The sequence below is a fragment of the Oncorhynchus clarkii genome, chromosome 4, assembly GCF_045791955.1.
Source record: "Oncorhynchus clarkii lewisi isolate Uvic-CL-2024 chromosome 4, UVic_Ocla_1.0, whole genome shotgun sequence".
In the NCBI taxonomy this organism is placed as follows: Eukaryota; Metazoa; Chordata; class Actinopteri; order Salmoniformes; family Salmonidae; genus Oncorhynchus; species Oncorhynchus clarkii.
In genome coordinates, this window is record NC_092150.1 from 10,310,675 (window position 1) to 10,454,853 (window position 144,179).

General features: G+C 42.6%; 2 protein-coding genes across 2 annotated transcripts; both read left to right on the plus strand.

Moving 5' to 3' along the window:
* The first annotated feature begins 9,635 nt into the window (after positions 1-9,635).
* On the plus strand, positions 9,636-13,184 carry LOC139407561 (calcitonin-1-like). The gene is made up of 4 exons (XM_071151386.1): positions 9,636-9,713; positions 10,662-10,753; positions 11,668-11,802; positions 12,603-13,184. Exons 2-4 carry the CDS (start codon positions 10,668-10,670, stop codon positions 12,790-12,792), a joined length of 411 nt encoding a protein of 136 aa, XP_071007487.1. The 5' UTR covers positions 9,636-9,713; positions 10,662-10,667; the 3' UTR covers positions 12,793-13,184.
* An 11,127-nt stretch (positions 13,185-24,311) lies between these two features.
* LOC139406428 (protein inscuteable homolog) lies at positions 24,312-105,792 on the plus strand. The gene is made up of 13 exons (XM_071148987.1): positions 24,312-24,398; positions 63,032-63,408; positions 77,685-78,033; positions 83,102-83,154; positions 83,276-83,399; positions 87,056-87,169; positions 94,787-94,912; positions 100,241-100,412; positions 100,635-100,813; positions 102,639-102,705; positions 103,791-103,946; positions 104,272-104,348; positions 105,316-105,792. Exons 2-13 carry the CDS (start codon positions 63,050-63,052, stop codon positions 105,442-105,444), a joined length of 1,905 nt encoding a protein of 634 aa, XP_071005088.1. The 5' UTR covers positions 24,312-24,398; positions 63,032-63,049; the 3' UTR covers positions 105,445-105,792.
* The last annotated feature ends 38,387 nt before the right edge of the window (positions 105,793-144,179 follow it).

A 144,179-nucleotide genomic window follows, 5' to 3' on the forward strand; every position in this document is an offset into this window, starting at 1 on the left:
AGAAAGAATGAGAGCAGTGAGCTGAGCAGCCCGCAACAGCGGATCGTGTGGAGGATGGGGGGTAGTAGGTTGGGGGGGGGGGGGGGGTCGAGTGGAGAAATATATACAGTGCCTTGCGAAAGTATTCGGCCCCCTTGAACTTTGCGACCTTTTGCCACATTTCAGGCTTCAAACATAAAGATATAAAACTGTATTTTTTTGTGAAGAATCAACAACAAGTGGGACACAATCATGAAGTGGAACGACATTTATTGGATATTTCAAACTTTTTTAACAAATCAAAAACTGAAAAATTGGGCGTGCAAAATTATTCATCCCCCTTAAGTTAATACTTTGTAGCGCCACCTTTTGCTGCGATTACAGCTGTAAGTCGCTTGGGGTATGTCTCTATCAGTTTTGCACATCGAGAGACTGACATTTTTTCCCATTCCTCCTTGCAAAACAGCTCGAGCTCAGTCAGGTTGGATGGAGAGCATTTGTGAACAGCAGTTTTCAGTTCTTTCCACAGATTCTCGATTGGATTCAGGTCTGGACATTCTAACACCTGGATATGTTTATTTTTTAACCATTCCATTGTAGATTTTGCTTTATGTTTTGGATCATTGTCTTGTTGGATGACAAATCTCCGTCCCAGTCTCAGGTCTTTTGCAGACTCCATCAGGTTTTCTTCCAGAATGGTCCTGTATTTGGCTCCATCCATCTTCCCATCAATTTTAACCATCTTCCCTGTCCCTGCTGAAGAAAAGCAGGCCCAAACCATGATGCTGCCACCACCATGTTTGACAGTGGGGATGGTGTGTTCAGCTGTGTTGCTTTTACGCCAAACATAACGTTTTGCATTGTTGCCAAAAAGTTCAATTTTGGTTTCATCTGACCAGAGCACCTTCTTCCACATGTTTGGTGTGTCTCCCAGGTGGCTTGTGGCAAACTTTAAACGACACTTTTTATGGATATCTTTAAGAAATGGCTTTCTTCTTGCCACTCTTCCATAAAGGCCAGATTTGTGCAATACATGACTGATTGTTGTCCTATGGACAGAGTCTCCCACCTCAGCTGTAGATCTCTGCAGTTCATCCAGAGTGATCATGGGCCTCTTGGCTGCATCTCTGATCAGTCTTCTCCTTGTATGAGCTGAAAGTTTAGAGGGACGGCCAGGTCTTGGTAGATTTGCAGTGGTCTGATACTCCTTCCATTTCAATATTGTCGCTTGCACAGTGCTCCTTGGGATGTTTAAAGCTTGGGAAAACTTTTTGTATCCAAATCCGGCTTTAAACTTCTTCACAACAGTATCTCGGACTTGCCTGGTGTGTTCCTTGTTCTTTATAATGCTCTCTGCGCTTTTAACGGACCTCTGAGACTATCACAGTGCAGGTGCATTTATACGGAGACTTGATTACACACAGGTGGATTGTATTTATCATCATTAGTCATTTAGGTCAACATTGGATCATTCAGAGATCCTTACTGAACTTCTGGAGAGAGTTTGCGGCACTGAAAGTAAAGGGGCTGAATAATTTTGCACGCCCAATTTTTCAGTTTTTGATTTGTTAAAAAAGTTAGAAATATCCAATAAATGTCCTTCCACTTCATGATTGTGTCCCACTTGTTGTTGATTCTTCACAAAAAAAATACAGTTTTATATCTTTATGTTTGAAGCCTGAAATGTGGCAAAAGGTCGCAAAGTTCAAGGGGGCCGAATACTTTCGCAAGGCACTGTATATTTGAATTACTATTTTTTTTAAATTTTTATAATGCCCAGTTCACGGGGCATCTGATGATGTGAGGCCTGAGGCAATTTTCTCTTCTGCCTAATGATAAGTCCGCCACTGCCTCCCACGCACTATATGGCATGACCAACTAATTGATGCCCCAACGTTTCAACGATTAAATGTAATTTCTCTAATGCTCCCAGGATGAATAACAGCAAATCCAGCAAGTGCTCGGCTGCTCTTACAAGTCAAGTGGCACTTCCCATGGGCCTTTAAGTAATGACCTGTCCCCAAATCTGAATGTGGCATTTGTTTGCGCCCCCATCCCGCTCGCATAATGAATTAATTAATGTATGTTGGGTGTGTGTTTGTGTGTGTGGGTGTGCGTGTGTGTGCCTGCCTGCACTCTTAGGGCCTTGTGGGTAATCCCAGTCTGATGGAAGTCGGCAGGTGTTCAAACGTTCCCATAACGCCCCAGTGGGAGAGCCCCCGAAGACAAGAGCTTGGTCACACACTTGAACTTGAATTTAATCAAGGGAGAGCATCCTTTGTGGTGATGGTGTGCAGCACTGATTAGATTTGGAGATTGAGAGCCATTACAGAAGGTTGGAGTCTGCTAATGACTTAAGTGCTGTTGCTTTTTCCTTGAGGAAGTGATTTATATGGACAGGGTACTTCCCCTGAACCTTGGAGCACCCAGCAGTGAATGGAGACACTGATAGATCCATAGATCAACGATTCACTGATAGATCCATAGATCAACGATTCATATCACTCCACTTTGGCCCCATCACAATGTAGATCTCTGATATAATGATTTACAGTCTCTGTACGTTGGGGTGCTTTGTAATGTTCAAAGGTGTCTATATCCTCATCAATCTTTGTCCGTGATTAAAAGGTTAAATGTTTTGGTGGCGACATTGTTATTAGTGCATGTTGCATGTTAGGTTACTGGATGATGACATTGTTATTAGTGCATGTTGCATGTTAGGTTACTGGATGATGTAATACTTACTTCTCTTAATCCCATGGCATAGAAAGACAATACAAAGTTTGAAGTAAATAACTAGAAAATGTCAATTTCCTGAGGAAAATATGTGTGCTTGCTTCAGCAGTCTAAAAGAATGGCCGTGTCCAGATACCTGTATTTGCATCTTATATAGTAGGCAGTTTGGTTATGTGAAAATATGTTTTATATTGATATTTGTTGCTTCCTGCATACATTTTTTATTAACATTATGTTCTAAAAAAGTATGTAGTACGATTAGTACACAGTAATACTGTAATTTTAAAAAAACTTAAATATCCAAGTTGTCTGGACTTCAAATTGGGAAATTGTTGAGCTGACATGAATTATTATTCCCCTAACTCAATGATTTTTACTCAATGTGAGTTGAAACAGAATGAACTGAAATATTGTCATTTGCAACACAAATTGCTGATTTGATCACATGAGAGTAATGTTTGCTGACACTTACAACATAAAATACTGTTTTGGCTTAAACACGTGTTTAATTAACATATTACCCAGTATACCTTTCTGCAAGTTGTATTATACTTATTATTTATTTAACCTTTATTTAACTAGGCAAGCCAGTTAAGAACAAATTATTATTTACAATGATGACCTATCCTGTACAAAGCTGGGCCAATTGTGCGCCGCCCTATGGGACTCCCAATCACGGCCGGATGTGATGCAGGCTGGATTCAAACCAGGGACTGCAGCGATGCAGTGCCTTAGACCGCTGCGCCACTCTGTCGGGGATCAGTTACAACTGATCCATGTATTGCAGAGGCTGATGCATTTAACCAGATATAGTAAATTGATTTGTTCTAACCCTTAATGAGATTTTTGTTGTACCTGTTTATGTGGTCTGTGGTTACTCAGATTTGATAGACCTACCTGTTTGGTCCATTATATGGATCATGACTGAAACTAGTTAGGAGTCAAAGGAGACACTAGTCTGTCATAAACATACTTGGCTCAATCAAAATAAAAATCAAATCAAAGTTTGTGTAAACCTTACAGTGAAATGCTTACTTACAGGCTCTAACCAATGGTGCCAAAAAAGGTATGTGTGTGTGTGTGTGTGTGTGTGTGTGTGTGTGTGTGTGTGTGTGTGTGTGTGTGTGTGTGTGTGTGTGTGTGTGTGTGTGTGTGTGTGTGTGTGTGTGTGTGTGTGTGTGTGTGTGTGTGTGTGTGTGTGTGTAGGTAAGTAAAGAAATAAAACAACAGTAGAAAGACGTTTGAAAAAAGAGTAGCAAGGCTATATACAGACACCGGTTAGTCAGGCTTATTGAGGTAGTATGTACATGTAGGTATCGTTAAAGTAACTGTGCATATATGATGAACAGAGAGTAGCAGAAGCATAAAAAGAGGGGTTGCTGGGTGGTGGGACACAATGCAGATAGCCCGGTTAGCCAATGTGCAGGAGCACTGGTTGGTCGGGCCAATTGAGGTAGTATGTACATGAATGTATAGTTAAAGTGACTATGCATATAAGATAGACAGAGAGTAGCAGCAGCGTAAAAGAGGGGTTGGGGGGGCACACAATGCAAATAGTCCGGGTAACCATAGGTTACCTGTTCAGGATTCTTATGGCTTGGGGGTAAAAACTGTTGAGACGCCTTTTTGTCCTAGACTTGGCACTCCGGTACCGCTTGCCATGCGGAGGTAGAGAGAACAGTCTATGACTGGGATGGCTGGGGTCTTTGACAATTTTCAGGGCCTTCCTCTGACACCGCCTGGTGTAGAGGTCCTGGATGGCAGGCAGCTTTGCCCAAGTGATGTACTGGGCCGTACGCACTACCCTCTGAAGTGCCTTGCGGTTGGAGGCCGAGCAATTGCCGTACCAGGCAGTGATGCAACCAATGCTCTCGATGTTGCAGCTGGAAAACCTTTTGAGGATCTCAGGACCCATGCCAAATCTTTTTAGTTTCCTGAGGGGGAATAGGCTTTGTCATGCCCTCTTCACGACTGTCTTGGTGTGTTTGAACCAATCTAGTTTGTTGTTGATGTGGACACCAAAGAATTTGAAGCTCTCGACCTGCTCCACTACAGCCCCGTCAATGAGAATGGGGACATGCTCGGTGCTCCTTTTCCTGTAGTCCACAGTCATCTCCTTAGTCTTGGTTACATTGGGAGATAGGTTGTTATTCTGACACCACCCGGCCAGGTCTCTGACCTCCTCCCTATAGGTTGTCTCGTCGTTGTCGGTGATCAGGCCTGACAGGGCGACCTGTCAGGAAGTCCATGATCCAGTTGCAGAGGGAAGTGTTTAGTCTCAGGATCCTTAGCTTAGTGATGAGCTTTGAGGGCACTATGGTGTTGAACGCTGAGCTGTAGTCAATGAACAGCATTCTCACATAGGTGTTCCTTTTGTCCAGGTGGGAAAGGGCAGTGTGGAGTGCAATAGAGATTTCTTCATCTGTGGATCTGTTTGGGCGGTATGCAAATTGGAGCGGGTCTAGGGTTTCTGGGATAATGGTGTTGATGTGAACCCTTACCAGCCTTTCAAAGCACTTCATGGCTACGGACGTGAGTGCTACGGGTCAGTAGTCATTTAGGCAGGTTGCCTTTGTGTTCTTGGGCACAGGGACTATGGTGGTCTGCTTGAAGCATGTTGGTATTACAGACTCAATCAGGGACATGTTGAAAATGTCAGTGAAGACACCTGCCAGTTGGTCAGCACATGCCCGGAGCACTCGTCCTGGTAATCCGTCTGGCCCCGCAGCCTTGTGTATGTTGACCTGTTTAAAGGTCTTACTCACGTCGGCTACGGAGAGCGTGATCACACAGTCGTCCGGAACAGCTGATGCTCTCATGTCTGCCTCAGTGTTGCTTGCCTCGACGTGAGCATAGAAGTGATTTAGCTCGTCTGGTAGGCTCGTGTTACTGGGCAGCTCGCGGCTGTGCTTCCCTTTGTAGTCTGTAGTAGTTTGCAAGCCCTGCCACATCCGACGAGCGTCTGAGCCGGTGTAGTATGATTCAATCTTAGCCCTGTATTGAAGCTTTGCCTGTTTGATCGTTCGTCGCAGGGCATAGCGGGATTTCTTGTAAGCTTCCAGGTTAGAGTCCCGCACCTTGAAAGCGGCAGCTCTACCCTTTAGCTCAGTGCGAATGTTGCCTGTAATCCATGGCTTCTGGTTGGGGTATGTATGTACAGTCACTGTCGGGACGACGTCCTCAATGCACTTATTGATAAAGCCAGTGACTGATGTGGTGTATTCCTCAATGTCATCGGAAGAATCCCGGGAACATGTTCCAGTCTGTGATAGCAAAGCAGTCCTGCAGTTTAGCATCTGCTTCATCTGACCATTCTTTTATAGACCGAGTTACTGGTGCTTCCTGCTTTCATTTTTGCTTGTCAGCAGGAATCAGGAGGATAGAGTTGTGGTCGGATTTACCAAATGGAGGGCGAGGGAGAGCTTTGTATGCGTCTCTGTGTGTGGAGTACAGGTGATGTTGAATTGTTTTCCCTCTGGTTGCACATTTAACATGTTGATAGAGATTTGGTAGAACTGATTTAAGTTTCCCTGCATTAAAGTATCCGGCCACTAGGAGCACCGCCTCTGGGTGAGTGGTTTCCTGTTTGCTTATTTCCTTATACAGCTGACTGAGTGCGGTCTTAGTGCCAGCATCTTTCTGTGGTGGTAAATAAACAGCCATGAAAAGTATAGCTGAGAAGTTTCTAGGCAAGTACTGTGGCCTGCAGTTTATCACAATATACTCAACTTCAGGCGAGCAAAATCTAGAGACTTCCTTAGATTTCATGCACCAGCTGATGTTTACAAATATGTACAGACCCCCCCCCCCCCCCCTCCCCCTCGTCTTACCGGAGTGTGCTGTTCTATCCTGCCGGTGCAGAGTGTATTCTTCTAGCTGAATAGCCATGTCGTCATTCAGCCAAATATAACAGCCATCCGTCAATAATACAATCATTTCCATAGTTGAGCAGAAATCTACAGTATAGATTCAGCTACAGCTCATCCAACTTCAGCTCGCTTGGCGTCATGGACCAACGTATAAGGTGTTGGGTTGACACTTGACAGCCAGTGAACCCAGGTTTGAGTCCCTGCCTGGGGCTACCCCTCCAAATTCGCTACGTTGGTCCATGAAGCTTAAATAGTTCAGCTGATGATATCCTTACATCGTTAAGTTGAAAGGACTTGAAATCGAAAGTTAAGTCAATTTAAAAAAATCAAAGCAACCAGATTTCTAGTTAACTCAACTTTGATAAATGTGATGAGATAACTCAGGAATGTATGCTAACAGAACTTTTCCGTCGCAAAATGTAAAAAAAAGTAAAGCAATAAGTCTGATTACTTCATTTGGATGGATGTATGACGAGGTTCATCAAAATGAAACAGAATACTGAAACTGAAAAACAGAAGAAAAATAAATATGAAACTGAAGAAAGAAATTATGAAAACAAATGAATTACACATTTGTACCTTTGCTGCTATAACAGCCTCCACTCTTCTGTGAAGACTTTCCACTAGATGTTGAAACATTGCTGCTGGCAGTTTCTTCCAATCATCCACAAGAGCATTTGTGAGGTAGGGCACTGATGTCGGTCGATTTGGCCTGGCTCACACTCTGAGTTTTCAATTCATCGCAAAAGTTGTTTGATGGGGTTGAGGTCAGGGCTTTGTGCAGGCCAGTCAAGTTCTCCCACACTGATCTCAACAAATCATTTCTGTATTGACCTCACTTTGTGCATGGAGTCATTGTCATGCTGAAACAGGAAAGGACCTTCCCCAAATTATTGCCACAAAGTTGGAAGCACAGAATTGTCTAGAATGTCATTGTATGCTGTAGTGTTAATATTTCCCTTCACTGGTTGTAGCCCGAACCATGAAAAACAGCCCCAGACCATTATTCCTCCTCCACCAAACTTTAAAGTTGGCACTATGCATTTGGGCAGGTGGCGTTCTCCTGGCATCCCTCAAACATAGATTAGTCTGCCGTACTGCAAGATGGTGAAGCGGGATTCATCACTCCAGAGAATGCGTTTCCACTTCTCCAGAGTCCAGTGGTGGCGAGCTTTACACCACTCCAGTCGATGCTTGGCATTGCGCATGGTGATCTTGCGGCTGCTCGGCCATGGAAACCCATTTCATGAAGCTCCCGATGAACAGTTCTTGTGCTGACGTTGCTTCCGGAGGCAGTTTGGAACTCTGTAGTGAGTGTTGAGACCGAGGACGGTTGATTGTTACACGCTACGTGCTTCAGCACTCGGCGGTCCTGTTCCAAGAGCTTGTGTGGACTACCACTTCGCGGCTGAGCCATTGTTTCTCCTAAACGTTTCCACGTCACAATGACAGCACCTACAGTTGTCCGGGGCAGCTCTAGCAGGGCAGACACTTTACAAACTGACTTGTTGGAAAGGTGGCATCCTTTGACAGTGCCACGTTGAAAGTCACTGAGCTCTTCAGTATGGGCCATTCTACTGCCAATGTTTGTCTATGGAGATTGCATGGCGGTGTGCTCGACTTTATACACCTGTCAGCAACGGGTGTGGCTGAAATAGACAAATCACTAATTTGAAGGGGTGTCCACATACTTCTGGCTATGTAGTGTGGGGCTGGGACCTCTGCGCAGTCCATTTGACTGTGATTTAGCACCTGGGACTTCGGCGCCGCTCACTGTTCAATAACACTAAAAGGCTCATCCTGTCTAATGGGGTACCTCTGTGACGCATGCAGGGAAAGGCCCCCCACTCTCCTTCTCTTACACACACACACACACACACACACACACACACACACACACACACACACACACACACACACACACACACACACACACACACACACACACACACACACACACACACTTTCACACACTTTGCCCGCTAATGAAAAGGAAGGGAAATTAGATGATGTCACCTGACAAACAGTTCTGTAATTGCTTTTGAAAAACAACTGTCTTTGTCATCAGGGATTCTGCAATGATTCCCTGTTGAAGTCCACTTCATTTATCCATTGAAGAAGGACATGGACTGGGGCAGGGATAATCATTATAACGCATTAGCCATGTTATCATAATTCATACCAATGTTGTCTTTTGGTATGTGGACTAGGTAACTTGTAGATGAATAACGTAATGATGAACCCTTTATAGAAACCTGTGTTATATGCGATCACCCTGTGATCATTGAGACACAGTCATACTCATTAACTCAGATTACATTAGAGGAGTTCAAAACCATGATCAAATTCCACATTTTTTAAAATCTTAATTGTATAAAATAAGGACATGAAAAAATCATATTCTTACGAGTTGAAGTTGTTGCAGTGATTGTATTCATGATGGTAATACATGCTCTTTTATTTAACTGCTCAGATAATTGTAAACCTTTTTGAGTAGAACAATCGGCCGCATTGAGTTTCAGCATGACAGCGGAATTGACTGGGGTACTTGATCCCTATGTCTCTTGGTTGAGTAGCACCAACCTAGGAGTGGATGGGACCGCAGTATACCTTCATTCCCAGCAGATGGCCCTGCCTACTAGTACTTTGCTGTGGCTTATCAATTTGGCATTTGAAAAATAGCATGCGTGTAACATTTTTGGAAGCCTTTAATATATTTATTACGAGGGATGGTTGCTGTGGCCATTCATTAGATTTGCTCCTGGTTAATTAATGACCTCAATGGAAATTTGGATATCAAATTGTCCAAATGACTGGTGGATTTTGTGAATGGAGCACTTAGTGACTAAAGAATGACGTCATTGCAAAGCCATATCCCTTATTAGTGTGCCAAAAGTAAAGGGTGTCATCCGATTGGCTCGCAGGAGCATCTTAGTGACGGGATTGGCCGACGGGAGATAATTAAACACCTACACAGTCAATGCACAAATGCAAGCAGTGGATATATAGGCTTGTGCATTGGTACTGCGTGCTACAGATCCAAGAGTTGGTCTTCAAAGTGAGAGAAGTCAACTTAGGCGTTTCCTACAAAGCTATATATTTTTGGGGGCCCGGTTATTAACACAAAAGGTAAGTGGAGAACTTGAACCAGATCCACATGGTGGAGACTGTGTATTTGGATGGTAGGTTGACTTAATGGGTCGTGTCTGAGGACTCTGTAACTCGGTTGGATATGGAGAGTGTGGACCTGCATTTTGGCGCAGTGTGATGTGATTGTGACGGTAATGGGATTGGGATTGAAGTGTGGCCGTAGGGGTCACAACTCTCCTTCAGCTCTGTGGTGGAGGCAGAACAGAAAAGATGGAAAGAAAGGAGAGAGAGAGAGAGAGAGAGAGAGAGAGAAAAAAAGTGAGCATGGGTGAGTGAGAGACCAAAGAGTAAGAGATGGAGATAAAGAAACAGTGAGTAGAATGGAGAGAGAGAGAGAGATGGAGTGCTTGTGTGTGAGAAAGTGGTGGCAGCTCATTACACTAATGTACTGGTCCTACCCTGGGAGTTGGCACGCTGGCTGGAACCACTATCCCCTCCTCGCAGCGGCTAGCTAACGCTACATCCCCTCAGTTAGCACCAACCGATAGACTTGGACCCCCGTCATTCCTGGACACGCCAAGGGCTCCTACTCAGAGAACTACCTCTCCTGTCCTGTGCTGTACCCAATATTGTGAGACTGGAGGAAGAGTTTGCTCCATGGAGAAGAGTAGAAGCTGTTTGGATGGAAGGTGTCATGGGGAGACAGAAGGATGGATGGATATGCAGCTTGAGAGATCAGTGCTACTGAACTGAGCTAGTGCGGTAAAGCTGAGTCTGCTGTCAATACATCTTCTAGCAGCTCATTTCAAACTTAACGAAGGAATCCTTTAACCAACAGTTTTATTGTGTTACATTAGTCGTACAACCCTTAATCTCATTCTGGTAAAGGTATGCTGAATGTTTTTGTGTTAGCGACCTGCTTCTCTCATTGTCACATGTAAATGTTAATGCAATTGCGTCACTGATGGGACTGTCTCTTTGCTGTAGGGGACCATGGTTATGTTGAAGATCTCTGCTTTCCTTGTTGCCTATGCCTTGGTCATTTGCCAGATGTACAGCTCACAAGCAGCCCCCACCAGGTGAGCCCGACGGACATACAGAAATGTAAAAAATGACACTCATACATGACACGAGCACACACACACTTGTGTAATCTGACATGAAAAGATGGATAGGACGTGCTGCCATATATAACTGTATTATTTAAGAATGAAAATTATGAGTTACATTTTTTTGGGGAAATACTTTTTCTGTGATAAAAGTTACATAGTACACATGTTTTGGTCTGTAAATTGTTGATTTTGAAACTGTAAGAAACACATCAAAGTGAATATGTTCCTTATCCAATATCCCAGAAGTGCACTCCAGTTAAAGGGATAGAAATCCATGCTTAGGTTACGTTTCCCTGGCACTGTTTCCACATGCTAACATTGTTGAGCTTCACAATCAATTTGAAATACTTTTGGATGATCTGATCATGATACACGAAAAATGCTAATATTGGTACCATGACTTGAGTGGGATTTGTGCCACAAATGCTAAAATGTTAGCAATGTGGAAACCGTGCCAGGGAAACTAAACGAAAGCATGGATTGCTGTCATACCTGCTTAAAGGGTAAGGAAACAAATGTGTAATTTTTTAATTTGGCTGAACTATCCCTAAAAGTGTAAAGGGGACTGTAATTACGTTTGCAGAAAGAAAAAAACACCACACAACAAGAGTAATTTAATTTAGGAGAGATGAATGAGGCCTGTAAAAACATCCAAGCCACTCCCCGTTATAAATCTGAACTAGGTCCCACGTCAGCCCTTTTACATGGACTACTCTTAGCAGATGACTATTTTCCATGTTGGCTGGGGTCCATTCCAGTCCCACATCATATCTTTAGACTCAGTGATGCTCTGAGGATCTTTTTCTCCCCCAGGTGAAAACTCCAGTTGAGTTTTTACACTGATCCCTGTGCATCACCCATCCCCTTTCTTCCTCCTCTAGAACGGGCATAGAGTCCATGACAGACCAAGTCACGCTCACGGACTACGAGGCACGGAGGTTACTCAACGCCATAGTCAAGGAGTTTGTGCAGATGACAACTGAAGAGCTGGATCAGCAAGTGACTGAAGGCAATAGGTACAGACAACTGCTTTTTCTTCCTGCATTTCTAACAGCCTGAGTTTGCCTCTTATTGGACTGATGATGAATTAAACGTGATGCTCAGAATTGATGGTCAGAGCTACTTTTATATTACCTGTGTGGAGAGACGTCTTCTAGCCACCTGCCGTTTGATTTAATCCATTTGGAGGTATGTGCTCAGAGGAATGGTTACTAACTCCATCTCAAGGACAGAGGTCCAGATCCTAATCCCTCCCAGCTGATTCTCTGTCGTAACCCTCCCACATGGATAAGTTTGACAGTCAGTTATTTGAATGGATGAATGTTAACAGTGTGTTTGCCTGCTGCAGATATTATATTATGCCCAACTGGATGGATAAGTGCATGGTCTCAATTAGTGGAGATGGAAAGAGTTGCATGACAACAGGAAGCTACCCGTTCTGTTCTGTTTGGGGTGATATGAGGGTGGGTGTGAAGATACAATGAAGTTGGAGCATGGGGGTTGAAGCATGATATTTTGGAAATGTTAATTTATTGCCTATGACAGCACGTCTGACAATGCATTGTGTATGAGACATGCATGAATTAAAGGGGGATGACACAGTACTAACATGAAAGAGAGAAAGTGTGTGTGTGTGTCTGTGTGTGTGTGTGTGTGTGGTGTGTGTGGTGTGTGTGGTGTGTGTGGTGTGTGTGGTGTGTGTGGTGTGTGTGGTGTGTGTGGTGTGGTGTGTGGTGTGTGTGTTGGAGCGAGAAACCTGCATGGGTCCCGCTACTATGAGCCTGTTTTCTGCATGTTTGTCTCTCCCCTCTGACAGCATTGAAAGACCCCTAACCAAGCGCTGCTCCAACCTCAGCACCTGCATGCTGGGCAAACTGTCCCAGGACCTGCACAAATTACAAACGTTCCCCCGCACAGACGTGGGCGCGGGCACGCCTGGCAAGAAACGCAGCGCGCCCGAGAGCGAACGTTATGCAAGCTACGGGGAGACACTTGACAGCATCTAACCCTTCCTCCTGTTCCCACTCTTTTTCACTTTTAATTTGAATGTCCTCCTGGTTTTAAGTCTCCGTGCATGTGGATTTTGCCTGCTTGACATTAGAACGGATTTCCCATCGCAACGCCCCCGTGATTTTTTCCCTTCTTCTTTTGATAATTCCTTCCCCCTTTCGGCAGAGAATGACGTTTAGACAATCGAAATGAGAACTTATCTAAAAATGACAATTATTCAAAAGAATGACTCAATGTATAGATGTTTTTTTTATGAGTGTATATTCATATAATTTGATTGCGTTACAAATTCCTCAAATCTCCAAATTCATGAGAGATAACGTACGTAATATTCAACCATAATAAATGGTTTCTTTATGCGGTAACATGTTTCTTCTTCAATAAACCTATTTTTATATCAGGAAGACTTTTACCTTTTATTCTTAAGAAATGTAATGTTAGTACTTGTTTATTTTATGGAACTTTGACTCTTCCAACAACTGCATTCAATATTTTTTGAATTGCAGTATAGAATAAATCCTAGTTATAATAGCAGTTCCAATATCCTTGAACTGTCTCTAAAACCCTCACCAAGACTCAAGGTAAGAATTATGACCAACTGAACCATTCTAATGATCAAACATTTCCAGAGACTATATTAATCCTCTGTCTACATTTATTTGTGTAATAGTGCACTTGTGTAGGCCATCTGTGTGTGCTTGAATATGTATATGTTTGTGAGTGTCTGTCATGAGTGTGAGCACGTGTATTGTATGTGTACGAGGTGCGGAGCAGGGCCCACCATTAACCCTGTCTCCATTTCTGAAGCAGCATTACAACACAGAAGCGAGCCTGTAACACAGCCACCTGCGTGACTCACCGCCTAGCAGATTTTCTGAGCCGGTCGGGGGGCATGGGCAACAGTAACTTTGTCCCCACTAACGTAGGCTCTAAGGCTTTTGGCCGACGGAGGAGAAACACACAGATGTGAACATTACAACAACCTTCAGGGTGAATATTCCTCCTCCTCGCTGTCCTTTCCGTCTATGTTCTTTTGGCTTTATTTCTATTCTCTAGCTTTTAGTGAAATGCCTGACATGACCAATGACTGTATATCTGAATGAACAAAACCATCAATCACGTGTGAAGACTCAATAGACATTTGAAGACAAGAAAGCCAGTTAGGATGGTGTCTCGTGTGGTTGATTTATGTAGAGATAACATGCGCAGTTTGAGCTACTCCAGGAAGTGATGTTGCAGGCTAGTTCAGTGTTTCCCCCTCTCATTGAGTATCTCAAGTTCAAGGCCGACCGGGTACTGCAGGCTGCCATTAGCTACTATAGAACATTATCCTTATAGATTCTACTGTATGTCCAAGGACATACATCTGGTGTAATAGAAGCAATTATTAGTTCCATGATTGTCTACAAAATGTGTATTTATTTACACAACGATTGACTACAAAGATTGCCATTTTCCCCTTCACTAGAATGGGGGACCCTGTTTTCTGCAAACAATGCCTGCAATACCGTGGTCGGCCTTGAACTTTGTAGCTTCAATGAGAGGGAGCATTAGAAATTATATATATATTTTTTAAATTAAGATTTTACATATAGATGATTGATTTCCTGTGTTGATGAAAAATAATTGCTTGGTCCTCTTGTTTGCTCAGAGGACTTAAGTTTTGTGACTGACAGAAGGTGCTGGGCACTAAAGTTGTTGACTTGTCTGTTCTTTCCCTGTTCTTCTCTCTTCCCTTTCAGATGTTGACCCTCCTTAACGCGATGACATCAGAACATATCTGGGAGAAAACAACAAAACAAACAGAAAAAAAACACTGGCTTTTATTATCCACTCTCCCACAGTCTACACAAAGAAACCCCTTCAGATTGTAGGACTCCTCTCATTCCCATAATGTTATGAACCTTTCATTTTGCTTTTTGCAAATGACAGCAACCTACGTTATGTACATTGACAGCTGAATCCGATTCCTTTTTTTTATACATTAAATGAATTTGAAATGAATGGAGAAAGCATCAGTGCTTATTTATTATTTATTATCTATTGTCTTAGAGCACATTTGTACCATGTGACCCATTTGCCCTGTCACTCATATACCCCCTGTCCCCATGGCAACTGTGACCCGCAGGGATAGACATTAAAGATCAGCTTTCCCTTGGCTCCCTCACAACTGCTGTCTTGTGCCTTGATGTAAAACACTTTACATGACATGATTGTCCAGTATGTTTCAAGATTATAAGAAGATTACGAAGAAGAGAATGAAGATGAAAAATATTCAAGAGATTAATATTGTAACAATTGTGAATTTCAGCAAGATTAAAATGTATTTTAGATACATTTGGGTTTGGGGTACTTGTGTTGTTCTTCAAAAGTTTCATGAAATGTTTAGGTGAAGAGAGAACCGTTGTGTTGATATTATCTTACCTTTACATGGGATGAGTGGCTTCAGTTCCAGACCATGCAGATTTCTCTGTAACTCTGTAACCCTTTGGTCTAACACTGAAACATGTTGGGAATTCTGCAGCAAAGAAATCTGTTCTAACTTCACTGTAAACCCCAATGTGCTGTCATTACTCAAAACTTTTGAAGACATCCAGGTACTGTTACTAAAAGTGATTTTGTAGTCAATACTCAAACCAGTGGAGTCACTGTGACCCTGTCGGGGGCCAGATTTGAATTGCATGAGCTTGACTTTTTTAAATAATGCCCTCACTAAGCCACGCGTCCAATATAATTTCCCAGTGTACCTTGCTTGCCTTTGAGTGAATTGTAGAGTTACCATCCATGACTGTATTTGTTAGTGACTGAGACATGGTTGACATTTGTCTTGTGGCCTAATTATAGTCTTTATGACAATGCCTGTCTCATAAGGCCTTATTTACCAATATAAAGCAACCTGAAACACATGGTTTGCAGACCACATCAGGCCTGCAAGTAGGGTCACAAAATTCCCAGATTTCTTAACATTCCTGGTTGGAGGAATTCCTGGAACCTTCCATCCAGGCTATCTGGAAAACCAACCAGAATTTTGCGACCCTACTTGCAAGTCACATTATGCTGACTTGTGAAGTGCTGTGCAATTCCAAATTGAAATCCAACCAATGTTAAGCTATCCAATGGCTGGAATTTTTTATTTACCATCAACCTGCATAGATAATGAGTATCAGGCTTAGGAACAGTGTGAGGAGACTACTTAAACCATTTCAGTAATGGGTGCAAAATAATTGAACTAAATGATTGGATTAGTTTGAAAAATGTATGTTATTCATATTTTTGTAGCATAAGATTAATCAGACACTTAATATACATGCAAAAACACAGATATTAAAAGCAATCCTCAAAAAAAATCAACCTGCAGTAGAGCATGCTCGGTAAAAAGTTAATTTGTTATTATGACTTAAAAAAATTGAGTTGATGTGACTTCATGTTTAGTTTTGAGTCAGTACCACATACATATTTGAAGTAATATTGACTTTTCATTGACTTTGAGTTGAACTTACTAGAAGCATTTGAGTAAAAAATGCCTTGTAGTTTAGTGCACTCCACACCTTTCACACTGTTCTAAACACACACAACTTATTCATCTGGTTCGGTGACACAAAAAGGTCAGATTTTGACATCGATTTCCATACAAAAGACAAACCTTTCATAGTAAATCACAAAAATGGAAACAAATATTGTCCTATTGTCCCCAAACTAGCCTATTCCAGCTCAACGTGAATTCTCTTAGAAGGAGAGAATTCAGGCATACTTTGTCCCAGTCACTGGCCTACCAAAATAAAGGAAACACCAACATAAAGTGTCGTAATAGGATGTTGGGCCACTATGAGCCAGAACAGCTTCAATGCACCTTGGCATAGATTATACAAGTGTCAGGAACTCTAATGGAGGAATGAAATGTCATTCTTCCATGAGACAATATATCATTTGGTGTTTTGTTGATGGCACTGCTCCGGAATCTCCCATAAGTGTTTAATCGAGGTGAACTCTGTTGACTACCACAGCGTATAGTTTTCAAGCTCATAAAACCATTTAGTGACCACACTTGCCTTGTGGATGGGGGAATTTACATCATATGGGGGGGGGGGCATAGCCATGGTAGCCAAAATAATGGCCTGCCCAGGATTTTTGTACATGACAAAGTATATTGAACGTTAATTGCTTAATTAACTCAGTAACCACACTTGTGTGAAAGCACCTACTTTCAATATACTTTGTATCCCTCATTTACTCAAGTGGTTCCATTATTTTGGCCAGTTACCTGCATGTTAATAACTATGTTGAAGAAAACAAACACATGAATATGAGTTTGAACAGGGCCTCCCGGGTGGCGCATTGGTCTAAGGCATTGCATCGCAGTGCTAGCTGTGCCACCAGAGATTCTGGGTTTGAGCCCAGGCTCTGTCGCAGCCGACCGCAACCGGGAGGCCCATGGGGCGGCGCACAATTGGCCCAGCGTTGTTATGGAGGGTTTGACCTGCAGGGATATCCTTGTCTCATCGTGCATTAGCAACTCCTGTGGCGGGCTGTGCGCAAGAAACACTGACCAGGTCGCCAGGTGTATGGTGTTTCCTCTGACACATTGGTGTGGCTGGCTTCCGGGTTGGATGTGCATTGTGTCAAGAAGCAGTGTGGCTTGGTTGGGTTGTGTTTTGGAGGATGCATGGCTCTCGACCTTCGCCTCTCCTGAGTCCGTACGGGAGTTGCAGCGATGAGACAAGACTGAAACTACTAACAATTGGGGAGAAAAAAGGGGTAATAATTTAAATAAAATGAGTTTGAATAACGTTAAACAATGAAATAGAAATAGAAAATATGAATGAATTTCTAAATATAAAAGCAAAACCTAGCAAGTGTTCACTTGTTCTTGCTCAGGCTTTGAAAGCTTTGTCATTCATCATCTCAATCAGATAATTCAAGTGTAAATATTATGATAAGATTGTTTTAGCTTGAGAGGCACAAGCCTTCTCCAACCAACAAATGTGTGACCAGTTGTTTCTCCAAGTCAATGAAGGCTTGTTGGGATTATATTTTATTTCCATTTTATGATATCTATTGTTGCATACACCCACCTCAATATTGTGGAAAACTCAATTATTATTTTCATATAAAAAATATAATTACGACAGTCGTGATGGAAACAGGTAGTTTTAATACAATTTTATAAATGCTGACAGATCATTTGACATGGTAGGGTCCTTTTGTGTCGCTAAACTTAATCATGCGAGAAATGGTGGTGGAAATGCCTTTGTGTGAAAATATTGTGAGAATAAGCATCATATCTATGTAAAATTGGATTCACTCGATTATATGGTGTGAGGTCCTCCCACTACGACTCGGGAAACCATGCAGTTTATTTGGCTACAGATGAAATACGTTATGATGAACTTCACAGGCTGGGGAAAGTGCACAGTGATCTTGATGCTCCTTTTCAATGAATATTGAGGGTATTATTCGGAAAGTATTTCCGACTTTTTCCACATTTTGTTACGTTACATCATTATTCTAAAATTGATTCAATTGTTTTTTTCCCCTTAATCAATCTACACACGATATCCCATAATGACAAAGCAAAAACAGATTTTTAGACAGTTTTGCTAATTTATTACAAAAAAAAAACTGGAATATCACATTTACTTAAGTATTCAGACCCTTTACTCAGAACTTTGTTGAAGCACCTTTGGCAGCGATTACAGCCTCGAGTCTTCTTGGGTATGACGCTACAATCTTAGCACACCTGTATTTGTGGATTTTCTCCCATTCTTCTCCACAGATCATCTCAAGCTTTGTCGGGTTGGATGGGGAGGATCATTGCAGAGCTATCTAACATCTCCAGAGATGTTAGATTGGGTTCAAGTCCGGGCTCTAGCTGGGCCACTCAAGGACATTCAGAGACTTATCCCGAAGCCACTCCTGCGTTGTCTTGGCTGTGTGCTTAGGGTAGTTGTCCTGTTACAAGGTGAACCTTTGCCACCGTCTGAGGTCCTTATCGCTCTGGAGCAGGTTTTCATCAAGGATCACTCTGTACTGTGCTCCGTTCATCTTTCCCTCAATTCTGACTAGTCTCCCAGGCCCTGAAAAACATCCCCACTGCATGATACTGCCACCACCATGCTTTGCCATATGGATGGATCCAGGCTTCCTCCAGACGTGATGCTTGGCATTCAGGTCAAAGAGTTCAATCTTGGTTTTATCAGACCAGAGAATCTTGTTTCTCATGGTCTGAGAGTCCTTTAGGTGCTTTTTTGGCAAACTCTAAGCGGGCTGTCATGTGTATTTTACTGAAGAGTGGCTTCTGTATGGCCACTCTACCATAAAGGCCTGATTGGTGGAGTGCTGCAGAGATGGTTGTCCTTCTGGAAGGTTCTCCCATCTCCACAGAGGAACTCTGCAGCTTTGCCAGAGTGACCATCAGGTTCTTGGTCACCTCCCTGACCAAGTCCCTTCTACCACAATTGCTGAGTTTGACCATGCGTCCAGCTCTAGGAAGAGTCTTGGTGGTTCCAAACATCTTCCATTAAAAACTGACCTTCAATGCTGCAGAAATTGGTTGGTACCCTTCACCAGATCTGGCCTTGACACAATCCTGTCTCGGAGCACTACGGACAATTCCTTCAACCTCATTGCCTGTTTTTTTCTCTCTCAGACATGCACTGTCATTTGTGGGACCTTATATAGACAGGTGTATGCCTTTTCAAATCATGTCCAATCAATTGGATTTACCATAAGTGGACTCCAATCAAGTTGTAGAAACAACAAAAAAATTATCAATGGAAACAGGATGAACCTGAGCTCAATTGACTCTCATAGCAAAGGGTCTGAGCACTTATGTAAATAAGGTATTTCAGTTTTTTATTTTATTTTTTATAAATAAGCAACATTTTCTAAATACCTGTTTCCACTTCGTCCTTATGGGGTATTGTGTGTAGATTGATTAAATTGCTTTTTCCCCTAATCAATTTTAGAATAAGACACGAACGTAACAAAATGTGGAAAAAGGAAAGGGGTCTAAGTACTTTCCAAATGTACTGTAGATGGGAGAGTTTGAGGGGAGCTGAAGGGTGGGACTAAAAAAACTAAACAAAAACAAGATAACTCATGTAAAATATACTGTGTCCGTAAAATGTATATAGTATGTATGTTGTTGTCCATTAGTTTACTCCAATTAGGAGAGGGGTGGTAGGGTTAAGGGTGGTGGGGTTAGGGGTGGTAGGGTTAGGGGTGGTAGGGCTAGGGGTGGTAGGGTTAAGGGTGGTAGGGTTAGGGGTGGTAGGGTTAGGGGTGGTAGGGTTAGGGGTGGTAGGGTTAGGGGTGGTAGGGTTAAGGGTGGTAGGGTTAGGGGTGGTAGGGGTTAGGGGTGGTAGGGTTAGGGTGGTAGGGTTAAGGGTGGTAGGGTTAGGGGTGGTAGGGTTAGGGGTGGTAGGGTTAAGGGTGGTAGGGTTAGGGGTGGTAGGGTTAGGGGTGGTAGGGTTAGGGTGGTAGGGTTAAGGGGAAATAATGAAGGAAAATATATTTAAAAAAAAAAGAAGTATATATACACTACCGTTCAAAAGTTTGGAATCACTGAAAAATGTCCTTGTTTTTGAAAAAGCATATTTTTGGTCCATTAAAATAACATAAAATTTATCAGAAATACAGTGTAGGCATTGTTAATGTTGTAACTATTGTAGCTGGAAACGGCAGATGTTTTATGGAATATCTACATAGACGTACAGAGAGGCCCATTATCAGCAAACGTCACTCCTGTGATCCAATGGCACGTTGTGTTAGCTAATCCAAGTTAATAATTTGAAAAGGCTAATTGATCATTAGAAAACCCTTTTAGCACAGCTGAAAACTGTTGTCCTGATTAAAGAAGCAACAAAACTGGCCTTCTTCAGACTAGTTGAGTATCTGGAGTATCAGCATTTGTGGGTTTGATTACTGGCTCAAAATGGCCAGAAACAAAGAGCTTTCTACTGAAACTCATTAGTCTGTTCTTGTTCTGAGAAATGAAGGCTATTCCATGCGAGAAACTGAAGATCCCGTACAACGATGTGTACTACTCCCTTCACAAAACAGCGCAAACTGACTTTAAACCGAATAGAAAGAGGAGTAGGAGGTCCCGGTGCACAATTGAGCAAGAGGACAAGTACATTAGAGTGTCTAGTTTGAGAAACAGACGCCTCACAAGTTCTAAACTGGCAGCTTCATTAAATAGTAACCGCGAAACACCAGTCTCAATGTCAACAGTGAAGAGGTGACTCCGGGATGCTGGCCTTCTAGGCAGAGTTGCAAAGAAAAAGCCACATCTCAGTCCATTGTCTGTGTTCTTTTGCCCATTTTGCCCATTTATTTTTATTGGCCATTGGTCTTAGATTTCCCTTTTTCTTTGTAACTCTAATTCCCCAAGTCCAGATATCCAAAGCTGATACAGACATACCCAAGACCACTCAAAGTTGTAATTGATGCCAAAGGTGTTTCTACAAATCAAATCAAATCAAATGTTATTGGTCACATACACATATTTAGCAGATATTATTGCGGGTGTAGGGAAATCAAATCAAATTTGATTGGTCACATACACATGGTTAGCATATGTTATTGGGAGTGTAGCGAACTGCTTGTGCTTCTAGTTCCGACAGTGCAGCAATATCTAACATGTAATCTAACAATTCCACAACTACCTAATACACACACATCTAAGTAAAGGAATGGAATAAGAATATATACATATAAATATATGGATGAGCAATGACAGCAATGATAGGCTAGATGCAATAGATGGTATAAAATGCCGTATATACATGAGGTGAGTAATGCAAGATATGTAAACATTATTAAAGTGGCATTATTAAAGTGACTAGTGATCCATTTATTAAAGTGGCCAATGATTTAAAGTCTGTAGGAAACAGCCTCTCTGTGTTAGTGATGGCTGTTTAACAGTCTGATAGCCTTGAGATAGAAGCTGTTTTTCAGTCTAGCTTTGATACAACTGTACAACTGTACTGAACAGGCAGTGGCTCGGGTGGTTGTTGTCCTTAATCATCTTTTTGGCCTTTCTGTGGCATCGGGTGCTGTAGGTGTCCTGGAGGGCAGGTAGTTTGCCCCCGGTGATGCATTGTGCAGACCGCACTTCCCTCTGGAGAGCCTTGCGGTTGTGGGCGGAGCAATTGCCATACCAGCTGGTGATACAGCCCCGACAGGATGCTCTCAATTGGGCATTTGTAAAGGTTTGTGAGGGTTTTAGGTGCCAAGCCAAATTTCTTCACCCTCCTGAGGTTGAACAGACTCTGTTGCACCTTCTTCACCACACTGTCTGTGTGGTTGGATAATTTCAGATCGCTGGTGATATGTATGCTAAGGAATTTGAAGCTTTTCACCTTCTCCACTGCGGTCCCATCAATGTAGATAGAGGCGTGCTCTCTCTGCTGTTTCCTGAAGTCCACGATCACCTCCTTCATTCAAAAGTATTGACTCAGGGGTGTGAATACTTATGTAAATGAGATATTTCTGTATTTCATTTTCAATTAATTTGCTAACATTTCTAAACACCTTCTAAACACTTTTCCCTTTGTCATTGTGGGGTATTGTATGTAGATGGGTGAGAATGGTTTTCAATTTAATCCATTTTGAATTCAGGCTGTAATAACAAAATGTGGAATAAGTCAACGGGTATGAATACTTTCTGAATGCACTTAGGTTCCAGGCAAAGGTGCTTTGGCAGTGAAGACTACATATGTTTTAGAAGTCTAATGTCACTGATTGTGTGCGATCGATGCACAAACAATATGTGCCCTTGGGCCCGTATTCATAACGCATCTACAGAGTAGGAGTGCTGATCTAGGATCAGGTCCACCCCCAGTCTATTCATTATAATCTAAAAGGCTAAACTGATCCTAGATCAGAACTCCAACTCTGAGAGGCTTTATTATCAATATGTGCCTTTGTGTTTTTAAGTTCCTCTATGCTTTTTATCAGCACAGAGACTAGACAGAACTGTGGATCTGTACTCCATTCCCTTCCGGCAGTATAGAGGCCTCATCTGTCTTTTTATTTTTTACAGCCTTTCCGCTGTCCTCGTGCTTTCTCAGTCTCTCTGTCTGGGCTGGAAGCAGCTCCGGGGTCGTCGGGACGTGCTGGAATCAGCATGGAAATGACACAAATATTCCATATTTTGATAACTGAAGTTGAGGGCTGGATTGGGGGAGAGTTGTGCATCTTTCTCGGTAATCGATCCTCTTCGCCAATGAGAAAAAACAGACCTAATAGTAAACATCTGCATTTCATTGGGTCATTTCAGTTGGAAATTAGATGGTTCGTAAGATCTAGCAGTAAACTCCAATTTCCAGATAGAAGGATTTACCCTCGCTCCAGTTCCCAGAAACACCACCACGACCCAACTCTTGTTTAAAAAACGATGACATCAGTCAGTTAAACAGCCAGTATAAGTGAGGATTATCTTCACACCTTGCAATGTGACTCTCTCTGCCACATATAGCGACTACAAACACTTTCCTGTTGGTTATGTCAGGAAATAAGGTCAAATTTAAGAGGAAATTAGCATGTTTGCTGTCAGATTATCTGAAAATCAATACTTATTAATCCTACTCTCATGCATGCCATAAAATAGATACCTTGTGTTTGTGTATGTGTGTTTGTATGCATGTTTGTATGCGTGCGCTCGTGCATACCTTCCAAATATAAAAGACCAATCATTCACTCAAACATATAATAACCATGGCTAGAAGTTCTTTCTGGACCTTGTGACCAGAGCGGGAAAAACACTGTTCCTTGCATTAACATTAGAGGCAATGCTGACTGACCAAAGCCTCCATCTGTTCCCTCGTAACACGAACAACCAGAACTCCCGTTTATATTTTGATTCCCCCCCTTCTTTTTTAAAGCTCCCAATTTTTCTAGCAGGTAGTCATTTCCAAGCTGACATGCAACCAGACACACTGAAAGGCTCATGTAAAAGTCCAGAAACAACACACTCACAGCCGACCTCCTCTTACCTTCCCAAAACCCCTTTTTCTCCTGTGACTTCTCAGAGGAAGGTAAACACCATTTTGCCGTGGCAGAAATGTGATTTCATTCTGCTGCGATGGCAAGTTCTGCCGTCTAGCTCTTTTCTTCTCCCCCTCCTTCTTTTCCCACATCTGGATCCTAGTTCCTCATTTATTTATGTAGTATGCCTTTTTCTGTGGGACTTTAAGTCCTTTACCTTTTTCCCTTGGCAGTATCTCCACCAATTTGACAATTAGATTTTCACCATAACTGTTGAACTCGGCAATTACATGCTCGACCACAGAGTCTCTCCAAAATAGAGCGTTGCGGCTCATATGGCACACCGAAATAAAATAGTTTTCATGTCTGTTTGGATGGCCGCCCAGCTAAAACTATGCTCAGCCGCTTGACTGACAGAGGGATGTGGGCTTTTTTCTCACCAAGAAAAATCTTAGGGTCACGAATCCTGACCAAAGACTGAGGCAGTTGAGCTCCCAGTTCCTCTGCGGGCTGCGAGGAGAGAGGAGGTTGCAGGGCAGGGACAGAGGCTTGTGCCTCGACAATGAAAACTCCAGGGGACACTTAACATTTAAGATGCTGACCTGAGGCTGGGGTAAGTCTGGCAAACACTCCCTCCTATTTGCTGACTGGGAGATCACATAAGATGGAATGGGGGTCTTGTGAGGTTGTCTGTAGTTCTTTAAGAGACTAACTTCAATGTAACTTAATGATGGGATAAAATTGAGAGTTGTCTATTACTGCCTGGCATCTGACTAAGTCTTAGAATCATTCACCTCATACACACACCACTAAGCTCATCAGTAGAAAGTGGAGCTCATGGCATCTTTGAGACTGTTTCTCACTGTTACTGCTGTTACTGTGTCGGTTGATACAGAACCTCTGCACTCTAAAAAATGGTGGATTAAAAACAACCCAGTGTTGGGTAAATAGTGGACAGAACACATGTTGAGTTATTTTGACCCAACCAGTTGCGTCACTTAGTTGGGTTGTTTTTGGGGTGTGGCTTATAGTGGAGGTGTGGCTTTCAGGTAGTTATTTTTTGGCCACGTGTAAATTGCATTCCTGTTCATCATGTTAAGTTCGTACACTGCATATTTCACTTTCCTTAAATATTTTTGCACAATACATGACCTAACACCAAATTAATTAAACATCATAACAAAGTAGTAACTTTCCCAACATTGGGACATGCATAGGTACTTGATGAACTCATACTCTTGGGTACACCTCACAAATGTTTCAGTGCTCAACTTAAAGATAACAATACAACAAAACATATGAACCGGAATGACATTAATTGCTCCCACAGTTGATATTAAATGGATGTACTACTTTTTTTTTAATGTAGATGTTCCAAAGGTGCGTATCAGTGGCTTGTAAGCACCTTGTAAGCTTGGAGGCCTGGAGATGCTAGACATGTTTATGTTAATTGACGGTCAATTACTGTGAGACCGGGCCGGATTAATTAAAGTGCTTAATTTTAAAGAAGTTATTTGGCCACAAAACATGTAGGCATATGGGCTAGGGATCAAAAGGTGTGCTACTATGATTAAAAATAAATTTTTAAAAAGGCATGCTCTGTTTCTTACCTTACTGCACACAAGCTTGGCATCATTCACAAGTGACAATATATAATTCACAAGTGATAGGCTAATGTTGTCACTCATCAGACTATTCTTGATTTAATCTGGTCTTTACATATAGTATACTAAATAATAATTGTGTGAAATTTGTTTTGATTTAGAATAGACCATTATCATGCACCTGTCTTGAAATAGGGGCAGGGAAAAAAAATACATGTCATCTAGGCACATAGATAACGAATGGATGACGGTTTTCCAGTGGCTAATTTTCATGCCAGCCAGGTAGTCTATACTCCTGTTGTAAAGCGAAGCAATGTGCTTAATATTAGGAAAGCTAAGAAATAAATATAGTAGGCCTAGCCTATTGAAAGCTGATGGAATCCTCCTCTTTTTAATAGAGGCCATAAGAACTCTGTTTTTTCACACAATTGCATAGCCTATAGAAATGTTGAGCAACATGAGATCATGGAATCTCAATAAGTGTTTGATTAGATTTTTCGATTACATTTGCATTGTTGTCAGAGTGATTAGAGGCACAGTAGAGTGCTGAGTACCAGGCAGTGAGCGAGTTTGGTAGGCTACTAATAACCATCAGCAGCATCCGAGCTTGGAGAAGCCTAGTTACCATGACTAAACAGTCACATGGAATTTGACTGCGGTCATGACTGCCAGTGTGGCGGTAAAACAGTCACCGAAACAGCCCTAAGACCGGCAGTCGTTTTCATGACAATAACCGTCTGACAAAATTGCATGACTGCCACAGCCCTAGTGACACCGCTCATAACAGAGAAACTAACAGAGGAACTGCTAACTCATTGCCCCCCACATCACCCATCTTGCCAATTGCTGCCCTCAAGGCTTCATCACGGCCTACCATGTCTCTCATAGACCAATATGTGCCAGACCAAACCACTCAGTGGATCATAGACCAATATGTGCTAGGCCAAACCACTCAGTGGATCATAGACCAATATGTGCCAGGCCAAACCACTCAGTGGATCATAGACCAATATGTGCCAGGCCAAACCACTCAGTGGATCATAGACCAATATGTGCCAGACCAAACCACTCAGTGGATCATAGACCAATATGTGCCAGGCCAAACCACTCAGTGGATCATAGACCAATATGTGCCAGGCCAAACCACTCAGTGGATCATAGACCAATATGTGCCAGGCCAAACCACTCAGTGGATCATAGACCAATATGTGCCAGACCGGACCACTCAGTGGATCTGATTTCCTCTTTGTGTCCCACTGAAAATATGCATTGTGTGGGGTTTTATTCAGAGTTATGCATGGGCTGCAAACCACTAAGGCCACGGCTCGTTGGAGTCTGTAAATCTGAGTGTTGGGTGTGGGTGGGTGCTGTGTAAGATGACAATGATTATAGTTGATTATTGGCCCGGGGTAGGCCGTCATAGTAAATAAGAATTTGTTCTTAATTAACTGACTTGCCTAGTTAAATAAAGGTTAAATCTTTTTTTTTAAAGTAGGCAACAATGATTGATTGGTCTCTGTGTGTGTCTGTGTGTGTGTCTCTGTGTCTGTGTGTGTGCGTGCGCTTGTGCATGCACATGTTCATGGTCGTATGTTATGTGTATATGACTGGCTACTTGCCTGAGGCCACATTAGCAGAGCTCCTCACTCTCATTCTTCTCTGGCCTGTTGAACAGCTGGGAGGGGAGTGGCCTGCCTGACTAACTAACATGAAACACACATGTAGGTGTGGCCCCTAGCTCTGGCCCAGTGGCGGCTGCTGAGGGGAGGACAGCTCATAATAATGGCTGGAACAGAGCGAATGGAATGGCTCAAACACATGGAAACCACATGTTTGATGTTGTTGATACTTTTCCACATATTCCGCTCCAGCCATTACCATGTGCCCCTCCTCCCCAATTAAGGTGTCACCAACCTCCTGTGCTCTGGCCCCTGACTGTACTCCCATACTGTTTCATTAGCTTCTCTCTACAAGCATGGTAATTGGTGGATTCCACTTTAAAAACCTCCTCTCTCCTTCACAACCCTCCACCCATAGTCACCACCCATCATCATAAGAGGGCCATGATGGGGTAATGTGTTGTCGTGACCACTGTCTGATCATGGGTATAGATGGTGGGTGTGGCTCGGTCCATTGACCACTGCTATACCGTGCAGTTGAAAAGTATTCAGACTCCTTGACTTTTTCCATGTTATGTTACAGCCTTATTCTAAAATGTATTAAATACATTTTCCTCTCATCAATCTACACACAATACCCCATAATGACAAAGCAATTCGATTTTGATTTTTTGTGTGCAAATTAAATTAAAAAAACTGAAATATCACATTTACATAAGTATAAATGTGGGACCTTATATATATAAACGATTTAATAAATTTTTGAATAAAGCTGTAACATAACAAAATGTGTAAAAAGTCTAGGGGTCTGACAAGGGCTCTGAATGCCCTGTAGTTGGAACCCGTTATGCTTCAGCTGATGCATACAGTATATGTGTTTGATTGTAATGTCTAGCTTGGCTGGAAGCACTGTGCTTGATGTAGCTAAGCGAGCAGAGGTTCCTCCAGGAAATACATGGAGAATGGACCTGCACAGAGACATAACATATAAAAAATATCCTTGTAGAATATAACTAAATATACTGAACCATTTAAGGCTGGCTTCCCAAGACACATATTCTCCATTAAAATTGTTTTTTTGGTCCAACACTAGGCTTAGAGTTAACCTGTTATGATTAACTACTGTTGTTTTCTTAACCCATCACCATGAGTTTGAATGATAACATATTGGCCTACAGTTAGCATTTTGCCATGTGTTGTTCCACCAGTGGCTTACTCCATTGTTATTGTCTGTTTATCCTCTTCTGTCTGCATCTGTGTGGCCAAAGCGTGTGTCAAGGCGAGGTCAGTTGGTGTTTCGTTCCCTACCCTCTGGAGTCCCTTGGTTTAATCCATCGCTCACACGATGTCGGCCTGCTCTCCTCCTCACATTTCCAAACCAAGGGTATACTGTGTTTTTCTCAATGGAAGTCCACGGCCTGCATTCACAAAGTGTCTGAGTAACAGTGCTGGATGTAGTATCAGTTTTGCCTTTTAGATCATAATAAACAAGATTACATGGGCAGGAAGGGACCTGATCCTAGATCAGCACTCCTACTTTGAGATGCTTTGTGAATACGTTGTCTGCTTGATGAAGCTAGCACCCCTATGGCTTTTATAGACTATAAATGAGGTCTCACAGATTTCTCCCTCAACCCAAGCCCAAAGGCAGAATACACTATGAAACTTCAAGGCAAGTCCTCTTTTATTTTCTCGAGTTGTTTTTATGGAAATGTCCACTGCCAAAAAGTAAATTCGTGCAATCCCTGATGAATTACAAATGCTTCAGAAGTCAGCTAAAACTGAAGTGGTTGGCACAGTCATGCTTTCTTTAGTAACTTTAGTCATGACAATACTTTGCCAGTTTAGCAGGTCGCCCCTACGTGAAACTCCAGGCACAAAAATAAAACATTGTTTTCTCTGTGGGGCAATTGAAAGCAGAGATGATGGCCAGGCCCATTCCATGACAATATTAGAAATATTCCAGGCATTTCTAAAATTAGCTTGACACCAAACACCATCAGTAGCTGATGCCGGGCCGACCCCCAGAGAGGACGTTTTTTTTATGGAGGTCAACGAGAGAGCTTTGAAATTGGTTAACAAAAAATGTAATGGCTTATTTGATCGAATATAAGTTTTGTAATGCTTAGTCTGTTATAACTGTAGTGATATAAATAGGACACGTGGAATCCCAGCAATTTTGACAAAAAAAACTTTATATGGGAGTTGTGCCTGTTGTTCACACATTCATCTGCCCTCTCATTGCCTAGAATGGTCACACCTGATCTTACCTCCTCCCACTTTCTTCCATTTTTTAAGACATTTATTTTGAATTGTTACAGCAGTCACTTGATCAATCAGTAGTATCTGATCAATATAATGGATAATCTGTGCCGACTTCCAGCTGTTGACCTTTTAACCTGGTGAGTTTAATGTACTGCCCTCAATAATGTCTGTCTCTGTCACTAATAATAAACAAGTGGGTTAGCATGACATGAGATGAGCCTTAACCTTCTGTCTCTACCTCATCTGCTTCCCTCTTTCACGGTTTACCTCCACTGCCTCTCTCTATACTCCCTTCTCTCTCCCTAAGTTCTAATTGGAAAGCTGGAAGAGGTGTACGGGCTGGCAGGTCTTTAGTGTTAAACTACTGGGAGATTGAGTAAGGGAGTTGTGTTAGGGGGTGAACATAGAAATCCACTGTGTGTGCAGTACAAACGAGGGTAATATCTATCTCCTCCTCCTTACAGTCAGTGTTGATGCAGTGGTTGGGTTCCTCAGGGAACCGTGTGAGGGAACTCTTAACTGCATCACAAATTGCACCCTATATCAGGGATCATCAACTAGATTCATCCGCGGGGACCATTTTTTCATGAGTAGTTGGTCAGGGGCCCAGAACATAAAACCTTTCAAGCATACATTTGTATATGATCACATATACAGGTAATTGCCAAAATAATGGAACCACTTGTGTAAATGAGGGATACAAAGTATATTGAAAGCAGGTGCTTCCACACAGGTGTGGTTCCTGAGTTAATTAAGCAATTAACGTCCCATCATGCTTAGGGTCATGTATAAAAATGCTATGCAGGCCATTATTTTGGCTACAATGGCTATGCACCCATAGGATGACAGGGCATGAGTGGTCACTGAATGGTTTGATGAGCATGAAAATAATGTAAACCATATGCCATGGCTTCTCAATGACCAGAGCTCAACCCAATTGAACACTTATGGGAGATTCTGGAACGGCACCTGAGACAATGTTTTCCACCATCAACAAAACACAAAATGATGTTAAATCTCTCCGATACAGTTCTAGACACTTGTAGAATCTATGCCAAGGTGCATTGAAGCTGTTCTGGCTCGTGGTGACCCGACGTCTTATTACGAACCTATTTTCGTGTTTCTTTTATTATGGCACTTACCTGTCTCTCTATCTATGCGTGGTAATACTTTGGAACAGACTTCCAAAAATAAAATCACTTGGAGCTGATATGCTGGTGTTTATACAGTCTTTTATGTCTCCTCGCACACAGCGTACTTCTTTAGACCAGGCTCCTGCCCCCATATACAGTGTGACAAAAAAAGTATTTAGTCAGCCACCAATTGTGCAAGTTCTCCCACTTAAAAAGATGAGAAAGGCCTGTAATTTTCATCATAGGTACACTTCAACTATGACAGACAAAATGAGAAATCAAATCCAGAAAATCACATTGTAGGATTTTAAATTAATTTATTTGCAAATTATGGTGGAAAATAAGTATTTGGTCAATAACAAAAGTTTATCTCAATACTTTGTTATATACCCTTTGTTGGCAATGACAGAGGTCAAACGCTTTCTGTAAGTCTTCACAAGGTTTTCACACACTGTTGCAAGTATGTTGGCCCATTCCTCCAAGCAGATCTCCTCTAGAGCAGTGATGTTTTGGGGCTGTTGCTGGGCAACACAGACTTTCAACTCCCTCCAAGATTTTCTATGGGGTTGAGATCTGGAGACTGGCTAGGCCACTCCAGGACCATGAAATGCTTCTTACGAAACCACTCCTTCGTTGCCCGGGCGGTGTGTTTGGGATAATTGTCATGCTGAAAGACCCAGCCACGTTTCATCTTCAATGCCCTTGCTGATGGAAGGAGGTTTTCACTCAAAATCTCACAATTCATGCCCCCATTCATTCTTTCCTTTACACGGATCAGTCGTCCTGGTCCCTTTGCAGAAAAACAGCCCCAAAGCATGATGTTTCCACCCACATGCTTCACAGTAGGTATGGTGTTCTTTGGATCCAACTCAGCATTCTTTGTCCTCCAAACACGACGAGTTGAGTTCTTACCAAAAAGTTATATTTTGATTTCATCTGACCATATGACATTCTCCCAATCTTCTTCTGGATCATCCAAATGCTCTCTAGCAAACTTCAGACGGGCCTGGACATGTACTGGCTTAAGCAGGGGGACACGTCTGGCACTGCAGGATTTGAGTCCCTGGCGGCATAGTGTGTTACTGATGGTAGGCTTTGTTACTTTGGTCCCAGCTCTTTGCAGGTCATTCAATAGGTCCCCCCGTGTGGTTCTGGGATTTTTGCTCACCGTTCTTGTGATCATTTTGACCCCACGGGGTGAGATCTTGCGTGGAGCCCCAGATCGAGGGAGATTATCAGTGGTCTTGTATGTCTTCCATTTCCTAATAATTGCTCCCACAGTTGATTTATTCAAACCTACCTGCTTACCTATTGCAGATTCAGTCTTCCCAGCCTGGTGCAGGTCTACAATTTTGTTTCTGGTGTCCTTTGACAGCTCTTTGGTCTTGGCCATAGTGGAGTTTGGAGTGTGGCAGTTTGAGGTTGTGGACAGGTGTCTTTTATACTGATAACAAGTTCAAACAGGTGCCATTAATACAGGTAACGAGTGGAGGACAGAGGAGCCTCTTAAAGAGGAAGTTACAGGTCTGTGAGAGCCAGAAATCTTGCTTGTTTCTAGGTGACCAAATACTTATTTTCCACCATAATTTGCAAATAAATTCATTAAAAATCCTACAATGTGATTTTCTGGATTTTTTTTCTCATTATGTCTGTCATAGTTGAAGTGTACCTATGATGAAAATTACAGGCCTCTCTCATCTTTTTAAGTGGGATAACTTGCACAATTGGTGGCTGACTAAATACTTTTGTGCCCCACTGTAGTGTACTACTTTAGACGAGGCTCCTGCCCCCATATAGTGTACTACTTTAGACCAGGCTCCTGCCCCCATATAGTGTACTACTTTAGGCGAGGCTCCTGCCCCCATATAGTATACTACTTTAGACCACGGTCCCCATATAGAGTACTACTTTAGACCAGCCCCCCCATATAGTGTACTACTTTAGACCCCCCTCCCATATAGTATACTACTTTAGACCAGCCCCCCCATATAGTGTACTACTTTAGACCCCCTCCCATATAGTATACTACTTTAGACCAGCACCCCCCATATAATGTACTACTTTAGACCAGCACCCCCCATATAATGCACTATTTTAGACCAGGCTCCTGCTCCCATATAGTGTACTACTTTAGACCAAGCTCCTGCCCCACATATATACTTTAGTCCAGGCCCACCCCCCATATAGTGTACTACTTTAGTCCCCCCCATATAGGGTACTACTTTAGTCCAGGCTCACCCCCCATATAGTGTACTACTTTAGTCCCCCCCATATAGCATACTACTTTAGTCCAGGCCCACCCCCCATATAGGAACTACTTTAGTCCAGCCCCCCCCCCCCCCCCCCATGTAGTCTACTACTTTAGACCAGGCCCACATATAGTGTACTACTTTAGACCCCCCTCCCATATAGTGTACTACTTTAGACCAGCCCCCCCATATAATGTACTACTTTAGACCAGCCCCCCATAGAGCGTACTACTTTAGACCAGCCCCCCCCCCCCCCATATAGCGTACTACCTTAGACCAGCCCCCCCCATATAGCGTACTACCTTAGACCAGCCCCCCCCTTCCATATGGTGTACTACTTTAGACCAGCCCACCAATATAGTGTACTACTTCATATGGGGGACTCTGGTTTAAAGTAGTACCCTATATGGGGGGCTCTGGTCTAGTGAACTACTTTAGACTCCCCCCCCATATACAGTATTTTACTACTTTAGACCAGCCCCCCCCCATATAGCATACTACTTTAGACCAGCCCCCCCCCCCATATAGCGTACTACTTTAGACCACCCCCCCCATATAATGTACTACTTTAGACCAGCCCCCCCCATATAGCGTACTACTTTAGACCAGCCCCCCCCCCCCCCATATAGCGTACTACTTTAGACCATCCCCCCATATAATGTACTACTTTAGACCAGCCCCCCCCATATAGCGTACTACTTTAGACCAGCCCCCCCATATAGCGTACTACTTTAGACCAGCCCCCCCATATAGCGTACTACTTTAGACCAGCCCCCCCCCATATAGCGTACTACTTTAGACCAGCCCCCCCATATAGCGTACTACTTTAGACCAGCCCCCCATATAGCGTACTACTTTAGACCAGCCCCCCCCATATAGCGTACTACCTTAGACCAGCCCCCCCCTTCCATATAGTGTACTACTTTAGACCAGCCCACCAATATAGTGTACTACTTCATATGGGGGACTCTGGTTTAAAGTAGTACCCTATATGGGGGGCTCTGGTCTAGTGAACTACTTTAGACTCCCCCCCCATATACAGTATTTTACTACTTTAGACCAGGGCCCATGGGGCTTTATTCAAAAGTAGTGAACTATAAAATGGAATAGGGTACAGCCCTCCGTACTCTCTCTGGTTTTTGTGGCCTCTCACCACTTCCTTAACAAGCTGGTCTATCCTTTAGTGATGGTAGCCTAACCTCCTGAGAATGTGTCTGTTTTACCATAGGCTTTTGACTGTGTGGTGGAACAACACTAACAAAAACACATCCAGAATACTATTTGGGCTCTGAAGTGATGCTTTTTTTTTTTGAGGCTGTGCGTAGTGACCCAGGTCTGGGCATGGCCCCCCTCTCCACCTGCACACACACACACACACACACACACACACAACCCACCCATTCTTATAATGTCAACCAGCTGTAGATTTCAGTTGCAAAGGATCCCCCGCCCTCTCCTCCTTTCACTTTCAGGCCCTCACTTTCTGTGTGGCCCTTTCATGTAGGATTAGTTCCACACCCACTGAGGAACACAGGGCAGTATCCGCTCAGGGCATATTAATGGGATATGAAGGCCATTATTATTTTTTCATGGTAGGAGTCAGTGGAGGGAGAAGGCTAGACAGCAGGTTGTAAATTACATTTGCATTTGCCTCATGTGTTTTTGAGGTCTGTCATTCTCAGATGAAAGCAAAGAAGAGAGGCAGCAAACAGGGGCAAAGCCATTGCTAAGGCATTCCATCTAACTGGGGAGCCTGTGTCACGGAAACTCCAGTAACGTCATTGGGAAGAGATTGACGGTAGAAGATTAAACCAAAACACAGATTATCCTTTATTTTGATCAGATACTCAAGTGGCCGCTCTAAAAATTAAAATAAATGTCTTCAAAAATGGAAGGCAGAAAGAAGGAGGCAAGGTCAGGTGGGACCATTCTAGCCACGGTTTCCACTAGTTACCACAGCCACAAAGCTGTTTTGTAAGATTTCATGAAAACAAAAATTGTTTTTTGATTTTAATTTAAAGTTAGGTTTAGGCATGAAATATGTTGGATTCGTAACTTTGTGGCTGTGGTAACTACTGACGAACTGAAAGAACTCAGATATAAAGTGTTTCTTCTCGAAGTTGCCAGGATGTTACGTGTCCTAATTATATCAGTACACTCCTAACAACCTAATGATTACAAAACTTCCATTCTATCAACTAAATTCGACACTCTCATTGACCTCCATACCAACACTTGCTTGGTTAGCGAAAAATAAGAAAAAAAACACCACCTGCTGGACAAGACAGATTTTGGGCCCAGTTACCCCTCTTGCTTTGCCTGTTCTTCTCTGACCAAAATTATGTTGTCGGCGATGGCTGAGAATTTACTTCAAAGGACCTTTTGGTCTGATAGCTGTTTCTTGCCAAAGGAGCGGAACACATCAATCTCATAAAACCTTTCCAGCAATAGTAAGCTGTGGTGTATTATTAGTGCCAGATGTTTTTAAGGTCAACTGCCCCTTAGAAATCAATGTCTCTGGTTTAAACAGCCTACGTGGGTTAGAAACATTAATTCTAGTCTCAAAAGTGACTTAAAAAATAGGATAATTTTGGTCATAAAGTCTGTCTCGTCCAAAACCGAGTTTTGTAAGTGAGTTCGTCATAATTTACTGGAGGGTTGGGTATGGATTACAACCATGCACACTTGTCCACTAACATGAGAGAAGCAGCTGTACGGATTGCGCTCTATCCAATCATACAGCAGCCAGAACCTCCAGACAGTGAGACAGACCTGCCTGTTGCACACAAAAAAATGCTGGGTAAATAGTAGACAGAACACAGGTTGGGTTATTTTTTACCCAGATAGTTGGGTCAATTAGTTGGGTTATTGAGTTATTATCCACCGGATCAGAAGACTGGAGGCGTGGCTTAGTAGGGCCGTTGCTTTCAGCTGATTATTTTTAGCCACCCATTTAGAGTATATGTAATTCTGGTTGATCTGTTCTATTGTATTGTCAGCACCAACTAGGGTTGAGCACTGGTCATTTTGTATTGAAACGTGGCTTAGAAAAGTAAAACACATAATGTGGCATAACATTAAAGGAACATTGTAATTTTTAATGTAGAAACATTGCATGATTAACCGGAATGACATTTACTCACAGGTGGCCAAAAATACTTATCTGAAAGCGAAACTCCCAATAGCTCACGTCAGCCTGAAATAACCTATGGATTACATTAAAAAAGGCCCACAAGTTAACCCAGCACGAAGGGAAATAAAAACAACAACTGATGGTTAACTTAATATATCACTAGCCACTTTAAACAATGCTACCTTATATAATGTTACTTACCCTACATTATTCATCTCATATGCATACGTATATACTGTACTCTATATCATCGACTGTCTCCTTATGTAATACATGTATCACTAGCCACTTTAAACTATGCCACTTTGTTTACATACTCATCTCATTTGTACATACTGTACTCGATACCATCTACTGTATCTTGCCTATGCTGCTCTGTACCATCACTCATTCATATATCCTTATGTACATATTCTTTATCCCCTTACACTGTGTACAAGACAGTAGTTTTGGAATTGTTAGTTAGATTACTTGTTATTACTGCATTGTCGGAACTAGAAGCACAAGCATTTCGCTACACTCGCATTAACCTGTTGCGACGACCAAACCCGGATCCGGGATTCTATTTATAGACCTAAGCTCATTACCATAACGCAACGTTAACTATTCATGAAAATCGCAAATGAAATGAAATAAATATGCTAGCTCTCAAGCTTAGCCTTTTGTTAACAACACTGTCATCTCAGATTTTCAAAATATGCTTTTCAACCATAGGAAAACAATCATTTGTGTAACAGTAGCTAGCTAGCGTAGCATTTAGCGTTAGCATTAGCGTTAGCATTTAGCAGGCAACTATCACAAAAACAAGTAAAGCCTTCAAATAAAATAACTTACCTTTGAAGAACTTCTGATGTTTTCAATGAGGAGACTCTCAGTTAGATAGCAGATGCTCCGTTTTTCCAAAAAGATTCTTTGTGTATTAGAAATAGCTCCGTTTTGTACATCACATTTGGCTACCAAAAAAAAAAAAAAAAAAAAAAAAAAAAACGAAAATTCAGCCCTCAAAACGCGAACTTTTTTCCAAATTAACTCCATAATATCGACTGAAACATGGCAAACGTGGTTTAGAATCAATCCTCAAGGTGTTTTTCCACATATCTCTTCAATGATATATCCTTCGTGGAAGCCTGGTTTCTCCTTGCTCTCAAATGGAAAAATAATTGCACCTGGCTTTACGCTCCAATTTCGAAGCAGGGACACCAGGCGGACACTTGGAAAATGTAGTCTCTTATGGTCAATCTTCCAATGATATGCCTACAAATACGTCACAATGCTGCTAACACTTTGGGGGAACGAGAGAAAGTGTAGGCTCATTCCTTGCGCAATCACAGCCATATAAGGAGACAATGGAAAACAGAGCTTCAGAAATTCTGATCATTTCCTGGTTGATGCATCATCTTGGTTTCGCCTGTAGAATGAGTTCTGGGGCACTTACAGACAATATCTTTGCAGATTCTGAAACTTCAGAGTGTTTTCTTTCAAAAACTGTCAAGAATATGCATAGTCGAGCATCTTTTCGTGACAAAATATCGCGCTTAAAACGGGAACGTTTTTTATCCAAAAATGAAATAGCGCCCCTAGAGATCAAAGAGGTTAACATCTGCTAACCATGTGTATGTGACAAATACAATTTGATTTGATTTGATTTTAACCCATGATTGGGTAATCCAAAGGTGTGGCCTATTGGGGGCATGGCTTTCAGATACTCATTTTTGGCCACTCACGAGAGTAAATATAATTTATATTCATTTGCACACTGCAAATTTCAATTTTCTTTCAATATTGTTGCACATTACGTATTTTAATATAAAATGTAAAACATTATTAATTAAATATTATAACAAAGTGGTAATTATATATGTGGCTCCCTTCAGTAACCACGAGCACAACCGTTCCTTGATTTTAACTGGCGGCTTTATTCTGTAGTTTTAGTCAGAATTATCACCTTCCGTGAGAACTATAAAGTAAATGAAAAATACAGTTAAGCACACTCTTACAACCTTATCTTACGAGTGACTTATTAGCTTGGTATAACTCTGAAGTGCTTACATACATAACAGTTTAACCGGCGTTATAACGGGTTCAGATTAAACACATGAATAAGGAAAAAATACCTCATTGGCTGCTTATTACAGAAGGGAGGAAATCAAACTTCACACTTATTATTCCTGGCGTGACTAAAATACACTCTTCAACCATTATGAACTACACCCGATGACATGAAAACTTAGCTAACGCAGCGCAGGATTGCCTTCCCTCCAAAAGTGTGTTGCTACAATAAGGATCCCCGTTACAACAGTATTAGCTACGTAGTTCCGCTTGTATTATCATTTCCCCCGCACAGCGGACACGTAAACAATTCAAACAAAAGACAACGACATAACCTGTAAGTCTACAGTAACTGTCAGTTACAATATATACAGTTGAATTTGGAAGTTTACATACACATTAGCAAAATACACTTCAACTCAGTTTTCACAATTTCTGACATTTAATCCTAGTAAAAAGTCCCTGTCTTAGGTCAGTTAGGATCACCACTTTATTTTAAGAATGTGAAATGTCAGAATAATAGTAGAGAGAATGATTTGTTTCAGCTTTTATTTGTTTCATCACATTCCCAGTGGGTCAGAAGTTTACATCCGTTAAATTAGTATTTGGTAGCATTGACTTTAATTTGTTTAACTTGGGTTAAACATTTTGGGTAGCCTTCCACAAGCTTCCCACAATAAGTTTGGTGAAGTTTGGCCCATTCCTCCTGACAGAGCTGGTGTTTGCAGGCCTCCTTGCTCGCACATGCTTTTTCAGTCCTGCCCACAAATTTTCTATAGGATTGAGGTCATGGCTTTGTGATGGCCACTCCAATACCTTAACTTTGTTGTCCTTAAGCCATTTTGCCACAACTTTGTGAGTATGCTTGGGGTCATTGTCCACTTGGAAGACTCATTTGCGACCAAGCTTTAACTTCCTGACTGATGTCTTGAGATGTTGCCTCAATATATCCACATAATTTTCCATCCTCATGGTGCCATCTATTTTGTGAAGTGAACCAGTCCCTCCTGCAGCAAAGCACCCCTATAACATGATGCTGCCACCCCGTGCTTCACAGTTGGGATGGTGTTCTTCTGCTTGCAAGCATCCCCCTTTTTCCTCCAAACATAACAATGGTCATTATGGCCAAACAGTTCTATTTTTGTTTCATCAGACCAGAGGAAATATCTCCAAAAAGTACAATCTTTGTCCCCATGTGCAGTTGCAAACCGTAGTCAGGCTTTTTTTATGGAGGTTTTGGAGCAGTGGCTTCTTCCATGCTGAGAGGCCATTCATGTTATGTCGATACAGGACTCGTTTTACTGTGGCTATAAAATCCTTTGTACCTGTTTCCTCCATTATCTTCACAAGGTCCTTTCTGTTGTTCTGAGATTGACTTGCACTTTTCGCACCAAAGTACATTCATCTCTAGGAGACAGAACGCGTCTCCTTCCTGAGCGGTATGACGGCTGCATGGTCCCATGGTGTTTATACTTGCGTACATTTGTTTGTACAGATGAATGTGGTACCTTCAGGTGTTTGGAAATTGCAACCAAGGATGAACCAGACTTGTGGAGGTCTACCATTTTTTTTCTGAGGTCTTGGCTGATTTATTTAGATTTTCCCATGATGTCAAGCAAAGAGGCACTGAGTTTGAAGGTAGGCCTTGAAATGAATCCACAGGTGCACCTCCAAATCAGAAGCTTCTAAAGCCATGACATAATTTTCTGGAATTTTCCAAGCTGTTTAAAGGCAGAGTCAACTTAGTGTATGTAAACTTCTGACCCACTGGAATTGTGATACAGTGAATTATAAGTGAAATAATCTGTCTGTAAACAATTGTTGGAAAAATTACTGAAAAAATCTCTGAAGCTGGAGACTCTTACCTCCCTCACTAGCTTTAAGCACCAGCAGTCAGAGCAGCTCACAGATCACCTGTGATCTGCTCCTTTGCACCCCGGTATCACAACCTGCACATTCATCTTCTGCACATCCTACCATTCCAGTGTTTAATTGCTATATTGTAATTACTTTGCCACCATGGCCTATTTATTGTATACATCTCTTATCCTACCTCATTTGCACATGCTGTATATAGATTTTCCTACTGTATTATTGATTTTATGTTTCTTTATTCCATGTGTAACTCTTTGTTGTTGTATGCGTCCTACTGCTTTGCTTTATCTTGGCCAGGTCGCAGTTGCAAATGAGAACATGTTCTCAACTAGCCTACCTGGTTAAATAAAGGTGAAGTAAAAAAAAAACATTTAAAAACTTGTGTCATGCACAAAGTAGACTTGCTATAGTTTGTTAACAAGACATTTGTGGAGTGGTTGAAAAACAAGTTTTAATGACTCCATCCTAAGTGTATGTAAACTTCCGACTTCAACTGTACATAGGCACTAAAGTAACTCACACTTTTGCCTTTTTAAAGCTACAAAAGTGTCATATTAACATGTGTTGACAATATAACTGGAGAAATTAAGATGAATGACATTTACTCTCACAAGTGGCCAAAAATAAGTATCTGAAAGCCATGCCCATACTTAGCCAAACCTCCAGTCTTCTGATCTGACCCGGTGGATCATAGGTCAACTTAAAGAAAACAATGGTTTGTTTGTGATCCAAATGGCTGGGTTAAATAACCCAACATGTTCAGTCCAATATTTACACAAATTTGGTTGTTTTTAACCCAGCATACCTGACAGTCAATCTCTTTTGTGTTCACACAGCAAAGACCTTGAAGTCGTCAGCCACTCAGCCTTGTTCAAATACTCCTAACCAGAAGGTTGCAGTACCGTTGTTTGGCAATATATGTCTATCTGTGTTCCTTAGTTTATGGTCTAGATTCCAATGTCAGTGAACTAGCTAGCTGCGCTAATATTGCAATTTTGTAGAAAGCCCGTGTTGATACGAGCAGGGATGGCCACAGCTAGATAACTACAGTGGGGCAAAAACATATTTAGTCAGCCACCAATTCTGCAAGTTCTCCCACTTAAAAAGATGAGAGAGGCCTGTAATTTTCATCATAGGTACACTTCAAGGATGGCAGACAAAATGAGAAAAAAAAATCCAGAAAATCACATTGTAGGATTTTGAATGAATTTATTTGCAAATTATGGTGGAAAATAAGTATTTGGTCACCTAGAAACAAGCAAGATTTCGGTCTGATGCCATTAAAAGGTCATTTACCACCTTCACAAGTGCAGTCTCAGTGTTTTGATGGGGTCTAAAACCAGACTGAAGCATTTTGTATACATTGTTTGTCTTCAGGAAGGCAGTGAGTTGCTGCGCAATAGCTTTTTCTAAAATTTTTGAGAGGAATGGAAGATTCGATATAGGCCGATAGTTTTTTATATTTTCTGGGTCAAGGTTTGGCTTTTTCAAGAGAGGCTTTATTACTGCCACTTTTAGTGAGTTTGGTGCACATCCGGTGGATAGAGAGCCGTTTATTATGTTCAACATAGGAGGGCCAAGCACAGGAAGCAGCTCTTTCAGTAGTTTAGTTGGAATAGGGTCCAGTATGCAGCTTGAACGTTTAGAGGCCATGATTATTTTCATCATTGTGTCAAGAGATATAGTACTAAAACACTTGAGTGTCTCTCCTGATCCTAGGTCCTGGCAGAGTTGTGCAGACTCAGGACAACTAAGCTTTGAAGGAATACGCAGATTTAAAGAGGAGTCCGTAATTTGCTTTCTAATAATCATGATCTTTTCCTCAGAGAAGTTCATGAATATATTACTGCTGAAGTGAAAGCCATCCTCACTTGGGGAATGCTGCTTTTTAGTTAGCTTGCGACAGTATCAAAAATAAATGTCAGATTGTTCTTATTTCCCTCAATTAAGTTGAAAAAACAGGATGATCGAGCAGCAGTAAGAGCTCTTCGATACTGCACGGTACTGTCTTTCCAAGCTAGTCGGAAGACTTCCAATTTGGTGTGGTGCCATTTCCGTTACAATTTTCTGGAAGCTTGCTTCAGAGCTCGGGTTAGGCCTATGGTCATGAAGACATCACCTGACGAATGGGGAGATAAGATGAAATGTGGCCAGGTAACAATACCTTTTGTACTGAAAATACCTGGCCAAATCTAACTGCACATACTCTGCTGCCATCTTGTGGACACCATCGGAATTAACACCAGAGTGATGGCTAGATTTGGGGCCTTTCTGTTGCATTTCAAAGATGATGGTAGAAAAAAAAACAGTTGTTTTTTTCTTTGTATTTTCTTCTACCAGATCTATTGTGTTATATTCTCCTACATTCAATTCACATTTCCACAAACTTCAAAGTGTTTCCTTTCAAATGGTACCAAGAATCTGCATATCCTTGCTTCAGGGCCTGAGCTACAGGCAGTTAGATTTGGCCATGTATTTTCAGGTCAAAAGGTATTGTTACCTGGCCACATTTCATCTTATCTCCCCATTCGTCAGGTGATGTCTTCATGAACATAGGCCTTAATACCAGATTGTTCCAAGTTGACAATAGTGACCCACTCACTACCTGACCATGTGTTAACTTGCCTCCAGTAAGGACAGTATGACAATAAGGGCTATAGCCATGTGTTGTGTGGTCTCTGCCCCTTTCATTATTAATAAGAAGCTCTTGCTAAGCCTCTGTTGTTTGGGTGTCGGGTATAGCAGCAATCTCCATTTGTTGAAAGAGACTCAGGATCCAGTTGCAGCCTAAGAGTGTGTCCAAAATGCCACTATTGCTAAGATAGTGCACTTTTTTTTATACCAGAACTCTATGGGCCCTGGTCAAAAGTAGTGCACTATATGCGGAACAGGGTGCCATTTGGGAGGCAGACAGACTTTCTTAGTGTCCCTGCGACTGGCGCTTAGAACCATCCGGGGCCTCTTTTAGCTGTGTGTCTCAACCGAGGCTTCTCTCACTCGTCATGTTTATGTATTTAGCCCACGATTGTTGATGGACGAGGATCTTAGAATGCATTTGGATATTTCTCTTGGCTTGCCGGACATCTTTCGGGAGGTATGGCAATTCTGTCATCCACTATTTATAAAGTCAAGGGAAAAAAGTTATTGCTATTTTTTATTACAGACAGTAAAGCATTAACATGACAGTGTGTTCGTTTTAGCAGGCTTGTGGTAAAGCTATTGGGATATTTAGGAGCCGGTTTGATTTGGAAAAAAGGGGGAATAGTTGGCTCTTGGTGTCTAAGCAGTTGAGCTGGTTGGGAAACACTTGGAGATTATGCTCACTTTGAAGCAGAGGTTCAATCATTCTAAGCATATCTGTCCACGCTTGTTACCTTGACATTTAACAGAGCAGCTGACCTCAGAGTGCACTTGTGTTTATGTGCCTAATTTTACTAGGCAAGTCAGTTACTAGGCAAGTCAGTTATTTTCAATGGACAGTACGACAGATTTGTATCTTGTCAGCTCGGGGAGTCAAACTTGCAAACTTTCAGTTACTAGCCCAACGCTCTAACCGCTAGGCTACCCTGCCACCCCTGTGTGTTGAGGGTGTGTGTGTGTGTGTGTGTACAAGCGTGTGCGTGTATTAATGTTTGTATGTGTATGTACAATACCAGTCAAAAGTTTGGACAAACCTACTCACTCAAGGCTTTTTCTTTATTTTTTTTACTATCATCTACATTGTAGAATAATAGTGAAGACATCAAAACTATGAAATAACACATATGGAATCACGTAGTAACCAAAAAAAGTGTTAAACAAAATCTACATATACTTTATATTCTTCGAAGTAGCCATCCTTTGCCTTGATGACAGCATTACACAATCTTGGCATTCTCTCAACTAGTTTCATGAGGACTACTTTTCCAACAGTTTTGAAGGAGTTCCCACATACACTGAGCACTTGTTGGCTACTTTTCCTTCACTCTGCAGTGCAACTCATCCCAAATCATCTCAATTGGGTAGAGGTCGGGTGATTGTGGAGGCCAGGTCATCTGATGTAGCACTCCATCACGATCCTTCGTCAAATAGCCCTTAAATAGCATTGGAGGTGTGTTTCGGGTCATTGTCCTGTTGAAAAACCAAATGGGGCTGATTGGCTCAAACACATTAAGAAGGAATGAAATTCCACAAACAAGACACACCTGTTAGTTGAAATGCATTCCACCTCATGAAGCTGGTTGAGATAATGCCAAGAGTGTGCAAAGCTGTCATCAAGGCAAAGGGTGGCTACTTTGAAGTATCTAAAAAATATTTTGATTTGTTTAACACTTTTTTGGTTACAAAATGATTCCATATTAATTCATAATTTTGATGTCTTCACTATTATTCTACAAGCACCAGTACTTTTGACTGGTACTGTGTGTGTGTGTGTGTGTGTGTGTGTGTGTGTGTGTGTGTAACCTGACCCAGCCTGATCTAATTTTCCGGGGGTTAATATGAGACCACTGGTCCTCTGAGGGAGAGAACAGAGCCCTGTAGGCAGCAGACCACTGGTCCTCTGAGGGAGAGAACAGAGCCCTCTAGACAGCAGACCACTGGTCCTCTGAGGGAGAGCACAGAGCCCTCTAGACAGCAGACCACTGGTCCTCTGAGGGAGAGCACAGAGCCCTCTAGACAGCAGACCACTGGTCCTCTGAGGGAGAGCACAGAGCCCTCTAGACAGCAGACCGCTGGTCCTCTGATATGAAGCTTAAGGAAAGAATGCTCCCAGGCCCAAATGCTTGACATGGTTTTTGGTAGACCACTGTCTGCCTGACTTGGCCTTACAATCAAGCCCTCTTATTTAGTCAAATCAATCTCTGACTGGAAAGTCAAGTCACCATCACCCAAACTGGTGACTGACAAGGCTACAGAGGGCAATTAGGGATTATTGTGGCATGCAAGAAAGAAACAAGCTGAGGGTCTCTCTCCAAAGCCTCATGACTGTGTTTTTACATGTTTTTTCTCCAAAGCCGCATTACTGTGTGTTTTTACATGGTCTCTCTCCAAACCCGCATTACTGTGTGTTTTTACATGGTCTCTCTCCAAAGCTTCATTACTGTGTGTTTTTACATGGTCTCTCTCCAAACCCGCATTACTGTGTGTTTTTACATGGTCTCTCTCCAAAGCTGCATTACTGTGTGTTTTTACATGGTCTCTCTCCAAAGCCACATTACTGTGTGTTTTTACATGGTCTCTCTCCAAACCCGCATTACTGTGTGTTTTTACATGGTCTCTCTCCAAAGCCGGTTTACTGTGTGTTTTTACATGGTCTCTCTCCAAAGCTGCATTACTGTGTGTTTTTACATGGTCTCTCTCCAAAGCTGCATTACTGTGTGTTTTTACATGGTCTCTCTCCAAAGCCGCATTACTGTGTGTTTTTACATGGTCTCTCTCCAAAGCTCAATTACTGTGTGTTTTTACATGGTCTCTCTCCAAAGCCGGTTTACTGTGTGTTTTTACATGGTCTTGTCACGCCCTGACCTTAGAGAGCTTTTTATGTCTCTATTTTGGTTTGGTCAGGGTGTGATTTGGGTGGGCATTCTATGTTCTGATTTCTATGTTTTCTATTTCTTTGTGTTTGGCGGGGTATGGTTCTCAATCAGGGCCAGCTGTCTATTGTTGTCTCTGATTGGGAATCATACTTAGGCAGCCTTTCCCCTGGTGTGATTGTGGGAAGTTATCTTTGTTAGTGGCACTATAGCCCTGTTAAGCGGCACGGTCGTGCCTTTGGTTTATTGGCAACATTTTATATAAATAAAGAAATGTACGCTAAGCACGCTTCGCTTTGGTCTACTTCCCATGACGATCGTGACAGGTCTCTCTACAAAGCTCAATTACTGTGTGTTTTTACATGGTCTCTCTCCAAAGCTCAATTACTGTGTGTTTTTACATGGTCTTTCTCCAAAGCCACATTACTGTGTGTTTTTACATGGTCTCTCTCCAAAGCTGCATTACTGTGTGTTTTTACATGGTCTCTCTCCAAAGCCGCATTACTGTGTGTTTTTACATGGTCTCTCTCCAAAGCTCAATTACTGTGTGTTTTTACATGGTCTCTCTCCAAAGCCGCATTACTGTGTTTTTACATGGTCTCTCTCCAAAGCTGGTTTACTGTGTGTTTTTACATGGTCTCTCTCCAAAGCTGCATTACTGTGTGTTTTTACATGGTCTCTCTCCAAACCCGCATTACTGTGTGTTTTTACATGGTCTCTCTCCAAAGCTGCATTACTGTGTGTTTTTACATGGTCTCTCTCCAAAGCCGCATTACTGTGTGTTTTTACATGGTCTCTCTCCAAAGCTGCATTACTGTGTGTTTTTACATGGTCTCTCTCCAAAGCTGCATTACTGTGTGTTTTTACATGGTCTCTCTCCAAAGTCGCATTACTGTGTGTTTTTACATGGTCTCTCTCCAAAGCTGCATTACTGTGTGTTTTTACATGGTCTCTCTCCAAAGCTGCATTACTGTGTGTTTTTACATGGTCTCTCTCCAAAGCTGCATTACTGTGTGTTTTTACATGGTCTCTCTCCAAAGCTGCATTACTGTGTGTTTTTACATGGTCTCTCTCCAAAGTCACATTACTGTGTGTTTTTACATGGTCTCTCTCCAAAGCTGCATTACTGTGTGTTTTTACATGGTCTCTCTCCAAAGCTGCATTACTGTGTGTTTTTACATGGTCTCTCTCCAAAGCTGCATTACTGTGTGTTTTTACATGGTCTCTCTCCAAAGCTGCATTACTGTGTGTTTTTACATGGTCTCTCTCCAAAGCCGGTTTACTGTGTGTTTTTACATGGTCTCTCTCCAAAGCTGCATTACTGTGTGTTTTTACATGGTCTCTCTCCAAAGCTGCATTACTGTGTGTTTTTACGTTTTTTCTCCAAAGCTGCATTACTGTGTGTTTTTACATGGTCTCTCTCCAAAGCTGCATTACTGTGTGTTTTTACATGGTCTCTCTCCAAAGCTGCATTACTGTGTGTTTTTACATTAGGGGCCTCTCAGACCCTGTGTGTGCGTGTTAGGATTGGGTGATGATTTGGGAGACCTCTTCTATGACATTCTACTCCAAATATCGCCATATCTGATATAATTGTTCTGCGGTGTAAATGACAAAATCATTACAGACTGTAGAATTGTTTGTGCTTATTAAGAACATTATAGTACATTCTCATGAAATAATCTTCGCGGCGAAAAAAAAACAAGGCTTTAGTTCATTAATTTAGACTTCATTTTCAACATATTGATATAGCCACCTGATAAAACTGCACAGTTTTTATTTGTAAAGTTCAAATAGAGTACAGTCTTGCACATCACAATGTATCGTCTTGTATTTCACAATATTTGATTTAATCATATATCGGCCCAACCCTAGTCCGTGCGTTTCAAGTTTTATTAGTTGTATGTACAGAGTACATATGGTATACACTGCCCAAACTAAATGCTTAGTTGCAGGTTCCTTCTGGACAATGCAACAACAATAAGAAATAATAAAAGACAAGAAGATGAACATAAAGTAAATGGTTCAGTAGAATAGAATAAACATTTTAGCATAAGTATAATACAGGAAGACACAATTTATAGTCCAATATTTACACATTTATCAGGGAAAGGGGTATTAGGGAGCAAGTCAATTGTTTATTATTAGCAATAGTAAATAAGAGTCTGTTAGCAGCAGTTGTGATGTGTGTGTGTGTAGCATGAATGTATATGTGTATGTCTGTGTGTGTGGTATGACTTTGCCACACTCGAAAGGCTAGAAAAAAAAAGGTTTTCCCATATTGCAAAAGAGAAAGCTATTCAGGGCAGTGGAGTCCCAAAAAATTGCAGAGAAAGTCATGTTAAATAGATTTCAGAACTGAAGGAGAGTGGGCTGGCTGGTATAGCAGTAATGCTGCTCTCGGTACACATGTCTACAGTGTCGGCCTACTAGCCTTTGATGCAACCTCTGTCTCTCTTTCCCCACTGTTCCTCTCTCTCTCACCCTGTCCAATAAAATCTGAAAATCCCTTAAAAATATACAGTGCCTTCAGAAAGTATTCATTATTGACTTTAAAAAATATATGTATGGACTTTTTCCACATTTTGTTGTAGTTACAGCCTGATTTTAAAATTAATTACATTGAGATTGTGTCACTAATCTAAACACAATACCCATAACGTCAAAGCAGAATTTAGTTTTTAGAAAAGTTGACAAATTAATTCAAAATGAAAAGCTTAAATGGAATGAGTCAATAAGTATTCAAGCCCTTTGTTATAGAAAGCCTAATTAAGTTCAGTAGTAACAAATGTGCTTAACAAATCACACAAGTTGCATGGACTGCAATTATAGTGGTTAACATTATTTTTTTCAAGCCATTATTCAACCACAAAGACCAGAGAGGTTTTCCAATGCCTCACAAAGATGGGCACTGATTGGTAGATGGGTAAAAAAAAGCAGACATTGAATATCCCTTTGAGCATAGTGAAGTTATTAAATACACTTTGGATGGTGTATCGCCCAGTCACTTCAAAAGATACAGGTGTCCTTCCTAAATCAGTTGCCGGAGAGGAAGGAAACCACTCAAAGATTTCATCATGAGGCCAATAGTAATTTTAAAACAGTTACAGTTTAATGGCTGTGATAGGAGAAAACTGAGGATGGATGAACAACACTGTAGCTACTCAAATCAAATCAAATCAAATCAAATCAAATTTATTTATATAGCCCTTCGTACATCAGCTGATATCTCAAAGTGCTGTACAGAAACCCAGCCTAAAACCCCAAACAGCAAGCAATGCAGATGTAGAAGCACGGTGGCTAGGAAAAACTCCCTAGAAAGGCCAAAACCTAGGAAGAAACCTAGAGAGGAACCAGGCTATGTGGGGTGGCCAGTCCTCTTCTGGCTGTGCCGGGTGGAGATTATAACAAAACATGGTCAAGATGTTCAAATGTTCATAAATGACCAGCATGGTCGAATAATAATAAGGCAGAATAGTTGAAACTGGAGCAGCAGCACAGTCAGGTGGACTGGGGACAGCAAGGAGTCATCATGTCAGGTATTCCTGGGGCATGGTCCTATGGCTCAGGTCCTCCGAGAGAGAGAAAGAAAGAGAGAATTAGAGAGAGCATATGTGGGATGGCCAGTCCTCTTCTGGCTGTGCCGGGTGGAGATTATAACGGAACATGGCCAAGATGTTCAATTGTTCATAAATGACCAGCATGGTCGAATAATAATAAGGCAGAACAGTTGAAACTGGAGCAGCAGCACAGCCAGGTGGACTGGGGACAGCAAGGAGTCATCATGTCAGGTAGTCCTGGGGCATGGTCCTAGGGCTCAGGTCCTCCGAGAGAGAGAAAGAGAGAAGGAGAGAATTAGAGAACGCACACTTAGATTCACACAGGACACCGAATAGGACAGGAGAAGTACTCCAGATATAACAAACTGACCCTAGCCCCCCGACACATAAACTACTGCAGCATAAATACTGGAGGCTGAGACAGGAGGGGTCAGGAGACACTGTGGCCCCATCCGAGGACACCCCCGGACAGGGCCAAACAGGAAGAATATAACCCCACCCACTTTGCCAAAGCACAGCCCCCACAACACTAGAGGGATATCTTCAACCACCAACTTACCATCCTGAGACAAGGCTGAGTATAGCCCACAAAGACCTCCGCCACGGCACAACCCAAGGGGGGGGGGGGCGCCAACCCAGACAGGATGACCACATCAGTGACTCAACCCACTCAGGTGACGCACCCCCTCCAGGGACGGCATGAGAGAGCCCCAGTAAAGCCAGTGACTCAGCCCCTGTAATAGGGTTAGAGGCAGAGAATCCCAGTGGAAAGAGGGGAACCGGCCAGGCAGAGACAGCAAGGGCGGTTCGTTGCTCCAGAGCCTTTCCGTTCACCCTCCCACTCCTGGGCCAGACTACACTCAATCATATGACCCACTGAAGAGATGAGTCTTCAGTAGAGACTTAAAGGTTGAGACCGAGTTTGCGTCTCTGACATGGGTAGGCAGACCGTTCCATAAAAATGGAGCTCTATAGGAGAAAGCCCTGCCTCCAGCTGTTTGCTTAAAAATTCTAGGGACAATTAGGAGGCCTGCGTCTTGTGACCGTAGCGTACGTGTAGGTATGTACGGCAGGACCAAATCAGAGAGATAGGTAGGAGCAAGCCCATGTAATGCTTTGTAGGTTAGCAGTAAAACCTTGAAATCAGCCCTTGCTTTGACAGGAAGCCAGTGTAGAGAGGCTAGCACTGGAGTAATATGATCAAATTTTTTGGTTCTAGTCAGGATTCTAGCAGCCGTATTTAGCACTAACTGAAGTTTATTTAGTGCTTTATCCGGGTAGCCGGAAAGTAGAGCATTGCAGTAGTCTAACCTGGAAGTGACAAAAGCATGGATTAATTTTTCTGCATCATTTTTGGACAGAAAGTTTCTGATTTTTGCAATGTTACGTAGATGGAAAAAAGCTGTCCTTGAAATGGTCTTGATATGTTCTTCAAAAGAGAGATCAGGGTCCAGAGTAACGCCGAGGTCCTTCACAGTTTTATTTGAGACGACTGTACAACCATTAAGATTAATTGTCAGATTCAACAGAAGATCTCTTTGTTTCTTGGGACCTAGAACAAGCATCTCTGTTTTGTCCGAGTTTAAAAGTAGAAAGTTTGCAGCCATCCACTTCCTTATGTCTGAAACACATTCTTCTAGCAAGGGCAATTTTGGGGCTTCACCATGTTTAATTGAAATGTACAGCTGTGTGTCATCCGCATAGCAGTGAAAGTTAACATTATGTTTTCGAATGACATCCCCAAGAGGTAAAATATATAGTGAAAACAATAGTGGTCCTAAAACGGAACCTTGAGGAACACCGAAATTTACAGTTGATTTGTCAGAGGACAAACCATTCACAGAGACAAACTACTAACCTAAACGACAGTGAGTAAAGAAGGAAGCCTGTCCAGAATATGCATCCTGGTTGCAACAAGGCACTAAAGTAATACGGCAAATAATGTGGCAAAGAAATTTACTTTTTGTCCTGAAGGCAAAGCATTGTGTTTTGGGCCAAATCCAACACATCACCGAGTTCCACTCGTGTTATAGGTATGCTTGTCATCGGCATGGACTGGGGAATTTCTGAGGATTTTTTTTTTTTTTAAACGAATGGAGTTAAGCAACAGGAAAAATCTTAGAGGTTCATTCTGCTTTACACCAGACACTGGGAGATGAATTCAGCTTTCAGCAGGACAATTACCTAAAACAAGGTTTCACAAACTTGGTTAACTTTCACTATGGGGCACTGTGTGTAGATGGGTGATGGGAAATAATTGATTTAATTCCATTTTGAATTCAGGCTGTAACACAACAAAATGTGTAATATGTCAAGGGGTGTGAATACTTTCTGAAGGCACTGTAGTGTACTACTTTTTACCAGGGCCCCTAGGGAAGAGGGTGCCATTTGGTACACGGGCCATGTGTTTTTAGACCCATTTGCAGATGAAAGGCTGAGGTTATTTCTTAGCAGCAGCAGTATTATTAGTAGCATCAGTGTACACAACATTATTGTGCCCTTGTGCAGCCTGTGTGTTTGTGTATGCATGTTTTAGGATAAAAAGAAATGGAATAGAGATAAGCAGAGGTAAAATCCCAGAGGAAAACCTGGTTCAGTCTGCTTTCCAACAGACACTGGAAGACTAATTCATGTTTCTGCAGGACAATGACCTAAAACACTAGGTCAAATCTACACTGGAGTTGCTAACCATGATGACATTGAATGTTCCTGAGTGGCTTAGTTACAGTTTTTTACTTTAATTGTCTTGAAAATCTATGGCAAGACTTGAAAATGGCTGTCTAGCAATCATCAACAACTAACTTGAAGAATTAAAAAAATTATGATTGGCAAATATTGTATAATCCAAGGGCCTCAAATATCAATATGTATAAACTATTCTAAAATACTACTTATGAACAGAATTTAGAATGGTTGTACGGATAAAAAATGTGTGATTTATCAGACAATCCTACTAGCGCCATACACACACCGGTAGAAGATAACCATTGATAAATACTAATCGTTCTCAGAGTGCTTGTGCCGACCTTGGCTGTTCGCATTTCGAAACGCCCCTAATTAACTATATATGGTCAAAATCATCCCTTTAAAGCCTGTGGGGAATTTACAACAGTGCTAGAGGTGCTTGTGTCAGAGATTGAGTACCACCAAAAGGTTTTTATGTGGCTCACTCTGTTGTGGCTTGACCAGTGAAATAGCTACAAAGAGAGGACCATTGGGACAATTCAAGTTGCTTCAGCAATGGCAAATGTACTTCAAATGTGTAGGCAACACTCACCAATAAGCCCTCCATCCTCAACAGCTCCCTCCTGTAGGCATATAGGTCAACATTGCTGTTCTGCAGAATAAACGAGTCGTGAGTTCCACCTGGCTACCTTTCCACCACATTTAGCAACGTATTTTGCACATCACATAACCTATCACTGGCACATAAAGCCTTTTCTGTTCACATAGTTCGTATTTCGTATCTGGGAACCCATTGAGGGGTGCGTGCTCAGCCCCCTCCTGTACTCCTGTACTCCCTGTTCACTCATTCCTGGCCATGTGGTGCCAGGAAAATAACCTCTCCCTCATTGTGATCAAGACAAAGGAAATGATTGTGGACTAAAGGAAAAAGAGGACTGAGCACGCCCCCATTCTCATCGACGGGGCTGCAGTGGAGCAGGTTGAGAGCTTCAAGGTCCTTGGTGTCCACATCACCAAAAAACTATCATGGTCCAAGCACACCAAGACAGTCGTGAAGAGGGCACGACAAACCTATTCCCCCTCAGGAGACTGAAAAGATTTGGCATGGGTCCTCAGATCCTCAAAAGGTTCTACAGCTGCACCATCGAGAGCATGCTGACTGGTTGCATCACTGCCTGGAATGGCAACTGCTCGGCCTCCGACCGCAAGGCACTACAGAGGGTAGTGCGAACGGCCCAGTACATCAATAGGGCCAAGATTCCTGCCATCCAGGATCTCTTTACCAGGCGGTGTCAGAGGAAGGCCCTGAAAATTGTCAAAGACTCCAGTCACCCAAGTCATAGACTGTTCTCTCTGCTACCACATGGCAAGCGGTACCCAGAGCGCCAAGTCTAGGTCCAAGAGGCTCCTAAACAGCTTCTACCCCCAAGCCATAAGACTTCTGAACATCTAGTCAAATGGCTGCCCAGACTATTCACATTGTGCCCCCCCCAGACCACTGCCCCTCTCTGTTGTCATTTATGCATAGTCACTTTAATGAACTCTACCTACATGTACATACTAGCTCAACTAACTGGTGCCCCCACACATTGACTCTGTACCAGCACCCCCCTGTATATATTGTTATTTTTTACTGCTCCTCTTCAATTATTTGTTACTTTTATCTTTTATTCTTATCCATATTTTTTAAAACTGCACTGTCAGTTAGGGGCTCGTAAGTAAGCATTTCACTGTAAGGTCTACTACACCTGCTGTATTCGGTGCATGTGACTAATAGAATTTGATTTGAAGCGCAAACCAGATGGGATGGTGTTTTGCTGCAGAATGCTGGGGTAGCCACGCTGGTTAAGTGTGCCTTGAATTCTAAATACATCACAGACAGTGTCACCAGCAAAGTACCCCCACACCATCACATCTCCTCCTTCATGCTTCACAGTGGGAACCACACATGAGGAGATCATCCGTTCACCTACTCTGCGTCTCACAAAGACACGGCGGTTGGAACCAAACATCTGAAATTTGGACACATCAGACTAAAGGACAGATTGTCACCGGTCTAATGTCCATTGCTCATGTTTCTTGGTCCAAGCAAGTATCTTCTTCTTATTGATGTCCCAGTAGTGTTTCTTTGCAGCAATTCGATCCCACAAAGGCCTGATTCACGCAGTCTCCTTTGAACAGTTGATGTTCAGATGTGTCAGATGTTACTTTTATTTGGCCTGCAATCTGAGGTGCAGTTAACTCTAATGAATTTATCCTCTGCAGCAGAGATCACTCTTTCCTGTGGCGGTCCTCATGAGTTTCATCATAGAGCTTGATGGTTTTTGCGACGGCACTTGAAGAAACTTTTTACGTTTTTGACATTTTCCAGATTGACTGACCTTCATGGTGGTCACCAACCTTTTCTGCGTCAAAATGCCGAGATCTACCGCTCTGATTCTTTATTAACATGACTTAAAAAACGTAAGCCTATGTAACATTCACCAATTAAAAACAGTTATGTAGCAATGAGGTATGTACAGTAAGCTAGAGGACCAATACATTATCACTGCATACTGGCTTTGCTTGAATTTACCTGCCAATGCATTGTTGTTCGGGAATTTAAAAAAAAATGTATTTAAACATTTGAGGTAGGCTATATTATCACACCGGTAACAGATCCATTGTTGTATTACTTGTGAGTCACAGCTGAGTGAGAATATATTTAAATGATTTGCTTTTTATTTTACTGGGCTGATGGTGCCTGCATCAGATGGTCAGTTCCGGGGGAGGGAGAGAGCCGCAGACTGAGGGTCCATCTCTCTACATGCCTCCACTCTCTCTCTTTCCTCCACTGACACTTACCAAAAAGGGACACCGTCTTCCAGCTGATGGCACCGCATTATTTCTGCCTCATGAACAAATTCATGTTGTTACTCCTATGAGCAGAGAAAGTGAAATATTCCTCTATATTAAAAAAGACCCACGTCGCTAATAATAGTAACAACGCAGGCCTATATAAACACGTTCCTCCTCATTCATTACTGCTGCACTGCTTGTTGTAGCGCTGACTGGAAATAGGAACAAAGCACATTTGATGGGTTATGACAGTGTTGAAAATAAAGTGTTGACAGTGCTGAGTAAGAACTTAAACATGAACTCATAAAAACAGCAGCTCTTTGCTGTATTAGTTGATAGTCTCTCTCTAGTCATGGTTTTGAAATCTCACAGTATTCATTTTGCCGTAGCTTTCTTGTATGCCTGCTACGTTACTGCAGACTCGGTCATTTGAGGAATCAGATTGGCCAGCGGTGGCGTAATGCACTTGATTTCCTCTCCAGGCCCACCGGGAAGGCAGAGTTTGTACCTTCAGACACATGAAATGGCAACAGTTTTCCTACCCGGCGCGCAGGGCAGCTGATTTGACTACACCTACCACCAACAGCCCGAGACTAATAATTTTGGGGTGGGAAACAAGGCTTTATCGTTGGGTTTTTTACAGAAATGTTTGGCGATCGACTAGAAATGCCTTGGAGATCGCGATCGACCGGTTGGTGACCACTGTTTTAAAGTAATGATGGACTGTCGTTTTCCTTTGCTTATTTGAGCTGTTCTTCCCATAATATGGACTTGGTTTTAGGGCTATCTTCTGTATACCACCCCTACCTTGTCATAATACAACTGACTGTCTCAAACGCATTAAGAAGGAAAGAAATGGCAAACGTTCATATTGATAAATCTCCCGTTTGCATGGAAATGATTGCAATACATGGTTTACGCACAGATTTTATGCATGATTGATAAATGAGGCCCCAAAGACTTGCAAAGATTTAAATACTTACCCAAAAAGACTCAGCTGTAATTGCTGTCAAAGGTGTTTCTAACATGTATTGACTGAATACATACCTAATCAATATATATTAGTGTTTTATTTTTCATACATTTAGAAAACGAAAAAAAGTTTATTCCCCTTTGACATTGGAGTATTTTGTGTAGATCATTGACCAAAAAAATGACAATTCAGTCCATTTTAATCCCACTTTGTAACGCAACAAAACTTGGAAAAAGTCAAAGGGGTTGAATACTTTCCAAAGGCACTGTATATTTACAATTTGCAAATGCAGCCGTTTTTATCTCAATTTCAAATAATTTCTGGCTAACAATTATGTACCTGTAATTGTTTTCAATTAAAATGGTCAAAAATAAACAAAAATTGCTTTTTCCCAAGCAATACTTTTGTGAGGACTGTGTGAGTCGTCTGAGTGGGTGGGGAAAACTGAAAACTAGCTGTTATTGGCAGAGAGATTTGAATTTATTTCTTATTGGTCAGTTAACTAATTTACTGCTTGGTGATGTCACCAGGCAGGCCAAAACTCCATCCCACCAAAACAGGCTGAGACTGGACCTTTAAACAAATTAAATGGAGAAACAGGATTATGCAGGTAAAGAGAGACTGCTTCAGAGTGAGACGAATATGAGATATCAGATGCAGCCATGTAAGGTCATGAGACCAAGTTGATGAGACAATGGAGATTCACACAATATGATGAGATGAGGAAAGACGGAAATTAAAGGAGCGACAGGAGTAAAGTTCTGTCAGCTATAGATAGACAGGCACACTTAACGTGTCAGACATCCACCTTTTTCTTTGTCTGATGGCAGGCTCAGACTCTTCCTCTATTTCATTCCACAATGGACCACTTAAGTGAGGCAGAGAGGGACTCATATACCTTACCTCATCGATGTCCCAATATGCTCCCCCTATAAGCTCTAGTTTTCTTATGATGTCACCAATGAAACTTGGTTCACTATATACTACCTAAACCTTTCCATTCTGTGTCGTCCTGACATTCACTCTCTTCCTTTTCATACACTCTCCCTCTCTCAGTCTTTCTTTGACCAACACAGTGTACAGCTGTGGCACCTTGTGGTCAAAATAATTTAGAGCAGCCAAATTATTATAGATGACGTCCCACACGCTGTAGCGTGTGCGCAGAGTAGCCTTTTTTGTCTTATACCGAAATCAATACCAAACCAATCAGGTGATAGTTCGATGACTCAAAGCTTCGGATATCATTGATCACATGCTTCTGATAAAGTGATACAGGCATCGGCACACCGCTTTGAATTAAACTGCTTAGCAATTTCGGTGCATGTCTCGGAGCTCCGGTATCAAACGTAAAATCACTACCTGTAGTCTGAAGATACAGTTATGTTACAGGTAGCATAATACTTATGCTACGTGATTTCATACACATCATTTGCTCAAAATTAGCCAGCAGTTAACCCAGTCCATGGGCCTAATAGAAGCAATTTCCCTCCTCTGTTAGCATTGGCAAGCCATAAGATAACTCAAACCTAAAATACCACTGCTACTGTTATCTGGGTAATGCACCACTTTTAGACTTACTTGATATATCTGCTGGAGAGGATTTTTTTTATTCTGGAAAGAACCTGTAGATCTTTGCAACATTCTTAAACCTAGGCAGGTTCTTTAGCCTACAAGCTAGCCCACTGATTATTTGGTTGTTTACTATTTGGTGTTAATCTGCTTAGCCACCTCTAGCATAGCTATTTTTTAAATATGCTGTCTTGGTTCTTTTCACACAGTTTCCACCGGTGGAGTTATTGCAAGGTTCTGTCAGTATAATGTCATTGTAGACTCAGCATTATGATGGTTGCCACGGGCCGCACCGCAGATATTGAGATGAGTGCGATGCAATACTTTGCTCTCACACAGTATCTGTACATGGTCGAGCTTCATGCTTCAACAACGTGGTAGCTACGGGACCAGAACAGCAACATTTAGTCTCTGGCTTCTAGGCTCGTAGCTGTTGTTGAAATCGGTCCAAAATTCTGTTGACTTCGCATCGCTCAGTCTACCTTTAATTATGTTAGCATTTGCCTAATCTTTCGTAGACAGACTACGTAAACATAAATGGTACCATAGATCTGTCATGACACAACGGGGGATGCGTGAGATCAGCCAAATTAATTCAGGTGGTTGGGTTTTTCGTCACTGGTTATTTGGACCAATCACGATTTCGCAGGTGTTAGCATCTTTCAAACTTGCAAAGAGAAAAGGTGGAGTTCTTCGTTCCAGCTTCGATCCTTGTTCTCTTAAAACGTATGGACCCAGAACTTATTAGAACATCTGACCTATTACACAAGACTTTAGTTCTGAGTTAACCGAGATTAGCATTGACCAAATACTGTACCTTTGTCATTATGGCTAAATTCACCTTTAGCATTGAGACACAAACACCAGCATGGTGGGCAGTGGCTATCACTAAACCTCCCATAGCACTTCAGTAGTCTGTTCCAGCATTGCTAGCTTTTGTTGATAGCATGCTATGCTTTTTGATAGCTGCCTCTGGCACTGTGACCAGGCTCTGTTAGCGCTGCCTGTGGGTCTCAGAGGACAGAGCACACATTGAGACAGCCCACTGCGTCTAGACTAGAGCAGAGCAAGGTTCCGTCATGTTCCCACCACCCACCCAGTAATCCTTCCCAGGCCTTCCCCTCCCCATGACAGGCCTATGGCGGAGGTTGTGACTACGGTTTCCTCCTGTGAACCTCCTCTCACAGCTCAATGAGATGACTGGCAAGACAGTATGCTGACCGGTCAACTCATACTGTGCATATCAGGTCTATTTAAAGTCCAGGGAGGGCAGATAGCTGCTTTAGTTAGATACTGGGAACCCACTCTCCCAAGGGAAAACAGGACTGTGAGGGATCGGTTTGAGAACTTTGTCTTGCACCACTCTGAACTTCGACAGTCACAACAAAAACGTTGAATCAGGGTTATTTTATTAGATGGTAAGTAGGTTGGTTTATTTCTTCTTAAACTGCACTTTGTGTGTGTGCAGTTCCCTTTTAGTTATATGCGATTTTATTTCCTTCGGCAACCTAATAAGGAGGCTATAAGGCTGTATTATGCTTTGTGCTTTTGGCTTGTTTTTTAGGACCCGATTGCTGAATCCAGTCAGTGGTTTCACGCAGAGACTGAAAAGGGCTGAATGTTCCCCCACAATGCATTAAAAAGTCCTGAACATGTATTTTTAACTGACTCTGCAATTACTAAGACCACAGACAATGTTTACACTATCTTTCACAAAATAAAGGAAAATAGCAATGACTGTGTGTGTGTGTCAATTGTAAGGTAGCTCAGTTTTTAAATGGCCGACATTCAGGATTTCTATGGTAATCAAAATACACTTACAGTTAGGTTGTAACCTTTTGTGCAGTGTATGTCACATGGTTTGCTACCCCATACTGTTAAGGTACTTGAATATGTTGTTGTGAATTAGCTAGATGGATCTCATGTACGAGGGATGGATACTACATAAGACATCACACAAAGTGCCGCAATAAATTAAAGTGCACACCAGAGTGATTTCCCTCTGCAGTCCTTAGACACAAAACCCACTTGGCGGTTATTTTATCCCACGTAACATGGCTAAAACAGAAGTGTCCTTTGTTTCTGCACCTAAGCCAACCACTTTCTCCATTGCAGAAAGACATTGGGGAATTCAGATTTCCTTCTAGACTTGAAAAGAACTGACCATCCCAGGGAGCAAGATTTGTCACTTTCATTTGCAATCAGTAAAATGCCTGTATGGCCGAACAACGACATGTTCTAGTAGTAGCATGATGTGCACGTAACAACCCGGCGACTGTGGTAACACGTTAAAGGTATGCTACCATCTTCAGCGTCATCGCTAAATACGTCTTTATGTTTATACAATCACTTATGTTGTTTACAAGTATATTAACTGAAAGTCATTTTTTAAGTTGGATTTCTTTAAAAGAAAGAGTCACGCTTAGAAGGATTATTCAACAAGAACTTGAATGTGGGTACTTTTGAATGTTACTGTGTTATAACAGTTATTACATAGTTACATAGTTACTAAGTCCTTTTAAGGAGTGCAGAAAATGTATAATCCAAGGCCATGAAATTAAAATCAAATCACATTTTATTGGTCACATATTTTTCAGATGTTATTGCGGGTGTAGTGAAATGATTGTGGTGTAGTGAAATGATTGTGGTGTAGTGAAATGCTTGTTGTGTAGTGAAATGCTTGTGATGTAGTGAAATGCTTGTGGTGTAGTGAAATGCTTGTGGTGTAGTGAAATGCTTGTGGTGTAGTGAAATGCTTGTGGTGTAGTGAAATGCTTGTGGTGTAGTGAAATGCTTGTTGTGGAGTGAAATGCTTGTGATGTAGTGAAATGCTTGTGGTGTAGTGAAATGCTTGTGGTGTAGTGAAATGCTTGTGGTGTAGTGAAATGCTTGTTGTGTAGTGAAATGCTTGTGGTGTAGTGAAATGCTTGTGGTGTAGTGAAATGATTGTGGTGTAGTGAAATGCTTGTTGTGTAGTGAAATGATTGTGGTGTAGTGAAATGCTTGTTGTGTAGTGAAATGCTTGTTGTGTAGTGAAATGCTTGTGGTGTAGTGAAATGCTTGTGGTGTAGTGAAATGCTTGTGGTGTAGTGAAATGCTTGTGGTGTAGTGAAATGCTTGTGGTGTAGTGAAATGCTTGTGGTGTAGTGAAATGCTTGTGGTGTAGTGAAATGCTTGTGGTGTAGTGAAATGCTTGTGGTGTAGTGAAATGCTTGTGGTGTAGTGAAATGCTTGTGGTGTAGTGAAATGCTTGTGGTGTAGTGAAATGCCTGTGGTGTAGTGAAATGCTTGTGGTGTAGTGAAATGCTTGTGGTGTAGTGAAATGCTTGTGGTGTAGTGAAATGGTGTAGTGAAATGCTTGTGGTGTAGTGAAATGCTTGTGGTGTAGTGAAATGCTTGTGGTGTAGTGAAATGCTTGTGGTGTAGTGAAATGCTTGTGGTGTAGTGAAATGCTTTGTGGGAAATTGACTACAGGCTCAGCCATAAACGTTCGACACTTCCTCACGCATCATTGGAGATCATGGAGACCAAAGAGATCACTTTTAGTATGACAGCGCTTGACTTTTCTCCTACATGTGCACCATGAGAGCTGTGACTGGATTGATTCAATCGGACACATTAGACTCCTCCCCTCAATTTGTTTGATAATGCAGATGAGTGTTTTTAAGGAGGCGACTTGTCTATTTAAATGGAATGTCTTTGTTTTTTGATTTTCATGGCCACCTGTATCAATAGTACAATGGTTCCAGTCCTTTTTTCGATTGGATAACAGATGTTGCTTAAGTATTGCCAAAGGGAAATTGTCTGTATGTAATATCAACATTGTGTGAGTTTAATTGATTTAATATGTCCAGTATATTGTGAATTCCATTCTATTATTTTCTGTTACTCTGTAAAATGACTTGTGCAATATTCATTTTAGCGATTACACAACTAGAGCAAGATGTTTGTCTCGTCATCATAGGGTTGTGGTATTGACTGCATATTCATTTGGCACCGTGACACTATCAGATTTGCTATCTCTTAGGTGCTTAGACTGCAGCGAAACAGCTCTCACTTTTTCCACCCTCTTACTCACCCATCCCATTGCCTCCCCATGCCTCTTACCTCCACATAGTCCCCCCCTTTCTCATCCATCCCCCCATGCCTCTTTCCTCCACATAGTCCCCCTTCTTTTAGTAGATTTCCGTAATTCTCTTGTGAATAACACAATTTGACATAATTTTCTCTACACCAATGTCAGCATAATGGCAACAATGACATTGTTCAATAGTCCCCGACCTCATTCAATCTGGACACACTAATTTGCCTATTTGCCATTTCACACATGTTAAAGGAATGCCAGGTGAGCTGTGTGTTTTGTACAGTGTATGCTCATGTGATGAGCTGTGTGTTTTGTACAGTGTATGCTCATGTGATGAGCTGTGTGTTTTATACAGTGTATGCTCATGTGATGAGCTGTGTGTTTTGTACAATGTATGCTCATGTGATGAGCTGTGTGTTTTGTACAGTGTATGCTCATGTGATGAGCTGTGTGTTTTGTACAATGTATGCTCATGTGATGAGCTGTGTGTTTTATACAGTGTATGCTCATGTGATGAGCTGTGTGTTTTGTACAATGTATGCTCATGTGATGAGCTGTGTGTTTTGTACAGTGTATGCTCATGTGATGAGCTGTGTGTTTTGTACAGTGTATGCTCATGTGATGAGCTGTGTGTTTTGTACAGTGTATGCTCATGTGATGAGCTGTGTGTTTTGTACAGTGTGTACTCATGTGATGAGCTGTGTGTTTTGTACAGTGTGTGCTCATGTGATGAGCTGTGTGTTTTGTACAGTGTGTGCTCATGTGATGAGCTGTATGTTTTGTACAGTGTGTGCTCATGTGGTGAGCTGTGTGTTTTGTACAGTGTATGCTCATGTGATGAGCTGTGTGTTTTGTACAGTGTATGCTCATGTGATGAGCTGTGTGTTTTATACAGTGTATGCTCATGTGATGAGCTGTGTGTTTTGTACAGTGTATGCTCATGTGATGAGCTGTGTGTTTTTTACAGTGTATGCTCATGTGATGAGCTGTGTGTTTTGTACAGTGTATGCTCATGTGATGAGCTGTGCGTTTTATACAGTGTATGCTCATGTGATGAGCTGTGTGTTTTGTACAGTGTATGATCATGTGATGAGCTGTGTGTTTTGTACAGTGTATGCTCATGTGATGAGCTGTGTGTTTTGTACAGTGTATGCTCATGTGATGAGCTGTGCGTTTTATACAGTGTATGCTCATGTGATGAGCTGTGTGTTTTGTACAGTGTATGCTCATGTGATGGGAATAGATGGGGATTTAATAAAGGGTTTACAGCCCTGCTCTTTTATACTTTATGTTAGTAACATTGATTGATTCAATAACACTCTCTCACCATTTAATAAGGCAAACCACTGCAGCTAAGCCTGTTCCATGTCACTGGGCCAGAGAAGTTGTGGCTATGGGTATCATATGTAGTTACTATATGTGCTAATCATAGTCTCACAGTAAACATGACATCTGTCATCATTCCACAGCAGGATGTCATTAACTAAATGGATTACAATATGAGACCTGACCCCCCCCCCCCCCCCTCATGCCTTGACAGGGTTTAAAAATGGACTAATCTAAATGGGATACATCAATAAAAATGCCGAATAAAGTTGCAGGCACTTAAGCGCTAGCTCTCTTGCTTTGGCTCAAAGTGGAGAGTCACTGGCTGGCAGCCAGCCAATAAATTAGAAGATAAGAAATATTACTCCACTGGCACAATGGGGCCTGTAGCAATTCAAAACCGGGGCTTTATTGATAATTGAATTACTCTGAGAGAAAAAAGACAAGACAAGAATAGAAGGCTTGGGTGTAGATCAATAAGGAGCGATTGTAGTGGATGCGGTGCCATGGCAAGCTACACATCCAGAGAGGCAGTGTGTGTGTGTGTCAGCTCGTGCGCATCTGTCTGTGTATGATCACGTTAAGTGTCCAGGTCTTTCCATTAAAAAGTTTGATTTAGGATTCTAATAAAGTATAAAATTGTCAAGCGGATAAATGTTGCGATAAATTGTGTGTTACTCACTCTACATTACTATCTGGCGGAATAGAGAGAAAACAATGTGTGCTTATGGTTTGTATAATAATGATCATATCTAATGTTTTTTATTGCAGGTGCTGTGCTGAAGTGGTATGGACACAGATAGAATGGCTAGTCCTCAGAGCTCCAGGATGGCTAGTCCTCAGAGCTCCAGGATGGTTAGTCCTCAGAGCTCCAGAATGGCTAGTCCTCAGAGCTCCAGGATGGTTAGTCCTCAGAGCTCCAGGATGGCTAGTCCTCAGAGCTCAAGAATGGCTAGTCCTCAGAGCTCAAGAATGGCTAGTCCTCAGAGCTCAAGAATGGCTAGTCCTCAGAGCTCAAGAATTGCAAGTCGTCAGAGTTCCAGGATGGCTAGCCCTCAGAGCTCAAGAATGGCTAGTCCTCAGAGCTCCAGAATGGCTAGTCCTCAGAGCTCCAGACACAGTAGCTCTGTTTCATCTTCTCCAATGAGGTAAGTGCACCCAACCTGCACTATGCCGATATGACATAAAAATATTATTCTGTAGCTATGGGAGTGTCATCCTCCCATCACGTTCCCATGAGACAGACACACACATTCTAGCACACATGGATCTACACATTAATTCACAAACAAACAGGCTGCACAAGGGCACAATAATGTTGTGTACACTGATGCTACTAATAATACTGCTGCTGCTAAGAAATAACCTCAGCCTTTCATCTGCAAATGGGTCTAAAAACACACAGGCCATGTACCAAATGGCACCCTCTTCCCTAGGGGCCCTGGTAAAAAGTGGTACACTACAGTGCCTTCAGAAAGTATTCACACCCCTTGACATATTACACATTTTGTTGTGTTACAGCCTGAATTCAAAATTGAATTAAATCAATTATTTCCCATCACCCATCTACACACAATACCCCATAGTGAAAGTTAACCAAGTTTGTGAAACCTTGTTTTAGGTAATTGTCCTGCTGAAAGCTGAATTCATCTCCCAGTGTCTGGTGTAAAGCAGAATGAACCTCTAAGATTTTTCCTGTTGCTTAACTCCATTCGGTATCTTTTTTATTCTGAAAATCTCCCCAGTCCTCAACGATTACAAGCATACCCATAACATGATGCAGCCACCACTATGCTTGAAAATATGGAGAGCTGTACTCAGTAATGTATTGGATTTGTCCCAAACATAACACTTTATATTCAGGACAAAATTGCTATTCCACATTTTTGGAGTATTATTTTAGTGCCTTGTTGCAAACTATGCATGTTTTGGAATATTTTTATTATTTGCAGGCTTCCTTTTTTTCACTCAGTCAATTCTAATATTTTTGGTTATGGGAAATATATTTCACAGCGGTTTAGATGGTACAATAATTCTCTGCACTATACATACTTGTTTTGTCACAAACTGAAATTTGGCAAACTATTAGAATTTTAGCAACCAGGAAATGGAGGAGCGATTTCTGCACAGTATATCTTTAAAAACATTTTTACTACTGAACTTGTTTAGGCTTGCCATAACAAGGATTGAATACTTAAGGACTCAAGAGATGTTAGCTTCTCAATTGTAATTCATATGTACAAAATTCAAAAAACATAATTCCACTTTGACGTTATGTGGTATTGTGTGTACGCCAGTGACAATTTTTTTTAAATTCAGGCTGTAACACAACAAAATGTGGAAAAAGTCAAGGGGTGTGAATACTTTCTGAAAGCACTGTATGTAGGGAATAAGTTGCCATTCGGAACACAGCCATTGTATTTTTCCTTTTCTCCTGTTGATAATGTGCTTTAATGGTGACAATATAGAGATTTTGATGTGAGGGCACTTCTCTTCGAATGAGGAAAAAGGTACACAGTGGTAGTAGTGGCATTCGTGGACTACAGGAAAAGGCGGGCCGGACAGGCCTCCATTAACCTTAACGGGGCTGTAGTGGAACGGGTCGAGAGTTTCAAGGTCCTTGGTGTCAACATCACCAACAAACTATCATGGTCCAAACACACCAAGACAGTCGTGAAGAGGGCACGACAAAACCTTTTGACTGAAAAGATTTTGCATGGGTCCCCAGATCCTCAAAAAGATCTACAGCTGCACCATCGAGAGCATACTGACCGGTTGCATCACCGCCTGGTATGGTAACTGCTCGGGATCTTACCGTAAGGCGCTACAAAGGGTAGTGCGTACGGCCCAGTACATCACTGGGGCAAAGCTTCCTGCCATCCAGGACCTATATAATAGGCGGTGTCAGAGGAAAGCCCATAAAATTGTCAGAGTGACAATTGTGTGACCCAGTGACCCTCGTTAATTGTTATGTTTTTGTGCTACTATTTTTTACTTTAGTTTATTTGGTGCTTGTAAGTAAGCATTTCACAGTAAGGTCTACACTTGTTGTATTCGGTGCATGTGACAAATACAGTTTGATTTGATATGGTGTCATTTCGCTGTCTCTGCCTGGGTTTGAGAGGTCATGCACCACGGCCCTGCCACTGTTAGTAATGTGGCTCTGCCTGCAATCAGGGTGGGAGTGTTTCAGTTGCCCAGACACACACAGTGTAGAAATAGACTCAATCCGCCCATGCACACAAACGCACTGCGAGGGCTGTTTTGTGAACTGAAGATTCCAACATATGGCACTTGTGTACGACCAGGCAGGAACGAGACATGCTCTCACACAATCCTTTTTCAAACAAAGAACAAGCACATCGCACATCATGAAAAAAGGACATACACATAAGCAGATATCACAAACATCTGCATCTAGACATTAGAGACTCCTTAATGGTGAAGCCGACACGTCTGTTTGGGATATTACAACAAAGTTACTGCAAACAACAAACCCAGTTTTTTCCACCTGGCAACATTGCGCGTGTGATAGAACAGAAGAATATGTACCGCAAAAAAACATGTATAATAATTACCACGCCGCTCGACACACCTTCCCTTCTTCCATAAAACAAAAACAATAACAAAAGGTTCTGGGGCGGACAGTGGTGCCATTTCCCATAATCCCGATTCCATCTTTAACCTATAAATTAACAGAGGATATTATTCCTGCATGCAAACGATTTGGTTGGTCACCCTCTGCCTCAGGTTCCAGCCAGATGTGTGGGTGTGGGTGCATTTGTGTGTGTGTGTGTGTGTGTGTGTGTGTGTGCGCGCGCGCTTTAGAGATTTTATTTGATTTAACCTTTATTTAACTAGGCAAGTCAGTTAAGAACAAATTCTTATTTACAATGACGGCCTACCAAAAGGCAAAAGGCCTCTTGCAGGGATGGGGGTTGGGATTAAAAATAAGAATGCAGGACATAACACACATCACGACAAGAGAGACGCCACAACACTACATAAAGAGATAGCTAAGACAACAACACAGCATGGCAGCAACACATGACAACACAGCATGGTAGAAATACAAAATGACAACAACACGGTAGAAGCACAACATGGTAGCAGCACAAAACATGGTACAAACAGTATTCGGCACAAACAGCACAAAGGGCAAGAAGGTAGAGACAACAGTACATCACGTGAAGCAGCCACAAGTGTCAGTAAGAGTGTCAATGATTGAGCCTTTGAATGAAGAGATGGGGATAAAGCCCATTGAATTGAATTGATAAAACTGTCCGGTTTGAGTGTTTTTTACAGCTCGTTCCAATCGCTAGCTGCAGCAAACTGAAAAAGAGGAGCGACCCAGAGAGGTGTGTGCATTGGGGACCTTTAACAGAATGTGACTGGCAGAACAGGTGTTATATGTGGAGGATGAGGGCTGCAGTAGGTATCTAGGGGGTCTTGGCCTAAGAGGGTTTTAAGGGGGAGTGAGGCATAAGAGGGTTTAATAAATAAGCATCAACCAGTGGTCTTGCGTTGGGTATACAGACAGTTTACAGAGGTGTATAGAGTGCAGTGATGTGTCCTATAAGGAGCGTTGGTTGCAAATCTGATGGCCAAATGGTAAAGAACATCTAGCCGCTTGAGAGCACCCTTACCTGCCGATCTATAAATTACGTCTCCGTAATCTAGCTTGGGTAGGATGATCATCTGAATCAGGGCTCGTTTGGTAGCTGGGTTGAGAGAGGAGCGATTACAATAGAGGAAATCAAGTCTAGATTTAACCTTAGCCTGCAACTTTGATATGTGCTGAGAGAAGGACAGTGTACCGTCTAGCCATACTCCCAAGTACTTGTATGAGGTGACTACCTCCAGCTCTAAACCCTCAGAGGAAGTGATCACACCGGTGGGGTGAGGGTCATTCTTCTTACCAAACCCCATGACCTTTGTTTTGGAGATGTTCAGAACAAGGATAAGGGCAGAGAAAGCATGTTGGACACTAAGAAAGCTTTATTGTAGAGCCTTTAACACAAAATCCGGAGAGGGGCCAGCTGAGTATAAGACTGTATCATCTTCATATCAATGGACGAGAGAGCTTCCTACTGCCTGAGCTATGTTGTTGATGTAATTTGAGAAGAGCCTGGGGCCTAGGATCAAGCCTTGGGGTACTCCCTTGGTGACAGGCAGCAAAGTCCCCTCAGCGACACCAAAACTTTTTAGCTGGCCCACAAGAATGGAATGGCCAACCATATCATAAGCTTTGGCTGAGTCAATAAAAATAGCAGTACAACATTGCTTAGAATCAAGAGGAATGGTGACATAATTTAGGACCTTCAAGGTTGCAGTGACACATCCATAACCAGATTGCATACCAGAGAAAATACTATAGACATCAAGAAAGCCAGAATATTATTGACAAGTCTTTTGAAGACTTTTGATAAACAGGGCGAAATAGAAATTGACCAATTAACAGTTAGGATCAGCTTGATCTCCCCCTTTAAATAAAGGACACAACGTATCTGCCTTCCAAGTAATGGGAACCTCCCCAGAGAGGACAGACAGATCAGAGACAGACTTGGCGATGATAAGTGCTGCAACTTTAAAGAAGAAAGGATCTAAACCATCTGACCCATATGTTTTTTTGGGGGTCAAGTTTAAGAGGCTCCTTTAGCACCTCAGACTCAGTAACCGGCTGCAGGGAGAAACTTTGTAGCGGGACAGTGGGAAAAGACGGAGGAGCATTGGGGCTGGTCACATTAGAAGTGCTGAGAGTTGACGTTATGTGTGCTAGCGTGCATAGGATTACTGTGTGCGAGGGGAGTATATAGAGCCCATTACAGCTGTCAGTCTGCTCTATGCTGAAGGAAACATCTGGAGGTCTGATGTCTGCCCTGAGGCAGGGCAGGGCATCCCCCCCCCCCATGTGTTCCTTCAGGAGGAGTGCATGCAGCAAACCTCACTTATTTTGTATTTATTTATTTTACCTTTATTTAACCAGGTAGGCTAGTTGAGAACAAGTTCTCATTTACAATTGCGACCTGGCCAAGATAAAGCAAAGCAGTTCGACAGATACAACGACACAGAGTTACACATGGAGTAAAACAAACATACAGTCAATAATACAGTATAAACAAGTCTATATACAATGTGAGCAAATGAGGTGAGAAGGGAGGTAAAGGAAAAAAAGGCCATGGTGGCAAGGTAAATACAATATAGCAAGTAAAACACTGGAATGGTAGTTTTGCAATGGAAGAATGTGCAAAGTAGAAATAAAAAATAATGGGGTGCAAAGGAGCAAAATAAATAAATAAATTAAATACAGTTGGGAAAGAGGTAGTTGTTTGGGCTAAATTATAGGTGGGCTATGTACAGGTGCAGTAATCTGTGAGCTGCTCTGACAGTTGGTGCTTAAAGCTAGTGAGGGAGATAAGTGTTTCCAGTTTCAGAGATTTTTGTAGTTCGTTCCAGTCATTGGCAGCAGAGAACTGGAAAGAGAGGCGGCCAAAGAAAGAATTGGTTTTGGGGGTGACTAGAGAGATATACCTGCTGGAGCGTGTGCTACAGGTGGGAGATGCTATGGTGACCAGCGAGCTGAGATAAGGGGGGACTTTACCTAGCAGGGTCTTGTAGATGACATGGAGCCAGTGGGTTTGGCGACGAGTATGAAGCGAGGGCCAGCCAACGAGAGCGTACAGGTCGCAATGGTGGGTAGTATATGGGGCTTTGGTGACAAAACGGATTGCACTGTGATAGACTGCATCCAATTTGTTGAGTAGGGTATTGGAAGCTATTTTGTAAATAACATCGCCAAAGTCGAGGATTGGTAGGATGGTCAGTTTTACAAGGGTATGTTTGGCAGCATGAGTGAAGGATGCTTTGTTGCGAAATAGGAAGCCAATTCTAGATTTAACTTTGGATTGGAGATGTTTGATATGGGTCTGGAAGGAGAGTTTACAGTCTAACCAGACATCTAAGTATTTGTAGTTGTCCACGTATTCTAAGTCAGAGCCGTCCAGAGTAGTGATGTTGGACAGGCGGGTAGGTGCAGGCAGCGATCGGTTGAAGAGCATGCATTTATTAAAGTGCAGCAGGCTGTAATTCACATTCAAAAGTACTTGACTTACTTCAGGATTCCTTTTGAAGCTTCTAGAGGAGAAAACAGCCTCACTTAGAATTCTGGATTGGTCAGGATTTGGGACTCGTCACTGTGCACTTAAATACTTTAAAAACACACTCCATTGAAAACCTTCTAAATCCCCCAAAATGTCATTTAAAAGGAGTTAAACTTCATACATATGCTTCATCTTATTTATATAAGTGACATAAAACAGATTGGCAGTCAGTTGTTCAGATGTTTACCCTTCAACACATTTGTCTTCAGTGAGGATTTATGGAGGTTCGCATTCAATGTTGTATTACCGCCACAAGCTGGACTGGTGTATAAATATATTATATTTTGTGACACATAATATAAAAACTTACCCTACCATCTAAGAGCCAGATCGCAATTTACTGGGGGGAGGAGTGGTCCAAAATAGCTGAGGGTTGTCAAACTTATTTTTTTTGCTTTGGAGAGGGTTGTGTGTTTTTTTATTGGGGCAAAGGGGAGGGTAGTGTGTTTTTTTCCCCCGTGGTTGACATTCATTCTTTAGTAGGTTTTACTATGTAATTTCGAACCATCATGGCCACATTTCCTCCTCAGCTTGCATGCTCCTCCCCTATATCAAGGTGTTTTGGTACATCCCTTATGCCCTATGGTTTTCCATGTGCTAACTTTTACTATACCACAGGTATCCAATCCAGGTCAGTATAGTCTACTGGTCTACCGGCCTATCCTGGCCTATATCCACCATTCATAGTGAAAATAACGGCTGGTGGACCGTTTGTCCAGATCTGCAATGGGCTAACTAGCAATCGTAACACATATAAAAGCATTCAAAGCTGCATACATTTTCAATATGAATCGAAAAGATCAAATAGGAATAGCTGATAGGCAGAGGACAGGCCAGGTGCATCATTGGTTGTGAAAGAACAGTGAAGACATTTAACACACAGCTCAAAAATCCCCCCTTTTGATCTTGTTTGGGGACAATACAAGTATCCTCCCTAGGCTATAGTAGCCTATGTGAGTGTAACATTCTACTCTAGGCTGCAGTGAAAATGTCATTTGAATAACAGCGTAAAAGCCCTGTGATTTGAATGTTTCATTCGATTTGGATCTGTTGTCGGTCTACTCGATAGTTTATAAGGTCTAGAAAGGCACAGTAGAAGGCCAGTCTGGCTGTATTCTTACTTCTGATACTGAATGCGCTGTCTGTTTCAGATTATAATTCTTCCAAGTCGCCCTAAAATAATGTGGTCACATTTGCTCTGTCCCAGCAGGCTCAGTTATTCGGGAAAGCTCTGAGCCTAGCTCTCTCCAATCCGAGCGGATATTCCTTGCACAACTAGAACGCTTCAATATAGCCTAAACATTTATAATTTAACTTTTAAATGTATTCGTTTTTACATGTGGCATAAACACATGTGTTAATCTGATTAGGCTACTTCGAAAGTCTCCTGTAGGCATGCGCACGTTCATCCAAATTCCAGCGTCGTCAAATTGGCTTGACATTATTTATTTTACCTTCATTTTACTAGGCAAGTCATTTAAGAACAAATTCTTATTTTCAATGACAGCCTAGGAACAGTGGGTTAACTGCCTGTTCAGGGGCAGAATGACAGATTTTGTACCTTGTCAGCTCAGGGATTTGAACTTGCACCTTTTTGGTTACTAGTCCAATGCTCTAACCACTAGGCTACCCTGCCACCCCATTACCAGGTTTCCATCCAACCTTTTTATGCAGTGAAGTAGCCTACATGTCAGATAGAAGATGGCCTGACATCATGGAAAAGCATGCAGTTTATTAGGCTACAGATTGAATAAATGATTAACTTCACAGAGTGGTGGAAGTGCACAGTGATGAGGTTGATTCTCCTTTCAATAAATATGGAGGGTCTTATTCTGGTGACATGATGATCGATGCTTAGCTGCCAGTGTCTCGAGCACCCTCTCCGCCTCCGCCGTCCAATGAAGCCGCTGGGGACATCCTCTCAGTAGGGAGGTAAAAGGCGTGAACACCGTGCTGAAGCCCCAGATGGCCCTCCGAAAATAGTTGGCGAACCCCAGGAATCGCTGGACTGCTTTCACGGAGTTGGAGGTGGGCCATGTCCTGACTGCGCTGACGCGTTGCTCCTCCATCTCCACTCCCTCTGTGTACATGAGGTAGCCCAAAAAGTACAAGGACCACTGGAAAAACAAACATTTCTCTTGTTTAACATATAGATCATGCTCCAACAGTCTTCCCAGCACAGATCTGACTAATGAGACATGCTGGGCGCAGTCAGCAGAATAGACCAAAATGTCCATATAAACCACTACGCCCCGTCCCAGCATGTCCCAAAACACTTTGATAATAAAGGCCCGGAAGACTGAAGAAGCATTAGACAGGCCAAAGGGCCTTACGAGATACTCGTAGTGGCCTGAGGTTGTGGAAAAGGTAGTTTTCCATTCGTAGCCTGCACGAATGAGCACCAGATTGTAGGCACTCCTCAAGTCCAGTTTCGTGAAGTACTGCTCCCCGTGCATTTGTTCGATGATGGTTGGGATGAGGGGTAAAGGATAGCTGAACTTAACGGTGGCTTTATTCAGTGTTCGATAATCAATGCAGGGGCGCAGTCCCCAATCTTTGTTCTTAACAAAAAAAGAAGCTTGAGGAGGCTGGTGACGTAGAGGGGCGGAAAAAACACTGCTGGAGTCTCTCCTGTACGTAGGTCTCCATGGCCTCGGTCTCCGCACAGGAGAGGGGATAGACGTGTCCTCTCGGGAGGGCTGCGTCAGACAGAAGGTCAATGGCACAGTCCCAGGGGCGATGAGGAGGCAGGCGTGGAGCCTCGGTGGTCTGGACATTCCACCGTTGTGTTGTTGACAGACATCGCGAATTACCCCCTCTGACACTCCTGCGACCAACCCAGCAGTCTCCTCTCGGACCAGAAAATACAAGGTTAATCCAACTCAACCAGGGGAGACCTAAAACAACAGGGTGTGTCAATCATCAAGAAGGTGATCTGTTCTAAATCAGTGTAAGTTCTGTAATTTGTTAGGTAGGGCAGGCACTTGCCTTTGTTGGTCTATTGCTGTAATATAGCCTGTTCAGAACTTTTGTCAAGGTTTAAACCATATTTTATTCCATTGTCCAAATTTAGTTCCAAATGAACTATAATAGCCTTCTATTCCCTCTCAATCCCATTTTATTAGGGTCAGATTGAAATTTGCTTGCTGGGAAGGGATGGTCCAACTTTTTTAACTAGGCAAGTCCGTTAACAACAATTTCTTATTTTCAACGACAGCCTAGAAACAGTGGGTGTTCAAGGGCAGAATGACAGATTTTCACCTTGTCAGCACAGGGATTCGATCTTCCAACCGTACAGTTACTAGTCCAACACGCTAACCACTAGGCTACCTGTTGCCACTGCTTTGGGGAAGGTAGTGCATTTACCCCCTATTTTACAATTGCTCTTCTGTTCTTATTTTCCCTATAAACAATGGCTTAACTTACTTTTGCTATTACCTTAATAAAGTTTTGAACCTTTTTGTGAAGTTTTGGCTGTTATTAAGATTTATCTACTGCAAGCCTATGATATGAAGGCAGTGTGCACCAGCGCTGCGACTGACTCCAACTGACAGTTGAATTTGAGGTGAGGAAGAATGTTTCTGGTCTACCAGAGTTACTCCTATAATCTAACAATATAATGCGTATCTTTGTACAAAATATTCTGATTGAAAATGAACAAACTAACCTCCTTCTCCGAGTCTAGATCTGTATAGCAGACGCAGTAGCCTTCTAACATAATGAAATGCTTGTTGCTGGCATATCTCTATCTGTCTCTTGGGATAGGCCTAAGCATCTCTTCCTTTACTGTATATAAACAGGAAACTTTGGGAAAAGGACAGGCAGACATTTCTTTATTATTCATCTGGAGCCTCCCAGCTTAACCGCTGCTATTGTGGCAAAGGCTGTTTTCCAACGTGGTGTAATGTTTTTCATGTGTATTTAATGTTCTGAACCCAATAGGAATACATCCTTTTCCTCTGCCGTTCCAAAGCCACAAGGACCTTCAAAATCTCAGCTCATTGAGCCCACATTTTCCTTCACACTCTGTCCTTTTTTAATGTGGTTCTTCTGTGGTATCTCAATATTTATACTGAACAAAAATATAAAATGGAACATGCAACAATTGAAAATATTTGACTGTGTTACAGTTCGTGTCAGGAAATCAGTCAATTGAAATAAATACATAAACAGCAGCTGTGGTGGACAGTCCTGCAGTCATCATGCCGATTGCACAATCCCTTTAAAACTTGTGACATCTGTGGCATTGTGGTGTAACAAAACAGCACATTTTAGAATGGCCTTTTATTGTCCCCAGCACAAGGTGCACCTGTGTAATGATCATGCTGTTTAATCAGCTTCTTGTTATGCCACACCTGTCAGGTGGATGGATTATCTTGGCAAAAGAGAAATACTCACTAACAAACATGGATGGAAACAAATTTGTGGACAAAATTTGAGAGAAATGAGCTGGAACATTTCTGGGATCTTTTATTTCAGCTCATGAAACATGGGACCAACACTTTACATGTAGAGTTTATAATTTTGTTCAGTATATATGTGGTGCCAGACGTTACATGGTGACATTCATGCAAACCAGACATTGACACACACGGTACAATAGAGATTCCTATTAGCAGAAGTGTGGACTAGTCACATTACTTTTTAAAATCTGATTCTACTGCTTGCATCAGTTACCTGATGTGGAATAGAGTTCCATGTAGTAATGGCTCTATATAGTACTGTACACCTCCTATAGTCTGTTCTGGACTTGTGGACTGTGTAAAGACCTCTGGTGGCATGTCTTGTGGGGTATGCACAGATGTCTGAGCTGTGTGCTAGTCATTTAAACAGACAGCTTGGTGCTTTCAACATGTCAATACCTCTCACAAATACAAGTAGTGATGAAGTCAATCTCTCCTCCACTTTGAGCAAGGAGAGACTGACATGCATATTATTATTGTTTGCTGTCTCCAGGGGCAGCAGGTAGCCTAGTGGTTAGCGCGTTGGACTAGTAACCAAAAGGTTGCAAGATTGAATCCCCGAGCTGACAAGGTAAAAATCTTTCATTCTCCCCCTGAACAAGATGAAATATCTTCACACCTAGAACAGCTTCCATCATAACGGTTCTTTTTGAAAGAGAGAAAAAAATAATTACACACGGGGGCAGTTTGGTAAATCTAATCCAGTCTGAATCATCCTCTGGAAAAACAGACATGCTGTGGTAATAATTACATAACCAACGTTTCAATAGTATTACAGTTGTATAGTAATCCTGTGCGAATAGGGTTTAGTGATTTTTATATAGAATAATAGGGAGGATGAACCTTCATGAATCCTGCCCCTTTTCAAGTATCTCAACCCATAGTTTTCCAGGCTCCGGAAGCTGGCTTACAACGGGGCCCTATCTCTCCAGCTCTGTATTTCTGTCACTGCGTCTTCGAGTGTGTCTACTCTCCATCCACTGTGTAAATGACTCTCCCTGGTCCCCCCAGGTGACTTTCCCTGGTTCCTCTGGACTTATACTGTGTCTTTGTGCCATTGTGGGTTTTTAAGCAAATACACTGTTCATTGATCACATTTCCTGACTGAACCTTAGAATAACTTCAGATCACATGATGATAATCACAAATTGTAGCAGGAATTATATACAGTCATTTCATTCAGCAAACTTTATGATGATCATTGACAGCATTAGATATAAACATGGCACGAGTATTGCACTACAGATCCAAACGTGGAGTTTTTCCTGTTTAATTTTTTTTTTGTTTTTATGCAAAAATGAGTCATGTTCAGCTGGTGAAATGTTGTTAGGGTATCTGCAAGGTTTGTGATACAAATGGTGGGCAATTAAATCCCCTGACCCTTCCAATCTCCCGTCACCTGTGACACATGACTAATTAGTGCCCACCGTTGAGAGGGGGGTCCAGGTGGGGTGCTGCTCACCTGATTGCTGGGGTGACCTGCTGGGTTGCAGTTTTCAGCAGCCATGGCTGTGTCGTGTCTGCGTCATGAAGACGGGTGCACCATCAAACCATTAGCAGGTGGGCACACAAATACACACAGCTCTACAGGGCTAATTAGCTGGGTCACTATTGGCATCCACAGCTCTATCTGGATCATCAAAGGAAACCTTTTATATTTTTACTTTTGCCCGAGAGACAAGGTGCAACAGAAATGAAACGTTCACACGAGGAAAAAAGGCCCAGCTTTGAGTTGAGCGAGTGAGAGCTGCTTGATTTCCCTCAAGAGCGGCTCCTATTTTCCTCATGTCTCTCCCAATGGAGGAAATCATTCACATGATACTTATTGAGAGTGTGACCTTTGACCTTGAAAGTACCACCCCTGTTCATTAGGAAACAATTGAGAGCATCTCTCCTCTCCAAATTGAGTGGGTTTGGGGGATAGGTATTTGAACGGGCGATCCTCCTTATTATGGATGACGTCTGAAATCGCTGCTTACAGCTTACTTACTCATCCCCACCTCATCCCACCTCTGCACTGAGGAGAAGAGTGGCAGGATGGGGGAGATGTCGATTCTCAAAGTGCGGGAATAGAGTTCTGATTTTATTTTGTTGACATGGCTTGGTTGTGTGTGTGTGTGTGTGTGTGTGTGTGTGTGTGTGTGTGTGTGTGTGTGTGTGTGTGTGTGTGTGTGTGTGTGTGTCTGTGTCTGTGTCTGTGTCTGTGTGTGTGTGTGTGTGTGTGTGTGTGTGTGTGTGTGTGTGTGTGTGTGCGCGTGTGTGCATGTGTGCGTGCGTGAGAGCGAGAGAAAGAGAGAGAACAGGAGATAGAACAGGAGAGAGAAAGAGAGAGAGAATGGGAGAGAGAATGGGAGAGAGAATGGGAGAGAGAAAGATAGGGAGAATGGGAGCGAGAGACAAAGAGAGAAAGGGATAATGCCTATAGTTGTGTATAGTTGTTTTAACCATTAACTATATCAAACAGCACATATTCTAATAGCCATATTCCAAAGGAGATATATTCAGTTATGTCTCTTTGGATGATTTTCATTTCAGTCCTCCTAAAACAATAGTCTGGGGAAATCAGATATCACCCCACTTGTGACCTCATCAAACCAATGGATTACTTTCTTTAGTAAACAGACCCTCAGTACTGGCTGATGTTGAAAATACTCTTGATTGGAATTGTGCCTTCTTAATGGCACAATGATGTTTACATAGGTCTGTGTTAAAAGCTGAAACTCGATACGTGTTCCTAAGGGTCAATAAAAATCATGGCCAAATAGAGCATCATTACCATGGTCCCTACTGCAATTCAGCTCTGCATTAGGCTTTGACTATAGAAATTGGAAATTGTTTGTTTATAGGTCACACATAATGAAGCTTCCTTTTATGACCAAATGAGAACGAGGTATTATTAGAGATCTCTGTCAACACAAGAGGCAGATATTCCATCTGATGCAATATCTAGTTCTATCCGTTGACTCTGCATTTTCCATGGATGTCAGATAGCCTGAGTTTAGTGTAGAATATAGATTTGTGAACCTCCACCCCCTTGTTAACTGAAAGCAGAGGAGGGCGTTGTAGCGATCAACCTCTCAGCCTCCTTAACACTGGGTTGATTTCACTCATCCAGGGAAACTCCCAGGAAGCCTCCTTTAAGCCCATATTCATTAGGTTCAATAAACCTGAAGAGAAAGAAGTGTTTGGTCTGTTCGACCCAGTGGATAATGCAGTCTCTCCAACATGGTGAAACAAGGTTTTGACTAACGATTCCTAACACCACCAGTTATTGGTGGGTAGTTGACCTCACTCCCACACTATTGATTTTGAGATGCCTGGGCAATTCATTTGAAAACTGGGCTGCTGTTGGGGAAAGCAACTAAAGGATAGTGTAGCAATGATGAGATGGGCAGTGAACTAGACGTTGTGTATGGATATCTAAGGGTCAACTTGGTCTCATAATAGAACCATAAAGAAATTCAGATTCGCAACAGCCTAGTTTACAGTAAATGCAAGCGCATGTTAGGATAAGGTTAGGTTTAGGCATGCTAGCGAATGGTTAATGCAATGGTGAGGCTAAAAGATGAAAAACAAAAACACCTGGATTCAAACAGCATCGGCCCATTTGAGGATATTCCAGGATGCTTGTTTCATTAGAGTAACGATATTGGGACAAGTTACAAATATGTCTCAGTGCTGCCATCTCTGTCATGGCCACCCAAATTACATGCTTTAAACTAATCTTGCCTGTGTGTGTGCTGTATCGTGTGTATGTATATATGTGTATCTGTACGCACGTGTTTGTGTGTGTATGAGCAGCAGGATGCACTCACTCCAGGTGGACTCGGTGCAGCGCTGGATGGAGGACCTGCGTCACATGACGGAGGTGGAGTGCATGTGTGTTCTGCAGGCCAAGGCCATTGGCATGGAGGAGGATGCCCAGGGTGAGCTCATCGTGGCCACGCGGGACCACGTGGCCCGCGACAACCTGCAGACGCTGCTGCGGCGGGCGCTGGTGGTCAGCACGGAGCTGGGCAAGATGTTCCAGCGGCTGGAGAAGGGCCGCTGGCAGCGGGTCCATAGCACGGCCATCCGGGCCAACTGCCACGTGCGCTCGCTGGTGCACGAGTATAGCGCCGCCCGTAACACCCCCTCAGAGATGCAGAAGGTGAGGATGGAGGGAGAAGTGGACTGGTCTGGGTAGGAGGGAGGGAGGGAGGGAGGGAGGGAGGGAGGGAGGGAGGGAGGGAGGGAGGGAGGGAGGGAGGGAGGGAGGGAGGGAGGGAGGGAGGGAGAAGTGGACTGGTCTGGGTAGGGGGATGGAGGGAGAAGTGGACTGGTCTGGGTAGGAGGGAGGGAGGAGGATGGAGGGAGAAGTGGACTGGTCTGGGTAGGAGGGAGGGAGGGAGGGAGGAGGATGGAGGGAGAAGTGGACTGGTCTGGGTAGGAGGGTGGAGGAAGAAGTGGACTGGTCTGGGTAGGAGGGAGGGAGAAGGATGGAGGGAGGGAGGGAGAAGTGGACTGGTCTGGGTAGGAGGGAGGGAGAGAGGGAGGAGGATGGAGGGAGAAGTGGACTGAAAATGTTCCACGTTTCAATACCGGGAATAATTCAGATATTATCCAGAGAGTCCCGGGAAATACTGCAAAATCAGAAGTCCCCATTTAAAGCGGTTCAAAACCAAAATATGTTCACTATGCCAGGGTTCTCGCCAAATAAGAGGGGCTCTGCGACCCTTGTCAGCGAGGCTGCGCCACTATGTAAAGATTCCAGAGCAAATCAAACTGATATTTAGTAATAATAGGGTAATTATCTTTGATCACTAATTACATTGTTGTGAATTGTGAAACAGGCCGTTCATAAAATCAGGACATGTTCCTTAATTAATTCAGCACATTTCAGCAGTAGGCTATCTCAATGCAGAGTGCGCTCAGGACACACCCCGAGTAGGCTGTAGCATCGTCAAATCACAGAAACTTTTTAACTCCAGAGTGGCGCAGCGGTCAAGGCGCTGCATCTCAGTGCTAGATGTGTCACTACAGACCTTGGTTCGATCCCGGGCTGTATCACAACTGTCCGTGATCGGGAGTCACGTAGGGCGCTGCACAAGGAACCAGCAGAGGGAACACCCCCCTATCCACATCGATGGAACAGTAGTGGAGAGGGTAGCAAGTTTTAAGTTCCTCGGCATACACATCACATACAAACTGAATTGGTCCACCCACACAGACAGCATCGTGAAGAAGGCGCAGCGGCGCCTCTTCAACCTCAGGAGGCTGAAGAAATTCGGCTTGTCACCAAATGCACTCACAAACTTCTACAGATCCACAATCGAGAGCATCCTGGCAGGCTGTATCACCGCCTGGTACGGCAACTGCTCCGCCCACAACCGTAAGGCTCTCCAGAGGGTAGTGAGGTCTGCACAACGCATCACCGGGGGCAAACTACCTGCCCTCCAGGACACCTACACCACCCGATGTTACAGGAAGGCCATAAAGATCATCAAGGACAACAACCACCGAGCCACTGCCTGTTCACCCCGCTATCATCCAGAAGGCGAGGTCAGTACAGGTGCATCAAAGCTGGGACCGAGAGACTGAAAAACAGCTTCTATCTCAAGGCCATCAGACTGTTAAACAGCCACCACTAACATTGAGTGGCTGCTGCCAACACACTGACTCAACTCCAGCCACTTTAATAATGGGAATTGATGGGAATTGATGTAAAATATATCACTAGCCACTTTAAACAATGCTACCTAATATAATGTTTACATACCCTACATTATTAATCTCATATGTATACATACAGTGCCTTGCGAAAGTATTCGGTCCCCTTGAACTTTGCAACCTTTTGCCACATTTCAGGCTTCAAACATAAAGATATAAAACTGTATTTTTTTGTGAAGAATCAACAACAAGTGGGACACAATCATGAAGTGGAACGACATTTATTGGATATTTCAAACTTTTTTAACAAATCAAAAACTGAAAAATTGGGCGTGCAAAATTATTCAGCCCCTTTACTTTCAGTGCAGAAAACTCTCTCCAGAAGTTCAGTGAGGATCTCTGAATGATCCAATGTTGACCTAAATGACTAATGATGATAAATACAATCCACCTGTGTGTAATCAAGTCTCCGTATAAATGCACCTGCACTGTGATAGTCTCAGAGGTCCGTTAAAAGCGCAGAGAGCATCATGAAGAACAAGGAACACACCAGGCAGGTCCGAGATACTGTTGTGAAGAAGTTTAAAGTCGGATTTGGATACAAAAAGATTTCCCAAGCTTTAAACATCCCAAGGAGCACTGTGCAAGCGATAATATTGAAATGGAAGGAGTATCAGACCACTGCAAATCTACCAAGACCTGGCCATCCCTCTAAACTTTCAGCTCATACAAGGAGAAGACTGATCAGAGATGCAGCCAAGAGGCCCATGATCACTCTGGATGAACTGCAGAGATCTACAGCTGAGGTGGGAGACTCTGTCCATAGGACAACAATCAGTTGTATATTGCACAAATCTGGCCTTTATGGAAGAGTGGCAAGAAGAAAGCCATTTCTTAAAGATATCCATAAAAAGTGTCGTTTAAAGTTTGCCACAAGCCACCTGGGAGACACACCAAACATGTGGAAGAAGGTGCTCTGGTCAGATGAAACCAAAATTGAACTTTTTGGCAACAATGCAAAACGTTATGTTTGGCGTAAAAGCAACACAGCTGAACACACCATCCCCACTGTCAAACATGGTGGTGGCAGCATCATGGTTTGGGCCTGCTTTTCTTCAGCAGGGACAGGGAAGATGGTTAAAATTGATGGGAAGATGGATGGAGCCAAATACAGGACCATTCTGGAAGAAAACCTGATGGAGTCTGCAAAAGACCTGAGACTGGGACGGAGATTTGTCTTCCAACAAGACAATGATCCAAAACATAAAGCAAAATCTACAATGGAATGGTTCAAAAATAAACATATCCAGGTGTTAGAATGGCCAAGTCAAAGTCCAGACCTGAATCCAATCGAGAATCTGTGGAAAGAACTGAAAACTGCTGTTCACAAATGCTCTCCATCCAACCTCACTGAGCTCGAGCTGCTTTGCAAGGAGGAATGGGAAAAAATGTCAGTCTCTCGATGTGCAAAACTGATAGAGACATACCCCAAGCGACTTACAGCTGTAATCGCAGCAAAAGGTGGCGCTACAAAGTATTAACTTAAGGGGGCTGAATAATTTTGCACGCCCAATTTTTCAGTTTTTGATTTGTAAAAAAAGTTTGAAATATCCAATAAATGTTGTTCCACTTCATGATTGTGTCCCACTTGTTGTTGATTCTTCACAAAAAAATACAGTTTTATATCTTTATGTTTGAAGCCTGAAATGTGGCAAAAGGTCGCAAAGTTCAAGGGGGCCGAATACTTTCGCAAGGCACTATATATACTGTACTCTATATCATCTACTGCATCTTTATGTAATACATGTATCACTAGCCACTTTAACTATGTCACTTTGTTTACATACTCATCTCATATGTATATACTGTACTCGATACCATCTACTGTATCTTGCCTATGCTGCTCTGTACCATCACTCATCCATATATCTTTATGTACATATTATTTATCCCCTTACACTTGTGTGTATAAGACAGTAGTTTTGGAATTGTTAGTTAGATTACTTGTTGGTTATTACTGCATTGTCGGAACTAGAAGCACAAGCATTTAGCTACACTCGCATTAACATCTGCTAACCATGTGTATGTGACAAATAAAATGTGATTTGATTTGATTTGAATTGGCCCAGCGTCGTTCGGGGAGGGTTTGGTCGGGGTAGGCCGTCATAATAATTTGTTCTTAACTGAATTGACTAGTTACATAAAATAAAAAAACAGCAGTCAAAAAAAAGTCAAATGACCAAAGTTGCTAAGCTTGCTAGATAACCTCCTCCAACTAATGACAGAATATCTCCTATATTTGGCAAGATGGAGTTGATGATTATACAGATAGCAGTGCAGCTCATGAATAACGGGGAGATGAAGAGAGGATATGGTTTAAATATCAATGTATCTTAACGGGGACCAACTCTAATATTTGCCCTCATACAGTTTGTTGATCACACATTCTCTACCGAAACTCTGGTATGGGCAGCAATACGAGACAGCGCAGAGTAGCGAGGGAAATGTAGCGAGGGAAATGTTTTAGCTGTATTTTGACGTGCATAGGCAAAAGACGTGGTTTGATAATGTAACCTATGGACTACAGAATAAAGTTAGGAATTTGTATGCGCGATAGGAGTCAGGATTTGTATGCGTGATAGGAGTCAGGATTTGTATGCGCGATAGGAGTCAGGATTTGTATGCGTGATAGGAGTCAGGATTTGTATGCGCGATAGGAGTCAGGATTTGTATGCGCGATAGGAGTCAGGATTTGTACGTGCGATAGGAGTCAGGATTTGTATGTGTGATAGGAGTCAGGATTTGTATGTGCGATAGGAGTCAGGATTTGTATGCGTGATAGGAGTCAGGATTTGTATGCGGATAGGAGTCAGGATTTGTATGAGTGACAGGAGTCAGGATTTGTATGCGTGATAGGAGTCATGATTTGTATGCGCGATAGGAGTCAGGATTTGCATGAGCAATAGGAGTCAGGATTTGTATGAGCAATAGGAGTCAGGATTTGTATGTACGATAGAAGTCAGGATTTGTATGAGCAATAGGAGTCAGGATTTGTATGTGCGATAGGAGTCAGGATTTGGGTTGTTTAGCTTCTTCTCTGCTGTATATTTGAACATTGGCCGCATGAAAATGTTCACTATTACACATCACATAAGCTATTCATGCCAAGAGCAAAATTCTGACTAAAATAATATGAAAACGAGTCTCTGAGAGCCCCCTGTCTGGTTCCATCTTGAACGGGCTGTTGAAGAAATTAGCTGCCTCTGATGAGCCTCTCCCTCCAGTAGTTTGTGCAGGTTTCCTGTCAAGAGGAATCACAGTTGCATTGTATGATACGGAGTACTCACTTCATCCATTTTAAAATGATGCTGTGGAAGTTCTGCTTCTGTTACATACAGCTACTCATCCCACAGGACATTTTGTACGGTTCTCTGTGTGTGCATAAAGGGATGACCACTAATTGGAGAATGACATTGTTTTCTGCTTTGTGTGGGTGTTCTACTTTCTGTGTGTGTCTAATGTTTGTCTCATTGTAACCAGAAATGTGTGTTCCTCCTCTTTGAGTGCAGTATGAGAAGTCTTTGCTTGAGAAGTGCATGGAGCTGACCACCATAACAGAGAGGTAAAACATTCATACAAAACCTTCTAATGACCTCTGAATATTGTCGTACACATTTGAATACAGTAGCTCACATACAGTAAGTGTTTATGTTCAAGGTTTATCCAAACCCTCTCTTTTACAGATGCCTTCATACTGAGGATGAATTCTTCCTGAAGTCCATGAGGGAAGCCATTAACGAGATTCTCACCGATGTCAGCGATTCATTCAGCCACATGATTGACATGGCCCTGGCCAACGAGATCCAGGTATGAGGCTTTGACCACACCCATGACTCTCTTTTTTAGTCATAATTAGGCCTTCAACACAAATCAAATCCAAATTCCATTGGTCACATACATGTGGTTAGCAGATGTAGCGAGTGTAGCGAAATGCTTGTGCTTCTAGTTCCGAACGTGCAGTAATATCTAACAAGTAATCTAACAATTCCCCAACAACTACCTAATAAACACAAGTGTAAAGGAATGAATGGGAATATGTACATATAAATATATGGATGAGCGATGGCCGAACGGCATAGGCAAGATGCAGTAGATGGTATAGAGTAAGGTATATACATACATATGAGATGAGTAATGTAGGGTATGTAAACATTATATAAAGTGGCATTGTTTAAATTGACTAGTGATACATTTATTACATCCAATTTGTAATTATTAAAGTGGCTGGAGTTGAGTCAGTATGTTGGCAGCAGCCATTCAATGTTAGTGGTGGCTGTTTAACAGTCTGATGGCCTTGAGATAGAATCTGTTTTTCAGTCTCTTGGTCCCTGCTTTGATGCACCTGTACTGACCTCGCCTTCTGGATGATAGCGGGGTGAACAGGCAGTAGCTCGGGTGGTTGCTGTCCTTGATTATCTTTATGGCCTTCCTGTGACATCGGGTGGTGTAGGTGTCCTGGAGGGCAGGTAGTTTGCCCCCGGTGATGCGTTGTGCAGACCTCACTACCCTCTGGAGAGCCTTGCGGTTGTGGGCGGAGCAGTTTCCTTATACAGCCCGACAGGATGTTCTCGATTGTGCATCTGTAAAAGTTTGTGAGTGTTTTCGGTGACAAGCCAAATTTCTTCAGCCTCCTGAGGTTGAAGAGGCGCTGTTGCACCTTCTTCACCACACTGTCTGTGTGGGTGGACCAATTCAGTTTGTCTGTGATGTGTACGCCGAGGAACTTAAAACTTTCCACCTTCTCCACTACTGTCCCGTCGATGTGGATAGGGGGCTGCTCCCTTTTCTGTTTCCTGAAGTCCACGATCATCTCCTTTGTTTTGTTGGTTATTTTCCTGACACCACACTCCGAGGGCCCTCACCTCCTCCTTGTAGGCCGTCTCGTCGTTGTTGGTAATCAAGCCTACCACTGTAGTGTCGTCTGCAAGCTAGATGATTGAGTTGCCGGCGTGCATGGTATTTTGGTATTTTGTGTTTAAGAACTTCAAGTGGAGCCAAGGGTTTTTCATTGCCGAAAGAATGAAAACGTCTTTTGAAGAACAAACACGTCCGAAAATAGTTGACTTGAGTTGTACTTTTGACAGACAAAAACGGACGGTGATGTCATCTACGATTTCATCCGTGTTCCTGCATCTGAGTGTGGCCGTAGCCTTATTCATTCCTGATGTGTTTGATACACACACACACACACACACACACACACACACACACACACAAACACACACACACAGAGTCCACAATCTTTCCCATTCCTGACCAGCCTGTAAGTCTCCCTGATGTATTGTTATACTAAAAAACAACTAGCACAGTTCAGGAAGGGTGAGTACAAAGGTAAACATTTGCCCAGTTTAATATAGCCACTATAATAGGTGATTACATCATTCCTGTATCGCTGGTTTGGAATAATGAAAACCAATAGAGATTTCATTGGACTTTCTACTCGATTTAGACTTTCTCCTCGATTCACTCCAGTGTGAATTTCCTCAATTGTAATTACTTCGCTACTATGGCCTATTTATTGCCTACCTCCTCACGCCATTTGCACACACTGTATATAGACTTTTTTTAAATTGTGTTATTTACTGTACGCTTGTTTATTCCATGTGTAACTATGTGTTGTTGTTTGTGTCGCACTGCTTTGCTTTATCTTGGCCAGGTCGCAGATGTAAATGAGAACTTGCTCTCAACTAGCCTACCTGGTTAAATAAAGGTGAAATAAAACAAATAAAAAATGTAATATAATAAATGATCACAACAGTATGAACTGCAGTGGTGTAAAGTACTTAAGAGTGGGTTCGTAAATTCAATCTGGAGTGCGCTCAGAGTGTAAATTCAGAGCGTTGTCAGATTGTCCGTTCGTAAATTCAGGTTGTAGGGTTGATCCGAGCGTTCTGGCCTCACAACGGCAGTCAAGCACCCAAGCTAACTGGCTAACGTTGGCTAGCTTGCTAGCTATTTCCAGACACAAATGAGAGAACACCTCCCTCTGACCATTTTACTCGCCGTAGCAGAGCTGGCTAGGCTGTTTTCATGTTATCAAGAGTGTTGGTGACTGTAACTGTGCTGCTGGAAACAATTTAATTATGTTTTTTGTCAATGTTTAGTGACACCGGCCCTATTCAACGAGTGTTGAGCGTTCGTAAATTTGTTAGTTATTCTGCGCTCTGGTACACTTAGACAAGAGTGCTCTGAAATCAGAGTAGATGGCCAGAGTGAATTTCCGATCTAAAAGTACTTTACTATTTATATTTTGGACAACTTTAACTAACTCCAATGCATTCTTAATGAAAATAATATACTTTTTACTCCATACATTTTCCCTGACACCCAAAAGTACATTTTGAATGCTTAGTAGGACAGGAAAATGGTCAAATTTGCGCACTTATTGTAACGGCTTTCTTCCTGGGAAGGAGAGGCGGACCAAAACGCAGCGTTGTTAGAGTTCATGTTATTTTAATAAGGTAACTCAACATGAACAGAATACAAAACAATAAACGTGAAAACCGAAACAGTCCTAACTGGTGCAGAAAACACAAAGACAGGAAACAACCAACCACAAACCCCAACACAAAACAAGCTACCTAAATATGGTTCCCAATCAGAGACAATGACTAACACCTGCCTCTGATTGAGAACCATATCAGGCCAACCACAGAAACAGACAAACTAGACACACAACATAGAATGCCCACCCAGCTCACGTCCTGACCAACACTAAAACAATGAAAACACACAAGAACTATGGTCAGAACGTGACACTTATCAAGAGAACATCCTTGGTCTTCCCTACCGGAATCACTAAACACAAATGCTTAGTTTGTAAATTATATTTGCGTGTTGGAGTGTTCCTCTGGCAATCTGTAAATTTTAAAAACAAGAAAAAAGTCTGGTTTGCTTAATATAAGGAATTTGAAATTATTTTTACTTTTGATACTTAAGTATATTTTAGCAATTAAATGTACTTTTAATACTTAGCTATATTTCAAACCAAATGCTTTTAGACTTTTACATTAGTAGTATATCACTGGGTGACTCACCTTTACTTGAGTCATTTTCTATTAAGGTATCTTTACTTTTACTACAGTATAATAATTGGGTATTTTTTCCACCACTGATGAACTGGTATTAATGAATTGCATATTGAGTTCAATGGAAAATGTAACCCTTATTCAGATAATTCATTTACGCTCAGTTTAAATATTCATAATAGTATCATTAATTAGTTATAATATTGATCTTCTATATCGTATAAATTCAGAACTTCCTCCTTTCACTGAAATTTCACTTTGCTGTTTCCCTTTCGGGAAAGAGATGTCTCAATGGTATGCCTGTGGTTTTGTCATGGCACGTGTGTGTGTGTGTGTGTGTGTGTGTGTGTGTGTGTGTGTGTGTGTGTGTGTGTGTGTGTGTGTGTGTGTGTGTGTGTGTGTGTGTGCGTGCGCGCGCGCGCCGGTCCTCTCCAGATCCTGATCAGGAAGATTGAGTCGTCAGACAGTGTGTACACCATAGGCAGTGACATCAGCAACCTGCTCTCCCTCACCCAGGATGGCCCACAGCTCTGCAGAATCATCGCTAAGGTGAGACACACCCCCTCAGACAGACACACCCCCTCAGACAGACACACCCCTCTGTCTGCATATACGTAGGGCCGTGTTCATTAGGGACATAACTGTTTTTTTTTGTTTGTTCATGCAACTGTGGTGCGTAATGAACATGACCCTGCTACAATCCCCATGTTCACACAGTTCCACCTCTCTTGGCCATCCACTTCCCCATCCCTCATCATGAACCATTGGCCCAATCCCAAACAGATCCACGGGCCCCTGTAAATCCCTGTTCACTCTTTCTTGCAGACCGTAAAGGAGCTAAGGATCGGTTTGGGATTGAGCAAAAAGTCCTGCCCACCTACCACCCACCTACCATACTATACATATACAGTATATCTCTACAGCTACATAGTCATATGCTCCAAGAGATAAGAGGGGACAGGCCAGACACTACGTCCCTGTGGTCTTTAGACAACCAGATGCTTCCAGGATGCACTTGATAAGACTCTTCCGGGTGGGAGACTCTGCCCATCAACTTAACACAAGTGCACACGTGCGCGCGCACACACACACACACACACAGACAGACACAGACAGACAGACAGACAGACAGACAGACAGACAGACAGACAGACAGACACAGACAGACAGACAGACACAGACAGACAGACACAGACAGACACACACACACACATTACACACAAAAGCAAGTTTCCTTGTTGCCAGATGAGATCAGTAGTGTCAGTTCCCATTAGTAATGGGCATTGATCACACAGACTGCCTGCCTCTGTTTAATCTATCACTCCCATCTACCTTCCCTCATACAGCATCTCTGGTTGGTTAAGAAATAATTCCTGGGCCTCCCGAGTGGAGCAGAGGTCTAAGGCACTGCATCGCAATGCTTGAGGCGTCACTACAGATCCGGGTTCGATCCCAGGCTGTATCACAACCGGGCATGACTGGGAGTTCCACAGGGCGGCACAAAATTCGCCCAGATTTAGGGGAGGGTTTGTCCAGGGGGCTTTACTTGGCTCATCGTGTTCTAGCAACTCCTTGTGGCGGGCCGGGCGCCTGCAAGCTGACTTCGGTCGTCAGTTGGACGGTGTTTCCTCTGACACATGGCTGCGTCTGGCATCCGGGTTAAGTGGGCGGGTGTTAAGAAGCACGATTTGGCGGGACATGTTTCGGAAGACGCATGACTCCACCTTCGCCTCTCCCGAGCCTGTTGGGGAGTTGCAGCAATGAGACAAGATCGTAATTAGATTCCAATTGGATTCGCATACCGCCCCAACAGATTCACAGATGACTCAATCGCACTCCACACTGCCATTTCCCACCTGGACAAAAGGAACACCTAAATGACTATGTTGTTCATTGACTTTAGTTCAGCGTTCAACACCATAGTGCCCACGAATCTCATCACTAAGCTATAGACTCTGGGACTAAACATCTCCCACTGCAACTGGATCCTGGACTTCCGGACGGGCCGCTCCCCCAGGTGGTAAGAGTGGGCAACAACACATATGCCACGTTGATTCTCAACACGTGGGCCCCTCAGGGGCGCGTGCTTAGTCCCCTCCTGTACTCTCTGTTCACCCACGATTGCGTGGACAAGCACGACTCCAACACCATCATTAAGTTTGCTGACGACACAACAGTGGTAGGCCTGATCACCGACAACGATGAGACAGTCTACAGGGAGGAGGTCAGTGACCTGGCAGTGTGGTGCGCCTTGAGGTCGGATGCCAAGCAGTTGTCTTAACAAGTGGTGATGCAGCCAGTCCAGATGCTCTCAATGGGGCCGAACTCTCTGCCATCCAGGATCTCTATACCAGGCAGTGTCAGAGGAAGGCCCTAAATATTGTCAAAGTTTCCAGCCACCCAAGTCATAGACTGTTCTCTTGCTACTGCACGGAAAGCAGTACCGATGCACCAAGTCTGGAACCAAAAGTACCCTGAACAGCTTCTACCCACAATCTATAAGACTGCTAAATAGTTAGTTAAATAGTTAACCAAATAGCTACCAGGACTATCTGCATTGACCCCTTTTGCACCAACTTTTTTAACTCATCACATACCTTGCTGTTACAGTTTACTATCTAATTATTTTATTTACCTTTATTTCAACAGGGAAATCATATTGAGACTAATGGGTCTTTTACAAATGAGCCCTGTACAATACAAAAAAGAAGCATGTACAACAGGCATGTATACACATAAACGAAGACAATATACACATTAAATACACATATAGATACACATAAATAAAGATAATTTACACATTAAATACACATATAGATACACATAAGTAAATACACATTAAATACCTATATATAGATACAAAACACAGTCAATTAAAACAAACACATACTCCATTATTATAAAAATCATCTGTCAGTTGTCTGAATTTACAGAGGGACTTTAAAGCATCCAATGGAATCGTCTTTTGGAGATGATTCCAAACATAGGGTGCCAGGAAATGAATGGCCGATTTAGAGAAATATGTGTGCATATAACATAGTTATATGTACATATGTGCCTCAATAACCTTGTACCCCGGCACATTGACTCAGTACTGGTACACCTTGTATATAGCCAAGTTATTACCTTGTACCCCTGCACATTGACTCAGTACTGGTACTCCTTGTATATAGCCAAGTTATTACCTTGTACCCCTGCACATTGACTCAGTACTGGTACTCCTTGTATATAGCCAAGTTATTACCTTGTACCCCTGCACATTGACTCAGTACTGGTACTCCTTGTATATAGCCAAGTTATTACCTTGTACCCCTGCACATTGACTCAGTACTGGTACTCCTTGTATATAGCCAAGTTATTACCTTGTACCCCTGCACATTGACTCAGTTCTGGTACTCCTTGTATAAAGCCAAGTTATTACCTTGTACCCCTGCACATTGACTCAGTACTGGTACCCCTTGTATAAAGCCAAGTTATTACCTTGTACCCCTGCACATTGACTCAGTACTGGTACTCCTTGTATATAGCCAAGTTATTACCTTGTACCCCTGCACATTGACTCAGTACTGGTACCCCTTGTATATAGCCAAGTTATTACCTTGTACCCCTGCACATTGACTCAGTACTGGTACCCCTTGTATAAAGCCAAGTTATTACCTTGTACCCCTGCACATTGACTCAGTACTGGTACTCCTTGTATATAGCCAAGTTATTACCTTGTACCCCTGCACATTGACTCAGTACTGGTACTCCTTGTATATAGCCAAGTTATTACCTTGTACCCCTGCACATTGACTCAGTACTGGTACTCCTTGTATATAGCCAAGTTATTACCTTGTACCCCTGCACATTGACTCAGTTCTGGTACACCTTGTATATAGACAAGTTATTACCTTGTACCCCTGCACATTGACTCAGTTCTGGTACTCCTTGTATAAAGCCAAGTTATTACCTTGTACCCCTGCACATTGACTCAGTACTGGTACCCCTTGTATATAGCCAAGTTATTACCTTGTACCCCTGCACATTGACTCAGTACTGGTACACCTTGTATATAGCCAAGTTATTACCTTGTACCCCTGCACATTGACTCAGTACTGGTACCCCTTGTATAAAGCCAAGTTATTACCTTGTACCCCTGCACATTGACTCAGTACTGGTACCCCTTGTATATAGACAAGTTATTACCTCGTACCCCTGCACATTGACTCAGTACTGGTACCCCTTGTATATAGCCAAGTTATTACCTTGTACCCCTGCACATTGACTCAGTACTGGTACTCCTTGTATAAAGCCAAGTTATTGTTACATATTGTGCATCTATTATTACATTTAATATTACATGTTTTACTTTTGTAATATTTTTCGTTCGGAAGGGACTGTATGTAAACATTTCACTGTTAGTCCACACCTGTTGTTTACGAAGCGTGTGACGAATAACATGTGATTTGATATAAAGCATAGGTAAACCTCCTTCCTACCTTTGTCATCACTATTTTACTGTAATAGTACCAGTTACCAGTCTCGTCAAAACATATATTATTTATTTCAAGGGATTTCCTGGTCAAATAAAAGTTCAATTAAATGAAATAAAAATAGCTAACCTGAGAAGGCTAACAACACCTGCGTCACAGAAAAATAATGAAAGCATTACAGGACTCCAGGAAATTGAAAATAATAACTTGTTTTGGGGCTGTGACGCTCTTCAGAATGGTTGGAAAATGTAATGAAGAATACTGCTCAGGGATTGGCTAAAATGGATGGTGCTTTTGGTCTTCTAGGGACTGTATTGCGTGGGCTGATCAGGGAAGAGCGGTTAGGGTGTAGGGGGCAGGACGATTAGCCACTCCAGGCTTGGCTATAGTCCTATCTGTGCATGAGACGTACCAGCACCTCCTATAATGGGTCTTATTAGAATAATGGCGGTAGTTACGGGACCTTTTCTTGCAGGTCATTCTATCAATCTCCATGTTGAATAGAATTCTGTCAGCAAGTGGTTTTGCGAGAGGAAATGACTGCTTGTGGATACTACGGATTGCTTATGTTTGTTTGGGGCAATTCCACATTAACACATTAATGCTGAGACTAAGATTTCTCACTTTAAAATGTATGCCAGACATAAATCTATGATTGATAAGTTAATCAAACCATACAACTCTATACACAAAGACTATCTTTTCCACAAGACATTTTACAAAAACACATTTACTTGAAGAACAGTGCAGATGCAAAGTTTGGTAACAGAATTATGTTTTTTGCTGTATGTGTGGTGGAATTGCCCTTTACCCTAATCTGCATTTCAAAACAGATAAACAACCATTATAGGTAGAATATCAAACAAGAGAATAATGATTAACAAGTTTATTAATCAGACACTATTAAAGGTGCACTATGCAGAAATTGCACATTTTCCTGGTTGCTAAAATTTTAATAATTAGCCTAATGTCAGTTTATGTGACACAACAAACAGTAATTTGTGTAGAGAATCATTGTCCCGTCTAAACCGCTGTTGAAATATATTTCCCACAAACAAAAATATTGTATTTTCAGCTGTTTGAAGCTGGTGTACAAAACTGATAACAAAAGATACAAAAACTAAACTTAAGCGCACACAGAACAGATCTACCAATTCTTATACTTGGTTTCAATGAGAATGACAGATCTAGTACTTACATTTCTACGTCAATTTGGTCGGGTCTCCCAAAAGTTACCTATTGTAGCTTTAAAGGTCGTTTTTATGTCTATCAAATCATTTCTGGGTAACAATTAATTACCTTGCAGTGATTCTTTTCAAATAAAATGGTCAAAAATAAACAGAAATAGCTTCTTAGCAAAGATACATTTCTCAAGCAAGATTTTTGCTAGGACTGTCTGGGAATGGCCTGAGTGAGGAGGGGAAAACTGAAAACTAAATGTTATTGGCAGAGATGCTCTTTCTTATTGGTCTATTAACTAATTTATCGCCTGGTGATGTCACCAGGAAGGCTAAAACTCAACCCTGCCAAAAACAGGCTGAAATTTCAGGCAGTCTTTTTCAAACAGCTCTTCCACTGGAGCATTATCATAATTTTATATATATATAAAACACAGAAATATCTTGTTTTTGACTGCACTGGGCCATTAACCCGTAAGAGTCTAAGCCGGTGGAGGGGTGGGGTACTATTAAGCTGTACGGAATTGTTTTAAGAAGGTCATACGAAGGTTAATTTTTCAATTTGATTTAGAATTTTTAGTCCCCTTGAAGTATAAAAAACATTGATGAAAAAATGATTTGAAATAAATGTCGGGGCCTTACTGCTTTTATCCCAAACAAACACATTGAAAAAAAGATTCACTACATGGAACAACAGATAGTCCCCCACAAAAATAAGGTTTGTACTGAAGTGTCTGTCCTATATCTAAGAGATATACAGGAGGTTGGAGGCATCTTAATTGGGAAGGACGGGCTCGTGGTGATGGTCATAATAGTTTGTAGGCCAAACTGATTGGACGCTACAGATTTTTTTGTGAGAAGAGTGGTTTTCTGGATGTCACATGTTCTGACAAACACCGCTCAAGCTCTGTCACCTTTCCCCGCAGATGTGGAAGAGTTACATAGGCAGATGTGGAAGAGTTACATGGGCAGATGTGGAAGAGTTACATGGGCAGATGTGGAAGAGTTACATGGGCAGATGTGGAAGAGTTACATGGGCAGATGTGGAAGAGTTACATGGGCAGATGTGGAAGAGTTACATAGGCAGATGTGGAAGAGTTACATAGGCAGATGTGGAAGAGTTACATGGGCAGATGTGGAAGAGTTACATGGGCAGATGTGGAAGAGTTACATGGGCAGATGTGGAAGAGTTACATGGGCAGATGTGGAAGAGTTACATGGGCAGATGTGGAAGAGTTACAAGGGCAGATGTGGAAGAGTTACATGGGCAGATGTGGAAGAGTTACATGGGCAGATGTGGAAGAGTTACATAGGCAGATGTGGAAGAGTTACATGGGCAGATGTGGAAGAGTTACATGGGCAGATGTGGAAGAGTTACATAGGCAGATGTGGAAGAGTTACATAGGCAGATGTGGAAGAGTTACATGGGCAGATGTGGAAGAGTTACATGGGCAGATGTGGAAGAGTTACATGGGCAGATGTGGAAGAGTTACATAGGCAGATGTGGAAGAGTTACATGGGCAGATGTGGAAGAGTTACATGGGCAGATGTGGAAGAGTTACATAGGCAGATGTGGAAGAGTTACATGGGCAGATGTGGAAGAGTTACATGGGCAGATGTGGAAGAGTTACATGGGCAGATGTGGAAGAGTTACATGGGCAGATGTGGAAGAGTTACATGGGCAGATGTGGAAGAGTTACATGGGCAGATGTGGAAGAGTTACATAGGCAGATGTGGAAGAGTTACATGGGCAGATGTGGAAGAGTTACATGGGCAGATGTGGAAGAGTTACATAGGCAGATGTGGAAGAGTTACATAGGCAGATGTGGAAGAGTTACATAGGCAGATGTGGAAGAGTTACATGGGCAGATGTGGAAGAGTTACATGGGCAGATGTGGAAGAGTTACATGGGCAGATGTGGAAGAGTTACATGGGCAGTTGTGGAAGAGTTACATGGGCAGATGTGGAAGAGTTACATAGGCAGATGTGGAAGAGTTACATGGGCAGATGTGGAAGAGTTACATGGGCAGATGTGGAAGAGTTACATGGGCAGATGTGGAAGAGTTACATGGGCAGATGTGGAAGAGTTACATGGGCATATGTGGAAGAGTTACATGGGCAGATGTGGAAGAGTTACATGGGCAGATGCGTTGGATTGAGACTCATCCAAACTCTGATATATCTAGCTTAAACTGACAGACTGTTTGGGGGATGTTTTTAATATGAGGGCGCAGACATTGACCTTAGGGTTAACTTGAGTCACTGGCTAGCCTGTCAGGTTGGGAAACCTACTGAGCACTAATGGCTTGACTATTCGGCCTGGTTGGATAGTCAATTGTTGGCAAGTCTTTTGGGCACTTTTGGCTATTGGAAGGTTTGAGCTAGCACAGTCTGTTTGGCTTGAGGGACTATCAATTTAACATAAGCTCAGGCTAGCTTGTTAAGCACTGAGCATTGTCTGCTAATGTTGATGTGAATGATGATGCTAATGGTGTTGTTTTGTTTGTCCACAGGAGGGCGCTGTGGTGGCCTTGTTTAAGATCTGCCGGCAGGACTGCTTCAGCGACCTTTACGCACACGCCCTGAGGGCGGTGGCCTCCATATGTTGTGTGGAGGAGGGCATCAATCAGCTGGAGAAGGTAGTGTAGTGTGGCATTTATACCCATAGACACTAGCACACACACACATTCAGAAGTTGGTTTTCACCGATGACGGCAGTGACACATGTCCAGCATGCTCTCCAGAAAGCTGCCAGGTGCTGGGTGGAGGTGTGGTTAGCCAACACTACTGGTGTCTGATACACAAACAAAAAGATTTACACAGAAACATATGCATGCAGATGCAAACTGACACACACACAACCATACAACCATAAAACCATACAACTGTACACAAAAATGTATTTACTAATAAGCAGCAGAACACAGAAAGACCAACAGACAGATAGACATTGGTCTGCTGGAGTGAGAGCTTCGGTGAGAGATGTTTAGTCTTCCAGTGAGCATGTATAAATGCTCAACTACTACACTGGGGCTGGAGGCCTCACACACGCAGCATATTTTTATAGGGGCACAAGTTTATTTTCACAGGTGAAAACATGCTAACAATGAGAGTAGCGGAATGCTTTTTCATTTTTTAAATGTATTTTTAAAATATTTTATTTAGGGGTAGATCAGCTTTAACATTGCAGATAGACTGTAGCTTCCGTCAATGTAATTGTCTGCATCATTTCCAATCCCACATATATTTTTTGGGGTAAATATATGTATTTATATACATCAAATCAAATCAAATGTATTTATAAAGCCCTTCTTACATCAGCTGATACCTCAAAGTGCTGTACAGAAACCCAGCATAAAACCCCAAACAGCAAGCAATGCAGGTGTAGAAGCACGGTGGCTAGGAAAAACTCCCTAGAAAGGCCAAAACCTAGGAAGAACCCTAGAGAGGAACCAGGTCCAGTCCTCTTCTGGCTGTGCCGGGTGGAGATTATAACAGAACATGGCCAAGATGTTCAAATGTTCATAGATGACCAGCAGGGTCTAATAATAATAATCATAGTGGTTGACGAGTGTGTAACAAGTCAGCACCTCAGGAATAAATGTCAGTTGGCTTTTCATAGCCGATCATTAAGAGTATCTCTACCGCTACTGCTGTCTCTAGAGAGTTGAAAACAGCAGGTCTGGGACAGGTAGCATGTCCGGTGAACAGGTTCCATAGCCGCAGGCAGAACAGTCGAAACATACATACATACACTACCATTCAATGTTTGGGGTCACTTCGAAATGTCCTTGTTTTTGAAAGAAAAGCTCATTTATTTGTTCATTAAAACAACATCAAATTGATCAGAAATACAGTGTATACATTCCGACTCCGGGATGCTTATTTTATTTTCCTTGTTGGTCATAAAAGACTTTAAAAACACCAGAAAATCAGCTCCAAGTTATTTTAATTTTGTAAATCTGTTCCCAAGTATTACCACACACAATAGAGAGACATGTGATCGTATACAAATGTAAGCAAGCATTGAATTTATTATGTTTTAATAAAACGTTATATCTGTTTGGGCTTCTTGTAGTCAATATGCAGTCTAAAAATTATTTTTAATTCTAAACTGGGTGGTTCGAGCCCTGAATGCTGATCGGCTGACAGCCATGGTATATCAGTCCGTATACCATGGTTATGACAAAACATTTATTTCTACTGCTCTAATTACGTTGATAGCCAGTTTATAATAGCAATAAGGCAACTTGGGGGTTTGTGGCATATGGCCAATATACCACGGCTAAGGGCTGTGTCCAGGCACTTCGTATTGAGTCGTGATTAAGAACAGCCCTTAGCCATGGTAAATTGGCCATATACCACACCACCTCAGGCCTTATTGCTTAATTATGTTCCGGCCCCGACTGTCACTCAAGAAAAAAATTGAGCTGAATCAAGTTGATGATCCCTGCTATATACATTTTACAGGCACAGTATATTTTACATTTGTTATTTTGTTGTTATCAGTCCCACCCTTCAGCTCCATTCAATCCCTCCCATCTATCTCTTAACTAAAGGATTGGCCCCCTTTTTTTTCACCTAAAATGACATACCCAAATCTAACTGCCTGTAGCTCAGGCCCTGAAGCAAGGTTTTGTATATTCTTGGTACCATTTGAAAGGAAACACTTTGATGTTTGTGTAAATGTTAAAGGAATGTAGGAGAATTCAACACATTAGATCTGGTAAAAGATAATACAAAGAAAAAAACAACCTTTTTTGTATTTGTTTTGTACCATCAGCTTTGAATTGCAAGAGAAAAGCTATCATGTATTATGCCAGCCCAGGTGCAATTTATTTAGATTTTGGCCACTAGATGGCAGCATTGTATGTGCAAAGTTTTAGACTTCAATGAACCATTGCTCAAAATGTTGTATCAAGACAGCCCAAATGTGCCTAATTTGTTTATTAATAACTTTTCATGTTCAAAACTGTGCACTTTTATCAAACAATAGCATGGTATTCGTTCACTGTAATAGCTACTCTAAATTGTACAGTGCAGTTAGATTAACAATAATTTAAGCTTTCTGCCAATTTCAGATTTATCTATGTCCTGGGAAATGTTCTTGTTATTTACAACCTCATGCTAATTGCATCAACTGTCCCACAGAAGAAGTTAACACCATCCAGATTAGATTTCTATTTGCCATATGTTTTTCAACTGTGCTGTGATGCTCCACTAAAGTTCTGAACATTTCTACTCTCATAGTTTCTACAGATTGTAAATTAAAGATAAAATGTTTTGCTAAATGTATTATTGTATTATTGATGGATTGACTATGCCTTTTCAAGTCACCCAGTGTTGCCATCTGCAGTGTTAGCGCCAAGTAAATGTTTCAATTCTTCAGCCATTCCTGGACATGTGACCAAAAATGAGCTACATATGGACAGTACCAAAATAAATGATCTAATGACCTCGCAACAAAATATGCAGAGCTGGGAAGGTTGTATCCGCATATATATATAAAATTATATTGGTATATTGTAGTCATTTACATAGAAAAATTCAAAGTTTTGAATCTGGTGTTGTGTTGCAAGTCAATTCGTAAACCATGTGCCATGAAATCGGTACATCGAAGATCTCTACCCAATTATTTTGCAATCTCTATGGCACAGCTGTCATTTTTTTTGTCCTTAAATGAAACTGGTATATATTTTTATTTATCACAATTTTATTTAAAGCGTTGGACTAGTAACCGAAAGGCTGCAAGATTAAATCCTCGAGCTGACAAGGTAAAAATCGGTCATTCTGCCCCTGGACAAGGCAGTTAACCCACTGTTCCTAGGCCGTCATTGAAAATAAGACTTTTTTCTTAACTGACTTGCCTATTTAAATAAAGGTAAACACAAAATATAATAATAATTGGTGGGAAACAGCTTGTTTACTTCTGTTGGGGCTTGTGGTTAAAACAGTAAGATCATGATGAAGTTGAACCTCCGTGGTTGTGTCTACTGCACTCTAAAAGGCACAAGTAGTCGAGCCAAGTAAGTGTCTTCTTCCACACGATTAGTAATACATTTTGGAAGACATCCGGAGTAGACCGGGGGCAAGATATGAATGAGAAGTTAATCTCAGTGCAGCATATTTCGGGAAGAGGGAGAGGTGGGCGGAAGAGGGGATTGTTCCGCGTCGATGGGCCGTGCCGGCACGCTGGTGAAGTATTAGGAGACAGGAATACGGAGTTGTCCTATCATCAAGCTCATGGTGATGTTCTACAGGAAATGTCTCTGACAGGTGTGTCTAGGATGGATACTTTGTATGAGCTCACTCGAAACAATTCTACTCACGTTGAAAGTTTTTTGTAGACGTTTTCACAGAGAGACAAAAAAGCTAAAAATGACAATTATTGCAATGTTTTTCTGTTTGGGTGCTCTGTATTTTAACACTGGTCGCTTCCATTACAGACTTGACCAGTCAAATCCTTCAAAAGGTAGAGTTAGACAGGTTATCTGTTTTGAGGTAAAAAAAAATGCTAATATTAATAAAAGGTTTAGTTTTATTCACAGTATATTTGCCGGGTCTACTGCTCAAAGATGCAAGGTCTCTAAGGTACTGTTATAATAGTGGGAAGTGCACCAGAATTTTGTCTGCGCAACATTGCCACCATGTGGATAAATTTATTATATTTCCAAACCTGGATGAAAAAGTTCACTGTATAGACATCTCTCTCTCTCACACACTCTCACACACTCTCACACACTCTCACTCTCACTCACTCACTCACTCACTCACTCACTCACTCACTCACTCACTCACTCACTCACTCACACTCACACACACACACACACACACACACACACACACACACACACACACACACACACACACACACACACACACACACACACACACACACACACACACACACACACACACACACACTTCTCGACCATCTCAAACGATGTCCAATTAGTATTCAGATAAAAGCAGCAGGAGGGGGGTGAACATCCACACTTTTTTCCCCATCGAGACTATTTATAAAATCGCCAAACCCAACGCTTTTTCTACCGTTATAAAATCAGATTTTATTGGAATACTCCTGTTTCACTTAACTATATTAGGAGACAACGACATTAGGTCTGCACCAACGAGGTGACAATTTTGAGAGATACGTGAATCACATACCCCCAAACCTGATGTGCACGTGTTGGGGAAATGGCAGGCGAGATCTGTGAGCCCTGTGAGCCCTGTGAGCCCTGTGAGCCCTCAGCCCCAGAGGGAGATGGCCGTAACATTAGAGTGGTGTCGTTTAATCGTGATTGCTTTATGGGCAGGGCTGCTAAGTCTCAACCGGGTTGGCACCGGACACTTAACCAGGGTGGACCCCGGACACTTAACCAGGGATAAGCTGGACACTTAACAATCTGTCTGGACCGCCTAAAAATAGAGCCTACTATAGAGGGATTCTTAGATGAATCAAAGGCAGCTATCGATCCAATGAGATGCTCGGGGCTTGTTACATCATATGTGGTTATCATATGTGGGACTTCTTCAATGAATTCCAAATGGACTTGTGTGTGTTGTACTGTACTGTGTGTGTGTGTGTGTGTGTGTGTGTGTGTGTGTGTGTGTGTGTGTGTGTGTGTGTGTGTGTGTGTGTGTGTGTGTGTGTGTGTGTGTGTGTGTGTGTGCGATGGTGTGCGTGTGCATGTGCGTAGCCTGGTGTAGAGGAAAAGGGAAAATGGGATACCTAATCAGTTGTACAACTGAATTCATTCAACTGAATGCATCTTCCGCATTTAACCCAACCCCTCTGAATCAGAGAGGTGCAGGGGGGCTGCCTTAATCGACATCCACGTCTTCGGCGCCCGGGGAACAGTGGGTTAACTGCCTTGCGTCTTTATGTTTAGTATTAGGATTAGGATTCGACATAACAGAATGTGCTTCTCATTGTCTGCTGTGCATTTGCGTCACCCGTCATATAGGTGGATGGGATCCTGTGCTTGGCGGACATCCTGACCGATGAGAACAGAGCTGAGTCGGCGAGGGCAGAGGCAGCGGCAGTGGTGGCCCAGATCACCTCACCCCACCACACCTCCACCCAGCACCTGGGCAGCTTCCTGGAGAGCATGGAGGACATTGTCACCGCTCTCATCAGTGAGTGCATGGCTGCTGTACTGCAGGGCTTTGATGTGGCTAGATCAGTGTGTTCATTCTGAAACACTTTAAAGGAAAAACAAGAGAACGGGCAGCTCCTTCACTTAGTTTTGGGATGGGGATACAAAAAATGTAACCACTCAAATTCAAAGGTGGAGCTATGAATGTAAGGTCCATGAGGTCAAGGTGATTTTTGAAGATGAATGTTTGTGTTTCCTCAAGAGTTGTGTGGGAGTGCCTCCTGTGGTGAGGTCTTCCTCCTGGCGTCTGCTGCCCTTGCCAACATCACATTCTTCGACAGCATGGCCTGTGAGATCCTCCTCCAGCTCAACGCCATCCACATCCTCCTACAGGCATGCAAAGACCGCCAGAGAGTTGATACTCCCTACTCTAAAGACCAGGTAGAGGACACGCTGATCTATATGTAGATCATTACTCAACCAAGACCGTGGTTTCAGTAGAGTGATTGGTTAAAATGCTGCGCTCGGGAGAGGGAGGGGACCTACCCTGTCACATATGTACAGTGGGGCAAAAAAGTATTTAGTCATCCATCAATTGTGCAAGTTCTCCCACTTAAAAAGATGAGAGAGGTCTGTAATTTTCATCATAGGTACACTTCAACTATGACAGACAAAATGAGAAAGAAAATTCCAGAAAATCACATTGTAGGATTTTTAATGAATTTATTTGCAAATGATGGTGTACAATAAGTATTTGGTCAATAACAAAAGTTTATCTCAATACTTTGCAGATCTCCTCTAGAGCAGTGATGTTTTGGGGCTGTTGATGGGTAACACGGACTTTCAACTCCCTCCAAAGATTTTCTATGGGGCTGAGATCTGGAGACTGGCTAGGCCACTCCAGGACCTTGAAATGCTTCTTACGAAGCCACTCCTTCGTTGACCGGGCGGTGTGTTTGGGATCATTGTCATGCTGAAAGACCCAGCCATGTTTCATCTTCAATGCCCTTGCTGATGAAAGGAGGTTTTCACTCAAAATCTCACGATACATGGCCCCATTCATTCTTTCCTTTACACGGATCAGTCGTCCTGGTCCCTTTGCAGAAAAACAGCCCCAAAGCATGATGTTTCCACCCCCATGCTTCACAGTAGGTATGGTGTTCTCTGGATGCAACTCAGCATTCTTTGTCCTCCAAACACGATGAGTTGGGTTTTTACCAAAAAGTTCTATTTTGGTTTCATCTGACCATATGACATTCTCCCAATCTTCTTCTGGATCATCCAAATGCTCTCTAGCAAACTTCAGACGGGCCTTGACATGTACTGGCTTAAGCAGGGGGACACGTCTGGCACTGCAGGATTTGAGTCCCTGGCGGTGTAGTGTGTTACTGATGGTAGGCTTTGTTACTTTGGTCCCAGCAGGTCATTCACTAGGTCCCCCCGTGTGGATCTGGGATTTTTGCTCACCATTCTTGTGATCATTTTGACCCCACGGGGTGAGATCTTGCGTGGAGCCCCAGATCGAGGGAGATTATCAGTGGTCTTGTATGTCTTCCATTTCCTAATAATTGCTCCCACAGTTGATTTCTTCAAACCAAGCTGCTTACCTATTGCAGATTCAGTCTTCCCAGCCTGGTGCAGGTCTACAATTTTGTTTCTGGTGTCCTTTGATAGCTCTTTGGTCTTGGCCATAGTGGAGTTTGGAGTGTGACTGTTTGAGGTTGTGAACAGGTGTCTTTTATACTGATAACAAGTTCAAACAGGTGCCATTAATACAGGTAACGAGTGGAGGACAGAGGAGCCTCTTAAAGAAGAAGTTACAGGTCTGTGAGAGAAATAAATCTTGCTTGTTTGTATGTGACCAAATACTTATTTTCCACCACAATTTGCAAATAAATTCATTAAAAATCCTACAATGTGATTTTCTGGATTTTCTTTTCTCATTTTGTCTGTCATAGTTGAAGTGTACCTATGATGAAAATTACAGGCCTCTCTCATCTTTTTAAGTGGGATAACTTGCACAATTGGTGGCTGACTAAATACTTTTTTGCCCCACTGTATGTAAACACCTTCATGTGTACACACCTGCCATATCTTCCTAATTTCCTAAGAGGGCATCCCATAAAAACAGATTTACGATAATTCAAAGTACTGTAGAATTTGAGTAAATCATGCCCAGCACTATCCGATTTTACAAGGAGGCATGCTAAAATGGGTTGAGTGTTGTCAAATATCTGGTATGCCCTGTTGACTGTGGTCCGTTTAGGTGGTTACCATCTTGGCAAACCTCTCTGTTTTGGAGCAGTCTGCACCTGAAATCCTGCAAGAGAAAGGTACGCAAAAACCTGTTTTTACCAGTATTTGATGTATGTGAATGAGACTAAACATCTACACACATGTATTCGCTGGTCATGACAGAGACATTGATTCATATCAAGGAGGGAGTTAACAGAGAGATGACAATCAGAGATTTATTTTTTTATTGCAATTCTCTTATAATCCTCAAGATGACAACGTAAACCCACATTTCTGCCATGTTGCCTGCTTCCTCAACCCTCTTAGTCTCTGTCCCCTGACTCTTTCTTGTTGATGTTGTGTATTAAAGCCCCTGACTCCATGTTTGATTTGTCTTTTTCACCTGTTTCTCACGTCTTCTGTCTGTGTGTGATGCGTCTACTTCCTCTGTCTGTCTGTCTGTGTGATGTGTCTACTTCCTCTGTCTGTCTGTGTGTGATGTATCTACTTCCTCTGTCTGTCTGTGTGTTGTTTCTACTTCCTCTGTCTGTGTGTGATGTTTCTACTTCCTCTGTCTGTCTGTGTGTTGTTGTCTACGTCCTCTGTCTGTGTGTGTTGAGTCTACTTCCTCTGTCTGTCTGTGTGTGTTGTGTCTACTTCCTCTGTCTGTCTTTGTGTTGTTGTCCACGTCCTCTGTCTGTGTGTGTGTTGTGTCTACTTCCTCTGTCTGTCTGTGTGTTGTGTCTACATCCTCTGTCTGTCTGTGTGTTGTTGTCTACATCCTCTGTCTGTCTGTGTGTGATGTGTCTACGTCCTCTGTCTGTGTGTGTGTGTTGTGTCTACTTCCTCTGTCTGTGTGATGTGTCTACTTCCTCTGTCTGTCTGTGTGTGATGTGTCTACTTTCTCTGTCTGTCTGTGTGTTGTTGTCTACTTTCTCTGTCTGTCTGTGTGTTGTTGTCTACGTCCTCTGTCTGTCTGTGTGTTGTGTCTACTTCTTCTGTGTGTCTGTGTGTTGTTTGTCTATGTCATCTGTCTGTATGTGTGTGATTTGTCTACATCCTCTGCCTGTATGTGTGTTGTGTGTCTACATCCTCTGTCTGTCTGTTTGATGTGTCTACTTCCTCTGTCTGTGTGATGTGTCTACATCCTCTGTCTGTCTGTGTTGTGTGTTGTGTCTGCTAGGTGTTGAGAGACTGCTCCAGCTGCTGGGTGAGAAGCCGTCCTCCTCTAGTCCATCGGAGGGCGCGGCGTGCGAGAGGGTCCAGCAGAAAGCCGCTGTCACACTGGCCCGTCTGAGCAGAGACCCGGACATAGCCCAAACAGCCATCCAGCTGCAAGGTAGAGGCCCTCTCAGGTCAAACCAGTCCCCATACTTTTCAACCCTTTTTTACTCTCGTATAACAGTAGTTATAGGAACTACAGGAGGTTGGTGGCACATTAATTGGGGAAGCAGGCTCATAGTATTGGCTTTAATGGATTTAATGGAATGGTAATCGAACTCAACCAAATACATGGTTTCCATGTGTTTGATACCATTCCATTGACTCCATTCCAGACATTGTTGTGAGCCGTCCTCCTCTCAGCAGCCTCCTATGATAGGAACTTTGTGTAGGTCAATCGACAACACAATTTCTAAACTGACCATGGTCTTCCATTTCTCCAGCTGTCCCTCGACTAATCGAACTGTGTCGCTCACCAGCGGAGCGGAACAACAGTGACTCTGTACTAGTTGCATGCCTGGTAGGTATATTTAATAAGTGTTTGTATGATTGTCTTTGTACAATAGTTATATTTCTGAGAATGTGTTTGAATGTGAGCCAAAAAATGTAAATAATATATTTCCTACAAACATGGGCTACACTCTGTAAAGTAATTTTTTCCCAGTGCATAAGTGTGTCTAATAACTTAATGAGAGGTTTATATCCATGGGACAAAAGGACAGCAGTCCTTGATCTGAACCAGTCTTCTCACCATAAGGAGATCCCACTATATAAGGAAGCAGGTTTTGTTGAAACATTTCACACGTATTCCTGTTCATCCTTTATCATTCAGTTCTCCTGATCATAATTGATAAGGCCAGATCGCAGGCCAGATCACTGGCCAGATCACAGGCCAGATCACAGGCCAGATCACAGGCCAGATCACAGGCCAGATAAAGAGCTCTTTAGACCGGTGTAAAAGAGTCAGAGGCTTAATTAATATTGCTGGACAGTTCTTGCACATAAGGGCTCTCTCCTTCACTGTTTTACACTGCTTGCTGTACTTACGTACATTTAATAGGATTATTGTGTATCACTATTGCCAGGGGTTATAATGGAGATTTTGTCAGTGTTGAACCAGCCTTCAAAGAGGGTTGGCTTCCAGAGAACATTTTGTTAACTAATATGTAGTAAATATTTGACATTCCCCTGCTGGAGTAGAACTGTTGTCTTGTTTCATACTGCCATGCTCCCTCTCAGTTGTACTGTAACACAGAATACTGAAGCAGTCATGCACTGCACAGTGTCAGTCAAACCTCAGCCCATCAATGAATAGCTGAAGGACTTATATCTGATAATCAGCTATATCTCCATTTGTAGTCTATATTGATCTATATCTATAGTGATCAATATTGGTTTATTCTGTGCTATGTCATACGCTACAGTGCAGTCGATTAAATAGGTGTTGAATGTCTTCACTGATCCACCCCTCTCCCTGTGCTCTGCAGGCTGCCCTGAGGAGGCTGGCAGCGGGGTGTCCAGACAGCATCGAGGCCACCGACCACCAGCAGCTGATCAAGCCCAGACTGGTGGACTCTTTCCTGCTGTGCTCCAACATGGAAGAAAGCTTTGTATGAGAAGAGAGCTTTATAGGACGATCCAGAGCGGAGGGGTTGGGTGCACAGGCACTGGAGGAGTCTCAGTGACCACTCACTCCAGCCTGAGACTTAAAAACACACAAGACAAAGGAGGGGTTGGGTGCACAGGCACTGGAGGAGTCTCAGTGACCACTCACTCCAGCCTGAGACTTAAAAACACACAAGACAAAGGAGGGGTTGGGTGGACAGGCACTGGAGGAGTCTCAGTGACCACACACTCCAGCCTGAGACTTAAAAACACACAAGACAAAGGAGGGGTTGGGTGGACAGGCACTGGAGGAGTCTCAGTGACCACTCACTCCAGCCTGAGACTTAAAAACACACAAGACAAAGGAGGGGTTGGGTGGACAGGCACTGGAGGAGTCTCAGTGACCACACACTCCAGCCTGAGACTTAAAAACACACAAGACAAAGGAGGGGTTGGGTGGACAGGCACTGGAGGAGTCTCAGTGACCACACACTCCAGCCTGAGACTTAAAAACACACAAGACAAAGGAGGGGTTGGGTGGACAGGCACTGGAGGAGTCTCAGTGACCACTCACTCCAGCCTGAGACTTAAAAACACACAAGACAAAGGAGGGGTTGCAGAAATCAGTCCCTATATCCCAAAGCATACATTAAATGCATACCCAAAAATCTGAGCATAAACGGAATTGCTGTTAATAATTACAGAATTAACATTCTCGGAGTATAAAACACTGAAACTCGGGGACATGTACATGTTGGCAGCATTCATGAAATCGTACTTATTGGTTGTAATTCATCTCATAATAACATTCATAGTGTACATGGGACCACCATGCATGAAATAAAAATAATCAGTATTTTGTGTCAGCTGCCAATTTAATGGGTTGTTCAAATATTAGAAACTACTATTGTGTTCTGTTACTTACAGATAAGAATGTGTTTAATGAGTTGTTGGTGGACATACAGTATATTCAAGGTATTTGATTACCTTATCTAATTTCGCTCTCTTGTTCAGGGGAGGTAATGATATAGGTGACTGATTTTAGTGTGCTGTTGTGAGCGGAAGGTGACTTCTAAAGTAGGTTTCCTTGGAAACAAAGTGCTTTGAGATCTATAATATTGTATCTGTATTTCTTGCCTTGGATCTAAGACATTGTATTTGCTACATAGAAACATACTGTAAATGTGTGGTAAACCACAATCTCTATTAAATTACTATTTTAAAGTATGGCATGCATGTACTGTAATAAAGGGAAGAATATCTTATAATGGAATGCTGTATTTTTTGTCACTGTCAAGACAGGTATCCATTCAGAAAGGGACCCGATTGGAACTAGGCTTCACTGCTGTGCTAAATGTGACCAGAGAAAACTAAGCGAAAGCACGAGTATCATGCCACACCAAAGGTAGAACTTGGCTCATCACAGCGAGACCACGTCAGAGGAGATTACTGTTAAATAATCAATGATGCCTTGTGTCCCTTCATAAGGCCTAATGAGGGTCCAAAGTCTGTAGCCATGCTTCTCTCACGAGAGCTGCTACAATGCCTGACGTACAGCACATCTCCAAGGAACAATGCTCCAGTTTCTTCCTTTATCACCAACAAAGATGGTGGGGGATGAACAAAGCCTTTGTCCGTGGCTCAGAGAGAGAGAGAGAGAGGAGAGAGAGATGGAGTGGGTCCAAAGGTCCACTAGTGGCTTTGAACTATCAGGTCATGGATGTTTCAGAACCATGGGGACATGCACCATTCCTCCACTAGTACAGTATGATAGTAGTGGGGAGAGCAGCACGCTTTGTATTGTCATGTGTTTGATGAAAGTTCTCTCAACCTTTTCCTGTCCTTGGAGAGACAATTGAGGCCTTTCTCTCTGTGTCTGTTGCCTCATTTCACCTTAGGGCACAGGCTCAGCTCCGACTCTTAACTGTGGCCCAGCGTTGAAACAGTCAAGGCTGTGTGTGGTGTCTGCGAGGAGACATAGGGCTGTGTTCAGAGAGCTTTGTGATGGACTCTGCTCCTGCTCTCTTTGTTGGAACCAAATTAAATATGTAGAGAGTGTGAGAGAACGACACAAAGAGGAGAACAATACACAGAGGAGAACAGGACACAGAGGAGAACAATACACAGAGGAAAACAGGACACAGAGTAGAACAGGACACAGAGGAAAACAGGACACAGAGGAGAACAGGACACAGAGGAGAACAGGACACAGAGTAGAACAGGACACAGAGTAGAACAGGACACAGAGGAGAACAGGACACAGAGGACAACAGGACACAGAGGAAAACAGGACACAGAGGAGAACAGGACACAGAGGAGAACAGGACACAGAGTAGAACATGACACAGAGGAGAACAGGACACAGAGTAGAACAGGACACAGAGTAGAACAGGACACAGAGTAGAACAGGACACAGAGGAGAACAGGACACAGAGGAGAACAGGACACAGAGGAGAACAGGACACAGAGGAGAACAGGACACAGAGTAGAACAGGACACAGAGGAAAACAGGACACAGAGTAGAACAGGACACAGAGGAGAACAGGACACAGAGTAGAACAATACACAGAGTAGAACAGGACACAGAGGAGAACAGGACACAGAGGAAAACAGGACACAGAGTAGAACAGGACACAGAGGAGAACAGGACACAGAGGAGAACAGGACACAGAGGAAAACAGGACACAGAGGAGAACAGGACACAGAGGAGAACAGGACACAGAGTAGAACAGGACACAGAGGAAAACAGGACACAGAGTAGAACAGGACACAGAGGAAAACAGGACACAGAGTAGAACAGGACACAGAGGAAAACAGGACACAGAGGAAAACAGGACACAGAGGAAAACAGGACACAGAGGAGAACAGGACACAAAGGAGCTGAAAAAACTGGTTCTTTGATTGTAGCTATTTTAGCCAGGACCACAGCCAAGTATTGCAGCCTACAGATGTATGAGACTGACATTCAGGGCTCGGTTCAATCCATTTGGCCTTACAGCATGATTGAAATGTAAAAAATGAGTGTTGCCGGCTCAATAGGGAATATCCTTTAAATTTCAAGCTCACTATCTGTAACGCTTCAGTGATACAGATTGAACAAAGAATTTTCAGTCGAGGTTGAATAGATGCAGTGAGACACTTTCCCACCAGTCGGTATTAACTGTCAGGAGGAAGATTAGAATAGTAGAATACACAAGGTGCATTTTCAGAATTTGATTGTGCATCAGCTGTTTTCCTCTTGTTATCAGTCAGTCACTGATAGTGAATTAGCCCATGTCAGCTAACGTGTCAGCTAACATTCTGCTTAGTTAGTTTAGCGGCCAGCTATCTAAAGTCATTATAATGGTTGAATTACCAGCCGGGGGGGGTCCCCTCTGATTTTGTTAGTCAGTCTCACTTTTTTCCGTCTCGGACAGAGATGGATATACTTAGGTTAGATACACACAAACCGCATGGACCGCATGAGAAAGGAATGTACACAACACAACAACAAGAGAGAGGGATAGAGACAGTTTGTGAAAGTATGCATTAGTAAAATGATTTTGTCAGACAGCTCTGCAGCTAGCCTACTGAAATAGGATGACTAAAGACAGAGAAGTATTGGGAGTACACCGACTGTTTGGCTGCTATTGCCTGAGCAGAGAGGATCTGATGACTTTCAAGAATACAAAATTATATAGTTATATACACAACTGAAACATTTAATTATCTCATAGTAATTTCCTATTTTTCCTATTGATGTCTACCCAATGCGGACCTGACAGAGACAATGGAATATTTCAATGTTTTTTGGCCCCAGTGATGTACTGGACCGTAAGCACTACCCTCTGTAAGGCCTTACGGTCAGATGCTGAGCAGTTGCCATACCAGGCAGTGATGCAACCGGTCAGGATGCTCTCGATGATGCAGCTGTAGAACCTTATGAGGATCTAGGGACCAATGCCAAATCTTTTCAGTCTCCTGAGAGGGAAAAGGTGTTGTCGTACCCTCTTCACAACTGTCTTGGTGTGTTTAGACCATAATAGTTAGTTGGTGATGTGGACACCAAGTAACTTGAAACTCAACCCGCTCTACTTCAGCCCCATCAATGTTAATGGGGGCCTGTTCAGCCCTCTTTTTCCTATAGTCCTCGATCAGCCCCTTTGTCTTGCTCACATTGAGGGAGAGGTTGTTGACTTGGCACCACACTGCCAGGTCTCTGACCTCCTCCCTATAGGCTGTCTCATCATTGTCGGTGATGCCTACCACTGATGTATCGTCAGCCAACTTAATGATGGTGTTGGAGTCGTGCTTGGCAACGCAGTCGTGGGTGAACAGGGAGTATAAGAGGGGACTAAAAACAGACCCCTGAGGTGCCCCCGTGTTGAGGACCAGCGTGGCAGATGTGTTGTTGCCTACCCTTACCACTTGGGGTTGGCCCGTCAGGAAGTCCAGAATTCAGTTGCAGAGGGAGGTGTTTTGTCCCAGGGTACTTAGCTTAGTGATGAGCTTTGTAGGCACTATGGTGTTGAATGCTGAGCTGTAGTCAATGAACAGCATTCTCACATAGGTGTTCCTTTTGTTCAGGTGGGAAAAGGCAGTGTGGAGTGCGATTGAAATTGTGTCATCTGTGGATCTGTTTGGGCGGTATGCAAATTCGAGTGGGTCTATGGTTTATGGCATGATGATGTTGATTTGAGCCATGACCAGCCTTTCAAAGCACTTGGTTACCAACGTGAGTGCTCCAGGGCAGTAATCATTTAGGCAGGTTACCTTCGCTTTCGTGGGACTATGGGGGTCTGTTTGAAACATGTAGGTATTACAGACTCGGTCAGGGAGAGGTTTAAAATGTCAGTGATAACACTAGCCAGTTGGTCCACACATGCTTTGAGTACACATCCTGGTAATCCGTCTGGCCCCGTGGCTTTGTGAATGTTGACCTGTTCAAAGACCTTGCTCACATCGGATACAGTGAGCGTGATCACGTAGTCGTCCGGAACAGCTGGTGCTCTCATACATGCTTCAGTGTTGCTTGCCTGGTTGGGAAATGTACATGCGGTCACTGTGGGGACGACGTTGTCAATGCACTTTTTGATGAAGACGGTGACTGAGGTGGTGTACTCCTCAATGCCATTGGATGAATTCTGGAACCTATTCCAGTCTGTGCTAGCACAACAGTCTTATAGCGTAGGGTCCTTGTTATCTGACCCCTTCGGCCTTAAGCGAGTCACTGGTACTTCCTGCTTTATTCTTTGCTTGTAACCAGTAATCATGAGGGTGTAATTATGGTCAGATTTGCCAAATGGAGGGTGAGGGAGAACTTTGTATTTATTTAAATAGGCAATACAGTTAAGAACAAATTCTTATTTACAATGACGGCATACAGCGGCCAAATCCAGACAACGCTGGGCCAATTGTGCACCGCCCTATGGGACTCCCAATCACGGCAGGTTGGGATACAGCCTGGAATCAAACCAGGGTGTCTGTAGTGAGGCCTCTAGCACTAAGATGAAGTGCCTTAGACAGCTGTGCCACTCGGGAGCCCAGAGATGTGTCTCTGTGTGTGGAGTAAAGGTGGTCCAGAGTTATTTCTAAGTTTGCCTGCGTTAAAGTCCCCGGCCACTAGGAGCGCCACTTCTAGATGAGCATTTTCTTGTTTGCTTATGGTCTTATACAGCTCGTTAAGCGCGGTCTTAGTGCCAGCATCGGCTTGTGGTGGTAAATAGACAGCTATGAATAATATAGATGAGAACTCTCTTGGTAGATAGTGTGGTCAACAGCTTATCGTGAGGTATTCTACCTCATATTCTACAATGCCTTGAGACTTCTATAATGTTATACATCGCGGACCAGCAGTTATTGACAAAAAGACACATACCCTCGTCTACGATACGTAGCCTCTCTATCCTGCCAATGCACAGAGAAGACAGCCAGCACTGTATTATCCGTGTCGTCGTTCAGCCACGTCTCGGTAGAACATAAGATATTACAGTTTTTAATGTCCCGTTCGTTTTCCAATGATTGCACGTTGGCCAATAATTGTTTTATTTATTTAACCTTTATTTAGTAGGTCCTATGATTGAGTGTAGTCTGGCCCAGGTGTGTGAAGGCACTGGAGCAATGAATCGCCCTTGCTGTCTCTGTCTGGCCGGTTCCCCTCTCTCCACTGGGATTCTGCTTACTGGTGCTCTTCCATGCCGCCCCAAGGAGGGGTGTGTCACTTGAGTGGGTTGAGTCACTGAAGTAATCTTTCTGTCCGGGTTGCTCCCCCCCTCGGGTTCGTGGGCTCTTCGTGGGCTGTACTTGGCCTTGTCTCAGGATAATAAGTTGGTGGTTGAAAATATCCCTCTAGGGGTGTGGGGGCTGTGCTTTGGCAAAGTGGGTGTGGTTATACCTTGCCTGTTTGGCCCTGTCTGGGGGTATCATCGGACGGGACCACAGTGTCTGCAGACCCTTCCTGACTCAGCCTCCAATATTTAGGCTGCAATAGTATATGTGTCAGGGGGCTAGGGTCAGTCTGTTATATCTGGAGTATTTCTCCTGTCTTATCCGGTGTCCTGTGTGAATTTAAGTATGCTCTCTTTAATTCTCTCTCTCCTTTTCTCTCTCTTTCTCTCTCTCTCTTTCTCTCGGAGGACCTGAGCCCTAGGACCAGGCTTCGGGACTACCTGGCCTGATGACTCTCTGCTGTCCCCAGTCCACCTGGTTGTGCTGTTGCTCCAGTTTCAACTGATCTGCCTGCGGCTATGGAACCCTGACCTGTTCACCGGACGTGCTACCGTGTCCCAGTTTTCAACTTTCTAGAGAGAACAGGTGCGGTAGAGATACTCTGAATGATCGGCTATGAAAAGCCAACTGACATTTACTCCTGAGGTGCTGACCTGTTGCACCCTCGACAACCACTGTGAATATTATTATCTGACCCTGCTGGTCATCTATGAACATTTGAACATCTTGGCCATGTTCTGGTATAATCTCCACCTGGCACAGCCAGAAGAGGACTGGCCACCCCTCATAGCCTGGTTCCTCTCAAGGTTTCTTCCTAGGTTCTGGACATTCTAGGGAGTTTTTCCTAGCCACCGTGCTTCTACACCTGCATTGCTTGCTGTTTGGGGTTTTAGGCTGGGTTTCTGTACAGCACTTTGTGACATCAGCTGTACAGATCAGATGTAAGTAGGGCTTTATAAATACATTTGATTGAAATTTTAATCAGCCACGAGAGAAAAGTACTTTTCAGAATGACTGTTCAGGACCTTTAACAAAGAAAAGTGTGGACCCATATAGATACTGGGCCAGTGTTAAATGTGGACCAATATAGATACTGGGCCAGTGTTAAATGTGGACCCATATAGATACTGGGCCAGTGTTAAATGTGGACCAATATAGATACTGGACCAGTGTTAAATGTGGACCCATATAGATACTGGGCCAGTGTTAAATGTGGACCAATATAGATACTGGACCAGTGTTAAATGTGGACCAATATATATACTGGACCAGTGTTAAATGTGGACCAATATAGATACTGGACCAGTGTTAAATGTGGACCAATATAGATACTGGGCCAGTGTTAAATGTGGACCAATATAGATACTGGACCAGTGTTAAATGTGGACCAATATAGATACTGGACCAGTGTTAAATGTGGACCAATATAGATACTGGACCAGTGTTAAATGTGGACCAATATAGATACTGGGCCAGTGTTAAATGTGGACCAATATAGATACTGGACCAGTGTTAAATGTGGACCAATATAGATACTGGACCAGTGTTAAATGTGGACCAATATAGATACTGGGCCAGTGTTAAATGTGGACCAATATAGATACTGGGCCAGTGTTAAATGTGGACCAATATAGATACTGGGCCAGTGTTAAATGTGGACCAATATAGATACTGGGCCAGTGTTAAATGTGGACCAATATAGATACTGGGCCAGTGTTAAATGTGGACCAATATAGATACTGGGCCAGTGTTAAATGTGGACCAATATAGATACTGGACCAGTGTTAAATGTGGACCCATATAGATACTGGGCCAGTGTTAAATGTGGACCCATATAGATACTGGACCAGTGTTAAATGTGGACCAATATAGATACTGGGCCAGTGTTAAATGTGGACCAATATAGATACTGGACCAGTGTTAAATGTGGACCAATATAGATACTGGGCCAGTGTTAAATGTGGACCAATATAGATACTGGACCAGTGTTAAATGTGGACCAATATAGATACTGGACCAGTGTTAAATGTGGACCAATATAGATACTGGACCAGTGTTAAATGTGGACCAATATAGATACTGGACCAGTGTTAAATGTATATACTGTATTATATACTGTATTCAACACTGGATCATTTGCTGTGTCACTACTTTCTCCCAGTGTACAAAACTGGATATTTCCATCCATGTAAAAGCTCTGAATCCTAAGTAATTAAACCACGTGCTTGACACGCCTCACTTTGTTTGGAGCCGACTTGGCCCTCACTTTGCCCCAACATCAGCCAGCACCAAGGTGAATCACTTATCTGCTATGACACCATCTCTAGGCTCCAATAATTCCACAAGTCATGACAGCCTTGTGATGTATCAATCAGTAATCAATCCCATGTAGAGCTTAGACATAAAGGGCTTCTACCTCTTTTATCTGTTCAGCTGCAGCATACAGGGTACCTGTTGTTAAAAGACTTGATTAGATTCCCTTGATTTAGATACTATTTCAATTATGTTTGGACATTGTTCATAGTGTCTACGTCAGGGGCAGTGGTAATAACAATAGGTGACCTTATTAAAAGCTAAGCTGAGTTTATTTCAGTTAGGCTAACTCTCCACTCTGGTCGAGCTGGTGTATATATGCATATATAGGGGATGCTGGCCCATGTTGACCCATGTTGACAGCCAAGTTGGCTGGATGTCCTTTGGGTGAACCATTCTTGATACACACAGCAAACTGTTGAGTGTGAAAAATCCAGCCGCGTTGCAGTCCTTGACACACTCAAACAGGTGCTCCTGGCTCCTAATGCCATACCCCGTTCAAAGGCACTTAAATATTTTGTCTTGCCCATTCACCCTCTGATTGGCACACAATCCATGTGCATGTGTGTCTAATGGCTTATTAAACCAAATGGGGAAATCCATTTGGTGCTTAAAAAGAACGTACATAAAACATGAAAACACAGAAAAATAAACACAGAAAAATATACAACTATTTTCATAATGTTTGAATGTCATTAATTACAGCATCTTAAACATAGCTGATGTGTATTGAAATAGAATAACATGAATATTATAATGCTGAACATGTCAAAAACAGGTTCTGAGATCCCAGGCCACCACACAGGTTTCAAGGGATTTTATTTAAACAATAATCTTGGGTTCACACCATTCACACCAACAATGCATTCAGTCCCAGAAATAGCCAATCCGGCTGGAGGGTAGTTAAGATGGCCACCGCCACCACCCGTCAGTTGCTCATCTGCCGTTGGTACATTTGTTGGTAATCAGTAGCCTTATAATCAAATGTATTTATAAAGCCCTTTTTACATCATTGACTTCCTCCACTGTCCCTGTCCACATACCGGGCTCAAGCCAGTGATCCTCTGCTCACAAACACACGTGACCTCCTTCCTTGTCAACGTACCAACCATTTGAGCTATCAAAAAAAATCTAATTCAATAGCTCAATCGATGACATTTCAAACTAGCTGAGGAGTGAGCTTATTGTACGTTCTTAACTTTGTTAGATATGTACCTGGGGGAGGCACCGATTCTCATTGAGGCAGATCTTCTCCCCAGTTATTCCAATGAACCCGGGACAGGACAACTCCGATCTTCAGTCAATTGCACCCAGTCGCAGCAGTGTAGTCGGTTTGGTTGAAATGTAAGCTACATACAAATATATCCCAGAGTATCTTAAATGTAAGGTCTTCAACCCTTCTCACAGCGTGAACCCATCTTTTCCGCTCTTCCATGTTGCTCGGAAAAGCATGGAAACTTAGGTACGGCTGCTTTTGTTATTAGTATATAGAGGTTTGCTACACTCGGTTACCAAGGAAGGGACTGGAACTTGTCCCAACAAACGATACTTCCACATTCCGAAATCCGTAAGTATGATAATCACCTATTTCACTGTGATAGCAAGGCGTGCCTGTTGGCATATTTTCCATCATTATCCAGTCTTTTCTGCAGCACCCTACACATACACTTACCTCTTCACTCTGGAATGATGGAGTCTTGACCACCCACCCGCTGTCTTCCACTAAACAATAATTGTGGAGAGGAGTGAATGGACTTGATATCGGATAAAGACAATTATATAAAGTCCATTCACTCCTCTCCACAAATCAATCTACATAAAGAAGCTTTGGATGTCATTGATCATGTAGCGCCAGTGTTTTGACATCTGGCTCGGAATGATGTTTCAAAAAATTTGTGTCCAATGGTCGATACAGTGTCAAGTGCGAGTGTTGAAAGTATTCTTCTGTCATTAGCCCAAATATTGGGGAGCATTTATGTCCAGTCTCAAACTTGAGACCAATTAAGGCACGTTTCACCATTGGTTTGACAGCTAATTAAAATATTAACATTTTGTTTATTTAGTTTTACTTGGGTCCTTGGTGGTATTGTCGCCATATGAGGACCCAGAGGAATTTTAATTGCTTTAATACACTTAAACATCAACACTGCATTAATCAGAACATGTCTGTGGTCACAGTGTTTGGTCAGGGCCAGTAGAGGGTAAAACCTTGCACGTAACTGCACAGCATATTCTGGAATTGTTGTTTTGCTGTTTTTATCTCTGTAAAAGTTTCAGATTTGCAGGGTGACTGAAAAAAAAATTGCATATACTATTTCAGCAGACTGAAATGTTGCTTCAGTTCAGGAGCGTTTTAAGAAACCAAAACAGTGTAGTATAATGACAGGGACACAGCCTGCATATTGTGTGTGCATTCCGCCAGAAGTCCAGTCATTTCATTTAGTAATGTATTTGCTATGTAATGTAATGTATGGGACTTGAACTTGGAAAATACAGTACATAGCAATGGCAGTATATGTTTGTTCTTGAAATATTACCGGTGCTATCCACGAGCATCGCAGCCTACCCTACTCCTCTAAATGAAATGACTGGACTTCTGGCGGAATGCACACACAATATGCAGGCTGTGTCCCTGTCGTTATACTACACTGTTTGCGTTTTTAAAACGCTCCTGAACTGAAGCAACATTTTAGTCTGCTTTTGGTTCAGTAAATTCCTCATGGACTGCCTTGAATATTTGTGATTGTTGCCTGAGTGCTTTTTGAGTGCAAGAGTAGACTAGCATGGGGTCTGGCTGTGAGGTTTGAAATTGATTCTGAAATAACTCTGCATTGTATTCTCTGATTAAATGTGTGCTGTAATGTGTGTCACAAAAAGTGTACCTTAATGTCTTAACATTTTCGTCTTGTACTGGAAGAAAAACAATGGGGATGATGGCCACTGCTCAGCAAATGAAAAATGGTGAAAAAAATGTAGTGGGACTTACTTTCACTATCAAGAAAAAAGGGTGGAACTTGATTTAAAAAAGCATTTATTATATTGCCATTTCTATAGAAATATTAAAAACAAACCAAAGCCAATGAGTTTTTGACCAATCAGATTGTGTGCCCGGAACTACCCGTTTCATACCAAGTGTTTTAAATGTTGTTGTTGCTATGGGTTTCAGCAGACTACTCTACGTTTCAGCAGAGAGATCTGTCTCACCGAACACATCTCTTGAAATATCGAAATAAAATCACTCCCCACACAAGACCGCTAGGTCTCAAGTAAATAACAAAACACCTCTAATCAAATGAGTAACAAAGAACAATCTGGAAGAAGTGTTTAATGACCATCTAGCCAGGCCAATTTTATTCTTTCACTTCCCACATTCATCTGTTCTTCCCCAGACCACACCCAAACCCTCTAAACTTCGTGCAGACTCTCCTCCTTCCCTTGGCAGTCTGTCCCTGGGCCCCTTAAAAGACCACCAGAGCATGTCTCCTCCACTTAGTGTTGTCCCCCCAGAACCAACCCCTGAACAAAGGTTTTCACCCCCCAATACAAGGCCCTTGCTTCCCTCTCTTTCGTTCACTCTAACGTCCCGGAGGATGTGTGTTTCCCTGGCTCGCTTGCCTACATCAATGCCGACACAGTGACTGAATTGTAATTTATCTTCTGGATTGTTGTTCTAACTGCTTACAGTTACTGACTGCAGGGTATTCTTTTGAATACCACATACGGTAATAATGCCTTTAAACAAGTAACTTCTGTTTGGCCTCCATTTTGATTAGTGAAAAACCAACATGTTTTGGTTTGAAGTACAGTACAAACTGTAGCAGGAAATAGTAAGCTGTTTTGATGAATGCATTAACACCGTTAACATTTGACAAGTTTGGATTTTGGAGAAAGGTTTTACAGTAGCCTGTTTCTTCCACAATTATTAAGCTCTGAAAAGCAACATATCTCTGTCTGACACGCATGTTACAACCCTCATGTCCCAACTTCTCAACAAAAACAAGCATATGTTTGGTTTGTTAGATGGCCCATGCCGTGTGTTAAATGGAATGGTTGAGTTTCTGAGAATGGGACCCAAATCCTGCTAAACCACTGTCACAATCAGTAACTTACAGTCAATGGACATAGTCGGAGGACTTCATTTGACATTAAAGACGTACAACAGCAACTCACTTGACTTTGGTACAAAACAGTCTATTATATCACAGGTAGTTAGAACAGCAAAGTTTATTAGAAAAAAACATAGCTATGTTTGTAGTCATAGGTAACCAGAACGTGACGACACCTAAGTTCTTTGACCACACTGTGCTACTTTGGTGAGTAAAAACTTGTGCCTCCTACCCTTTAATTTTCCTGAATGCACTAGATTGAAGTGTTGGGGAAGCTACTCTGAAAATATAGTTTACCAAGCTACCAATGACTTCGCACTGGTAAAAGTGAAGCTGCACAAAACCTACCCTTAAGAAGCATATGGTGAACTTAACTAAAGTTACTTTGAAAAATGAGTTCACAAACTACTTAGTGAAAGATGATCATGTGTAAATCTGGAATGTCATAGACAACAAATCGCAAGAACAGATCACTTTGGGCTCATATGCTAACAGAATGTGGAACTTAGCCTATTAAACACAAAAACAAGGTTTCAAGTGAGAATTCAGCAGGTCTGATGCCCCCCCCCCAAAAAAACATTATTGCACAGCAAATTCTCCAGCGTTAAATGAACACTGAGAGTGAATCATTTAACACTGCGCCCGTGTTTACACGGGTGCACACTTTCCATTCTTATTAAATTAACACTGTGCTTAGTGTTGACTCTGTTACCCTTTGTCAGTGTTAGGGAATTCACACTTTTAGTGTTTTGCAATAACACCTCATATGGTATTTTTAACACTGGGGAGGGTATATAGTTTGCACCAGTGTATTTCTAAACAAAGAGGTCCATATCTCTTGACAAGGTCACTCGTTTTGGATTAAGGACATTATAACATATTATACTTCTACATGCTCTTATGTGAGCATTTACAAAGACTTCAGGACTGGCAGCAGACATACGTTAATGACTAACGTTAACGTTAATTGCTTACACTGAAAGTGAATGCTTAGACGAAAGCATCAAAACCTTAACCTTTGCAACCATGCCTTAAGCAAAGGCACCAAAACCTTAACCTTTGCAACCATGCCTTAAGCAAAGGCACCAAAACCTTAACCTTTGCAACCATGCCTTAAGCAAAGGCACCAAAACCTTAACCTTTGCAACCATGCCTTAAGCAAAGGCACCAAAACCTTAACCTTTGCAACCATGCCTTAAGCAAAGGCACCAAAAGTACAAGCTAATTTTCTGCTTTGAACTTAGTTTGCAATTCTCCAACACACTTTGCACTTTGTTTGAACTTTGTTTGCAATTCTCCAACACACTTTGCACTTTGTTTGAACTTTGTTTGCAATTCTCCAACACACTTGCAAAACACTACACACTGTTTCTTACATTAGACACTTCTATTCAAAATGCAAAACATGCCTGAAATTGGCAACACCCACACACACATGAAAACACTTATACAGTCATTGAACACCAATTAGTCTGAGCCTTAGCACTACAAATAGACCTCAGGTAAGCTCACCTCTTTTGTGAGAACTTTGCAAATATGTAGGCAGTGAGAGCGAGAGGAAGAGGAAGAGGAAGAGGAAGCGGGAGAGGAGGAGGAGGAGGACGAGGACAAGAACAAAGGGGACCAGGCAATAGATGGAGACATATTTCCGACAACATTAGGGTCACTTTACAGGACCATGGCATAAATCATGGCCTGAAGATGAGGGAGGCAGAGAGTCCAGCCCAACCTGAGTCGCTACACGGTAGCATCCATAATACGGACATTTAGACTAGAGAACAACAGGTATGTCTAACTTTCTACACTAGACTGTACCTATGTAATTGTTGCACATCATTCTGCATCACAGTACAATACAATGTAGTCCTACAATATTAGGTCTATGCTCCTCATTGAACACAATAAATAGGTATAGTACTGTGAAGTACATGTAATACAGTTTTGATGTTTCTGTGTACCGTATGTAAAAAAGAACCTAACCAATGACATCACATTCTTGCATTTTCTACAGAACTGCCAGACGACCTCCTGAGGGTGGAAAGCAACGTCTGTTCACCATGAAGAGGAACTGGCCATTGTCAATCTAGTGTTGACAAACAACACCATCCTTCTACATCAACTACGAGAGAATCATTGCAGGATCATACAACATTCCATAATATCAATCATGTCAGTATGTCGACACTCTGCCACGTCTTGGGTCAACACCAACTTATGATGAAGCAGCTGGAGATGGTTCCATTTGAGAGTAACAGCGTTAGTCAAAGACCTTCTCTGACTATGTTCAAGTGTCACTGTACGATACTGTAATACAGTAATGGCAGTAGATTGTGCCCTATTGGCACTGCATTGATACATTCAGACAAAGCAGCATGTGACCTAGGCAGGTGCCCCCATTCTGGGGGTGGGGGTGTCTGCGGAGGTACCTGCCTTGCCTGTAGCTTGCAGCTTTGACTGAATGTGTCTGACCCAACCCACCCCCATCCTTATGTGAAAATGTAGACATTGTAGTCCTGTGTTTTTGTGTTACACCATATTCACGGTACAGTGTATGCATTTTCTGTTAGAGTCCTGGACTTTGATGCAGCTGCACAGCCTCATGAGTTCAGCTTCATCAATGAAAATTGATTCAATCTAGCTAAATCCAGGTGTCGGTGCCGAAATGTCATAGGACAAAAAAGCCGTTGTAAATGTCCCTGGGCAGCGAGGGGGAAATATCACCTTGTGTGCCGCCATTTTTCTGCAAGGAGTTCTCCATCACCATGCCACCCTCGGTCTCTACAATACTGCACACATTATCATATTTCTGGATGCATCACCATGCCACCCTCGGTCCCTACAATACTGCACACATTATCATATTTCTGGATGCACTACATAATACAGTTGTACAGGATGGACCAGAGCAGCCCAGGTTTGTTGTCATCTGGGATAATGTTGGTTTCCACCGGGCTGCTCTGGTCAGGGACTGGTTCACCAACCACAATAACTACAGTTGTATACTTGCCCCCTTTACTCCCCATTGCTCAATCCGATTGATGACTTATTTTCGAATTGGCCTTGGAAAGTGTATGACCGCCAATCACATGCCTGCCTGTCTCTGCAAGCAATGGAAGAGGCATGCGGAAACCTTGTGTTGGGGTCAGTCCATGGCAATATTTTCCCCATTGCCTAGCCAGGGATGACATTGCTTGTGATGTGGACGAGATGAGTGTAAATAGAAGGCGGGATCCATAAACCATCCACCCAATCCCTTACAATACTATTTTTTGTTTACCATTGCACTGTAATTTTACTGTAATTATTTGTTTCTGAGTTTACAGTAACATATTGTTGTCACATTTGTCGTAAGGATTGGACCAAGGCGCAGCGTGATATACGTACATTCTCTTTTAATTAATGAAACACTAAACAAAACCAACAAAAGAAATGTGAAGCTATACAACTTAGTGCAGACAGGCAACTAAACATAGTCAAGATCCAACGACACAAATTAGGAAAATGGCTACCTAAGTATGATCCCCAATCAGAGACAATGATAAACAGCTGTCTCTGATTGGGAACCATATCAGGCCAACATAGACATACAAAAATCCTAGACACACAGTGGGGCAAAAAAAGTATTTAGTCAGCCACCAATTGTGCAAGTCCTCCCACTTAAAAAGATGAGAGAGGCCTGTAATTTTCATCATAGGTACACTTCAACTATGACAGACAAAATGAGAAAAGAAAATCCAGAAAATCACATTGTATGATTTTTAATGAATGTATTTGCAAATGATGGTGGAAAACAAGTATTTGGTCACCTACAAACAAGCAAGATTTCTGACTCTCACAGACCTGTAACTTCTTCTTTAAGAGGCTCCTCTGTCCTCCACTTGTTACCTGTATTAATGGCACCTGTTTGAACTTGTTATCAGTATAAAAGACACCTGTCCACAACCTCAAACAGTCACACTCCAAACTCCACTATGGCCAAGACCAAAGAGCTGTCAAAGGACATCAGAAACAAAATTGTAGACCTGCACCAGGCTGGGAAGACTGAATCTGCAATAGGTAAGCAGCTTGGTTTGAAGAAATCAACTGTGGGAGCAATTATTAGGAAATGGAAGACGTACAAGACCACTGATAATCTCCCTCGATCTGGGGCTCCACGCAAGATCTCACCCCGTGGGGTCAAAATGATCACAAGAACGGTGAGCAAAAATCCCAGAACCACACGGGGGGACCTAGTGAATGACCTGCCGAGAGCTGGGACCAAAGTAACAAAGCCTACCATCAGTAACACACTCCGCCGCCAGGGACTCAAATCCTGCAGTGCCAGACGTGTCCCCCTGCTTAAGCCAGTACATGTCCAGGCCCGTCTGAAGTTTGCTAGAGAGCATTTGGATGATCCAGAAGAAGATTGGGAGAATGTCATATGGTCAGATGAAACCAAAATATAACTTTTTGGTAAAAACTCAACTTGTCGTGTTTGGAGGACAAAGAATGCTGAGTTGCATCCAAAGAACACCATACCTACTGTGAAGCATGGGGGTGGAAACATCATGCTTTGGGGCTGTTTTTCTGCAAAGGGACCAGGACGACTGATCCGTGTAAAGGAAAGAATGAATGAGGCCATGTATCGTGAGATTTTGAGTGAAAACCTCCTTCCATCAGCAAGGGCATTGAAGATGAAACGTGGCTGGGTCTTTCAGCATGACAATGATCCCAAACACACCGCAGGAGTGGCTTCGTAAGAAGCATTTCAAGGTCCTGGAGTGGCCTAGCCAGTCTCCAGATCTCAACCCCATAGAAAATCTTTGGAGGGAGTTGAAAGTCTGTGTTGCCCAGCAACAGCCCCAAAACATCACTGCTCTAGAGGAGATCTGCATGGAGGAATGGGCCAAAATACCAGCAACAGTGTGTGAAAACCTTGTGTAAACTTACAGAAAACGTTTGACCTCTGTCATTGCAAACAAAGGGAATATAACAAAGTATTGAGATAAACTTTTGTTATTGACCAAATACTTATTTTCCACCATAATTTGCAAATAAATTCATTAAAAATCCTACAATGTGATTTTCTGGACTTTTTTTTCTCATTTGTGTGTACCGATGAAAATTACAGGCCTCTCTCATCTTTTTAAGTGGGAAAACTTGCACAATTGGTGGCTGACTAAATACTTTTTTGCCCCACTGTATATATATATATTTATATTGTTATATTATAAACTAAAGAGTCTAATTACACATTGAGCAGTCCGAAGGTAAACCACTTTGAATTGTTGTCTGGGAATATTGCTCTTGTAAGGAATAGGGCTCTGTAACTGAACAAGTATACGGGAAATATTTTCCTGAATATCTTTATTTTCTTCACTATTACCCACAATTTGTCCTGACTCAATATGAACAGTAAATATAACAACAACAACTGTTATTACACTTGATAATGTTTCTAACATGTATGATTTTATCAAACGAGAGTGGGCCATTAAGGCTGGACTGAGATTTTCTCAGAGATGAAAGTGAATATGTAATTAACAATCCTTATAATTGCCATCAGACATTCTTTTCATTTGAAAACCAAACTATTAACATTCTCTTTCAAACCAAGGTCAGCTGCCCAGTCATACATATTTAATAAAACAGGATCAACACACGCTTGGCTGCTAAGCGAAATGTCATGGTATCGTATGCTCTATCGGTCATCTCTAAATTCAATGAATACACAAAATACTCATCACAGGAAATGGCATATCAAAAGTACACTCAGCATGCAGGCCATTAAAAAAAATATATTAAAAAAAAAAATCGCTTGATTATGGAGTAGGAGTTGTTGCTTATCCACACAGTCGTGGGTGAACAGGGAGTACAGCAGTAGGTGTTATTGCTTATCCACACAGTCGTGGGTGAACAGGGAGTACAACAGGGGAGTAGGCGTTGTTGCTTATCCACACAGTCGTGGGTCAACAGGGAGTACAGCAGTAGGTGTTGTTGCTTATCCACACAGTTGTGGGTGAACAGGGAGTACAACAGTGGAGTAGGTGTTGTTGCTTATCAACACAGTCGTGGGTGAACAGGGAGTACACCAGGGGAGTAGGTGTTGTTGCTTATCCACACAGTCGTGGGTGAACAGGGAGTACAACAGGGGAGTAGGCGTTGTTGCTTATCCACACAGTCGTGGGTCAACAGGGAGTACAGCAGTAGGTGTTGTTGCTTATCCACACAGTCGTGGGTGAACAGGGAGTACAACAGTGGAGTAGGTGTTGTTGCTTATCAACACAGTCGTGGGTGAACAGGGAGTACACCAGGGGAGTAGGTGTTGTTGCTTATCCACACAGTCGTGGGTGAACAGGGAGTACAACAGGGGAGTAGGCATTGTTGCTTATCCACACCGTCGTGGGTGAACAAGGAGTAAAGCAGTAGGTGTTGTTGCTTATCCACACAGTCGTGGGTCAACAGGGAGTACAGCAGTAGGCGTTGTTGCTTATCCACACAGTCGTAGGTGAACAGGGAGTACAACAGGGGAGTAGGCGTTGTTGCTTATCCACACAGCCGTGGGTGAACAGGGAGTACAACAGGGGAGTAGGTGTTGTTGCTTATCCACACAGTCGTGGGTGAACAGGGAGTACAACAGGGGAGTAGGTGTTGTTGCTTATCCACACAGTCGTGGGTGAACAGGGAGTACAACAGGGGAGTAGGTGTTGTTGCTTATCCACACAGCCGTGGGTGAACAGGGAGTACAACAGGGGAGTAGGCGTTGTTGCTTATCCACACAGTCGTGGGTGAACAGGGAGTACAACAGGGGAGTAGGCGTTGTTGCTTATCCACACAGTCGTGGGTGAACAGGGAGTACAACAGGGGAGTAGGTGTTGTTGCTTATCCACACAGTCGTGGGTGAACAGGGAGTACAACAGTGGAGTAGGTGTTGTTGCTTATCAACACAGTCGTGAGTGAACAGGGAGCACAACAGGGGAGTAGGTGTTGTTGCTTATCCACACAGTCGTGGATGAACAGGGAGTACAACAGGGGAGTAGGCGTTGTTGCTTATCCACACAGTCGTGGGTGAACAGGGAGTACAACAGGGGAGTTGTTGTTGTTGCTTATCCACACAGTCGTGGGTGAACAGGGAGTACAACAGGGGAGAAGTTGTTGTTGCTTATCCACACAGTCGTGGGTGAACAGGGAGTACAACAGGGGAGTAGGTGTTGTTGCTTATCCACACAGTCGTGGGTGAACAGGGAGTACAACAGGGGAGTTGTTGTTGTTGCTTATCCACACAGTCGTGGGTGAACAGGGAGTACAACAGGGGAGTAGGTGTTGTTGCTTATCCACACAGTCGTGGGTGAACAGGGAGTACAACAGGGGAGTAGGTGTTGTTGCTTATCCACACAGTCGTGGGTGAACAGGGAGTACAACAGGGGAGTTGTTGTTGTTGCTTATCCACACAGTCGTGGGTGAACAGGGAGTACAACAGGGGAGTAGGTGTTGTTGCTTATCCACACAGTCGTGGGTGAACAGGGAGTACAACAGGGGAGTAGGCGTTGTTGCTTATCCTGTATGTGGGCATATTAATATGCATTTATGGGCCTGTCTTAGTGCATTAGGAGGCATCTCACCGTGCTAAACGGTCTATTTCAGTGCACCATGTAGTGCTAATTTCCCCTACTTAGAACTAAAAACAGTAGCCAGATCTCAACTCTCCATTACTCGCTATAAAACTAAATTGGGGACTCATCTGGTGACGTGGTTATGGTGGCTGGGTATCCGACAGATGATTTCAGCACTAACCCTCTAGCTTGGTCTCCGACAGATGATTTCAGCACTAACCCACTGCCTCGCTCCATAAACACAACCCCAACCACTCTACTGCTTTCCTCGCATTTATTAACATTCAAAGTCCGGGGAAGTCTGCTAAAACGCTTTCCGAACATGGAACATATAAACCAGGAATTATACAGTTTTATTGCCGAATATAAGTGTGTTATCGAAGTAGGTTTAACAAGACTAGCTGTGGTGAGGGATATGGCTGCTTCGAGCAATGAGCAGATCTGATTCATAGAGGATACTAAGTTTGAGTCCCAAATGGCATCCTATTCCCTACATAGTGCACTACATTTTTGGGGGTGATATATACAGTACCAGTCAAAAGTTTGGACACAGCTACTCATTTAAGGGTTTTTATTTATTTAGACTATTTTCTACATTGTATAATAATAGTGAAGACATCAAAACTATGAAATGACACATATGGAATCATGTATTAACCAAAAAAAGTGTTCAACAATTAAAAATATATTTTACATTTTAGGTTTTTCAAAGTAGCCACCCTTTGCCTTGATGACAGCTTTCCCCATACTTGGCATTATTATAATGATTTTTTTGTTGTTGTTGTAAAAATGAAGAAAATCCCTGACTGGTACTGTATACATATTTTTCCCCCTCCAGATTTCAGATTATTACACATTTCATAATTTACAATTTCAGATTACTTAAAGTTGCATAGAGTAAGATGGTTCCCTATAGGTCCTGGTCCAAAGAAATGCATTATAGGGAAAAGGGAGCCATTTGGGAAGCCTGAGATCCTTGTAGAAGCTGCTGTTAGCATCAGACTAGAGCCAAGCTTTGTGTGGGTGACCTAGTGGACTGTGGTTTGGATGGCACTCCAATGACGAACAATGCTTAGAGCTACAGTATATGGTTATAGAAGGTTACAGTACAACATGATCTCAACGGTTTCCGTCCTCCTCTGCTTTACATTTGACAGTCGCCATCCCGTTGAGTGTTTCTCCAACATTTATCCTTACTCTTGACTGTCAAGTCAATTGATTGGTTAAACATTGCCTACACACTTCCATTACACACTAGAGAAAGTACACACACACACACACACACACACACACACACACACACACACACACACACACACACACACACACACACACACACACACACACACACACACACACACACACACACACACACAGGGCCCTGTGTGTTTTCTTACTCTGTTTTCATACCAGGCATAAGAAAGGGCTTCTCTGCATCCACTTATCCCCAAAACAATAAGTTACATGCTTTTCTAATGAAGAAAAATAATAATTCCTTGCTTCTAGTTTCCCTATCTTCTATAGTGTGAGTCCACAGAAGAATAGTTAAGCTTTGTCCCCTACGTCACCCTCTCTACATAATCAACTGACAGCAGGACAGTGTCATGTCTTGGTTTGAAGAGTAAGCCGTATTAAATGGTGTAACAGGCAGCATTAGAACCTCGAAATTCCAGTGTGCACCCACAGTTATTACCATACCCCCTTGAAACAAAAAAAGGCATTTGTCTGGCAATAAAATTGGATATCAACCTGTCTGAAACCCGACTCCGTTTGTCTCTAACAAACGTTAGCGACGGCAAACAGTCTGACACCCTTCCATAAAATGTGAGTGAAGGCGAACCATCCTTTGGTAATAGCCCCTCATTGTTGGCTCTATTCATACCGGTGTGTGATTGAAAAGAAAATTGAACGCCTTGTGATGTGATAAATGTGTCCATTACTGACTTTGAACACAGAATGTCCATGGAAATTACAGAGGGAAGCCAAGACATCGGAGGGTGGGGAGGGGGAGGGGAGGGGGAGAGCGCCGGGAGGACATATTGGATTCTATTTGAGCTGAAATATAAATATACTGTAGAGCCAGATGAAATGAGGCCGTGCTGCATGATTTCTCATAGGCACATCACAAATGAAATCCTTTGAGAGACCCAATTGTAAGACTATATAAAAAGGTTAAATGTATCCATAGTGCTCTGTACTGTAAATAGATGTTTGATAATGGACACTGTCTAATGTTTGCCTACAGTAATAAAAGTGAATATTTCCTGTGAATAAGTTCTGAGACTTCCTCCCTCCGAGAGGAAAAATACATGGGGATATGTGGAGTACAGTATGTGCCCACTGTTATGACAAAGGCCATCTTGGATGTTCTCAATTATAAAAATATATTTAGGTGTCCTTTCTTCACATCTTACAAAACCATATTTGTGATTCAACAGAGCTTCATGTTAATTGAAGACCTGATGAAATCATACATTTATTCATCACCTCAAAGGACATGGTCGCAATCCAAAATGACACTCCGTTCCCTATATAGTGCACTACTTTTGACTACTTATGTAGGGGATAGGCTCTGGTCAAAAGTAGTGCACTGTGTAATGCTAACCATGTAAGCCCATGTAGTGTTTGGTTCAGAACATACTATGTTATCTTTACGTTGATGGTTAGGTTGGATAAGATAAGATTAGATCCTCTTTATTGTCCACCAATAAATGATCAGAAATATTGTCTTAATGTTTTACTGGCTCCTGATAAGAAACTGTTGTTGTAATAAACTCTTACAAAATACTTCTATTTTGAGGAAACGCTGAGGTTATTGCTGAGACATTGTAGAAAAATACAAAATGATTCATTGTTAGTAAAAATGGGGCTAGGTTGTATAAGCCACACACATGCATATGCGCACAACATCGAGCACATTTACTGTAAGTCAACTTGGATTTTCTGTAGGTGTTCATTGGAAAGAGATTGTAGTGACCCAGACAATTAAAGAAGACTTGGGTGGTAAATCAATGAGTCATCTTGCTTTAACATCAAAAAGTAAAAAGAGCAAATCTGAAGTTGCACACAGATTTCTAAAATGTAATAAATTTTGCACAATCAAACATAGTCCATTTTGTCTTCAGTCTGATGATACTGCAGAAAAAGACAGGGCAACAGTACCCGACACCACCCCGGTCAAAATAACACAACTCTATTATTCTCTCATGTTCTCTTCAACTCTTGTTTGCTTGTGATCTTTTTTGATCAATTATTCATTTCTCCCCAGTCATCTCCAAGGTCTGCCTCTCCCCTGATTCAAACAGGACTGTGAGTCTGAAACGGAAACGTGGATAAAAGAGAGGGGGATAGTGACAGTGTGAAAGTATGTAAGGAAAAGTGAAGGAAAGACATAAAAAGTGTGCGGAGTCTGTCTCCCGCTCTGTGTGTGTGTGTGTGTGTGTGTGTGTGTGTGTGTGTGTGTGTGTGTGTGTGTGTGTGTGTGTGTGTGTGTGTGTGTGTGTGTGTGCGTGTGCGTGTGTGTGTGTGCGTGTGTGTGTGTGTGTGTGTGTGTGTGTGTGTGTGTGAGTGTGTGTCTGCCATCCTAGTACCCTTCTACCGTGCTACTTACTGTATGTCCAACTTGTTGGAAAAACATGTTCAGTATCTCCTAAATCATTTATGTATACAATCATCTCCCTTTCAATACACAGCATCTTTGATGGCGAGACGCCCTTTGATGACAACTGAATTTAATTTGCGTCTAAAAGCCTGGAAAATATTGAATTCATGACGATCAACATGATCATGACTTCTAAGCAATTACTGTAATTATGTAAAATTGGAAACTTTGGACGACATTCTAAATAATTCAACATGTAAACAGCCTGTTATCATCCATTCAATGTGGTAGAATGTTAAAGGGGAAGTTCAGGATTTTACAACTTGATGTTAAATGGTTCCTCACCCTAAAAGTAATCTATGAGCCAGGGAAAACTGTAATCCATACGCTAGTATACCGTATACTGGGGTAAACCGCATACTGGGGGTATTTTGAAATATAGACCATATAGCTGCACCAATGTGTCAGAGGAAACACCGTGAAAGGCCCGCCATAAGAGTCACAAATTTATTTATTTCACCTTTATTTAACCAGGTAGGCTAGTTGAGAACAGGTTCTCATTTGCAACTGCGACCTGGCCAAGATAAGGCATAGCAGTGTGAACAGACAACACAGAGTTACACATGGAGTAAACAATTAACAAGTCAATAACACAGTGGAAAAAAGGGTCTATATACATTGTGTGCAAAAGGCATGAAGGTAGGCGGATAATTACAATTATGCAGATTAACACTGGAGTGATAAATTATCAGATGGTTATGTACAGGTAGAGATATTGGTGTGCAAAAGAGCAGAAAAATAAATAAATAAAAACAGTATGGGGATGAGGTAGGTGAAAATGGGTGGGCTATTTACCAATAGACTATGTACAGCTGCAGCGATCGGTTAGCTGCTCAGATAGCAGATGTTTGAAGTTGGTGAGGGAGATAAAAGTCTCCAACTTCAGCGATTTTTGCAATTCGTTCCAGTCACAGGCAGCAGAGAACTGGAACGAAAGGCGGCCAAATGAGGTGTTGGCTTTAGGGATGATCAGTGAGATACACCTGCTGGAGCGCGTGCTACGGATGGGTGTTGCCATCGTAACCAGTGAACTGAGATAAGGCGGAGCTTTACCTAGCATGGACTTGTAGATGACCTGGAGCCAGTGGGTCTGGCGACGAATATGTAGCGAGGGCCAGCCGACTAGAGCATACAAGTCGCAGTGGTGGGTGGTATAAGGTGCTTTAGTGACAAAACGGATGGCACTGTGATAAACTGCATCCAGTTTGCTGAGTAGAGTGTTGGAAGCAATTTTGTAGATGACATCGCCGAAGTCGAGGATCGGTAGGATAGTCAGTTTTACTAGGGTAAGTTTGGCGGCGTGAGTGAAGGAGGCTTTGTTGCGGAATAGAAAGCCGACTCTTGATTTGATTTTCGATTGGAGATGTTTGATATGGGTCTGGAAGGAGAGTTTAGAGTCTAGCCAGACACCTAGGTACTTATAGATGTCCACATATTCAAGGTCGGAACCATCCAGGGTGGTGATGCTGGTCAGGCGTGCGGGTGCAGGCAGCGAACGGTTGAAAAGCATGCATTTGGTTTTACTAGCTTTTAAGACCAGTTGGAGGCCACGGAAGGAGTGCTGTATGGCATTGAAGCTCGTTTGGAGGTTAGATAGCACAGTGTCCAAGGACGGGACGGAAGTATATAGAATGGTGTCGTCTGCGTAGAGGTGGATCAGGGAATCGCCCGCAGCATGAGAAACATCATTGATATGTACAGAGAAAAGAGTCGGCCCGAGAATTGAACCCTGTGGCACCCCAATAGAGACTGCCAGAGGACCGGACAGCATGCCCTCCGATTTGACACACTGAACTCTGTCTGCAAAGTAATTGGTGAACCAGGCAAGGCAGTCATCCGAAAAACCGAGGCTACTGAGTCTGCCGATAAGAATACGGTGATTGACAGAGTCGAAAGCCTTGGCAAGGTCTATGAAGCACAGTACTGTCTTTTATCGATGGCGGTTATGATATCGTTTAGTACCTTGAGCGTGGCTGAGGTACACCCGTGACCGGCTCGGAAACCAGATTGCACAGCGGAGAAGGTACGGTGGGATTCGAGATGGTCAGTGACCTGTTTGTTGACTTGGCTTTCGAAGACCTTAGATAGGCAGGGCAGGATGGATATAGGTCTGTAACAGTTTGGGTCCAGGGTGTCGCCCCCTTTGAAGAGGGGGATGACTGCGGCAGCTTTCCAATCCTTGGGGATCTCAGACGATATGAAAGAGAGGTTGAACAGGCTGGTAATAGGGGTTGCGACAATGGCGGCGGATAGTATCAGGAATAGAGGGTCCAGATTGTCAAGCCCAGCTGATTTGTACGGGTCCAGGTTTTGCAGCTCTTTCAGAACATCTGCTATCTGGATTTGGGTAAAGGAGAACCTGGAGAGGCTTGGGCGAGTAGCTGCGGGGGGGGGGGGGGGGGGGGGGTTTGTTGGCCGAGGTTGTAGTAGCCAGGCGGAAGGCATGACCAGCCGTTGAGAAATGCTTGTTGAAGTTTTCGATAATGGTGACCGTGTTACCTAGCCTCAGTGCAGTGGGCAGCTGGGAGGAGGTGCTCTTGTTCTCCATGGACTTCACAGTGTCCCAGAACTTTTTGGAGTTGGAGCTACAGGATGCAAACTTCTGCCTGAAGAAGTTGGCTTTAGCTTTCCTGACTGACTGTGTGTATTGGTTCCTGACTTCCCTGAACAGTTGCATATCGCGGGGACTGTTCGATGTTAGTGCAGTCCGCCACAGGATGTTTTTGTGCTGGTCGAGGGCAGTGAACCAGGGGCTATATCTGTTCTTAGTTCTGCATTTTTTGAACGGAGCATGCTTATCTAAAATGGTGAGGAAGTTACTTTTAAAGAAAGACCAGGCATCCTCAACTGATGGGATGAGGTCAATGTCCTTCCAGGATACCCAGGTCGATTAGAAAGGCCTGCTCACAGAAGTGTTTTAGGGAGCGTTTGACAGTGATGAGTGGTGGTCGTTTGACTGCGGCTCCGTAGCGGATACAGGCAATGAGGCAGTGATCGCTGAGATCCTGGTTGAAGACAGCGGAGGTGTATTTGGAGGGCCAGTTGGTCAGGATGACGTCTATGAGGGTGCCCTTGTTTACAGAGTTAGGGTTGTACCTGGTGGGTTCCTTGATGATTTGAGTGAGATTGAGGGCATCTAGCTTAGATTGTAGGACTGCCGGGGTGTTAAGCATATCCCAGTTTAGGTCACCTAACAGAACAAACTCTGAAGCTAGGTGGGGGGCGATCAATTCACAAATGGTGTCCAGGGCACAGCTGGGAGCTGAGGGGGGTCGGTAGCAGGCGGCAACAGTGAGAGACTTATTTCTGGAGAGAGTAATTTTCAAAATTAGTAGTTCGAACTGTTTGGGTATGGACCTGGAAAGTATGACATTACTTTGCAGGCTATCTCTGCAGTAGACTGCAACTCCTCCCCCTTTGGCAGTTCTGTCTTGACGGAAGATGTTATAGTTGGGTATGGAAATCTCAGAATTTTTGGTGGCCTTCCTGAGCCAGGATTCAGACACGGCAAGGACATCAGGGTTAGCAGAGTGTGCTAGAGCAGTGAGTAAGACAAACTTAGGGAGGAGGCTTCTGATGTTGACATGCATGAAACCAAGGCTTTTTCGATCACAGAAGTCAACAAATGAGGGTGCCTGGGGACATGCAGGGCCTGGGTTTACCTCCACATCACCCGCGGAACAGAGAAGGAGTAGTATGAGGGTGCGGCTGAAGGCTATCAAAACTGGTCGCCTAGGGCGTTGGGGACAGAGAATAAGAGGAGCAGGTTTCTGGGCATGGTAGAATATATTCAGGGCATAATGCGCAAACAGGGGTATGGTGGGGTGCGGGTACAGCGGAGGTAAGCCCAGGCACTGGGTGATGATGAGAGAGGTTGTATCTCTGGACATGCTGGTTGTAATGGGTGAGGTCACCGCATGTGTGGGGGGTGGGACAAAGGAGGTATCAGGGGTATAAAGAGTGGGACTGGGGGCTCCATTATAAACTAAAACAATGATAACTAACCTGCACAACAGTATACAAGGCATATTGACATTTGAGAGAGACATACAGCGAGGCATACAGTAATCACAGGTGTTGAATTGGGAGAGCTAGCTAAAACAGTAGGTGAGACAACAACAGCTAATCAGCTAGCACAACAACAGCAGGTAGAATGGCGATTGACTAGGCAGAGGGGGGGTCGGATTAACTACACACAGAGCCTGAGTGCGGCTGGGGCCGACAGATAAAACATAAACAAGCAGAATGGATTACCGTGATTAATGGACAGTCCAGCATGCATCAGCTATGTAGCCAAGTGATCAGTGTCCAGGGGGCAGCGGTGGATGGGGCAGGGAAGCTGGACTGGCGAGTGTTATCCAGGTTAGAAAACTAACAATGACTAAATAGCTTGTAGCCAGTTAGCTGGTTAGTTTCTGGAGGATTCTTGAGTGTGTTCTAAAAATTTAAAAATAATAGCGGTTCCGTATCACATTGGGTGAGGCAGGTTACCGGAAGGTATAAACAAATTAAAAATAGAAAGTAAATATGGGTAAACAATAATAATATAATAATAATAAACAAACATACAGTCAATAATACAGTAGAAAAAGTCTATATACAGCGTGTGCAAATTAGGTAGGATAAGGGAGGTAAGGCAATAAATAGGCCATGATAATTACAATATAGCAAATAAACACTGGAATGGTAGATGTCCGGAAGATGAATGTGCAAGTAGAGATACTGGGGTGCAAAGGAGCAAGATAAATAAATACAGTATGGGGATGAGGTAGTTGGATGGGCTATTTACAGATGGGCTATGTACAGGTGCAGTGACCTGTGAGCTGCTCTGACATCTGGTGCTTAAAGCTAGTGAGGGAGATATGAGTCTCCAGCTTCAGTGATTTTTGCATTTCATTCCAGTCATTGGCAGCAGAGAACTGGAAGGAAACGTGGCCAAAGGAAGAATTAGCTTTGGGGGTGACCAGTGAGATATACCTGCTGGAGTGCGTGCTACAGATGGGTGCTGCTATGGTGACCAGTGAGATGAGATAAGGTGGGGCTTTACCTAGCAGACACTTGTAGATGACCTGGAGCCAGTGGGTTTGGCGACAAGTATGAAGCGAGGGCCAGCCAACGAGAGCATACAGGTCGCAGTGGTGGGTTGTACATGGGGCTTTGGTGACAAAACGGATGGCACTGTGATAGACTGCATCCAATTTGTTGAGTAGAGTGTTGGAGGCTATTTTGTAAATGTCATCGCCAAAGTCGAGGATCGGTAGGATGGTCAGTTTTACGAGGGTATGCTTGGCAGCATGAGTGAAGGAGGCTTTGTTGCGAAGTAGGAAGCTGATTCTAGATTTAATTTTGGATTGGAGATGCTTAATGTGAGTCTGGAAGGAGAGTTTACAGTCTAACTAGACACCAAGGTATTTGTAGTTGTCCACATATTCTAGGTCAGAACCGTCCAGAGTAGTGATGCTGGATGGGAGGGCAGGTGCGGGCAGTGATCGGTTGAATAGCATGCATTTAGTAATGCACAATGGGACAAGGACATCCCTGCTGGCCAAACCCTCCACTAACCCAGACGACGCTGGACCAATTGTGCGCCGCCCCATGGGTCTCCCGGTCGCGAGAGAGCCTGAACTCAAACCCAGAATCTCTAGTGGCACAGCTAGCACTGTGATACAGTGCCTTAGACCACTGCGACTTAATCTCCAGCTCAGGGCTTAATCTTAATCTCTTTATCTCCCGCTCAGGGCTCCAGCTATGCATTTGGCTTTGCTAACTTGCTAGCTAAGTGGCTAGCTTGCAAGATCAAGCTATTTGGTTACAGCAGAGACAATCAATCTCCTCCTGTATCAAGATCCTTGCCTGTATTTGTTTTGTGCTTCAAAGAAATGCATTTGTGTGCACTGCCAGTAATGCTGTATACCTTGGTATGGTACAGGAATGGTAAGAAGGTATTAAAATCTGGATTACCGGCCAACCCTAATACATGGTTCCACTTTTTCTAAACAGAGGAAACCCAACCATCTAACTTAAAGTTATAAAATCTGGAACTTCCCCTTTTAGTATATTCCATGGCAATGAACTAACGTGATTAGTAATACTGAATTGATGCTAAATATTGCGATGTTTAATTCATTTTCAAGAACACCACAGAGATGGCTATGCTCAGACAGGACCCTTGGTAAAACGTTTTTGCAATCACCCCAGCCATCTTCCAAACCATGCAAATATCTTCACCCATCGAACACAATCTGCAACTCACATTTATGACGGCAGTCAAAGGTACTGTACTTGTGGTAGACAGGCAGCCACAAAAGGTGTTAATATATAGCCCCTATCTATGAGCGTACGTGTTTTAGTTTTGGTAGTGCCTTTGCTGGAGTATCTGCGAGTTCGATGGTTAATGTGTAACCACACAAACTAACTGAACCCGAAGTGGTGTGGATGCCCAAAAGGAACTTTGATAACCCAACTGGCATGGCGTGCGGAGTCACTGGACATAATGACTGGACGAATCGGGGACAAGGTAGCACCCGTAATGACAGTTTGAGCGCACACCACCGCAGCACATCGCTGTGTCTGAACTCTGTACTGAACACTATGCGGGTCTGAGCACCTTTGGATTTGCATTACATCACTTGGTTGAACAACACTCCACTTACTGCTACTACTAGTATGCCTGAACACAAGCTCAACTTTTTCTGGCTACTGTTCAACTTGGTCTAAAAACTAATTAACCAGATTGGGCCGACTACTTCTGATCAGGTTTCCGACCCTGAACCGTCTTGAGCGTTGACCCTTCTTCAGGAGGTCATGGATGGTGGATCTTAAGGCCCCAGAGGTCAGCTACTGCACCTGGATGTGTGTGTGGATGAGAAGGAGCCTCACAGTGGTGTCCTAGAGATTCTCAGCAGAATGAGGCTCCAATGGAAGCCACAAGCTATCCAGAGGAAGGTAAGTGAATGGATGAGAGGTATCATGACAAATCTAAGTTGGCGCATCAGTATGCCAGTGGGCAGAAATTGGCAGAAAAGGACCTAATTTCAAGCACGGTTTTGGTTCTAATAATGTAATTTCAGACAGTTTTGACCATTGGAATGTAAGTAAGAAGTATTAGTATTCTGAGAAATTAGTACCCCCCTGAGAAAAAAAGGTGCTACCTAAACATAAAAGGGTTCTTTGGCTGTGCCCTTAGAATAACCCTTTGAAGAACCTTTCAGTTCCAGGTAGAACCCCTTCGGGGTTCAATGCATGACCTTTTTCACAGAGGGTTTTACATGGAACCCAAAAGGGTTTGACCTGGAACCAAAAAGAGTTCTACCTGGAACCAAAAAGAGTGATCCTATGGGGACAGCCGAAGAATCCTTTTGGAACTCTTTTTTTCTAAGAGTGTAGTATGTTCCCCTGGTTTTCTTCTGGTGTGACCTTGAAAATGTTTCATTGAAAGACATTCCTCTCATCCTTCAAACGGACCCTCAGAGGTAACAACTTCTGCAGTAAGGTTGGACACCGTATTACATTAGTAGAATATCTGTCCTCAGCTAACATAGCTTCTCTTCATTTGTGTGTGCAAACAGTGGGGCAATCTCCCAGAGAAATGGGATCCATGTTTGTCAGGGTCACACTGGAGCGAGACAGTGACCTCTCAATCTAGAGTAGGTCTAGTTTAAGCACACAGAGAGGTTGATGCTAACTTCCAGAGTTCCCCCCTCAAATGCACATTGTGTCAGTAGGTTTGTGGGACTACGAGCAAGCGATTCAAAAAGGAAAGAAAAGGGGATATATAGACATCTCAGAGAAACTCTCTCAAATTAAAGGAAGCATAGCATCTCAAACTGTCTACGGATTAAGTTGAAACTTTTTTGTCTGCTTCAAATGTTTTTGCTCTGTCAATCTCGACTCCCAGACAGACATGCTTCAACATAATTCAGAGGATCAGTTGAATAGACAAGTCAGGTTGAATCAGGGCGACAGACTCTTCAGTCAGTTGGATAGAGAAATGAATCTCCTCAGCAGAGTTTACACCACGACAGCTACACTGAGTTTATAAAATATTAAGAACGCCTGCTCTTTCCATGATATAGACTCACCAAGTGAATAAAGGTGAAAGCTTTGAGACACATTCAGAGGGTGAATGGGCAAGGCAAAAGATTTAAGTGCCTTTGAATGGGGTATGGTAGTAGGTGCCAGGCGCACCGGTTTGGGTGTGTCAAGAACTGCAATGCTGCTGAGTTTTTCACGATCAACGGTTTCCCTTGTGTATCAAGAATGGTCCACCACCCTAAGAACATCCAGCCAACTTAACACAACCGTGGGAAACATTGGAGTCAACATGGGCCAGCATCCCTTTGGAATGCTTGAGACACCTTGTAGAGACCATGCCCCAATGAATTGAGGCTGTTCAGAGGGCAAAAGGGGGTGCAACTAAATATTAGGAAGGTGTTCCTAATGTGTTCATTAGACATGAAACCGAACAAAACGGACTGAAACAGAGAGGTACTACATGGACTTCATTTACGTTTTCAAATGAAAAGATTTCCTACTGTAAAACTTCATAGATGTTGAGATTTCACATCTATTCATTACCAAGGCAATGTGAGATCACAGATTCATTCAATGAATGTAGTGGTTCTCATACGTCTATTCAAGTACGAAACAAGTGGTCTAATCATCTTTTAAACTCCATCAAATATTTTTCTATTAAAACGAGGCAAACACCTCTCCTTGAACCAGGCACCGTGTTTTGGCGTCAGGAACACAGCTAATTGTTCTTGCAGGTAATTGGAGAGCGTACAGCCTTTAATTTGTATGAAAAAAACCTTCCTCTGAATCTTAATCAGAATACTGATCATCTGGTTACCGTAGCCAGTAAATCAATCACTTTTAAGATGGATCAACAAAGCAAGCTATTCTCTGTTAGCTGAGGTTCCGTGTAATGTGACTGCACATCAGCACATACAGTATTGTTATTGGTGAAAAAGCCTATGGGTACACACTGGTTGAATCAACGTTGTTTCCACATCATTTCAATGATTAAGTTGAAAATTAAGTTAAACCAACGTGGAATAGAGATGCTCACCACATTGTGCAAATCCAGAACCAAATATTCTGTACACCGGCCAGATAACAATTGTTCTAAGAATCTGTCACGAGAGACAGTGTAAACTCCCTCAAGTTTGCTACAACATTTCTGATTGCTAGCCAACGAAAGGCAGATTGTAGATAGAATACCTCCCCAAAAACGGTTTGTAAATGCATGGTCCTTCATATTCAAGAAAAGGTAATGGCGTTGATTTCTTGCTCCGACATACCACGTCGGCCTGATGACAAAAGCCTGTCGTATTTGATCACAATATTTTGTGTTAGATGTGGCGTGTTTGTTCAAGTGGCTCTCATTCCAGTGCTATGAATACTTCATCAAATGTCAAGGCGACAATGTTTGTTCTCTGCCGGTGTTTCATGCGGTCCCTTCGGAGTTTGAGGATGCTTTGGGGAACAGTGGAAGTGAGAGAACGCTCAGCAGGCAATGAGTGGAAACAAACGTGCAATGATGAGGCCTTGCTAGCAAACACAGGCCAACACAGACTGCATGTGGAGGGTCTGATGTTGCTGACAAAGGCAATATAATAACCATTGAAAAGTGTCCTGTCGGTGCTCAATAATGCAAGTTGTCTGTAGGGTTTGTCACTCAAATTTCACAATCAGTTACTTAATACACTGGAGTGACTATAAACGCTTACAAGAACGATGTTTAAATGTGTCCTTTTAATATTCCCTCAGATTAAAGGGAAAGTTCACCCAAATTACAAAATGCCATATTGGTTTAAGCAGTGTAGGAACAAGGTAAGACAGCAATCCATGTTTTGTTTTGGTTTACCTAGCTACTGTCTCCAGGGAAGGTCATGTCATGTCATTTTGTAATTTGGGTGAACTATCTCTTTAATGAGTAGAACCAAACCCTGCTGCCTGCTCCCTCCCTAAACAAGTCTCTGCTGGCTTTGAATAAGACATGGGTTTGCTCTCTTAGTGTTTATTGGGTTCAATCATCATAGAATTGTTATCTTTAAGGTATAAAGCTGGAAGTCATAAACTCCTGTGACCTGTCATAATACCATAACCTTAAAGGGAATAGAAATACCATCCCAGTTAAAGTGTTATGCAATTACTTAAAACAGGAACTTGTGACTTATTGTTAGTTTCATATTGAATGTTGTTGTTTACACACAAGGGGCAAGCCCATGCAGAACACTCCATAGCACAGCCTCACTAATGTTTTCCAATTTTAATCTCAAGTAGTTCGGACCTTCTGTTTCCACTTATTCTGATGTTATTCTGATGTTTTGCATGTTTATTCCCTCTTTTGGACAGTACGCAAACAGAGATTTTGAGTCCACAGGACAATCAACATAAACACACAAAACATTATTGATATAGACATCATGCGTAAAAGTGGTATAATTAAGCAATAAGGCACAAGGGGTTGTGGTATGTGGCCAATATAATGTGGCTAAGGGCTGTTCTTACACACGACGCAACGCAGAGTGCCTGGATACAGCCCTTAGCTGTGGTATATTGGCAATATATATATATATATATATATATATAGCAGCACCCACCTGTAGCACGCGCTCCGGCAGGTATATCTTTCTGGTCACCCCCAAAACCAATTCTTCCTTTGGCTGCCTCTCCTTCCAGTTCTCTGCTGCCAATGACTGGAACAAACTACAAAAATCTCTGAAACTGGAAACACTTATCTCCCTCACTAGGTTTAAGCACCAGCTGTCAGAACAGCTCACAGATTACTGCACCTGTACATAGCCCACCTATAATTTAGCCCATCCAACTTCCCCTACTGTATTTATTTATTTATTTGTTTTGCTCCTTTGCACCCCATTATGTTTTATTTCTACTTTGCACATTCTTCACTGCAAATCTACCATTCCAGTGTTTTACTTGCTATATTGTATTTACTTTGCCACCATGGCCTTTTTTTTGCCTTTACCTCCTTTATCTCACCTCAGTTGCTCACATCGTATATAGACTTGTTTATACTGTATTATTGACTGTATGTTTGTTTGTCTCCATGTGTAACTCTGTGTTGTTGTATGTGTCGAACTGCTTTGCTTTATCTTGGCCAGGTCGCAATTGTAAATGAGAACTTGTTCTCAACTTGCCTACCTGGTTAAATAAAGATGAAATAAAAATAAAATAAATAAATATACCACAAACCCCCAAGGTGTCTTTTTGCTATTATAAACTGGTTTCCAACATAATTAGAGCAGCATACAAAAAACGTTTTGTCATACCCGGGAAATATAGTCTGTCAGCCAATCAGCATTCTGTGCTCGAACCACCCAGTTATGAATCTGATTTAGAACAGGGAGAGCGGGACACATATTAACTATATTGACTATCAACATTATCCTGACACTACCAGTCCACCAGACTATCAACATTATCCTGACATTACCACTCCACCAGACTATCAACACTATCCTGACACTACCACTCCACCAGAATATCCACACTATCCAAACATTACCAGTCCACCAGACTATTGACTCTATTTTGACATTACCACTCCACCAGACTATCAACATTATCCTGACACTACCACTCCACCAGACTATCCACGCTATCCAAACATTGCCACTCCACCAGACTATAGACACTATTTTGACAGTACCACTCCACCAGACTATCCACACTATCCTAACATTACCACTCCACCAGACTATCCACACTATCCTAACATTACCACTACACCAGATTATCCACACTATCCTGACACTACCACTCCACCAGACTACCCACACAATCCTGACATTACCACTCCACCAGAATATCCACACTATCCTAACATTACCACTCCACCAGACTATCAACACTATTTTGACATTACCACTCCACCAGACTATCCACACTATCCTAGCATTACCACTCCACCAGACTATCAACATTATCCTGACATTACCACTCCACCAGACTATCAACACTATCCTGACATTACCACTCCACCAGACTATCCACACTATCCTGACATTACCACTCCACCAGAATATCCACACTATCCTAGCATTACCACTCCACCAGACTATCAACACTATTTTGACATTACCACTCCACCAGAATATCCACACTATCCTAACATTACCACTCCACCAGACTATCCACACGATCCAAACATTACCACTCCACCAGACTATAGACACTATTTTGACATTACCACACCACCAGACTATCAACATTATCCTGACATTACCAATCCACCAGACTATCAACATTATCCTGACATTACCACTCCACCAGAATATCCACACTATCCAAACATTACCACTCCACCAGACTACCCACACTATCCTAGCATTACCACTCCACCAGACTATTGACACTATTTTGACATTACCACTCCACCAGACTATCCACACTATCCTAGCATTGCCACTCCACCAGACTATCCACACTATCCAAACATTACCACTCCACCAGACTATAGACACTGTTTTGACATTACCACACCACCAGACTATCAACATTATCCTGACATGACCAATCCACCAGACTATCAACATTATCCTAGCATTGCCACTCCACCAGACTATCCACACTATCCAAACATTACCACTCCACCAGACTATAGACACTGTTTTGACATTACCACACCACCAGACTATCAACATTATCCTGACATTACCAATCCACCAGACTATCAACATTATCCTGACATTACCACTCCACCAGAATATCCACACTATCCAAACATTACCACTCCACCAGACTACCCACACTATCCTAGCATTACCACTCCACCAGACTATTGACACTATTTTGACATTACCACTCCACCAGACTATCCACACTATCCTAGCATTGCCACTCCACCAGACTATCCACACTATCCAAACATTACCACTCCACCAGACTATAGACACTGTTTTGACATTACCACACCACCAGACTATCAACATTATCCTGACATGACCAATCCACCAGACTATCAACATTATCCTGACATTACCACTCCACCAGAATATCCACAATATCCTAACATTACCACTCCACCAGACTATCCACACTATCCTAACATTACCACTCCACCAGATTATCCACACTATCCTGACACTACCACTCCACCAGACTACCCACACTATCCTAGCATTACCACTCCACCAGACTATTGACACTATTTTGACATTACCACTCCACCAGACTATCCACACTATCCTAGCATTACCACTCCACCAGACTATCAACACTATCCTAACATTACCACTCCACCAGATTTTCCACACTATGCTGACACTACCACCCCACCAGACTACCCACACTATCCTGACATTACCACTCCAACAGACTATCCAGACTATCCTGACAGTACCACTCCACCAGACCATCGACACTATCCTGACAGTACCACTCCACCAGACTATCAACATTATCCTGACATTACCACTCCACCAGAATATCCACACTATCCAAACATTGCCACTCCACCAGACTATAGACACTATTTTGACAGTACCACTCCACCAGACTATCCACACTATCCTAACATTACCACTCCACCAGACTATCCACACTATCCTAACATTACCACTACACCAGATTATCCACACTATCCTGACACTACCACTCCACCAGACTACCCACACTATCCTGACATTACCACTCCACCAGAATATCCACACTATCCTAACATTACCACTCCACCAGACTATCAACACTATTTTGACATTACCACTCCACCAGACTATCCACACTATCCTAGCATTACCACTCCACCAGACTATCAACATTATCCTGACATTACCACTCCACCAGACTATCAACACTATCCTGACATTACCACTCCACCAGACTATCCACACTATCCTGACATTACCACTCCACCAGAATATCCACACTATCCTAGCATTACCACTCCACCAGACTATCGACACTATCCTGACAGTACCACTCCACCAGACTATCAACATTATCCTGACATTACCACTCCACCAGAATATCCACACTATCCAAACATTGCCACTCCACCAGACTATAGACACTATTTTGACAGTACCACTCCACCAGACTATCCACACTATCCTAACATTACCACTCCACCAGACTATCCACACTATCCTAACATTACCACTACACCAGATTATCCACACTATCCTGACACTACCACTCCACCAGACTACCCACACTATCCTGACATTACCACTCCACCAGAATATCCACACTATCCTAACATTACCACTCCACCAGACTATCAACACTATTTTGACATTACCACTCCACCAGACTATCCACACTATCCTAGCATTACCACTCCACCAGACTATCAACATTATCCTGACATTACCACTCCACCAGACTATCAACACTATCCTGACATTACCACTCCACCAGACTATCCACACTATCCTGACATTACCACTCCACCAGAATATCCACACTATCCTAGCATTACCACTCCACCAGACTATCAACACTATTTTGACATTACCACTCCACCAGAATATCCACACTATCCTAACATTACCACTCCACCAGACTATCCACACGATCCAAACATTACCACTCCACCAGACTATAGACACTATTTTTACATTACCACACCACCAGACTATCAACATTATCCTGACATTACCAATCCACCAGACTATCAACATTATCCTGACATTACCACTCCACCAGAATATCCACACTATCCAAACATTACCACTCCACCAGACTACCCACACTATCCTAGCATTACCACTCCACCAGACTATTGACACTATTTTGACATTACCACTCCACCAGACTATCCACACTATCCTAGCATTGCCACTCCACCAGACTATCCACACTATCCAAACATTACCACTCCACCAGACTATAGACAC

Coding starts and splice junctions, on each gene's coding strand:
- LOC139407561 (XM_071151386.1), top strand. CDS start 10,668: ATGGTTATGTTGAAGATCTCTGCTTTCCTTGTTGCCTATGCCTTGGTC. Junction 10,754..11,667: donor TCACAAGCAGCCCCCACCAG/GTGAGCCCGACG, acceptor TTCCTCCTCTAG/AACGGGCATAGAGTCCATGA. Junction 11,803..12,602: donor CAAGTGACTGAAGGCAATAG/GTACAGACAACT, acceptor CCCCTCTGACAG/CATTGAAAGACCCCTAACCA.
- LOC139406428 (XM_071148987.1), top strand. CDS start 63,050: ATGGACACAGATAGAATGGCTAGTCCTCAGAGCTCCAGGATGGCTAGT. Junction 94,913..100,240: donor GCATCAATCAGCTGGAGAAG/GTAGTGTAGTGT, acceptor CCCGTCATATAG/GTGGATGGGATCCTGTGCTT. Junction 100,413..100,634: donor CATTGTCACCGCTCTCATCA/GTGAGTGCATGG, acceptor TGTTTCCTCAAG/AGTTGTGTGGGAGTGCCTCC.